Source organism: Bombina bombina, chromosome 5 (genome assembly GCF_027579735.1).
Source record: "Bombina bombina isolate aBomBom1 chromosome 5, aBomBom1.pri, whole genome shotgun sequence".
Lineage (NCBI taxonomy): Eukaryota > Metazoa > Chordata > Amphibia > Anura > Bombinatoridae > Bombina > Bombina bombina.
Genome location: NC_069503.1, coordinates 169,291,029 through 169,435,207, shown reverse-complemented (window position 1 = coordinate 169,435,207; position 144,179 = coordinate 169,291,029).

The window sequence follows — 144,179 nt, the reverse complement described above, 5'->3', positions numbered from 1 at the left end:
ATCCAAGCGGGCAGAAGTCTTCATCTAGACAGCATCTTCTATCTTCATCCATCCGGCGTGGAGCTGGTCCATCTTCAAGACATCCGGCACAGAGCATCCTCTTCTTACGGTCGCCGACATAAACTGAAGGTTCCCTTTAAGTGACGTCATCCAAGATGGCGTCCCATACATTCCTATTGGCTGAAAGATTTCTAACAGCTAATAGGAATTAAAGGGGAAAAAATCCTATTGGCTGTTGCAATCAGCCAATAGGATTAAGCTTTCATCCTATTGGCCGGATGTCTTGAAGATGGACCCGCTACGCGCTGGATGGATGAAGATAGAAGATGCCGTCTGGATGAAGACTTCTTTCGGCTTGGATGAGGACTTCACCGGATGGATGAGGATCAAAGAGGCCTCCTGGATGAAGACTTCTTGCCGCTTGGATGAGGATGGATGTTCGGACTTCGATAACTGTAAGTGGATTGTAGGGGGCAATATAAAAGAGCTAAATGACCTTTTAAGGGCAATGCCCATCCAAATGCCCTTTTAAGGGCAATGGTTAGCCTAGGTTTATTTAGATAGGTTTTTATTTGGGGGGGGGGGTTGGTTGGTTGGGTGGTGGGTTTTACTGTTGGGGGGTGTTTGTATTTTTTTTACAGGTAAAAGAGCTGATTTCTTTGGAGCAATGCCCCGCAAAAGGCAATTTAAGGGCCATTGGCAGTTTAGTGTAGGCTAGGGGTTTTTTTTTATTTTTGTGGGGGCTTTTTTATTTTGATAGGGCTAATTTGTAATTTAGAAAATTGTATTTTAATAATTTAATTTATTTTATTTTATTGTAATGTTAGTTTTTAGTGTAAAGCAGGTTAGGTTTTATTTTACAGGTAACTTTGTATTTATTTTAACTAGGTAGTTATTAAATAGTTAATAACTATTTACTAACTAACCTGTGAAATAAAAATGAAAGCTAAGCTAACTATTAGTAATATTGTAGCTAGCTTAGGTTTTATTTTACAGGTAAGTATGTATTTACAGGGAAAGCAGAATTATTAGGCAAGTTGTATTTTTGAGGATTAATTTTATTATAGAACAACAACCATGTTCTCAATGAACCCAAAAAACTCATTAATATCAAAGCTGAATAGTTTTGGAAGAAGTTTTTAGTTTGTTTTTAGTTATAGCTATTTTAGGGGGATATCTGTGTGTGCAGGTGACTATTACTGTGCATAATTATTAGGCAACTTAACAAAAAACAAATATATACCCATTTCAATTATTTATTTTTACTAGTGAAACCAATATAACATCTCAACATTCACAAATATACATTTCTGACATTCAAAAACAAAACAAAAACAAATCAGTGACCAATATAGCCACCTTTCTTTGCAAGGACACTCAAAAGCCTGCCATCCATGGATTCTGTCAGTGTTTTGATCTGTTCACCATCAACATTGCGTGCAGCAGCAACCACAGCCTCCCAGACACTGTTCAGAGAGGTGTACTGTTTTCCCTCCTTGTAAATCTCACATTTGATGATGGACCACAGATTCTCAATGGGGTTCAGATCAGGTGAACAAGGAGGCCATGTCATTAGATTTTCTTCTTTTATACCCTTTCTTGCCAGCCACGCTGTGGAGTACTTGGACGCGTGTGATGGAGCATTGTCCTGCATGAAAATCATGTTTTTCTTGAAGGATGCAGACTTCTTCCTGTACCACTGCTTGAAGAAGGTGTCTTCCAGAAACTGGCAGTAGGACTGGGAGTTGAGCTTGACTCCACCCTCAACCCGAAAAGGCCCCACAAGCTCATCTTTGATGATACCAGCCCAAACCAGTACTCCACCTCCACCTTGCTGGCGTCTGAGTCGGACTGGAGCTCTCTGCCCTTTACCAATCCAGCCACGGGCCCATCCATCTGGCCCATCAAGACTCACTCTCATTTCATCAGTCCATAAAACCTTAGAAAAATCAGTCTTGAGATATTTCTTGGCCCAGTCTTGACGTTTCAGCTTGTGTGTCTTGTTCAGTGGTGGTCGTCTTTCAGCCTTTCTTACCTTGGCCATGTCTCTGAGTATTGCACACCTTGTGCTTTTGGGCACTCCAGTGATGTTGCAGCTCTGAAATATGGCCAAACTGGTGGCAAGTGGCATCTTGGCAGCTGCACGCTTGACTTTTCTCAGTTCATGGGCAGTTATTTTGTGCCTTGGTTTTTCCACACGCTTCTTGCGACCCTGTTGACTATTTTGAATGAAACGCTTGATTGTTCGATGATCACGCTTCAGAAGCTTTGCAATTTTAAGAGTGCTCTATCCCTCTGCAAGATATCTCACTATTTTTGACTTTTCTGAGCCTGTCAAGTCCTTCTTTTGACCCATTTTGCCAAAGGAAAGGAAGTTGCCTAATAATTATGCACACCTGATATAGGGTGTTGATGTCATTAGACCACACCCCTTCTTATTACAGAGATGCACATCACCTAATATGCTTAATTGGTAGTAGGCTTTTGAGCCTATACAGCTTGGAGTAAGACAACATGCATAAAGAGGATGATGTGGTCAAAATACTAATTTGCCTAATAATTCTGCACACAGTGTAGTTTTAAATAGGAATTTTTTGTTAATAATTGTAGGTTTTATTTAGCTTTATTTTAATTATACTTTAGTTAGGTGGTGTTAGGGTTAGGGTTAGATTTAGGCTTAGGGTTACGTTAGGGTTGGGTTTAGGGGTCAATATATTTATGTAGAGCTAGTGATGTGGAAGGTCAGAGGTTTAGGGGTATATAATTTATTATAGTATATTTCGTTGTGGGGGGCTTGCGGTTTAGTGGTTAATAGGTTTAGTATAGCGGCGGTGTGGGTGGACGGCAGATTAGGGGTTAATAATCTTTAAATAGTTTTTGCGATGCGGGAGGGCAGCGGTTTAGGGGCTAATAGGTTTATTATAGTGGCAATGTCAGGGAGAGGCGGAATAGGGGTTAATATTTTTTATTTAGTGGCAGCGATGTCAGGAGCGGCAGATTAAGGGTTAATAAAAAAATTAGTGTTTGCAATGTGGGAGGGCCTCGGTTTAGGGGTTAATAGGAAGTTTAGTGTACTTTTTAACACTTTAGTTATGAGTTTTATGGTATAGCTTTGTAACGTAAAACAAATAACTACTGACTTTAGATGGCGATACGGATCTTGTGGTTATAGAGTGTACCGCTCACTTTTTGGCCTCCCAGGTACTACCGGCGCTATGGGAGCCCCATTGAAAAAGGACTTTTTAAAAAGTGTGGTACTGACGTTGCGTGATGGCCAAAAAGGTGTGCGGTACACCTATACCTACAAGACTTTTAATAGCGGCTTTATTGAAAAAGCAGCTTTATGAAGCATAATGCTGATTTTTCACTCATAACACCAAACTCGTAATCTAGCTGTTTATTTGTTATACAAAAAAATCTGATATATGATGTTTTCACATAAATTAATGTGTATTTGTATTTCTAGAAATCATGATATGCCTATTTCATTATTTTTTCTTTTTTTAAATGATTAGTAATGCTAGAATTTGTACATATATCTTTGCACATACTTGGGTATATACATGTGTGTGTGTGTGTGTGTGTGTTATGTTAGAAATCTTTTGCAAGCATATTTACATTTCCCTAAATTCCCTTTTTCTTCTAAACAATGTTGTCTTTCATATATTTATTTATACCACTATTATATAGTATAAATATATAATTATTCTGAGCAAGAATAATTGTGAAAATAGCATGTAATCAGGGTATCATATATATTTATTTGCAATCAATGTATATTTTAAAAGCTGGGACAGTTTTCTCTCTGCACCTGTGTAACCCTTATTGATTGCAGTCTAGTTTGAAACACCACCCCTACACATGTGTTAATAATGGGCTGGCATTTAAGATGACATTTCTTAATGAAAATGAAATTCAATAGAAGGAAGAAAAACCTTGAAAATAGCATGACAGTAAAGAGGTGATTTTAATTTCTGCTGTATCTGATTCATGACAGTTTAATGTTAGGTAGACTATCCCTTTGAGCTATCAGTTTAAGATTATATTGAATCAAACATAATTGGATTATTAAAATCATTGTCAGAAATATTGCACTGTGTGGCCTAATGTAATCATCAATGTTTATCTTAAATACTAATTTCCCATATACATACTTTCAAAGTATAATACACAATGTAACAAATGGCACTTACAAGTTCTGATGAGTAATCAATGACTCAAGTATAGAGCAATTTGATTAGTTAGTGATAGTAGAAAATGTATATTTCAATCAGATTGGCTGATTTAATTAATCACGTGATTATGCATTTACTAATATGAAGTTGTAGAAAACTTTACTAGTTTGTGGGTTGTTTAGGAGTTTGAGGATGCTTGTATTACATGCGTTAAAGGGACAGTCTAGGCCAAAACAAATTTTAATGATTCAGATAGAGCATGTAATTTTAAACAATTTTCCAATTTACTTTTATCACCAATTTTGCTTTGTTCTCTTTTGTATTCTTGGTTGAAAGCTTAACCTAGGAGGTTCATATGCTAATTTCTTAGACCTTGAAGGCCACCTCTTTTCAGAATGCATTTTAACAGTTTTTCACCACTAGAGGGTGTTAGTTCACGTATTTCATATAGATAACACTGTGCTCGTGCACGTGAAGTTATCTGGGAGCAGGCACTGATTGGCTAAACTGAAAGTCTGTCAAAAGAACTGAAACAAAGGGGCAGTTTGCAGAGGCTTAGATACAAGATAATCACAGAGGTTAAAAGTATATTAATATAAATGTGTTGGTTATGCAAAACTGGGGAATGGGTAATAAAGGGATTATCTATCTTTTAAAACAATAAAAATTCTGGTGTAGACTGTCCCTTTAAACATGGTGCAAATAGATTTATCCAAAAAAGGAATTTAGCTATATTATGTAATGTATTTATTTCATTTTTATCACTAGATCTATTAGTGCAACAAATTTGGAGCAATCATATTGGCTAACTTTGTAATGAGAGACAAAGATGTAACATAATCCAGTAGTAATGTATTTATTTAATTTTTATCCCTATATTTATTTATTTATTTATTTATTTATTAAATATTTTACCAGGAAGGATACATTGAGATTTCTCTAGTTTTCAAGTATGTCCTGGGTCCACAAAACATTGCATTGATACAGTAGGGTACAATAAAATACAAAAACAATAATAGTACCCAATATATGCAAAAATTTAACATAAAACAGGTAGGAAATATATAATCAACCATGACAGGTGCATTCTGTTTTGAGATATGTAGAGAGGGATCTCTTAAAGGATATTAGGCTTGGGGAAGGTTTGAAAGTGTGCGGGAGATCATTCCATAATTGTGGTGCTCTGTAGGAAAAGGAGGATTGAGCTGCTTTCTTTTTGTATTGAGGCAAGCTAAATAATGTGCTGGTATTGGATAGGAGGTTATAACACAATGCAGGAAAGATGGAGGGTGCGTCTGGATTCCAGCGACAGCCAGTTTAGTTCTTTTAGCATGTCACAATGGTGGGTCCTGTAGTTACATTGTAGCACAAAGTGGCAGAATGAGTGATACAATGTATTAAGTTTATTAAGGTGAGTTTGCAGTGCAGGTGCATATACTACATCCCGTAATCCATGATAGGCATCAGCATTTGCTGTACAATCTTTTCCTTTACTGTAGGGCTGAGACAAGATTTGCTTCTGTACAGGGCACCTAGTTTTGGATAAAGTTTAGATGCAAGTTTTTCTATGGGGAGGCCAAAAGATAGATTGGGGTCTAACAACATACCCAAGTACTTGAAAGAGTGGACTGCGGTCAGCATGCAAATGGATTTTGTTTTGATGTGTAGATGAGAATTTTGTAATTTGTGTAATTTAGGTCTCGTTCCAAAGATTATTGTGACAGTTTTGTCAGTGTTTAGGAAGAGTTTGGTTTTTGAAATCCACTTTTCTACCTCTGTGAACTGGTCTTGGAGCACTGCTTCAAGCTGCGACAGATTGGAATTGTTTGGGGAACACCACACGTGACTGGGAGAGGGAGGGAGTTGCTGTCAGAAATGGAGACATATTGTGATCGATCCGATACATATAATTGAAACCAGGTTAACCGACGATCAGCAATACCAGAGTTTTTTAGTTTGAGCAGTAGTATGTAGTGGTCTACTGTGTCAAAGGCCTTTGCAAAATCAAGCTCCAGTTAGGTCTCCTTGTTCTATGCCAGTTTGGATGTCATTGCAAACTTTTAGGAGGTCAGTTGTAGTGGAGTGATTCGGATGAAAACCTGATTGATCAGGGGTCAGATAGTTAGATTGTTGGTAATACTCACTTGTGTATGGACACATTTTTCTAAGATTTTTGACAATACTAGGAGCAATGATATAGGGCGATAGTTAGAAACCAAGGTTAACTCCCCACTTTCATGGATAGGCACTACTCTTGCAGTTTTCCAAAGTTTGGGTATGTATCCAGACACCAAAGATTTGTTAATTAGGGTTGTGACAGGTTTAGCAATTGCTGGCGCACTGAGCTTCAACAGCATTGCTGGGATTTGATGAGGTCCAGACTGGTTTTTCATTTTTAGATTATTAAGGTGTTTCTTAATGGCATTGATGGGTACAGGTCTAAAATTTAACTCCTTTATATTGGGTCTTTGCTGAGTTAGTGGGGCCTGATCCACATTTGTAGTTTCAGGATGCGTGTCATTTATCAGGGTGGTGGAGCATCCAACAAAATAACTATTAAAGGCATTTGCTACTTCTAAGGGGATTTGCAGGGTTTGGTTGTCCACATTGACAGTAGAGGGTTGGGAATGGATTGGGGGATTGTGTAAGTTATTTATGAGTTTCCAAAACTTTCTAGGGTTTGATATGTTATTGTTCAGATTTTCACAGAAATATTGGGCCTTGGCCAATTTTGTTTGCTTAGTGCATATATTTCACCATTGTCTATATACACAGTGATCGTATATAGAGTCAGTATGCTTGAATTTTGAACACAATGAATCCCGAAACTGGTACATTTGAATTAGGTCAGCTGTGATCCAATTTAAGTGTGCTCCTTTTACTCTCACCTTACGCAGCGGGGCATGTAAGTTCCAAACTTGTAGGAGTTCAGACTGAAAGAATTCAACTGCAGGTTTAATCTGTGCCAGTGGAGGTTCTTGATGTCATTTAGAAATGATTGAAGATATAATTTTTTGAAGGACCTGGTGATTGTAACCTTGGGAGAGGATTTAGTTGCTTTTATTTTGCGCACGCAGTACACTAAGCAGTGGTCACTAAAATTGTTAGGGAGAACACCTGCCTCCTGGATTCGGACGGGAGAAGTGGAGAGAATCCAGTTGAGCAGAGTGTGATTATGGCTTTTGATGTTTATGCGAGTTGGGGAGGAGATTAATTGCGTTAGCTGCAAAGATTTAAACAGCGAGCGTCAACTATTATTTTTTGGATTTAGCCAATCAATATTAAAATCTCCAAACAACAAAATTTCACTTTTTGGGTTTTAAACTATAGTTTCACTAAGGAGATGTGCTATGTCAGAAAAGGAATGCACAGGGGAGCTAGGTGTGTGGTAGATTCCTGCAACAATGATTGATTTACTGCACGGGATCTCAATTGTGCCAGAAAGGAAATCAAAGGTGACAGGAGAGCTAGATTTTTGTAAGGAGGTGTACTTTGTGGAATTGTCAACATAAATTACAATGCCGCCTCCTCTCTTTGCTCTATCATTTCTATGGCATGAATACCCATGTATTGCAATGGCAGAGTCAGGTTTTTTTGCAGTTAGCCATGATTCAGAGATCACAGCGATGTTGGGCTTGTATTGTAAACACCATGCTTGCAGTGCATCAATTTTTGGTATTAAGCTGTGGATATTACAGTGCACAAAGGAGAGGCCTTTTTTAGCTGGAAGGCTAGGAATGGAATTTGTTGGTGGACCAGGGTTAGACTCTACATCATTTGCAAGGGCAGGTAACATAAGGAATAGGAATTTAGAAATCATTTTTGTTTGCCGATATAGTGAATGTGATACTTTATAATTTTGTGAGGTGGGGGTAGTATCTACTAGTGCACCAAATTTGGAGCAATACTTTGCACCAAATTTGGAGAAATAATATTGTCCCTCCAATAATATTTGACTCCAAGCCTAGTAGTATTATCGAAAGGAGTTTCCGAGGTTAACAAGCAGCCTCCATGTATACGTACACTTTTTAGTCTACTTTCAAAACCCCCTGTACCAATGTTTACTTGAGTGCCACCATCAGTTCTACTACTGCCAGTTCCGCCATTCTCCCAATTTCCTTAGGTCAGAAGTCTCCACCTGCATTGATTCTCTCTTTTGCCACCATCATCTCCAGTTGTAGGGCAGTCAATATAGGACCAACAACCACTACCCATGTTGCCAGTTGCCACCTCCACTAGTAGTGTTTCATGAGCAAGACTTAGGAGTGTAGGCTCTAATTCATTTAGCACAAGTAGTCAGTGTGCGTCTTGTAACACAACTATTTTGTAAGAGAAGTTTATCACCCACTCTAAAATAAGGCAGCAATGCTGAATCAAGTACTTTAGAACTTATATAATGTTTGCTGAATAGGGCATGCTAAAAAGGCAGCTTGAATTTGTTTTTGCGTTACTGCAGCAAGAGTGCTTGTATGAAGTAAAACAACTTCTACATCAACCTCTAGTTGAACATCTAGTGATGGCAAAGGCAAAGATAGGTAATCAGCTGTCACATTTTCATTTCCTGGCCTGTACTCATATGTAAAAAAGAGTAGTCTAGCTGACTATCTAACAAAGCAATTTCCTGCTTGACCCAGTCCATTTGTAGTTTGTTAGTAAAGTTATTAATGTCCTATGATAAGTACTTCTTTGGGTCTCATCAGTGAGGTACATTCCGCTAAGCACATTATGCAAGGAGTCCACATCTGGTTTTGCCCATCACCCTTTCAACCATACTACTTTCACTCCACTTGTCACTTTCCTTGGAGGTGTATTTATGGAGGTCCACTTCAGTAAATCTGCTGTTTTCTGTTGACCCTGCCCTTTCATACACTATGATGGTCATCAGTCAATGTCAAATCCTTAGTGACCTGCTAGCTGCTGTGTTTAAGGGACTCTCTAGACACATATTAGTTCGCTTTCCTTGGAGGTGTATTTTTGATGTTTGTGTACTATAATGAGAGGTCTACTTCAGTTACTTTGCAACCACTTCAGTAACCCTGCTGCTGCTGCCTCTCCTACTCCTACCATACCTGCTCTGTGGTGGTTATCATCAGTTAATTAATTTACATTTGTAGAAAATTGCTGGCTGCTACTGCATTCGTCAATCTCAAATCCTTAGGGAACTGCTGGCCACTGTGTCCAAGGGACTCTAGGCACATCTTCGTCCTCCCTTGAAGGTATATTTATGAGGTTTATGTATTGTGATGCCTACTTATTCCAGTAATTCTGCAGCCTGCTGCCTCTTCTGCCCTTTCTGCTCTGTGGTGGTCATTATCAGTTAAAGTAAAAAACATTGTAGCATACTGTTGACATTGTTCCTAAGGGTCTCTAAGCATATATTTGACTTCCTCCATTAAAGGTTTTTTTTGGGGGGTTCGTTTACCAAAGGCCTACCTAGATCAGTAATTCTGCTGCCTGCTACTTCCTCTCCTGCCCTTCCTGCTCTGTGGGGATCATCATTAGTTAAAGTAAAAATTTGTAGCAAACTGTTGGCTGCTATGTCCAAGGATCTCTAAACATGTGTTTGTCCTGCTCCCTTGAAGGTGTAGTTTTGGGGTTTGTACACCAGAGGCCCACCTTTTTCAGTAACTCTGCTTCCTGCTGCTGGTGGTGGTCATCATTCGTTACTGCATAATCCTTAGGGAACTGCTAGCCGCTGTGTCCAAGAAACTCTAAACACGTTCTCCTCCCTTAGAGGTGTATTTTAGAGGTTTATGTACTCTAATCAGAGAGCTACTAGTTCAGCAACTCTGCAGCCTGCTGATGCCTTCTCTTCTGCTCATTCTCAGAATTGAGTCTCCAAGGATAGCTACAAATTTGTTATGGAGCATGTGTGTAAGAATGTGAGGGATTTGAAAAAGAATGAGAGAGTTGAAATAATAGAAAAGAGGAAGAGGGTTCCACCATAGCGCATAAATGTGGAGAACAATATGGAAACAAGAAGTTTTGATGGGTAAAAATAAAAAAGGCTCTATTTCTGTTTAAATGGAGTGATAGCAAAAATGCTATGGGGCCTATCTATCAAGCTCCGTACGGAGCTTGAGGGCCCGTGTTTCTGGCGAGTCTAAAGACCGCTGCTCCATAACCCTGTCTGCCTGCTCTGATGAGGTTGGACAGGAATCGGCACAATTCAACCCGATCGAGTATGATCGGGTTGATTGACACCCCCTGCTGGTGGCCGATTGGCCGAGAGTCTGCAGGGGGCGGCGTTTCACCAGCAGCTCTTGTGAGCTGCTGGTGCAATGCTGAATACGGAGAGCGTATTGCTCTCCACATTCAGCAATGTCTGTCGGACCTGATCCGCACTGTCGGATCAGGTCCGACAGACACTTCATAAATAGGCCTCCTTAAGTTCTCTGATATTTCCAGTAGTGAAGCGGATAAAGGGAAATTAAAAAAAAAAAATTCTTTCATGATTCAGTTAGAGCCTACATTTTTATACAACTTTCCAATTTACTTCTATTCAAATTTTCTTTTCTTTTTTTGGTATCCTTAGTCGTAGAAGCAACAACGCACTACTGGGAGCAGCAGAACACATTGAGTGAGCCAATAACATGACATATATACGTGCAGCCACCAATCAGCAGCTCCTGACCCTACCTAGGTATACTTTTAACAAAGGATACCAAAAGAACAAACAAAATAGATAATATAAGTAAAATGGAAAGTTATTTAAAATCACTTGCTCTATCTGAATCATGAAAGAAAACAATGTGGAGTTTATTATGTTCCTTTAAATTGTCTCTCATCAAAATTCTGACTAGCTTCCAAGTTCACACAGAATCAGTTAACATGCAGGATAATATGGTAGTAGACAGCAATTAAACCCAAATGAACTAATCTAAATCAAAATTTGTAAATATAATAAAAGCAAAATATTAAAATTAATAAACAAAAGGTACATTATTAACTTAAAGGCTGCCAAAACAAGGGCTTCATTTAAACCATTTGAAGACTGTGGACGAAGTCTCCAAATCCAATACATTTCTCTTTGTCTCAAATAGGGATATGAAACCCATTTTTTTCCATTTAGTTATATCTGATGTTGCATATTACAAGAGCAGCTTTGGAGCTCCCCGCGACGCCGGGCGGATGATGTGCACGACAAACCTTGTCCACCCGATAGTTGTTAAATGGATCCCTAAATCTGAGATATGACGCAAAGGGGAGAGACTTAAAGGGACATGAAACCCAAACATTTTCTTTCATGATTCAGACAGAGAATACATTTTTAAAAATGTTTCCAATTTAGTTCTATTATCAAATTTGCTTCATTCTAATGTTATTCTTTGTTGAGGAGAGTTCTAGATAAGTAGTGTGCACATGTTTGGAGCACTGCATAACAGGAAATAGTGCTGCCATCTAGTGCTCTGCTCTCATATAGTGATGCAGACACGTGCACACTCCTGAACCTACCATCCTGCTTTTCAACAAAGGATAAAAAAGGAACAAAGAACATTTTATAATAGAAGTACATTGGAAAGTTGTTTAAAATTGTATTTTATAATAAAAATAAAATTTGGATTTTTTGTCCCTTTAATTAAAGAAAGGGAGGTCTTAGTTGTTGGTATTTCTAGTAGGTGAAATTTACACTGCACAAAGAGGCTCCCAACCTTTCCTTCAACTACTTTTCATACTCTATTAAAGGCACATTAAACCCAAAATTTTTCTTTCATTATTCAGATAGAGAATACAATTTTAAACAAAATTCCAATTTATTTCTATTATCTAATTTTCTTCATTCTTTAGATATCCTTTGTTTAAGAAATAGCAATGCACATGGGTGAGCCAATCGCACGAGGCATTTATGTGCAGCCACCAATCAGCAGATTCTGAGCCTATCTACAAATTATATCAAGAGAATGAAGCAAATTAGATAATAGAAGTAAATTAGAAAGTTGTTTGAAATTACATGTTCTTTCTAAATCATGAAATACAAAAATTGGGTTTAATGTCCATTTAAGTGTTTGTAAGTGAAACTGGCAAACCCATGAATGCCCTGGCTGGGCCCTAGGACCTTCACAGATCACCTGATTCCATCCTCAGATATAGCAGACAGCCAGACCTCAATGGCTCCACTTCCTGCAACCAAGTCACATCCCCAGTCCATCCCTGGATCACCATGACTCTGCCCCCAGCCTCCCAGTAGTGATTTTTTATCAAGAAAATATTGTGGTATTGAGACATACAGGGCTGGCTCAATATATTGTGCTGCCTGGGTCCTAGAATGCAATAATGCCCCCCCCCCCAGTAGTAACATTACTGATAAGCATATCAACCTACTAGTCTGGCCGTTGACCTTACCAAGTCTGCCTCCTGGCATGCAACAAATGCTTATACACAATGTCCCACCTTGAATGTTGCCCCAGACCAGTTCTGAGTCTTTGTGCATGATGAGGTTATGCTGCTGGGAGCCTATGACTTCCCCCACAGAGACAGAGGAAAAGAGTGGTCTGCGTCTGACAGTGACTGAAGTGCTGCCCCTTGTCAAGTGCTGCTTGGGTCCTCTGGACCCACTTGGTCCCATGGTTGAGGCAGCCCTGGAGACATAATGAATGCTAGTGGGATCACTGTAGTGGAATTATGGAGATTGTGGCATCCTTGCTATCTTCCAGCAATTCCCTCTTTCCATGAAGTTGACCGGGGAAATGTGTCTGCTATCATCACTGCAAAGCCTGCAGCAATGATCAATGTAGCAGCATTTTTCTTTATTCGGTGGGAGGAGAGAACTATGGTTCCAATTTGAGACTGTTCCATAAAATGCAGGACAGTTGGAAATTAAAGGGACAGTCTAGTCAAAATGAAACTTTCATGATTCAGATAGGGCATGACATTTTAAACAACTTTCCAATTGACTTTTATCATAAAATCTGCTTTGTTCCCTTGGTGGTATTTTTAAAAATGTAAACCTAGGTAGGCTCAAACTGATTTCTAAACTGTTGAAAACCGCCTCTTAGCTCAGAGCATTTTGAAAGATTTTTACAGTTAGACAGTACTAGTTCATGTGTGTCATATAGATAACATTGTGTTCACTCTCGTGGAATTATTTAGGTGTCTGCCCTGATTAGCTAAACTGTATGTCTGTCAAAAGCACTGAGATAATTGGGCAGTCTGCAGAGGCTTAGATACAAGATAATCACAGAGGTAAAACAAATATTGATATAACTATGTTGGTTATGCAGAAATGGGGAATGGTTAATAAAGGGATTATCTATCTTTTTAAACAAAAAAAAATTCTGGTATAGACTGTCCCTTTAAGCCTTTTGCAAAATGTTTCCTGTTTTAAAGTAAGCAATGATGAGATAATTATATGTTTGGTCAGGTGATACATGTCATGTGCACAGGCCAAATTTTTGATACTTGAAAATAAATAAAATAGAGGTCTAGTTAGTTTCTAAAAATCACTTAGTGATCAAAATCCCATTATACAGAAATAAAGGTACTGCGTAAATTAATGCTTGACCTTCACAGTATATTTATTAAAAAAAAAATTATAATAAGTAAATTAAGTAATAAGAGTAATATAATCATAAAAATATAAATGTAATAGCTCAGATACACTGCATACAAATACAAATAGGAAAACAAAATTCCTCCAAGGGGTTAATCCTTCAAAAGTCCTCAAATAAGTTCCATTTGAAAAAGAGATTCTGTTTGGCCAGATATTTCATTCTGAATATTCGGCCCTCAAAAATGCTTCTAGTAAAAGTTATCACTGTTTTGGTGTTAGCAATTTTCTCTGCACGTGCACAAGAAGCATGCAAGATTACGAGTTTTGCGTTATGAGTGAAAAAGCAGCGTTATGGGTTATAACGCTGCTTTCTCTTGTTAAGTGTATCCAGTCCACGGATCATCCATTACTTGTGGGATATTCTCCTTCCCAACAGGAAGTTGCAAGAGGATCACCCACAGCAGAGCTGCTATATAGCTCCTCCCCTAACTGCCATACCCAGTCATTCTCTTGCAACTCTCAACAAAGATGGACATAGTAAGAGGAGAGTGGTGTATTATTAGTTAGTTTCTTAACTTCAATCAAAAGTTTGTTATTTTTAAATGGTACCGGAGTGTACTGTTTTATCAAAGGCAGCATTAGAAGAAGAATCTGCCTGTGATTTCTATGATCTTAGCAGAAGTAACTAAGATCCATTGCCGTTCTCACATATTCTGAGGAGTGAGGTAACTTCAGAGAGGGAATGGCGTGCAGGTCTTCCTGCAATAAGGTATGTGCAGTAAACATATTTCTAGGGATGGAACTTGCTAGAAAAATGCTGCTGATACCAGATTAATGTAAGTTAAGCCTAAATGCAGTGATTTAATAGCGACTGGTATCAGGCTTATTAACAGAGATACATACTCTTATAAAAGTGTAATATAAAACGTTTGCTGGCATGTTTAATCGTTTTTATATATGCTTTGGTGATAAAACTTATTGGGGCCTAGTTTTTTCCACATGGCTGGCTTTATTTTTGCTAGAAACAGTTTTCCTGAGGCTTTCCACTGTTATAGTATAAAAGTTACAGTTGGTGCAGTTAAAATTACAAACTGTGACATTCAGCTTCCCTCAGCAGTCCCCTGCATGCTATAGGACATCTCTGATGGGCTCAAAAGGCTTCAAAAGTAGGAGCTGTGGCAGTTGTTATGACTGGTTAAAAAACATATTTTTCGTTTTGTTAATCTGTTTTTTGTATTAAGGGGTTAATCATCCATTTGCAAGTGGGTGCAATGCTCTGCTAACTTGTTACATACACTGTAAAAACTTTGTTAGTGTAACTGCCTTTTTTCACTGTTATTTCAAATTTTGCCAAAATTTGTTTCTCTTAAAGGCACAGTAACGTTTTTTATATTGCTTGTTAACTTTGTTTAAAGTGTTTTCCAAGCTTGCTAGTCTCATTGCTAGTCTGTACAAACATGTCTGACACAGAGGAAACTACTTGTTCATTATGTTTAAAAGCCATTGTGGAGCCCCATAGGAGAATGTGTACTAAATGTATTGATTTCACCTTAAACAGTAAAGATCAGTCTTTTTCTATAAAAGAATTGCTACCAGAGGGGTCTGTCGAGGGGGAAGTTATGCCGACTAACTCTCCCCACGTGTCGGACCCTTCACCTCGGGGAGACCTGATTCAGAGATTTCTAATTTTAAATTTAAGCTTGAGAACCTCCGTGTGTTACTTGGGGAGGTATTAGCTGCTCTGAATGACTGTGACACATTTGTAGTGCCAGAGAAATTGTGTAGGCTGGATAAATACTATGCAGTGCCGGTGAGTACTGATGTTTTTCCAATACCTAAAAGGCTTACAGAAATTATTAGTAAGGAGTGGGATAGACCCGGTGTGCCCTTTTCCCCACCTCCTATATTTAGAAAAATGTTTCCAATAGATTCCACTACACGGGACTTATGGCAGACAGTCCCTAAGGTGGAGGGAGCAGTTTCTACTTTAGCAAAGCGTAACACTATCCCGGTTGAGGACAGTTGTGCTTTTTCAGATCCAATGGATAAAAAATTAGAGGGTTACCTTAAGAAAATGTTTATTCAACAAGGTTTTATTTTACAGCCCCTTGCATGCATTGCGCCTGTCACTGCTGCAGCGGCGTTCTGGTTTGAGGCCCTGGAAGAGGCCATCCATACAGCTCCATTGACTGAAATTATTTACAAGCTTAGAACACTTAAGCTAGCTAACTCATTTGTTTCTGATGCCATTGTTCATTTGACTAAACTAACGGCTAAGAATTCCGGATTCGCCATCCAGGCACGTAGGGCGCTATGGCTTAAATCCTGGTCAGCTGATGTGACTTCAAAGTCTAAATTACTTAACATTCCTTTCAAAGGGCAGACCTTATTCGGGCCTGGTTTGAAAGAAATTATTGCTGACATTACTGGAGGTAAGGGTCATACCCTTCCTCAGGACAGGGCCAAATCAAGGGCCAAACAGTCTAATTTTCGTGCCTTTCGAAATTTCAAGGCAGGTGCAGGATCAGCTCCCTCTACTTCAAAACAAGAGGGAACTTTTCCTCAATCTAAGCAGGCCTGGAAACCTACCCAGTCCTGGAACAAGGGCAAGCAGGCCAGAAAGCCTGCTGCTGCCTCCAAGACAGCATGAAGGAGCGGCCCCCTATCCGACAACGGATCTAGTAGGGGGCAGACTCTCTCTTTGCCCAGGCGTGGGCAAGAGATGTTCAGGATCCCTGGGCGTTGGAGATCATATCTCAGGGATATCTTCTGGACTTCAAAGCTTCTCCCCCACAAGGGAGATTTCACCTTTCAAGATTATCTGCAAACCAGATAAAGAAAGAGGCATTCCTAAGCTGCGTGCAAGACCTCCTTGTAATGGGAGTGATCCATCCAGTTCCGCGGACGGAACAAGGACAGGGGTTTTATTCAAATCTGTTTGTGGTTCCCAAAAAAGAGGGAACCTTCAGACCAATTTTGGATCTAAAGATCCTAAACAAATTCCTCAGAGTTCCATCATTCAAGATGGAAACTATTCAAACCATTTTACCCATGATCCAAGAGGGTCAGTACATGACCACAGTGGACTTAAAGGATGCCTACCTTCACATTCCGATCCACAAGAATCATCATCGGTTCCTGAGGTTTGCCTTTCTAGACAGGCATTACCAGTTTGTAGCTCTTCCATTCGGGTTGGCTACAGCCCCAAGAATTTTTACAAAGGTTCTGGGCTCACTTCTGGCGGTTCTAAGACCGCGAGGCATAGCGGTGGCTCCTTATCTAGACGACATGCTGATACAGGCATCAAGCTTTCAAATTGCCAAGTCTCATACAGAGATAGTTCTGGCATTTCTGAGGTCGCATGGGTGGAAAGTGAACGAAGAAAAGAGTTCTCTATCTCCTCTCACAAGGGTTTCCTTCCTAGGGACTCTGATAGATTCTATAGAAATTAAAATTTACCTGACGGAGTCCAGGTTATCAAAACTTCTAAATGCTTGCCGTGTTCTTCACTCCATTCCGCGCCCCACGGTGGCTCAGTGCATGGAAGTAATCGGCTTAATGGTAGTGGCGATGGACATAGTGCCATTTGCGCGCCTGCATCTCAGACCGCTGCAATTATGCATGCTCAGTCAGTGGAATGGGGATTACACAGATTTGTCCCCTCTACTAAATCTGGATCAGGAAAGCAGAGATTCTCTTCTCTGGTGGTTATCTCGGGTCCATCTGTCCAAAGGTATGACCTTTCGCAGGCCAGATTGGACCATTGTAACAACAGACGCCAGCCTTCTAGGTTGGGGTGCAGTCTGGAACTCCCTGAAGGCTCAGGGTTCATGGACTCAGGAGGAGAAACTCCTCCCAATAAATATTCTGGAGTTAAGAGCAATATTCAATGCTCTTCTAGCTTGGCCTCAGTTAGCAACACTGAGGTTCACCAGATTTCAGTCGGACAACATCACGACTGTGGCTTACATCATCCATCAAGGGGGGACCAGGAGTTCCCTAGCGATGTCAGAAGTCTCCAAGATAATTCGCTGGGCAGAGACTCACTCTTGCCACCTATCAGCGATCCATATCCCAGGGGTAGAGAACTGGGAGGCGGATTTTCTAAGTTGTCAGACTTTTCATCCGGGGGAGTGGGAACTCCATCCGGAGGTGTTTGCTCAATTGGTTCTCCGTTGGGGCAAACCAGAACTGGATCTCATGGCGTCTCGCCAGAACGCCAAGCTTCCTTGTTACGGATCCAGGTCCAGGGACCCAGAAGCGGCACTGATAGATGCTCTAGCAGCGCCTTGGTTCTTCAACCTGGCCTATGTGTTTCCACCGTTTCCTCTGCTCCCTCGTCTGATTGCCAAAATCAAACAGGAGAGACCATCGGTGATATTGATAGCGCCTGCGTGGCCACGCAGGACCTGGTATGCAGACCTAGTGGACATGTCATCCTTTCCACCATGGACTCTGCCTCTGAGACATCAATCATCCGAATCTACTTTCTCTGAGACTGACTGCATGGAGATTGAACGCTTGATCCTATCAAAGCGTGGCTTCTCCGAGTCAGTAATTGATACCTTAATACAGGCACGAAAGCCTGTCACCAGGAAAATTTACCACAAGATTTGGCGTAAATATCTTCATTGGTGTGAATCCAAGAATTACTCATGGAGTAGGGTTAGGATTCCTAGGATATTGTCCTTCCTCCAAGAGGGTTTGGACAAAGGAATATCAGCTAGTTCTTTAAAGGGACAAGCGTCTGGCAGAAGTTCCAGACGTTCAGGCATTTTGTCAGGCTTTAGTTAGAATTAAGCCTGTGTTTAAACCTGTTGCTCCCCCATGAAGCTTAAACTTGGTTCTTAAAGTTCTTCAAGGGGTTCCGTTTGAACCCCTTCATTCTATTGATATCAAACTTCTATCATGAAAAGTTCTTTTTCTGATGGCTATTTCCTCGGCTCGAAGAGTCTCGGAGTTATCTGCCTTACATTGTGATTCTCCTTATCTGATCTTTCATTCAGATAAAGTAGTTCTGCGTACAAAACCTGGGTTTTTACCTAAGGTGGTTTCTAACAAGAATATCAATCAAGAGATTGTTGTTCCATCATTATGCCCTAATCCTTCTTCAAAGAAGGAACGTCTTTTGCATAATCTAGACGTAGTCCTTGCATTGAAGTTTTACTTGCAGGCTACTAAAGATTTTCGCCAAACATCTCACCTGTTTGTTATTTACTCTGGACAGAGGAGAGGTCAAAAGGCCTTGGCAACCTCTCTTTCTTTTTGGCTTCGGAGTATAATCCGTTTAGCATATGAGACTGCTGGACAGCAGCCCCCTGAAAGAATTACAGCTCATTCTACTAGAGCTGTGGCTTCTACCTGGGCCTTTAAAAATGAGGCCTCTGTTGAACAGATTTGCAAGGCTGCGACTTGGTCTTCGCTTCATACCTTTTCAAAATTTTACAAATTTGATACTTTTGCTTCTTCGGAGGCTGTTTTTGGGAGAAAGGTTCTACAGGCAGTGGTTCCTTCCATTTAAGTTCCTGCCTTGTCCCTCCCATCATCCATGTACTTAAGCTTTGGTATTGGTATCCCACAAGTAATGGATGATCCGTGGACTGGATACACTTAACAAGAGAAAACATAATTTATGCTTACCTGATAAATTTATTTCTCTTGTAGTGTATCCAGTCCATGGCCCGCCCTGTCCTTTTAAGGCAGGTCTAAATTTTAATTAAACTTCAGTCACCACTGCACCCTATGGTTTCTCCTTTCTCGGCTTGTTTCGGTCGAATGACTGGATATGGCAGTTAGGGGAGGAGCTATATAGCAGCTCTGCTGTGGGTGATCCTCTTGCAACTTCCTGTTGGGAAGGAGAATATCCCACAAGTAATGGATGATCCGTGGACTGGATACACTACAAGAGAAATAAATTTATCAGGTAAGCATAAATTATGTTTTTTCACTACCGCTGCTATTACGAGTCTTGTCAAAAAAGCTGTACCGCACACTTTGTTGGCATTAACGCAAATTAACTTACGCAATTTGTGTAAAGTCTTTTTTCAATGGGACTTCCATAGCGCCAATATTACAAGCTTTTTCTGGGAGGCCAAAAAGTGAGCGGTACAGCCTATCCCGCAAGATTCGTAACGCAATCTAAAGTCAGTAGTTATGAGTTTTACGCTACAAAGCTGTAGCATAAAACTCAAAACTAAAGTGTTAAAAAGTTCACTAACACCCATAAACGACATATTAACCCCTAAACCGAGGCCCTCCCGCATCGCAAACACTAAAATAAAATTATTAACCCTAATCTGCCGCTCCCGACACCACTATAATAAACATATTAATCCCTAAGCCGCTGCACTCCCGCATCGCAAACACTAGTTAAATATTATTAACCCCTAATCTGCCGCCCCTAACATCGCTGCCACCTACCTACATTTATTAACCCCTAATCTGCCGCTCCAGACATCGCCGCCACTATAATAAACATATTAACCCCTAAACCTAACCCTAAATCTAACCTTAACACCCTCTAACTTTAATATAATTAAAATAAATCTAAATAAAACCTACTATTAATAACTAAATAATTCCTATTTAAAACTAAATACTTACCTGTAAAATAAACCCTAAGCTAGCTACATATAACTAATAGTTACATTGTAGCCAGCTTAGGTTTTATTTTTATTTCACAGGCAAGTTTGTATTTATTTTAACTAGGTAGAATAGTTAGTCAATAGTTATTAACTATTTACTATCTAGTTAAAATAAATACAAATTTACCTGTAAAATAAAACATAACCTGAGTTACCTTAAAACCTAACCTTACACTATCAATTACCTAAATTAAATACAATTACCTAAATTACAAAAACAAACAAACACTAAATTACACAAAATAAAAAAAGAAATGATCAGATATTTAAACTAATTACACCTAATCTAATAGCCCTATCAAAATAAAAAGCCCCCCCAAAATAAAAAAAAACCCAGCCTAAACTAAACTACCAATAGTCCTTAAAAGGGCCTTTTGCGGGGCATTGCCCCAAATAAATCAGCTCTTTTACCTGTAAAAAAAATACAAACAACCCCCCAACAGTAAAACCCACCACCCACACAACCAACCCCCCAAAAAAAATCCTAACTAAAAAAATCTAAGTTCCCCATTGCCCTGAAAAGGGCATTTGGATGGGCATTGCCCTTAAAAGGGCATTTAGCTCTTCTTCAAGTGCCCAAACTCTAACCTAAAAATAAAACCCACCCACCCAATAAACCGTTAAAAAAACCTAACACTAACCCCTGAAGACCCACTTACAGTTTTGAAAACCGGACATCCATCCTCAACGAAGCCGGGAGAAGTCTTCATCCAAGTGGCAAGAAGTCCTCAATGAAGCCGGGAGAAGTCTTCATCCAAGCCGGCAGAAGTGGTCCTCCAGACGGGCAGAAGTCTTCATCCAGACGGCATCTTCTATCTACATCCATCCATGATTGGAACAGCCAATAGAATGCAAGCTCAATCCTATTGGCTGATTGGATCTTGAATTCTATCAGCCAATCAGAATTCAAGGGACGCCATCTTGGATGACGTCACTTAAAGGAACCTTCATTCCAGAAGAGCCATCGTAAGAAGAGGATGCTCCGCGCTGGATGTCTTGAAGATGGACCCACTCCGCACCGGATGGATGAAGATAGAAGATGTGGTCTGGATGAAGACTTCTGCCCATCTGGAGGACCACTTCTGCCGGCTTGGATGAAGACTTCTGCCGGCTTCATTGAGGACTTCTTGCCACTTGGATGAAGACTTCTCCCGGCTTCGTTGAGGATGGATGTCCGGTTTTCAAAACTGTAAGTGGATCTTCAGGGGTTAGTGTTAGGTTTTTTTAAGGGTTTATTGGGTGAGTTTTATTTTTAGTTTAGGGTTTGGGCACTTGAAAAAGGGCAATGGGGAGCTTAGGTTTTTTTAGTTAGGATTTTATTTGGGGGGGTTGGTTGTGTGGGTGGTGGGTTTTACTGTTGGGGGTTGTTTGTATTTTTTTTTTACAGGTAAAAGAGCTGATAGGCCCTTTTAAGGGCTATTGGTAGTTTAATTTAGGCTAGGTTTTTTTTATTTGGGGGGGGGGCTTTTTTATTTTGATAGGGCTATTAGATTAGGTGTAATTAGTTTAAATATCTGATCATTTCTTTTTTTATTTTGTGTAATTTAGTTGGTTTTGTTTTTTTAATTTATGTAATTTTATTTAATAAATGTAATTTATTTATTTGTAGTGTAAGGTTAGGTGTTAGTGTAACTCAGGTTAGGCTTTATTTTACAGGTAAATTTGTATTTATTTTAGCTTGGTAGTTAGTAAATAGTTAATAACTATTTACTAACTAATCTACCTAGTTAAAATAAAAACAATCTTACCTGTAAAATAAAAATAAACCCTAAGCTAGCTACAATGTAACTATTAGTTATATTGTAGCTAGCTTAGGGTTTATTTTATAGGTAAGTATTTAGTTTTAAATAGGAATTATTTAGGTAATGATAGTAATTTTTATTTCGGTTTGTTTTAATTATATTTGTTAGGGGGTGTTAGGGTTAAACTTAGGTTTAGGGGTTAATACATTTAGTATAGTGGTGGCGACGTTGGGGGCGTCAGATTAAGGGTTAATAAATGTAGGTAGGTTGTGGCGATGTTAGGGGCGGCAGATTAGGGGTTAATAATATTTAACTAGATTTTGTGATGCTGGAGTGCTGCGGTTTAGGGGTTAATATGTTTATTATAGTGGCGACGATGTCCGGAGCGGCAGATTAGGGGTTAATAAATGTAGGTAGGTTGTGGCGATGTTAGGGGCGGCAGATTATGGGTTAATAATATTGAAATGGTGTTTGTGATGCGGGATTGCAGCAGTTTATGGGTTAATATGTTTATTATAGTGACCGTGATGTCCGCAGCGGCAGATTAGGGGTTAATAACATTATGTAGGTGTCGGCGATGTTGAGTGCGGCAGATTAGGGGTTAATAAGTGTAAGATTAGGGGTGTTTAGACTCGGGGTTCATGTTAGGGTGTTAGGTGTAAACATACATTTTCTTTCACCATAGGAATCAATGGGGCTGCGTTACGAAGCTTAACGCTGCTTTTTTTTGCAGGTGTATCCCCATTGAGGCCTATGGGGAAATCGTGCATGAGCACGTAAAACCAGCTCACCGCGGCTTTCAGCAGCGCTGGTATTGGAGTGCGGTATGGATCACAATTTTGCTTTACGCTTACTTCTTGCCTGTTAATGCCGGGTTTTTGTAAACCTGTAATACCAGCACTGCAGGGAAGGGAGCGGTGACAATAACGTGCAAGTTAGTACCGAGCAGCTCTTACCGCAAAACTCGTAATCTAGCCGATAGCTAGATATTCTTAGTGAAACAGCATTTTAAATAATGCAGCTGCTCATATCGCCAGTGGAGTGTGTATTATGTCAGCCATTAACAAACACCTAGATTACGAGTTTTATGTTACGGTTTTAACGCTGAAAAAATGGCTATTTCAGCTTAAAAACAATAACGCAGCGATTACGATTCTTGTTGGTATAGCAATACCACAAGCATTTTAGCCTGTAACGCAACGTCAATCCCGTTCTCAAAAAAATGACATTTTTGCGTGGGATTTCTATAGCCCCGGTATTACAGGTTGTGTGGTGAGGCTAAAATGCTTGCGTTTCAGCCTATACCGACAAGATCCGTTTCGCTATCAGAGACCAGTAGTTATGAGTTTTGCGCAACAAAACTGTTTCACAAAACTCACAACTAAAATTTTACAAAGTACACTTACACCCATAAACTACCTATTAACCCCTATTCCGCCACCCTCCTGCATCGAAAACACTACAGGTAGCCCTCAGTTTACGCTGGAGTTAGGTTCCAGAAGGAATGGTTGTAAATCCAAACCATTGTAAATTGAAACCCAGTTTAAAATGTAAGTCAATGGGAAGTGAGGGAGATAGGTTCCAGGCCCCTCTCAAAATTGTCATAAGTAACACCTAATACATTATTTTTAATGCTTTGAAATGAAGACTTTAAATGCTAAACAGCATTATAAACCTAATAAAATAATCCCACAACACAGAATATATAATTAATCTAAGTTAAATTAATAAAAACATTTGCTAAACTGCATTATAAGTGGGTAGATAGATTTTTATAGTTGGCGCAAGGGAAGGGTAATAATCCCACAACACAGAATATATAATTAAACTAAGTTAAATTAACAAAAACATTTGCTAAACTGCATTATAAGTGGGTAGATAGATTTTTATAGTTGGCGCAAGGGATTATTTTATTAGGTTTATAATGCTGTTTAGCATTTAAAGTCTTCATTTCAAAGCATTAAAAATAATGTATTAGGTGTTACTTATGACAATTTTGAGAGGGGCCTGGAACCTATCTCCCTCACTTCCCATTGACTTACATTTTAAACTGGGTTTCAATTTACAACGGTTTTGAAACTGGTAAGTTTCAGAGGGGTTTTCCTCAAATCCCCTAGAAGAGATCAATAGTAAGGAGTTAGGGTAGAAACACACCAGCGCCTCAATTGAGGCTTAAATCCCCAAAAATGGAGTTTATATAATTTCTTAAAATTTAGAAGTGATATAATTTCTTAAAATAGATATAATAAATTTTATAGAAAAATCTTTCTCTTTAAAATATTTTATTTACATATAATAAGTATTATCATAATCGCAGGACAGAATAAAATGACATATGATATGTTTTATCAAAATGCCCAAATCAAATAAAATAATGGTTGGCCAACCTTATGTGATACAATTTAATCCATATAAATATAGCAGGCTAGGTTTAAATACATAAGTAGCATATGAAGCATATAAAAGTCTCCCTGATTAATGTATTTATAGTACAACTAGAACGGTTTCCTTCTCAATATCGCAATGCGGTTTTAAGCACTCCGTGAGTGTATAACCTTAATGATTTTGTAAGCAAATAATGTGAGTATTTGTAGTGGTATTTACCCAACAGATACAAATAATGATAGGTCTTTCCTCGATCGTATAATTGCTCTTTATGTCTGTGGATATAATAAGCTGACAGTCTTGGAGCAAGTAATCTTGCAATTTCCAAAAAGAGGTACCTGGGTTTGGTAGACAAGTGCACTTGTTCCTAAGTTCCTTCGATAGGTAGAATAACCTGGTCCGTTGTTAGTTAGTGGTTCTCGCCGGTTATGGAGCCGTCAGTTGTTGTTCGGCGTTCTCCCGCTGTGTGAACAGAGACCGCGCCTTCTCCAGAAGGGGCTCTAATTGGTTCACTTCTTGGGGGTGTTGTCTCTCTCTCTGAGTTGACGGCTCTGCGGCAGTAATCCTGTGTCGGTCTGTGGGTCTCTGTATGGAGTAGTTAGCAACGCGTTTCCGCTGAACTTAATCAGCCTTTCTCAAGCTATCACTCCATGTTCTTACTGAGATTTATATATCCGGTTCATTGCTTCCATTGGATAATTCATATCGAGATTGATTTGATTGTTAAACTTATGTATAAACAGCATGAATAAAAATGAATAAAATATTTTGATATCTAATTGGGCATTTTGATCAATGAAACATTTAAACTAGGATCCTAATAAAAATATCTCTAGGTTTTACTTAAAGTCCGAGGATATGGATAAAAAATGTGAGCAAAAATGACTATGGACAAAACGAAATCTTTTTTAGTTTGCATATTTCAGTATTTTCAAAACTTCGATTTTCGCAAGGAGTAAGAATTTTGTATGTACATAAATCAAGTCTATAATTTTCTGTTTCATTTGTTAGTATAATGAAAATGATCCATTCGTTATTACTATTTAATAATTTAGTACTAAGCATTCTTTGGATTTTAGTTCTACCATAGATATATAATCATTTTAAATTCTTACATTTAGACATCGGATGGATGTGCAGATTTTTATTATTACAAAGGCTAGGGTTAGTACATATTATAAAATATTTATTTTCAATATTTATAACAAAAAATTAAGAATTTAAGAATTTAGAAAGCAGTTTAGACTAAAGTCTAAGTTTAGGCCTTTTGGTTTTAGTGTTTGGAGTTCGAAAATCCACTTCGCCTCTTTCTGTAGAAGTGTATTTGATAAGTTCCCACCTCTTTTTTTCTCATTTAGTTTAGTAATCGCTGTAAAGCTAAAGAATTTTAAGTTATTATTACAACACGTTCTAAAGTGTTTGGCTACCGGTAGATCTTTATTCCTCTCTTTTTCTGAATTTTCGATTGAGTTTAGATGTTCTCTTATTCTCTCTCTGACTGATCTTTCCGTCTCTCCTGTGTATTGTTTTCCACATTTGTTACACATTATTAAGTAAATGACATTAGTATCCACACATCTAATAGTTTCTTTAATTTTATATTCCATATTCGTATTAGTAGATCTAAAAGTTTTTGTTTTATTCGCATATTTACATGCCTTGCAAGTTATGCATGGGTAGAACCCGTGTAGTTTTTCTCCTAAAACTCCTCTAGTAATCATACAGTTGTTTTGTTTAAAAGTGGGTGCCAGTTTGCTTTTTAGATTATTTGTCTTTTTATATATAAACTTCGGGGCCTCTGGCAGTCTTTCCCCTAAATGGGGGTCTGATTTTAAGATCTTCCAATGTGATTTTATTATTTTTTCTAATATAACCCTGTCTTCACTATACTGTGTTATGAAAGGCAGGAAGATTTCTTCATTCGGTGCATTAGTTGTTATAGGTTTTTTGGGTCATGTTTGAGAAACTGTTCAATTGCATTAATTCCATCTTCATGTCTTATTGATGTATAAAGAGATTGTACATCACATGTCACTAAACTAAATTCATCTGACCAATTAGATATCAAAATATTTTATTCATTTTTATTCATGCTGTTTATACATAAGTTTAACAATCAAATCAATCTTGGTATGAATTATCCAATGGAAGCAATGAACCGGATATATAAATCTCAGTAAGAACATGGAGTGATAGCTTGAGAAAGGCTGATTAAGTTCAGCGGAAACGCATTGCTAACTACTCCATACAGAGACCCACAGACCGACACAGGATTACTGCCGCAGAGCCGTCAACTCAGAGAGAGAGACAACACCCCCAAGAAGTGAACCAATTAGAGCCCCTTCTGGAGAAGGCGCGGTCTCTGTTCACACAGCGGGAGAACGCCGAACAACAACTGACGGCTCCATAACCGGCGAGAACCACTAACTAACAACGGACCAGGTTATTCTACCTATCGAAGGAACTTAGGAACAAGTGCACTTGTCTACCAAACCCAGGTACCTCTTTTTGGAAATTGCAAGATTACTTGCTCCAAGACTGTCAGCTTATTATATCCACAGACATAAAGATCAATTATGCGCTCGAGGAAAGACCTATCATTATTTATATCTGTTGGGTAAATACCACTACAAATACTCACATTATTTGCTTACAAAATCATTAAGGTTATACACTCACGGAGTGCTTAAAACCGCATTGCGATATTGAGAAGGAAACCGTTCTAGTTGTACTATAAATACATTAATCAGGGAGACTTTTATATGCTTCATATGCTATTTATGTATTTAAACCTAGCCTGCTATATTTATATGGATTAAATTGTATCACATAAGGTTGGCCAACCATTATTTTATTTGATTTGGGCATTTTGATAAAACATATCATATGTCATTTTATTCTGTCCTGCGATTATGATAATACTTATTATATGTAAATAAAATATTTTAAAGAGAAAGATTTTTCTATAAATTTTATTATATCTATTTTAAGAAATTATATCACATCTAAATTTTAAGAAATTATATAAACTCCATTTTTGGGGATTTAAGCCTCAATTGAGGCGCTGGTGTGTTTCTACCCTAACTCCTTACTATTGATCTCTTCTAGGGGATTTGAGGAAAACCCCTCTGAAACTTACCAGTTTATACCCTTCCCTTGCGCCAACTATAAAAATCTATCTACCCACTTGTATTTTCTTTCCTCGGTTTATAGCTAGGCTGCAAAAATGGAGAGCTTGAATGTCAATTTAGAATCATTGTCTAATACAACTGACCACAGTCTTAATTGTAAAACTTAAAAAAAAAAACAGATAAAACTGATATATTCAAACTTAGATCATCCATATATGATAACATTCACAATATTTTTGATAAAGAAAAAAACAAAAACAGTTTACCACTTAATACTAATGATAAACAAAAAAATAAAAGAATATATGGATGAACTAGAGAAAAGATTAATTCTAGAAATCAGGTATAAAACTGAATGTATCTTTATTAATGAATATTTGAGAGCAAAAAGGGTCCCTCGTGGCTTAAGAATTAAAAAAGAATGCTCGTTTAATACTGATTCAAATGATTTTAAGAGAAAATGGAATGATATACTTGAAGAGGCTTCTGCTAAATTGATGTCATTAATTAAAGATTATAGGGAAGAACTCCTCCTGAAAATAGGTAATGAAATTAATGATCTTGAATCTAAACTTCTAGAATTCAAAGATTTAGATGAATATAAGAGGAGAGAAGAAACCCTAAAGAAATTAATGAAAGAAACAAAAGATAGCCTCATAACAATCAAACTCAACACATTTGATAGAGATAGAGAAGATTATGAGGATAACGAAAAAAATCCCAATAGTGAAGCTTATATAAGTCATAAATGGAGAAGGGAAAGAAAGACTAAACCCTCAGAAACTTATCAACAAATTCCACCAAAAGAAGGAAACTTGAACGCAAATAAACAGAATTCAGAGAAAGAAAGAACTAATAAACATGACCAAAGAGAATGGGGGTATGAGGAAGATAAAAGGGCTACACATAATTATAGCTATAATAACCGAGATACACAAGATTCCCACCTATCTTATTGGAGTGCACAAGATAAAACTAGAGAAAATAGATTTAATTTCCGTCCAGAATGGCAGAAGGAATCTTATAGAAGTAATTATTATAATAGAAGAAACTCTGATTACACAAGAAACTTTACCCAGTTTAACTCCCCTAGAAATAGACATTACCAACAAAACTATTACAAAAACAAAAACGACTATCAAAAATTAGATAACAACTCCTATAAAACAGGGAAACAAATGGAAGATGAAAGGGAGAAAAATGAGTGGAGAATACACACTTCAAATAGGTTTAGACCCCTAGAGAATGAACCTGAAAAGGATAAAACACATAATAGGGAGCAAGGCCAAGTAGAATATTCTGAACAACGTTTTTTAGGGGGGGGGGGGCAACAATACCACAGCAGTCGAAGAAAAAGAAACCTCTCAGAAGAAGAGGTAAACGAGGAAGAGGGACACAGGGAAAAATCAGAAGGAACAAACAGACATGTACAAAAAGTGAAAAGAATGAGATAACGCAAAATGGCATATTCAATTTAAGTAAATTAAAATTAGAAACCAAACATGTAGAAATACTGAATAAAGGGTTATCTTTCGCACCAACGAAAAAACGGAATAAATTTGAGTCATTCATAGATGCTAGCAAATTCATCCGTAATTTGACACTAAAAAAATATTTTCTAAAAACTCCATATGAAAGAAATCCAACACCACCAGATAATGATCCAGGTACTGTTAGTACTAGTGAATACATTCACTCTGGATTTAAAAGAAAATCGAATTTCTACCCAAAACAAGAAAAAGGTTCTTGCATAGAAGCTTTTGAGAAACTTGTATTAGACGATATAAGTAAAATTAAACAAGACAAAAAAATCAAACACAACATGTCTTTGAAACAAAAAACACTAATCAAAGAATTAAAATGAAATAAAGAGGTGGTGATAAAGCCAGCGGACAAGGGCGGGGGAATTGTTATTTTAGACAGAGAGATGTATAGAGATATGATAAATGATTTAATTAATGATGAGAACACCTATAAAAAATTGAGGTGTAACCCGACAGGAATATATAAGATGTTTCTTAAACACCATCTGGATAAGGCCCAAGAAATAGGTATCTTGAATAATAAAGAATACAACTTTTTACTCCCCCAATTCCCCAATATGCCAGTACTCTATGCCCTACCAAAAATCCATAAATCCATAACTAAACCACCTGGTCGACCTATTATAGCAGGGATAGATTCACTCACAGCTAACCTGTCAGCATATATCGATAAGTATCTGCAAAAATATGTTGTTATGCTAGAATCCTACCTCAGAGACTCAACAAGTCTTCTATTACTATTTGAAGACTTCGAATGGTCAGATGAATTTACTTTAGTGACATGTGATGTACAATCTCTTTATACATCAATAAGACATGAAGATGGAATTAATGCAATTGAATAGTTTCTCAAACATGACCCTCTAATTAAGAAAGAACAAAGAGAGTTCCTCCTTGACAGTATATGGTTTATTTTAACCCACAATTTCTTTTTATATGACGACCAATACTATGAACAGATTTGCGGCACAGCTATGGGCACTAAGTTTGCCCCTAGCTACGCAAATCTGTTCATGGGAAATTGGGAAACACAGTTCATAAACCAAAGCCCATACAGGAATAACATAATCATCTATAAGAGATTCATAGATGACCTGTTTTTTATATGGAAGGGGAGTACAGAAGACCTACAAGACTATCTTGAAAGTATGAATGTGAATAATCTCAAACTAAATTTTACAGCAGAAACTAGCAAAATAACAGTCCATTATCTAGATTTGGAGATTAATATAAAAAATAAGGTTCTAACAACAAAAATGTTTTTTAAAGAAGTAGATGCGAACAATTTCATCCACGAAACTAGTTGTCATCTCCAAAAATGGAAAGGGAATATCCCGAGGGGCCAATTCTTACATTTAAAAAGGAATTGTAAAGAAATACAAGATTTTGAAATCCAGTCTGAGATCCTAAATAATAAGTTCATAGATAGAGGCTACTCAGAAGAGAAAATAGAGATTGAAAGAATGAAAGTTAAAGAAACAGATAGAAAAGAGATATTACAATACAAACCCAAAAAACCTATAACAACTAATGCACCGAATGAAGAAATCTTCCTGCCTTTCATAACACAGTATAGTGAAGACAGGGTTATATTAGAAAAAATAATAAAATCACATTGGAAGATCTTAAAATCAGACCCCCATTTAGGGGAAAGACTGCCAGAGGCCCCAAAGTTTATATATAAAAAGACAAATAATCTAAAAAGCAAACTGGCACCCACTTTTAAACAAAACAACTGTATGATTACTAGAGGAGTTTTAGGAGAAAAACTACACGGGTTCTACCCATGCATAACTTGCAAGGCATGTAAATATGCGAATAAAACAAAAACTTTTAGATCTACTAATACGAATATGGAATATAAAATTAAAGAAACTATTAGATGTGTGGATACTAACGTCATTTACTTAATAATGTGTAACAAATGTGGAAAACAATACACAGGAGAGACGGAAAGATCAGTCAGAGAGAGAATAAGAGAACATCTAAACTCAATCGAAAATTCAGAAAAAGAGAGGAATAAAGATCTACCGGTAGCCAAACACTTTAGAACGTGTTGTAATAATAACTTAAAATTCTTTAGCTTTACAGCGATTACTAAACTAAATGAGAAAAAAAGAGGTGGGAACTTATCAAATACACTTCTACAGAAAGAGGCGAAGTGGATTTTCGAACTCCAAACACTAAAACCAAAAGGCCTAAACCTAGACTTTAGTCTAAACTGCTTTTCTAAATTCTTAAATTCTTAATTTTTTGTTATAAATATTGAAAATAAATATTTTATAATATGTACTAACCCTAGCCTTTGTAATAATAAAAATCTGCACATCCATCCGATGTCTAAATGTAAGAATTTAAAATGATTATATATCTATGGTAGAACTAAAATCCAAAGAATGCTTAGTACTAAATTATTAAATAGTAATAACGAATGGATCATTTTCATTATACTAACAAATGAAACAGAAAATTATAGACTTGATTTATGTACATACAAAATTCTTACTCCTTGCGAAAACCGAAGTTTTGAAAATACTGAAATATGCAAACTAAAAAAGATTTCGTTTTGTCCATAGTCATTTTTGCTCACATTTTTTTATCCATATCCTCGGACTTTAAGTAAAACCTAGAGATATTTTTATTAGGATCCTAGTTTAAATGTTTCATTGATCAAAATGCCCAATTAGATATCAAAATATTTTATTCATTTTTATTCATGCTGTTAATACATAAGTTTAACAATCAAATCAATCTCAATATGAATTATCCAATGGAAGCAATGAACCGGATATATAAATCTCAGTAAGAACATGGAGTGATAGCTTGAGAAAGGCTGATTAAGTTCAGCGGAAACGCGTTGCTAACTACTCCATACAGAGACCCACAGACCGACACAGGATTACTGCCGCAGAGCCGTCAACTCAGAGAGAGAGACAACACCCCCAAGAAGTGAACCAATTAGAGCCCCTTCTGGAGAAGGCGCGGTCTCTGTTCACACAGCGGGAGAACGCCGAACAACAACTGACGGCTCCATAACCGGCGAGAACCACTAACTAATAACGGACCAGGTTATTCTACCTATCGAAGGAACTTAGGAACAAGTGCACTTGTCTACCAAACCCAGGTACCTCTTTTTGGAAATTGCAAGACTGTCAGCTTATTATATCCACAGACATAAAGAGCAATTATACGCTCGAGGAAAGACCTATCATTATTTGTATCTGTTGGGTAAATACCACTACAAATACTCACATTATTTGCTTGCAAAATCATTAAGGTTATACACTCACGGAGTGCTTAAAACCGCATTGCGATATTGAGAAGGAAACCGTTCTAGTTGTACTATAAATACATTAATCAGGGAGACTTTTATATGCTTCATATGCTACTTATGTATTTAAACCTAGCCTGCTATATTTATATAGATTAAATTGTATCACATAAGGTTGGCCAACCATTATTTTATTTGATTTGGGCATTTTGATAAAACATATCATATGTCATTTTATTCTGTCCTGCGATTATGATAATACTTATTATATGTAAATAAAATATTTTAAAGAGAAAGATTTTTCTATAAATTTTATTATATCTATTTTAAGAAATTATATCACATCTAAATTTTAAGAAATTATATAAACTCCATTTTTGGGCATTTAAGCCTCAATTGAGGCGCTGGTGTGTTTCTACCCTAACTCCTTACTATTAAACTGCATTATAAACCTAATAAAATAATCACACAACACAGACTTCACTTGCATTTTTCTGCAAACAGTTCTTTCTATGAATTCCAATCTGGACTGATTTATAGACAGGAACATCTTGTTCCTTTGAAATCTGCTCGATAGCTCAGGTCTGGTTAAACTGATTAATTTCAGCTTGCTTGGCTTTGCTGCAACACAAGCGGACAGCTCCACCTACTGCCTATTTTAATAAATGCACTGCTTCTCAATGCTTTTCAATAGCAGTTACATGACTGGAAAAAAAGGTTGTTATTCTGAAACGGTGTAAATTGAACCGTTGTAAAACGAGGGCCACCTGTATTTAAAATTTATTAACCCCTAATCTGCCGCTCCCAACATCACCGTCACTAACAAAAGTTATTAACCCCTTTTCCGCCGCTCCCCGACATCACCACCACTATAATAAAGTTTTTAACTCCTATTCCCTTGCACCCCAACATCACCAACACTGTAATAAAGCTATTAACCCCTATTTTGCCGCTCCCCGACATCGCCGCCACTAAATAAAGTTATTAACCCCTAAACCTCTGGCCTCCCACATCACCGCCACTAAATAAACCTATTAATCCCTAAACAGCCAGACCTCCATATTGCAAAAAACTAAATTAAACTATTAACCCCTAAACCTAACAAACCCCTAACTTTAAATTAAAATTACAATATCCCTATCTTAAAATAAATAAAAACTTACCTGTGAAATTACAGTGAGTGTAAATTTTGATGATAAAGGGCTCCGGTTTTTAAAAATTCAATTAAAAACAGGGGCACTTTAATTCATCAAAAATTACATTTCACTCGTGTTGTGAAAATACTTACTTTTTATTCTTGACAGCAGCTCCAGCTTCCCCTTGTTGCCGCAAGCCTCTTCCTACTTCAGAAATGACGGATCGGTCATCCTCCAATCATGGCTTCCCCCCGGGGGAATCAGTGTCCAATTCAACGCCGTGATTGGAGGAAGCCAGATTCCTCATTTTAGACCCAGGAAGAGGCTTTGCGAAGGGCGGAGGAAGCGATGCAGTGGCTGTCAAGAGGTATTTTTAAAAACCGGGCACTTTATCATTAAAATTTACATTCACTTTAAAAAAAACTAAGTTTAAACTAACAATTAACCTTACATAACTATTATACTACAATTAAAATAACTACCAATTAAATAAACTATATTACACATTAAAAAAAATTAACACTACTAAAAAAATTTAAGTCTAAAATAAAAAAAATAAAAAAATACTAAGTTGCAAAAAATAACACTAAATTACGAAATATAACAAAATAAATTGCCCAAAATAAAAACAATTACACCTAATCTAATAGCCATATAAAAATAAAAAAGCCACCGCAAAATAAATAAAACCCTAGCCTACAATAAACTACCAATAGCCCTTAAAAGGGCCTTTTGTAGGGCATTGCCCTGAAGAAATCAGCTTTTACCTGTAAAAAAATACAACCAACCTACCACTCAACCAACCCCCCAAAATAAAAGCCTAACTCTAACAAAAACCTAATCTATCCATTGCCCTGAAAAGGGTATTTCTATGGGCATTGCCCTTAAAAGGGCATTCAGCTCTTTTACATTGACCTTAAAAGGGTATTCAGCACTTTTAAAAAAAAGCCCAAACCCTAATCTAAAAAACCCCACTAACCCCCGATGATCCACTTACAGTTTCCGGACATCCAGGCGGCTAGAAAACTTCATCCAGGCGGCGAGGTCTTCATTCATCCAGGTGGCATCTTCTATCTTCATCCCGGCGGCGTCTTCTATTTTCATACCGGTGGGTCCAACCTTGAAGACATCCAGCGCGGAGTGTCCTCTTCATACGGTCACCGTCGTACACTGAATCTTCAATGCAAGGGAGCCTTTTCAAAATGGCGTCCCTTGCATTTCTATTGGCTGATTTGATTTTTGAAATTCAAATCAGCCAATAGGATGAGAGCTACTGAAATTCTATTGGCTATTCAAATCAGCCAATAGAATTTCAGTAGTTCTTATCCTATTGGCTGATTTTAACAGCCAATAGGATTTCAGTAGCTCTCATCCTATTGGCTGATTTGAATTTCAAAAATCAAATCAGACAATAGGAATGCAAGGGACGCCATTTTGAAAAGGCTCCCTTGCATTGAAGATTCAGTGTACGGCGGTGACCGTATGAAGAGGACGCTCCGGGCTGGATGTCTTCAAGGATGGACCGGCTCCGCGCCGCCGGGATGAAGATAGAAGACGCTGCCGGGATGAAGATAGAAGATGGCGCCTGGATGAATATAGAACACACCACCTGGATGGATGAAGACCTCACCTCTTGGATGGAGACCTCGCCACCTGGATGTCCGGACTTCAGAAACTGTAAGTGGATCGTCTGGAGTTTGTGTTAGGTTTTTTTAACTTTTTTAGGGTGTTTTTTTTTTAGATTAGGGTTTGGGCTTTTTTAAAAGAGCTGAATGCCCTTTTAAGGGCAATGTAAAAGAGCTGAATGCCCTTTTAAGGGCAAAGCCCATACAAATGCCATTTTCAGGGCAATGGGTAGCTTAGGTTTTTGTTAGAGTTAGGTTTTTTTATTTTGGGGGGTTGGTTGGGTGGTGGGTTTTACTGTTGGGGGGGTCTTTGTATTTTTTTACAGGTAAAAGAGTTGATTTCTTTAGGGCCATTCCCTACAAAAGGCCCTTTTAAGGGCTATTGGTAGTTTATTGTAGGCTAGGGTTTTTTTTTATTTTTCTGGGGCTTTTTTATTTTTATATGGCTATTAGATTAGGTGTAATTGTTTTTATTTTGGGTAATTTCTTTTGTTATATTTAGTAATTTAGTGTTATTATTTTTTGCAATTTAGTATTTTTTTATTTTTTTTATTTTAGACTTAAATATTTTTAGTAGTGTTCATTTTTTTAATGTGTAATAAAGTTTATTTAATTGGTAGTTATTTTAATTGTAGTATAATAGTTATGTAAGGTTAATTGTTAGTTTAAACTTACGCCTAGATTTAGAGTTCTGCGTTAGCCATCAAAACCAGCTTTAGGGGGTCCTAACACTGGTTTTGGCCGCCCGCTGGTATTTAGAGTCAGTCAGGAAAGGGTCTAACGCTCATTTTCCAGCCGTGACTTTTCCATACCGCAGATCCCCTTACGTCAATTGCGTATCCTATCTTTTCAATGGGATCTTTCTAACGCCGGTATTTAGAGTCTTGGCTGAAGTGAGCATTAGAAATCTAACGACAAGACTCCAGCCACAGAAAAAAGCCAGGAGTTAAGAGCTTTCTGGGCTAACGCCGGTTCATAAAGCTCTTAACTACTTAACTACACTAACATCCATAAACTACCTATGTACCCCTAAACCAAGGCCCCCCCACATCGCCGCCACTCTATTAAATTTTTTTAACCCCTAATCTGCCGTCCGCACACCGCCGCAACCTAAATTATCCCTATGTACCCCTAATCTGCTGCCCCTAACATCGCTGATCCCTACATTATATTTATTAACCCCTAATCTGCCCCCCCCAACGTCGCCGCTACCTACCTACAAGTATTAACCCCTAATCTGCCGACCGGACCTCGCCGCTACTCTAATAAATGTATTAACCCCTAAAGCTAAGTCTAACCCTAACACCCCCCTAAGTTAAATATAATTTAAATCTAACTAAATAAAATAAATCTTATTAAATAAATTATTCCTATTTAAATCTAAATACTTACCTGTAAAATAAACCCTAATATAGCTACAATATAAGTAATAATTATATTGTAGCTATTTTAGGATTAATATTTATTTTACAGGCAACTTTGTATTTATTTTAACCAGGTACAATAGCTATTAAATAGTTAATAACTATTTAATAGTTACCTAGTTAAAATAATTACAAAATTACCTGTAAAATAAATCCTAACCTAAGTTACAATTAAACCTAACACTACACTATCAATAAATTAATTAAATAAACTATCTACAATTATCTACAATTAAATCAACTAAACTAAATTACAAAAAAAAAAAAACACTAAATTACAAAAAAAACCCCACTAAATTACAAAAAAAAAAAAAGATTACAAGAATTTTAAACTAATTACCCCTACTCTAAGCCCCCTAAAAAATAACAAAGCCCCCCAAAATAAAAAAATGCCCTACCCTATTCTAAAATAAAAATTTTACAGCTCTTTTGCCTTACCAGCCCTTCTGTTCCGATCAGCCAATAGAATGCGAGCTCAATCTGATTGGCTGATTGGATCAGCCAATCTGATTGAACTTGAATCTGATTGGCTGATTCAATCAGCCAATCAAATTTTTCTTGTAATCTTTTTTTATTTTTTGTAATTTAGTGTTTGTTTTTTTTGTAATTTAGTTTAGTTGATTTAATTGTAGATAATTGTAGATAGTTTATTTAATTAATTTATTGATAGTGTAGTGTTAGGTTTAATTGCAACTTAGGTTAGGATTTTTTTTACATGTAATTTTGTACTTATTTTAACTAGGTAACTATTAAATAGTTATTAACTATTTAATAGCTATTGTACCTGGTTAAAATAAATACAAAGTTGCTTGTAAAATAAATATTAATCCTAAAATAGCTACAATATAATTATTATTTATATTGTAGCTATATTAGGGTTTATTTTACAGGTAAGTATTTAGCTTTAAATAGGATTAATTTATTTAATAAGAATTATTTTATTTCGTTAGAATAAAATTATATTTAATTTAGGGGGGTGTTAGTGTTAGGGTTAGACTTAGCTTTAGGGGTTAATACATTTATTAGAGTAGCGGCGAGGTCCGGTCGGCAGATTAGGGGTTAATACTTGAAGTTAGGTGTCGGCGATGTTAGGGAGGGCAGATTAGGGGTTAATACTATTTATTATAGGGTTTTTGAGGCGGTAGTGAGGCGGATTAGGGGTTAATACATTTATTATAGTAGCGGTGAGGTCCAATCGGCAGATTATGGATTAATAATTGTAGGTAGGTAGCGGCGACGTGGGGGGGGGGGCAGATTACGGGTTAATAAATATAATGTAGGGGTCGGGGCAGTAGATTAGGGGTACATAGGGATAATGTAGGTTGTGGCGGTGTGCGGTCAGCAGATTAGGGGTTAAAAAAAATTAATAGAGTGGCGGCAATGTGGGGGGGCCTCAGTTTAGGGGTACATAGGTAGTTTATGGGTGTTAGTGTACTTTAGAGCACAGTAGTTAAGAGCTTTATGAACCGGCGTTAGCCCAGAAAGCTCTTAACTCCTGGCTTTTTTCTGCTGCTGCTGGAGTCTTGTCGTTAGATTTCTAACGCTCACTTCAGCCAAGACTCTAAATACCGGCGTTAGAAAGATCCCATTGAAAAGATAGGATACGCAAATGGCGTAGGGGGATCTGCGGTATGGAAAAGTTGCGGCGAAAATTAGTCATTACCAAATGATACCAAGTACCTTAGGCTCTGTGAGCATATGCTGTGTTTAAAATGCTGGTGCATGGTGCATACTTAAATACACTCTTAAATCAGCTATAACTTTCATTCAAAATATTTTTGATAATACATTTATACAGAAATGCTTCAATTCAAAACTGAAATGTATCCATGTGGATTCCAATTTTGACTGGAATGTCCCTTTAACTGTAGGAACAGACAAATGCATACTGATGGGAGTGGGGACATTCCGGCCAAAGTGCATGTTAGCTTTCTTTTGGAAGCATTCATGTAATACACTTGTAGTAAAAATGTTTGAATTAAAATGTATCACTGGCAGCTTTTAGTGATCACAGGACATATATACATATGCCACGTGCACCTTCTCTGAGCAAAAACTGTTCCAGGCTGTGAATACAAGGAGCATAAGAGCAAATGTTCTGTATGTCTCAGCCACAAACAAAAAAAGCATTTTTGCTATTCATGTTTATTGGAAAAATATTCATAATTAATACTGAGAAGTACTGATGCAGCTTTACAATTTTTATTAGAATGTTCCAATAATGCTTCATCAAATGCATTTGAACATACTGGTGTTACATACAAATCAATTTTATTATAATGCAAAATCATTTTGTTAATGTCCTTAAATGACATAAAGTTTGAGAGTTCACTATCCTTATAAGTGTTGGTCATAGACGTTCATTTGGGGTGAGTTAGAAATGTCCTTTAAGGAGCTGAAAGGGAAAATTACATTCTGCTTCTGCTCTGGCAGACTTGTCTGTCCTCGTACATCATATCATCAGTGATTCAAGACAGATTATAGCAGTATTCCCAGGATACAATTATTATCCAATGATGCATAGACACTAGCAAGGAGCGCTATTTTTGTACACACAGGTAACAAACACAGTCTTCAGTTTCAATGACCCCATGTGACATTATACGTGTATGAAGGCAAGTATACAGCTGCTGAGGGGAGATTTTACAAACACCAAGCTCACAGTGTGACATCCAATCATGTGCTGTCTCTTGAGAGATTTATGTAACAGGTGTCTCTAAGAAAATATTAATTCCATGACTACCAGAGAGGGTGGTATAGCAGTGCATTGGAGCATTGTTTGGCAGCTAAAGGGTTAAGAGAAGCTATTTGCTTTCCATTAAACAGACTGTAAACCTCTTCTAATTACAAGAATATAGAATAACATATCTGCCAAGTCTTAACGTTTTTAAAACAAATTAACATCCTTTTCACTGCAATTAGTTTTCAATAGCCAAGCTCCACCCACTATTTGCTATTATAAACAAGAAAACCCTTAAAGGGACACTAAACCCAATTTTTTTCTTTCATGATTCAGTTAGAGATTGTAATTTTAAACAACATTCAAATTTACTTCTTTTTAGATATCCTTTGTTGAAGAAATAGCAATGCTTAGGGGTGAGCCAATCACACGGAGCATCTATGTGGACCCACCAATCAGCAGCTACTGAGCCTATCTAGATATGCTTTTCAGCAAATAATATCAAGAGAATTAAACAAATGAGATAATATAAGTAAATTAGAAAGTTGTTTAAATTGCATGCTCTTTCTAAATCATGAAAGAAAAAAATTTGGGTTTCATGTCCCTTTAACAACCAGCAACCTACATCACAGTTATTAAGGGGTTATTTAACACCTTTAAATAAACATTCTAATGACAAATGATATGATCTAATCTAATTTGCATTACTGATTTTTTATATCATTAAGGTTGATCGCAATCTTGCGTTTGTGTTCAGCAGATAACAACTTCTGAAATTTGGATGGTGTTGTCTGTGTGTTTTTTTAGTGCTCACAATCCAAAAATGCTTCTGCTGTTTATACCCCTGGGGGTCGATCCGATAAAAATCGTCGCCCGCAAAAGTCGGCGATGCCAATATTTGCGCGGGTTTGGTATCCTATATACGGCGTAACCTAGAAGTTACGCGCGTATATTTCTGCCGTCGCCCATAGTTTTTTGGGCCATAGGCAGGTATACCAAACCCGCGCAGTTTGGTATCCAATATACAGCGTAAGGACTTACGTGGTGAAAATGGAGAAATCTTACTCCATTTTCACCTCGCCACAAAAAGCAGCCACAAGAAGCCTTACGCTGACTATTGGAGCCCCGTAACTCCCTAAACTGGCTGCCAATCAGATTAAGCTCGCGTTCTATTGGCTGTTCCGATCAACCAATAAAATGCGAGCTCAATCTGATTGGCTGAGTGGTTCAGCCAATCGCATTGAACTTGAATCTGATTGGCTGATTCAATCAGCAAATCAGATTTTTCTACCTTAATTCCGATTGGCTGATAGAATCCTAGCAGCCAATCGGAATTCGACGGACGCCATCTTGGATGAAGTCATTTAAAGGTACCTCATTCGTCGTTCAGTTGTCGGCCAGGATGGATGCTCCGCGTCGGTGGAGAGAAGATTCAAGATGCCGCTTGATGGAAGATGCTGCCCGATGGAAGAAGACTTTGCTGCCGCTTGGATAAAAACATCGCCGGGATGAAGATTTCTTTTTTGCCGCTTGGATAGACATCGCCCGGATCGGATGAGGAGTTCTGCCCGGCGTGGTGAAGATAAGGTAGGGAGATCTTCAGGGGGGTAGTGTTAGGTTTATTTAAGGGGGGTTTGGGTTAGATTAGGGGTATGTGGGTGGTGGATTGTAATGTTGGGGGGTGGTATTGTGTTTTTTTTAAGGCAAAAGAGCAGTTTTCTTTGGGGCATGCCCCCACAAAAGGCCCTTTTAAGGGCTGGTAAGGTAAAAGAGCTTTGAACTTTTTTTAATTTAGAATAGGGTAGGGAATTTTTTTTATTTTGGGGGGCTTTATTATTTTATTAGGGGGCTTAGAATAGGTGTAATTAGCTTAAAAATCTTGTAATCTTTTTTTTTTTTTTTGTAATTTAGTGTTTATTTTTTTTTGTAATTTAGTTTATTTAATTGTATTTTTACATTGATATTTGTAGTTTATTTAATTTATTGATAGTGTAGGTGTATTTGTAACTTAGGTTAGGATTTATTTTACAGGTTATTGGGTAATTATTTTAACTAGGTAGCTATTAAATAGTTCATAACTATTTAATAGCTGTTATACCTAGTTAAAATAATTAACAATTTACCTGTAAAATAAATATAAACCCTAACATAGCTACAATGTAATTATTAATTATATTGTAGCTATCTTAGGGTTTATTTTATAGGTAAGTATTTAGATTTAAATAGGAATATTTTAATTAATAATATTAATATTAGATTTATTTTAATAAGAGTTTAGTTAGGGATGTTAGAGTTAGATAGGGTTATTATACTTTATATATATATAATATAATAACGATATTAACTATATTAACCCTAATATAATTAGGGTTAATATAGTTAATATATATAATATAATAACTATATTAACTATATTAACCCTAATATAATTAGGGTTAATATAGTTAATATAGCTGGCGGCGGTGTAGGGGGATTAGATTAGGGGTTAATACATTTATTATAGGTGGCCGCAGTGTAGGGGGATGTAGATTGTAGGCAAAAGAGCAGTTTACTTTGTGACAAAGCCCCGCCAAAAGCCCTTTTAAGGGCTGGCAAAAGAGCTGAATTCTTTGGGGCATGCCCCGCAAAAAGCCCTTTTAAGGGCTGGCAAAAGAGCTGTTACTTTGGGGCAATGCCACGCAAAAAGCCCTTTTCAGGGCTATTTGTAGGGTTAGACTTAGGTTTAGTGGTAGGGATAGTTTAGTATTTTAGGGGTTAAATAATTTAATATAGATGGCGGCGGGGTAGGGGGATTAGATTAGGGGTTAATAATTTTAAAATAGATAGCGGCGGGGTAGGGGCTCACTTTAGGGGGTAGGTAAGGTAGATGGCGGCGGTGTTAGGGGCTCACTTTAGGGGGTTATAGATTTAATATAGCTGGCGGCGGTTTAGGGGTTAATAACTTTATTAGGTAGCGGCGGTTTAGGGGTTAATACATATTTTATTGTTAGGATAGTGAGGGGGGATAGCGGATAGAGGGTTAGACGTGTCGGGCTATGTTAGGGAGGCGTGTTAGACAGTGCGGGTGATTTAGACTTTAGTCAGGTTTTGTAGGCGCCGGCAGTTTCTAACATGGCGCAAGTCACTGGCGACGCCAGAAATTTGTACTTGCGCAGATTTCTGGACATTGCTGGTTTATCTGACTTACGGCACATTAGTATCTGTCGGCGCCGTATATGGGATAGCTCGAGTTGCGAGCTGAAACTGCGGGCGACGCGGGTTCCCTCGCTTGTGCCGCAAACTACGATCTATATCGGATCGCGCCCCTGAAGCTCAGAATCATTACCTCACAAAGACAACCCAAAATCGTTCTCTGCATTGTTACTCTCCTGATTTCCTTATCCAAAAATCTAATGACAATCAAAAAGGTGATTTCTGTGATTTAGGGATTATATCACAGGTTGAAGGTTCTGTATGTTCACTGATCGCTTTTATGTGTGTAATTAATCTGTTGTGCTCCAAAACCATAGAAAAATATGTGTATGTCTTTTTAAGGGATTTGAACAGGGGCATTATGGGTACTGTGCAAAAACTAATGTTTAGTTTGAAAACTATTTTTGGGTAATAAGTGCTTTCTGGGGTGTATCAAATCCTTTTAGCTCTGGAATTCATAAGTGAAAAATTACCCCATAAATGTGTTGTGTCAAGAATTTAGATTGTGAACAGGAAATGAGGTCTGTCATATGTTGTGTATAAGGGCCATTTTCACAGAATTGATAATGTAAAAAGTGCAGCCAATATACAATGAAAATGGCTGATTGTGCCAAATGATAGATAAAAGGGACAGAAAGGTCAAAATTGAAATAGAAGCATTTTGCAATATACTCCCATTAGCAAACATCTCCTAGTAAAAGTTATTACCGTTTTTCAGTGGCATATGCACATATGCTGTGAGGGCTCATGCACCAGTATTCAAACACATCACCTTATTAGGGAGTCAGTAGGGACTTGTATAACACAAATTAGGGAGTCAGTAGTGGCTTGTATAACACAAATTAGGGAGTCAGTAGTGGCTTGTATAACACAAATTACGAGTGGTATGCTATTTTGCTCTCCTATTCGCGCTTTAACTCCGCTTATAACTACTCGAGTTGGGCTTCGCTTGTATTATGAATTGAAAGTAAAAAATTAGTGTGCAAGCGAAAACCCGTCACAAGCAAAAAGTTGAACTTCGAATACCGTGACCACGCAACATGAATTATGAATAGTTCACATTTTAAAGTTCTTCACATAGAAAAATATGTTCTATTTATTCCTAAATAAATATTTATTTATATATCTGATGATTTTTTGATAAAATATATATCTAGAAAATACAGAAATATTTATATATAGGAAAAATTTAAAAATACTTAGAACATATTCCCCTATGTGAAGAACACTGGAATGTGAAATATTTACAGTAAATACAGAGTTAAACACTTTATTAAAAAGGAATATTGCATAAATATGACTTTTCATGTTTTCAGTTACTTGACTGTAAAGGGCGCCAATGCACTTTTATTTATGTGTGTGTGTATTTATGTGTATATACACTGTATGTCTGTAAATAAATTAATACACATATAAATACATACAGTACATACATCTGTATGCACTTATAAACAAATATATAATGTATGTATGTATATATTTAGACATGTGTATTTATGTATTCATATCTTTGAGCACATTTTTTGCAATTTTTTCAGAGTGTTATGAGTGTAACTGTACTGTTAAATGTATTTTCTATCCGCTAGAGTTCTGCGTTAGCTGTCAAAACCAGCGTTAGGGGCTCCTAACGCTGGTTTTGGCCGCCCGCTGGTATTTAGAGTCAGTCAGGAAAGGGTCTAACGCTCACTTTCCAGCCGCGACTTTTCCATACCGCAGATCCCCTTACGTCAATTGCGTATCCTATCTTTTCAATGGGATCTTTCTAACGCTGGTATTTAGAGTCTTGGCTGAAGTTAGCGTTAGAAATCTAACGACAAGACTCCAGCCGCAGCAAAAAAACAGGAGTTAAGAGCTTTCTGGGCTAACGCCGGTTCATAAAGCTCCTAACTACTGTGCTCTAAAGTACACTAACACCCATAAACTACCTATGTACCCCTAAACCGAGGCCCCCCACATCGCCGCCACTCTATTAACATTTTTTAACCCCTAATCTGCCGACCGCACACCGCCGCAACCTACGTTATCCCTATGTACCCCTAATCTGCTGCCCCTAACATCGCCGACCCCTGTATTATATTTATTAACCCCTAATCTGCCCCCCAATGTTACCGCCCGCTGATATTTGGAGTCAGTCAGGAAAGGGTCTAACGCTCACTTTGCAGCCGCAACTTTTCCATACCGCAGATCCCCCTATGCCATTTGCGTATCCTATCTTTTCAATGGGATCTTTCTAACGCCGGTATTTAGAGTCTTGGCTGAAGTGAGCGTTAGAAATCTAACGACAAAACTCCAGCCGCAGAAAAAAGTCAGTAGTTTAGAGCTTTTTGGGCTAACGCCGGTTTATAAAGCTCTTAACTACTGTGCTCTAAAGTACACTAACACCCATAAACTACCTATGTTTTAACCCCTAATCTGCCGCTCCGTACACCGCCTCCAGCTACGTTATCCCTATGTACCCCTAATCTGCTGCCCCTAACATCGCCGACCCCTATATTATATTTAGTAACTCCTAATCTGCCGCCCTCGCTATCGCTGACACCTGCATATTTTTTTTAACCCCTAATCTGCCGCTCCGTACACCGCCGCAACCTACATTATACCTATGTACCCCTAATCTGCTGCCCCTAACACCGCCGACCCCTATATTATATTTATTAACCCCTAATCTGCCGCCCCCAACGTCACCTCCACCTACCTACAATAATTAACCCCTAATCTGCCGACCGGACCTCACCGCTACTATAATAAAGTTATTAACCCCTAATCCGCCTCACTCCCGCCTCAATAACCCTATAATAATAGTATTAACCCCTAATCTGCCCTCCCTAACACCGCTGACACCTAACTTCAAGTATTAACCCCTAATCTGCCGACCGGACCTCACAGCTACTCTATTAAATTTATTAACCCCTAAAGCTAAGTCTAACCCTAACACTAACACCCCCCCTAAATTAAATATAATTTTTATCTAACAAAATAAATTAACTCTTAATAAATAAATTAATCCTAATTAAAGCTAAATACTTACCTGTAAAATAAACCCTAATATAGCTACAATATAAATTATAATTATATTATAGCTATTTTAGGATTAATATTTTTTTTACAGGCAACTTTGTATTTATTTTAACCAGGTACAATAGCTATTAAATAGTTAATAACTATTTAATAGCTACCTAGTTAAAATAATTACAAAATTACCTGTAAAATAAATCCTAACCTAAGTTACAATTAAACCTAACACTACACTATCAATAAATTTGTTTTTTTTTACAGGCAAAAAAGCTGAATTCTTTGGGGCATGCCCCGCAAAAGGCCCTTTTAAGGGCTGGTAAGGTAAAAGAGCTTTTCTATTTGTATTTTAGAATAGGGTAGGGCATTTTTTTATTTTGGGGGGGCTTTGTTATTTTATTAGGGGGCTTAGAGTAGGTGTAATTAGCTTAAAATTGTTGTAATCTTTTTCTAATGTTTGTAAATTATTTTTTAATTTTTTGTAACTTAGTTCTTTTTTTATTTTTTGTACTTTAGTTAGTTTATTTAATTGTATTTATTTGTAGGTATTTTATGTCATTAATTTATTGATAGTGTAGTGTTAGGTTTAATTGTAGATAATTGTAGGTATTTTATTTCATTAATTTATTGATAGTGTAGTGTTTAATTGTAACTTAGGTTAGGATTTATTTTACAGGTAATTTTGTAATTATTTTAACTAGGTAGCTATTAAATAGTTATGAACTATTTAATAGCTATTGTACCTGGTTAAAATAAATACAAAGTTGCCTGTAAAATAAATATTAATCCTAAAATAGCTACAATATAATTATTATTTATATTGCAGCTATATTAGGGTTTATTTTACAGGTAAGTATTTAGCTTTAATTAGGATTAATTTATTTAATAAGAGTTAATTTATTTTGTTAGATAAAAATTATATGTAACTTAGGGGGGTGTTAGTGTTAGGGTTAGACTTAGCTTTAGGGGTTAATAAATTTAATAGAGTAGCGATGAGGTCCGGTCGGCAGATTAGGGGTTAATACTTGAAGTTAGGTGTCAGCGATGTTAGGGAGGGCAGATTAGGGGTTAATACTATTTATTATAGGGTTAGTGAGGCGGATTAGGGGTTAATAACTTTATTATAGTAGCGGTGAGGTCCGGTCGGCAGATTAGGGGTTAATAAGTGTAGGTAGGTGGTGGCGACGTTGGGGGCGGCAGATTAGGGGTTAATAAATATAATATAGGGGTCGGCGGTGTTAGGGGCAGCAGATTAGGGGTACATAGGGATAATGTAGGTTGCGGAGGTGTACGGAGTGGCAGATTAGGGGTTAATAATAATATGTAGGGGTCAGCGATAGCGGGGGCGGCAGATTAGGGGTTAATAAGTGTAAGATTAGTGGTGTTTAGACTCAGGGTACATGTTAGAGTGTTAGGTGCAGAATTAGGAAGTGTTTCCCCATAGGAAACAATGGGGCTGCGTTAGGAGCTGAACGCTGCTTTTTTGCAGGTGTCTTTTTTCAGCTCAAACGGCCCCATTGTTTCCTATGGGGGAATTATTGTGCACGAGCACGTTTTTTTAAGATGGCCGCGTCCGTAAGCACCGCTGGTATTGAGAGTTGCAGTGGCGGTAAATTATGCTCTACGCTCCCTTTTTGGAGCCTAACGCAGCCCTTCTGTGAACTTTAAATACCAGCGGTATTTAAAAGGTGCGGGATAAAAAAAGCACGCATAGCTAACGCACCCCTTTGGCCGCAGAACTCCAAATCTAGCGGTATGTGTTTTATGCAACTTTTTTGTCTCGCGTAACAGTTAACCAGAGCTCTGAAGCCACGCTAACCCATTGTGCATTAAATTTGATTGCGCTCAAGCAAACGTGTTTACTTTAAACTTGTAATATGGGTGCTATTTCTGTTACAAGTAAAGAGCCGAGAAATACCCCAACAGTTAGCACGCCATTTGTAATCTAGCCCTAAGTCTTCACAGACACCACTGCCAGTTCTCTGAGTTTGAATACTGGTGCTCGGGCCCTCACATATGTGCATATGCCACTACAGTAGTACAATTTACCAGAAGCATTTTTGCTAAAGGAAGTATATTGCAAAAATGCTTCTATTTAAAATGGAAATGCACCAAATCACATATCAATTTTGACCTTTCTATCCCTTTAATAAATGATACATATGTGAGTGTTTCAGTCATCCATGACTGACAAAGTATTAATAAATTTGCTATTTTTCCAAACCAACTGCCTTTACATTTTAGTGTTTTAGGAATTTTTAGTAAATAGAAGAGGACAGAAGCGCCACATGTCCCAATATTGTTGGAAACAATTTTTGAGATATAAAGTGTGATGGTTGCACTCACATGAGATAAGACACCCCTAGTGTTGTAGATGGAACACAGGGTCAAAGGCAGCCACCCAGAAGACTGACCTCCGGTGGATGTGTGGTGGTCTGTAGAGGACAATACAAAGCACAAGAGGGTGCCTATATGGCCTAGTATTGCTGATACAAATGAATAGTGAAATATATGAAATGCACTCACTTTTGGTGGAGCACATCCCTTGGTGCTACAAAGGCAAGCTGGGATCAATATAGACTTAATCACCGGCAATTCAGGCACTCTCAATAGTCCAATAGTAGATTGGAGGCGTATATGATGGATGGCAAGCAGGCAGCAAGTGGTAAGTGATAAAACTTACTTTATTTAAAATGTTAAAATAGTTAGCAACGCGTTTCTCAGCAAACCAGTGGCTGTTTCATCAGGCTTAGTAAAGATAATATCAGGATTTTTTTTAGGAATTTTAACATAGTGCTGCTGGCACTGCCCATTTACTTACCATCTGGCTGCCAGAGAGGTCTGAACTGCACCTGGCAGCCAATGAGTTAAATATTGTGAGCCTGGATAATATTTTCCCCTGAGTACATTTCACAAGTGATACAATTTTCTTGAATCTAGTTTCATATGAACTTTGTTGACAGTTCTAATTTTAAATCATTTTGCATACACTCTAGAAACACAGGAAACATTATGTTCAAATTGCTGCATAGCAACATTTCACAACTGTGCCATCTGTAATGACTGAAAATATTAAAACATGTTTACCCAGTTTCAATTATGTAACGCAATACTATAATGGCTCTCAAACGTACCTTAAGACAGTATAAATGAGTTTATTTCTGTCTGTTTGATAGGTCATAACACTGGAAGGATGGTAGATTTAACAATAATTGGTGCTGATGACAAAACATTTGTGAATGGTTGATATATACAAAATGCTGTCTAAATACTAATTAAATTGAGTTAAATCAAAACGGTTCTACTTTGTTCTGAAGTCAAAGTGATTTTAAACTAAAGCCAACATTACTCCACTTCAAAAATAGTATTTGGTTCGGGCAGAAACTGACACCTAATTGAAGTTTGGTAGTGGGGGGGATAATGGGATTTATACATCCTGATATTATTTAATGGGGAGATTTTACCCAGGACTGGATTTGACTTTGGACAAAGTAGACAGCTGCCTATAGATACCTACACTAATAGGGGCACCTGTTTGGTTGCCTAAGTATTGAAACATTGAAATTATAATGTCCAGCTCAGGAACCACAGAGCACTGCTGGTTTCAAGCAAGTCACACATTCCTGGCAATTACCAATAGTGTTCAGCTCTGGAGCGGCATGCAGGGCTTTATCTATATGTTTAACCCTTTTATGGAGTTCCATATATATATAAGGGAATGATTTGTTACTTCACTAATACATGTTTGGCACTGGTAAATATAAGTGCTCCTTCTAGTTTTGACTTTGTGCCCCCTCAATAAATGGTTTCTGGAGACTCCTCCGCTAGTGAATGTGTAATGTACAATACCAAATGCATTTGCATGCGTATTAAAGTTAAATGTAAAATGTTAGTGCTCGAGCAGAAAACTCAGGCGCTCTAACATCAGCAGGTTGATAGCGTGGCCACACTAAATCAGTTTTCCCATATACTTCTATGGGGGGCACTATAAAAGCCTTTTCTGAGTTCCCCTTGCATGCTATCCTGAAGGTCTGCTAGGCTGCTCTAAAGCCAATGGTGCATTGAGAGATATTTATATATACGTTTAACCAGTTAATGACCGGCAAAAATTTTTAATAGCGCTATTTTAGCAAGACTGCAGGAGGGAGGGTCTAATAGCACTATTACAGGCAGACAATCCCTTAATGACCTGTGACGTCTTGGTCGTTAAGGGGTTAAATAAATATTTATAGCTATATATCTACATGAATATATATATTTTTATATTTATGTATCTATCTATCTATCTATCTATCTATCTATCTATCTATCTATCTATCATCTATCTATCATCTATCTATCTATCTATCTATCTATCTATCTATCTATATATATATATATAGTACAGATGAAGTTTGCACTCTGGATTTTCAAAAAGGTGCTTAATTTAGCAAAATATTTGACGTTTCGGGGATCAATCACCTCTTCATCAGACCGGTTTGATCCCCGAAATGTCACATATTTTGCTAAATAAAGCACCTTTTTGAAAATCCAGAGAGTGCAAGCTTCATCTGTACTGTATTAATTTGTGCCTGCACCCTGGTAGATGCTTTTTAAGTGAGAGTTCTCTTTCCTTACTCTAATATATATATATATATATATATATATATATATATATATATATATATATATATATATATATATATATATACTACTCGTTTCTCTAAAGGTATAAGGCAGGGGGCATTTAAAAGAAATTACAGATAAATCCATTCACAAGAAGGCACTCACTGCGTTTATTGTTAATAAACTGTCATTATTCTGGACCATTGTTATTTGACTTTAATACTTTATTTTAATATGTTTTACATATGTTTTGTTAAACTTTTTATACTGATGCTTTGCTAATAATAAAGTGAACATTATATAAACTTCATAGCTGTCTGGGCTAATTTTATTCTATGTTTTTATAATATCAAATTATTATTAGAATTTGAATTATTATTATTATTATTAGCACTATCCCAGTAAACATTTTATTTAGAAAACAAATCATAACATTTAGTAGTATTTGTGCCTGCAAAGAAAATTCTTTTCCTTTTTTAATTTTTTATATTTTAAATTTCTTCCTATTTTTTTGTTTTCAGCCTTCTGTTTAAATTGTTTTTGAAAGCGAAAATACCAAACCACTGATACGACAATTTATTTAGTTTTTCGTGCGCCTGCTGAGTGTGTTACAGTTTTGTTGCTCTCTGTCTTGCTGATAAGTCTCATATGTGTGCCGGTGACCACCTCTTGTCAGCTGTTAGATAGTAATTTTTCTATCATTAGATTAATCTTTCCTTATGCAGAAACATTTAGCTGCTGCTGCTCCAGGGCACTTTGTCTATTTCCAGATTATAAAGAAGTACAAATGAGTTGTGTCTGTGCCTTATTTTTATTAATTTATTTTTTAAACGTAATTCAGCTGTTGCCAGAAATATAAAAAAGAAAAATATATTTTCATAGTGTGTACTACAATGGTTTGTGCTGTGAAACCAATAGAATAAAAGTCAGTTGAAAAAAGGGGCAGTAAACCAAGCGATAATGGGTACACTTCTAGCTCTCTTCCAGAAGTCCCCTAGTGGACTTGGTGAAAAACAGAAAAATGGATGGGGGAGAGAGCGCCAACCAAAGAAGGCTGAGGTGGATGTAATAAAAAGCTGAAATTTATTAATAATATCAGTCTGAAATTAATCACAATCTAACATATATTAAAAACTTCAAGGATCCATGATGCAAATAAAAACATAGAAAAATATACAGTAAAATGTGATACAATATAGTGATCGCAATAAGGTAGTTACAAGATAAAACAATCCATAACAATGCACAGATTTATAACAAATGTATGCTGACACACAGTGTATAAAGTGCTTTCAAGGATGATCCTCACTGTCTAAATAAAGGAGGACTAGTAGTGTTACAGGTGATAAAGAGTCTCTCCTGGTGTTGTTGAATCCGTGTGTGAAAGTGACAAATCCAAGTGTTTGATTAAGTGTAAAAATGTAAAAATAAAAAATGTGGAAATAAAAATATATACAAAATTCCAAAAAGAAAGTTCCAAAAAGATAAAAAAAAATGGTGATATGTGAAAAGTTTGTGAAGTGGTTTAAAAAGTAAAAGATGAAGCTAAAAAGAGGTACAAAATATCCGAAAAAATAATGTGGAAAAAAATATGACAATGTAAAAGTTTATATTAATCCCTAATTATTTGGAGAGTATCCCAATAAAAAATATAGGATTTTGTGCTTTGGGAGGAAATGGAGCTGAACTTCTGGTATATCCTAATGATAAAAATACAAAAGTATCTTCTTGAAACCTGTAAAAAAAATAAAATGCAATTGTGCAATAAAGTTTAAAACACCTTGTTATGGAATTAGAAATAGGCTTACCAGTGGTATGTCAACGCGTTTCGGCCACTCAAAGGCCTTTCTCAAGACTAGTTTTTTTTTTTTTATAAATCTCAAACGTTTAACTATAATTTTCTATATAACTTACTTAGCATTATCGCTCTTTGCTCCTCCCCCAGCATTACTTCCTGATCTGTTCATGATCAGACGTAGAGAGCGGTACCACCCGCTCTCTACGTCATTATATAGGCATCTTGGGCTTCACCGTTAGCTTTGCGCATGTTATGTGATTATCAGTATGCGATTTAAGATGTAGCGCATGCGCGTACCTAACAAGGGAGTGTTTGGGTATTTCACACAGTCGCCAGCTGGCCGGGATTTTGATTGAAGAAAAAAAAGTGACTTTGAAAATCAATGGTGCGACTGTACGGGCGGAGGAGCGGAGGTAAAAATTCACAATATAAACATTAAATATTTCCCAATAATTACAGATTTTGGCAGTTTCATGAATGAAGTCCATTTATTTTTTTATTTGCTATCAGATCGAATGTTTCAGGTTATCATAGTTTACCATCACTTTAAGATCTCAAAAATATTGAGAGCTGAAGAAGATATGCTGGCATTATACAAAATAGCTCACAACCAAATAGTCTCTCAAATATTCAAAAACAATCCCAAAATGGGAGATCAAACACAATATACTCTCTTCCACTTAATCCTCATTTTTTTAAGAATCTTGTGATGCCCACAGTGCCTAAAGCACCCAAACTCTTTGCTTAAATACCAACTTAAAGGGACACTCAAGTCAAAATTAAACTTTCATTATTCAGATAGAGCACACAATCTTAAACAGCTTTCCAATTCACTTCCGTTATCTAAATGTGCACAGTCTTTTTATTTGCACACTTTCTAAGGCACCAACATCTACTGAGCATGTGCAAAAATTTCAGAGTATACGAATATGCATTATGTTATTGGCAGATGGCTGTCACATGATGTAGTGGGAGTGAAGCTAAAACTAACTTTAAAATTTGCATTGTCATTTTATTATGCATTTTTTGGTTATGCTATTTTTAATGGTTCTTGAAACCAGGGGTCAGCAGCCTTGGACTCCCAGATGTTTTGGAACTACATTTCCCATGATGCTCAGACAGGCTAAAGAGTGTTTCAGCATCATGGGAAATGTAGTTTCAAAACATCAGGGGCCCAAGGTTGCAAACAACTGCTTTAAATGGGCAGTCTAGTCCAAAATAAACTTTCATGATTCAAACAGGGCATGTCATTTTAAACAACTTTCCAATGTACTTTTAGCACCAATTTTGCTTTGTTCTCTTTTGTATTCTTAGTTGAAAGCTAAACCTAGGAGGTTCATATGCTAATTTCTTAGACCTTAAAGGCCGCCTCTTGTTTGAATGCATTTTGACAGTTTTTCACCACTAGAGGGTGTTAGTTCATGTGTGTCATATAGATAACATTGTGCTCATGCACGTGGAGTTAACTAGAAGTCAGCACTAATTTGCTAAACTGCAAGTCTGTCAAAAGAACTTAAATAAGGGTGCAGTTTGCAGAGGCTTAGATACAAGTTAATATCAGAGATAAAGAGTGTATTAATATAACTGTGTTGGTTATGCAAAACTGGGGAATTGGTAATAAAGGGATTATCTATCTTTTAAAACAATAAAAATTCTCTTGTAGACTGTCCGTTTAAAGACCCCTCCACTGGACTACCAAAAACACACCCCTTGTCTGCACAGGCCCTACCCCTTTCCTGGGTTTCTTTTTACAATGTTGGTAAGTATGGAATAATAAACCATATCTGCAAGTTTCATATCTACTGAACTATTTTCATACTGTTACAGAAAATGTTAGCAGAATTTATAATAATATAGGCAATGATTCACTGCTACACTGACATATTTCACCTTGGGAGCATTATCAACTGCAAAAAAAAAACAGAAGTAAAAAGATAAAATATTAAATGAAATATCTGTGTACTTATATTTTGCTCAAAGTTTGCTTTATCTCCATTGAAAGTTTTTCAGCAAGTTTAAATTTAGTAAACAGCTTTATTAAGGCTATATTACGAATGGAGCCCAAATTATATATGTATACATATGTATTTATGTGTTTATATGTGTATAAATGTCTGTAAATACATGATATATACAGATATAAATACATAAATACATATCACACATATAAACACACACACACATATATATACATATTTAGACATGTGTAGGTATGTATCTCTATGTTAAAGCTCTTTGTATGCCTTTTTTTTAACCTGAGACCTCATATCTTTGAGCCCTTATAACTTTTTAATGCAATATATTTTTAATATATTTTTAGACAGTGTTTTTATGACTGTAACTGTACCGTACAATGTATTTTTGATGTGTTTTGAGCAACTTTTTAGTCGAGCGTAACAGTTAACCAGAGCTCTAATAAATTCAATTTTACTTTCAACTCGTAATACACATGCTACTTCCAATGCGTGCAAAGAGTCGAACATATTCCTAAGCGCTTGCGTGTAAAAATAAGCACGCCACTCATAATCCAGCCTGATGAACAGGGAATAATAGAAAAACACAGGAGTATAGCGCTAATAGCTAAAAGAGAACAAGGCCACTCTAAAACAGTCACCCCAGGACTGTCACGAAGAAAACAAAATTAGGAGAAAAAGAGAGGGCGCTAAGAGCTAAGTTCTCACCACACTTGGTCAAATAACAGGAGATACAAATAAAATTGAAATGAATACCTTTACTCACATTAAAATACAATTACAACATTACACATTAAATAAAATAGAAGGGACGTCTCCCTTTAAAAATTGGATTACCACCTTAAAAAAATATATAAAAATATATAAAAATATGGAAAAAAATATATTTTTAGTTAAAATGTTTGAGCTTTGTAAAAAGATGCAGTAAGATTGTTACAATGTTAATATAGTTCTGCAGTGAGATCTTCACAGTCTTTGTAACAAAGTTTCTTGTGTTGACTGATCGAAAAAAATGTTACAGTTCAGCAAAAAATGTCAGCGTGGAGTTAATATAGTAGGATTTTTCATAAAAGTTAAGCGATCATGTTGAACACCTTATTCAGGTTATACTCACACTCTTCCAAATGATTGTAATAGCGGCTTGATAGCTTACACTTTTGGAGATTATCAAAAGTAAACAATATCTCCAAAGTGTTAGTAACTTTTCTTACTTTCTTGAGTCGGCTGAACCAGGTCAGCGTGATTGGAAACTGCTTTCTTTGCTCCAAAATTCCTAAGCTTGAATCGGCTGAACCCGGTCAGCGTGATTGGAGACAGCTTGTTTTTTCAAACCTCTATATGTCAGATATTGCAGGATTTCCAAGGGGATAATGAAAGTCCACAGACCCGCACTTAGCGTGAATCACGCGCGGGTTACAGAGTTAAACTAGGTACCTAGATTTAAAGATAGAGTAAAGTCTTTTGTTGGGAACAACACAAGTAAGTCTACGCGTTTCACCCGATAGGGCTTTTTCAAGATCATTATCCCCTTGGAAATCCTGCAATATCTGACATATAGAGGTTTGAAAAAACAAGCTGTCTCCAATCACGCTGACCGGGTTCAGCCGATTCAAGCTTAGGAATTTTGGAGCAAAGAAAGCAGTTTCCAATCACGCTGACCTGGTTCAGCCGACTCAAGAAAGTAAGAAAAGTTACTAACACTTTGGAGATATTGTTTACTTTTGATAATCTCCAAAAGTGTAAGCTATCAAGCCGCTATTACAATCATTTGGAAGAGTGTGAGTATAACCTGAATAAGGTGTTCAACATGATCGCTTAACTTTTATGAAAAATCCTACTATATTAACTCCACGCTGACATTTTTTGCTGAACTGTAACATTTTTTTCGATCAGTCAACACAAGAAACTTTGTTACAAAGACTGTGAAGATCTCACTGCAGAACTATATTAACATTGTAACAATCTTACTGCATCTTTTTACAAAGCTCAAACATTTTAACTAAAAATATATTTTTTTCCATATTTTTATATATTTTTATATATTTTTTAAGGTGGTAATCCAATTTTTAAAGGGAGACGTCCCTTCTATTTTATTTAATGTGTAATGTTGTAATTGTATTTTAATGTGAGTAAAGGTATTCATTTCAATTTTTTTTATTTGTATCTCCTGTTATTTGACCAAGTGTGGTGAGAACTTAGCTCTTAGCGCCCTCTCTTTTTCTCCTAATTTTGAACAGGGAATAATGGTGGCTGGCTGTGTCCCATTAAGGACATTAAATATCATGCTGCCTTATTCTCCTCCTTAACCCCAGGGCTAGGTTGACCAGACATCAAGTTTTTAATGAGATTGTGATGTTTTTTCATACACTGTCCTCGTGTCCCCATACATTTTTGAAGGGACGTCAAAACGCACTCACAGAGCGGCTTGTGTACTACGGTGAAGTCAGCCAGCCCTGATGTGTATGTGTGCGCTCTGGCTTCAGCTCCAGCTGGCAGGCTGATTGTCGCTTTCCCTCAGCTGCAAAGATCGCAGTAAAAACCCAGATGGGGTGTGCAGATCCCGCATCAGTGTCCTGTGTAGAGTCTGAGAGGATGGTGCAATATTGTGCCTTACATTAATATGGGACTATTATCACTGCTGCATTATAGAGTAATGGGAAGTGAGTTTGGTTTAAATATACATACACAATAGTATGTTATACTGCATTAAATATTTAGGATACCCCCATACATATGCTGAGGGATAATTATTGTAGGTCAAACACAAGCAGTAAAGCTTCCGTGGGGTTAAACATCTCACATCCACTTAAAGTAATGTAGTGTCCCATGCCACTTACCTTGCAGGTTGGTTGCCCACAATCATTTTGCACCAAAGGCGTTATTCTTTTATTTTTTAGATATATAATATGCAATTAGGTTATCAATGTTTGAAAGTAACAATCAAAACATAAATGAAATAAAAGATAAAACAAATGTGCACCTCTCCCCTTCCTATTTGCATGTATGGTAGAGGCATTTGCAACTTCTATTAGAAATAAAACCGCAATAGAGGGGATTACTATCAGGAATACTATCCATGAAACCCTCCTTTATGCAGATGACATCCTAATTTTTACCTCTAACCCATCAGTCTCTATTCCAATTCTTATGTTAGAATTGGATAAATTTAAAGGGGTATCTAATTTCTTAGTCAATGACTGCAAATCGGAGATGTTAATACTTAACATCAATACAGAACAAAAACAGAAAATTAAATAGACTTGCGCCTTTCGGATTCAAGAAAAATCACTAAAATATGTAGGGATACACCTCAATCCCTCCTTAACAGATATATTTCAGGCAAATTATATACCTCTCCAAAAAAATACCTGTCATCATGGAGATCTAAAAAAACTTCTTGGCTGGGCAGGATAACTATATTCAAAATGAATACTTTACCTAGAATTTTATATATATTACAGGCACTGCCAATTTCTCTGCCGCCCACTTTTCTTGTTAACCTACAAAAACGTATTCATGAGTTTATTTGGAATCGTAATCCAGCACGAATAAATTTCCTTTACCAATGTCAATCATATATCACAAAACATCCTGAAAAACTAAACCTACTCAGACCATTAACAAACTTTGAAAAGTTATGCTTGTCAAAGTCCCCTATACGGAGATTAATGTCCCTAATATATAAAATGCTACAACAGGGACTTCCTGGACAATGTGCTTATTACATAGATAGATGGAAAAATTAAAGGGACATTCCAGTCAACATTTAAATGCACATAGATGAATTACATCTTTGAATAGAAACATATTTGCAATATACACGTATTGGCAAAATGCTTCTAGTAAAAGTTACCACTGTTTTAGTGTTAACGTTTTTCTCTGCATGTGCATGTGAAGCATATCTAGATATTGTCACTGCACCCACATTTCAAATAATGTAGCTGCTCAGATCATCACTGGGGCTTGTTTAATGTCAGCAATTAACAAATTGAGTCATTACCAGATGGTACAAGCACTTTTGGCTCTCTGAGCAAGTGCTGTGTTTAAAATGCTGGTGCACGGTGCATACTTAAATACACCTTTGAAACCGCTATAGCTTTTATTAGAAGCATTTTTGCTAATGCATGTATATTACAAAAATGCTTCTGTTCAATACTGAAATGCACCCATATGGTTTTCAATTATATCCTTTAACTTGATATCCCTTTAACACAAAACAATTTAAACCACATCTTCTCCAACATATCTAAAGTGTCGATCTCTATTAAATATATTGAGTTAAACATAAAAAATTTGCATAGATGGTACCTGACACCTTGTAGAATACAAAACCTTTATAAGACTAGCAGTGACAGATGTTGGTAATGCAAGATAGAAAGGGGTAATATGTCTCATGTCTGGTGGGTTTGCCCGCAAATCAAGTTGTTCTGGTCTTTGATGGCAGAAGAAAAACATCAAAACTCATAGATGTTATACTTCCTGCAGATCCCTTAATATGGATATTTAATAAGGTTCCTATAAAACTCCCTAGTTTGTCCTTATGGCCAGCAACAGTGCAAAATATCTTATTGCCTATAATTGGAAAAATACAATAATTCCCACAATTGTACAGTGGAGACAGCAATTTTATCACACTATCGGCTAGATTTAGAGTTCGGCGGTAGCCGTGAAAACCAGCGTTAGAGGCTCCTAACGCTGGTTTTAGGCTACCGCAGGTATTTGGAGTCACTCAAAATAGGGTCTAACGCTCACTTTTCAGCCGCGACTTTTCCATACCGCAGATCCCCTTACGTCAATTGCGTATCCTATCTTTTCAATGGGATCTTTCTAACGCTGGTATTTAGAGTCGTTTCTGAAGTGAGCGTTAGAGCTCTAACGACAAAACTCCAGCCGCCGGAAAATAGCAGGAGTTAAGAGCTTTCTGGGCTAACGCCGGTTCATAAAGCTCTTAACTACTGTACCCTAAAGTACACTAACACCCATAAACTACCTATGTACCCCTAAACCGAGGTCCCCCCACATCGCCGCCACTCAATTACATTTTTTTAAGCCCTAATCTGCCGACCGCCACCTACGTTATACTTATGTACCCCTAATCTGCTGCCCCTAACACCGCCGACCCATATATTATATTTATTAAACCCTAACCTGCCCCCCACAATGTCGCCGCCAGCTACTTACAATAATTAACCCCTAATCTGCCGACCGCAAAGCGCCGCCACCTATGTTATCCTTATGTACCCTAATCTGCTGCCCCTAACACCGCCGACCCCTATATTATATTTATTAACCCCTAATCTGCCCCCCTCAACGTCGCCGACACCTGCCTACACTTATTAACCCCTAATCTGCCGAGCGGACCTGAGCGCTACTATAATAAAGTAATTAACCCCTAATCCGCCTCACTAACCCTATCATAAATAGTATTAACCCCTAAACTGCCCTCCCTAACATCGCCGACACCTAACTTCAATTATTAACCCCTAATCTGATGACCGGAGCTCACCGCTATTCTAATAAATGTATTAACCCCTAAAGCTAAGTCTAACCCTAACACTAACACCCCCCTAAGTTAAATATAATTTTAATCTAACGAAATAAATTAACTCTTATTAAATAAATTATTCCTATTTAAAGCTAAATACTTACCTGTAAAATAAATCCTAATATAGCTACAATATAAATTATAATTATATTATAGCTATTTTAGGATTAATATTTATTTTACAGGTAACTTTGTATTTATTTTAACCAGGTACAATAGCTATTAAATAGTTAAGAACTATTTAATAGTTACCTAGTTAAAATAATAACAAATTTACCTGTAAAATAAATCCTAACCTAAGTTATAATTAAACCTAACACTACCCTATCAATAAATTAATTAAATAAAATACCTACAATTATCTACAATTAACCTAACACTACACTATCAATAAATAAATTAAATACAAATGCTACAAATAACTACAATTACATAAACTAACTAAAGTACAAAAAATAAAAAAGAACTAAGTTACAAAAAATAAAAAAATATTTACAAACATAAGAAAAATATTACAACAATTTTAAACTAATTACACCTACTCTAAGCCCCCTAATAAAATAACAAAGACCCCCAAAATAAAAAAATGCCCTACCCTATTCTAAATTAATTGAGTTAAAAGCTCTTTTACCTTACCAGCCCTGAACAGGGCCCTTTGCGGGGCATGCCCCAAGAAAATCAGCTCTTTTGCCTGTAAAAAAAAACATACAATACCCCCCCCAACATTACAACCCACCACCCACATACCCCTAATCTAACCCAAACCCCCCTTAAATAAACCTAACACTAAGCCCCTGAAGATCTTCCTACCTTGTCTTCACCATCCAGGTATCACCGATCCGTCCTGGCATCCGGTGCTGAAGAGGTCCAGAAGAGGCTCCAAAGTCTTCCTCCTATCCGGCAAGAAGAGGACATCCGGACCGGCAAACATCTTCTCCAAGCGGCATCTTCGATCTTCTTCCATCCGGTGCGGAGCGGGTCCATCTTGAAGCAGCCGACGCGGATCCATCCTCTTCTTCCGGCGTCTCCCGACGAATGACGGTTCCTTTAAATGACGTCATCCAAGATGGCGTCCCTCGAATTCCGATTGGCTGATAGGATTCTATCAGCCAATCGGAATTAAGGTAGGAATATTCTGATTGGCTGATGGAATCAGCCAATCAGAATCAAGTTCAATCCTATTGGCTGATCCAATCAGCCAATCAGATTGAGCTCGCATTCTATTGGCTGTTCCGATCAGCCAATAGAATGCGAGCTCAATCTGATTGGCTGATTGGATCAGCCAATCGGATTGAACTTGATTCTGATTGGCTGATTCCATCAGCCAATCAGAATATTCCTACCTTAATTCCGATTGGCTGATAGAATCCTATCAGCCAATCGGAATTCGAGGGACGCCATCTTGGATGACGTCATTTAAAGGAACAGTCATTCGTCGTTCAGTCGTCGGCCAGGATGGATGTTCCGCGGTGGAGGTCTTCAGGATGCTGCCGCTTCGCTCCGGATGGATGCCGCTTGGATGAAGACTTCAATCGGATGGAAGAACTCTTCTGCCCCGCTTGGATGAAGACTTCAGCTGGATCATGGACCTCTTCAGCCCCCCGCTTGGGCTTGGATCAGGAGGAGCTCTTCTGGACCGATCGGTGAACCTGGTATGGTGAAGACAAGGTAGGAAGATCTTCAGGGGCTTAGTGTTAGGTTTATTTAAGGGGGGTTTGGGTTAAAAGAGCTTTTAAATGTATTAATTTAGAATAGGGTAGGGCATTTTTTTATTTTGGGGGTCTTTGTTATTTTATTAAGGGGCTTAGAGTAGGTGTAATTAGTTTAAAATTGTTGTAATATTTTTCTTATGTTTGTAAATATTTTTTTATTTTTTGTAACTTAGTTCTTTTTTATTTTTTGTACTTTAGGTAGTTTATGTAATTGTATTTATTTGTAGAAATTGTATTTAATTAATGTATTGATAGTGTAGTGTTAGGTTTTATTGTAGGTAATTGTAGGTATTTTATTTAATTAATTTATTGATAGGGTAGTGTTAGGTTTAATTATAACTTAGGTTAGGACTTATTTTACAGGTAATTTTGTTATTATTTTAACTAGGTAACTATTAAATAGTTCTTAACTATTTAATAGCTATTGTACCTGGTTAAAATAATTACCAAGTTGCAAGTAAAATAAATATTAATCCTAAAATAGCTACAATGTAATTATAATTTTATATTGTAGTTATATTAGGATTTTTTTTTACAGGTAAGTATTTAGCTTTAAATAGGAATAAGTTATTTAATAAGAGTTAATTTATTTCGTTAGATTTAAATTATATTTAAGTTAGGGGGGTGTTAGTGTTAGGGTTAGACTTAGCTTTAGGGGTTAATACATTTATTAGAATAGCGGTGAGCTCCGGTCGTCAGATTAGGGGTTAATAATTGAAGTTAGGTGTCGGCGATGTTAGGGAGGGCAGATTAGGGGTTAATACTATTTATGATAGGGTTAGTGAGGCGGATTAGGGGTTAATAACTTTATTATAGTAGCGCTCAGGTCCGCTCGGCAGATTAGGGGTTATTAAGTGTAGGCAGGTGTCGGCGACGTTGTGGGGGGCAGATTAGGGGTTAATAAATATAATATAGGGGTCGGCGGTGTTAGGGGCAGCAGATTAGGGGTACATAGGGATAATGTAGGTTGCGGCGGTTTACGGAGCGGCAGATTAGGGGTTAATAATATAATGCAGGGGTCAGCGATAGCGGGGGCGGCAGATTAGGGGTTAATAAGTGTAAGGTTAGGGGTGTTTAGACTCGGGGTACATGTTAGAGTGTTAGGTGCAGACGTAGGAAGTGTTTCCCCATAGGAAACAATGGGGCTGCGTTAGGAGCTGAACGCTGCTTTTTGCAGGTGTTTTTTTTCAGCTCAAACAGCCCCATTGTTTCCTATGGGAGAATCGTGCACGAGCACGTTTTTGAGGCTGGCCGCGTCCGTAAGCAACTCTGGTATCGAGAGTTGCATTTGCGGTAAAAATGCTCTACGCTCCTTTTTTGGAGCCTAACGCAGCATTTTATTGAACTCTCGATACCAGAGTTAATTTTATGGTGCGGCCAGAAAAAAGCCCGCGGAGCGTTAACAGCCCTTCTACCGCCAAACTCCAAATCTAGGCCTATTAACTTAGAAGAATATGGGTTCCTCAGAGCACGGAAACTCCCCACATATGTTATGATAAAGATTTATGGGATAAATATATACTAGCAACTTATAATAGTCATAACAGACTAGGTATCGAAGGGTAATGAGGGGCTCTGAGAACATAGAGATATTTAACAAAACATTATGAGATACTGTGATAAATGAGATATACTATAATGTAAACACTTCTAGGACATACAATTTGTGATTTATTTGGCATATGTGTACCGCTCCAGAATATTCTTGTACCTCTGGTTTTTCATTTTATTTTATGGGGGGGGGGGGTTGCATTCAATGCATTGTCCAATGATGCTTTTCTTGTTTATTTTCTTTTGTTTATGTTTTTCTTATGTTCTCAATAATTACATTCATTGTTATGGCAGATGTAACACAATTGTGATCCGCAGATATAATGAAGTGCTTTGTACATTTTATTTTGTCATCTGAATAAAGCTGATTAAAAAAAAAAAAAAAAAAAGATAAGCATAAGAACAGCTTTAGCATCAATGTACATAACAAGTCAAATAACATTTCACAAAACATCTCACAATGGGAAATGTAATACATGCTGGTATAGGTTGGTTGTGATTACTTTAATATAAGAGGGAGGTTTTGACCCTGATGATAAATGTGTTCAGTAAGGTGGAGAAATGATCCTATCTTATTTTAGGTTCTGAATAGACCTTATTGCTGTTCAAAGGGATTATTCTTGTATGAAATTCAAATCGAAATGCTGTCGTCAATGGGTTAAAGCTGCAGGTGGAGTTATATACAACACTGCAGCAACCAAAATGTTAAACTTCTACCAATATTCCAATGCAGCAGCAGTCAAGGAGTTAACAGTGTAGGGCACTTACTGCAGTTATGGGTTTGAACCAGTAGTGTGTGTACTGTACACAGCTGACTGCTAAATATTCTGCCTGCTTGATAAAGTTCAGACAGATCCAGCCCTGCATATGTTAGGAGCATATCTCCATATCTAGTTTTGCATCTGACAGTCCCCATAAGGATCTCTTCCCAGAGAGAACTCTTCATGTGGGGAATTTTTTAGAGTCTTCTATAATGATTTATATACAGGGAAGGTTTTTTATACAACGTATAAAGTGTGGAAATTTCCACTTGCCCAGGACCAATTAAAATACATCACATGAGTAATACTAATTGCACTAATAATGTTGTTTTCCTCTTACTTAAAGGAATACTTTCTGTTATTATTTTTAAGCTAAACAACAAACATATTAAAGTTAATAAACATTAATTAAAACCTACTGTATATTTTCTCCAAAACAAAGTTTCATAACGTTCTAAAAGTTATATCTTTTATTCGCCGATGATGTCACGTTATCCTGCCCACTATTTTCAGCACTGAGTGTTCAAAATACTTAAACCAATAACTTTGTGTTTAAAGCGCCATTTTGAAACCTAGGTATTGTAAACGGATTGGTACAGAGCAAAGGATACCCACGGAGTGGGTTTGGAAAACAATTAAATTTGCAGACAAGATTTCTGATATATGGTAGAGATATGTTAATGAAATGCTATTGATAAAAAGCGTATTTGGGGTAGTTAGTTAGTAACAGGCATAGAAAATATTTACTTACAGTGGCCCTTTAAAAGGCAGATAAAAGTGCAAACAGCTGCAATGTGTTAAATCATTGTGTTATTACACTGCTGCTTGTATATACAGTAACTGTGTTTAACCCCTGCAAAGAAGTTAAACACAAAGATATGTAGGAGCTAACTGAACACATGATGAGCCAATGACAAGAGAAAAATGTGTGTAGCCACCAATCGTCTGTCAGCTCCCAGTAGCACATTGCTCCTCCTGAGCATACTTAGGTAAGCTTTTTAACAAGGATACCAATATAACAAAGTACATTTGACAACAGAATTAATTGAAAAGTAATATACAATATGTTCTATTTGAACCATGAAGGTTTCATTTTGACTTTCATGTCAGTTTAATTAAGCTGTAGTCATTCATTCTTTCTTTTGCATGTGTTGCATGTTGTGCATTAAAGGGACAGTCTGCTCCAAACCTTTTATTGTTATATAGATAATCCCTTAACTACCTCAGTTTTGCATAACTAACACTGTTATAATAATATACTTTTTACCTCTGTGATTAACTTGTAGCTAAGCCTCTGCAGACTGTCTCCCTTATCTCAAGGCTATTTACAGACTTGCATTTTAGCCAAATAGTGCTGGGTCCTGCACAACTCCACAGGAGTGCGCACAATGTGCGTTAACTTCAATTGCGCTCAAGTGATCACTTTAACTTTCAACTTGTAATATGAGTGAAAAACAAGATGCAAGCAAACAGCCACCATAAATCCCTTTTGGCTTGCATGAAACAGTTAGCGCCCATAATATTTATTTGCTAAACCCTGTTAAGCATAAAAACATTTCATGTTTTCCTGTTCATATTAACGTAGCTTCATGGAATGCAAATGTAAGTTTGGAGATTTATAGGCTACCCACAGGATGGTGAAATGCCAGCTATGCAAAAAATATAGAGCTGCCCTTATAACTTGTATATTTAACTATTAAGGTTCTTTGTGGTTTAAAAATGATAATATCACAACTTTTTACATTGTAGTGTTTTTTGTCTAAATCCTTTTCCACTCTTCACACACATCACCAAACACTAGGCGCTAGTGACAAATTTAATCTATTTTCTGATTGGTTGTGCATCCGGTGACCTCTTACAGCTGATAGCTGGCATCCACCAGCCCTTAAACGAGCATTGCCTAAATCACAGATGAAAAGTGTAATTAGAAATAATTCCACAAATACCCTGAAAGAACAACAGATGGAAGACATGAATAATAAATTCAGAGCCAGGGGTTATCAGGAAAAAATCTTAAAGGGACACTGAACCCAATTTTTTTCTTTCGTGATACAGATAGAGCATGACATTTTAAGCAACTTTCTAATTTACTCCTATTATCAAATTGTCTTCATTCTCTTGGTATCTTTATTTGAAATGCAAGAATTTAAGTTTAGATGCCGGCCCATTTTTGGTGAACAACCTGGGTTGTTCTTGCTGATTGGTGGATAAATTCATCCACCAATAAAAAAGTGCTCTCCAGAGTTCTGAACTAATAAAAATGCTTAGATGCCTTCTTTTTCAAATAAATATACCAAGATAACTAATAAAAATTGATAATAGGAGTAAATTAGAAAGTTGCTTAATATTGCATGCTCTATCTGAATCACAAAATAAAAATTGGGTTCAGTGTCCCTTTAAAGACCACCAAGAGGGAATTACAGGATATGTCACAAGAAGAAGAATTGACCAAGAATATGCTTCAAGCACAGGATGAGAAAAAAACTTACGTTAAATGGGAATTATCTGGAATACTAAATAAGAACTGGGAAACAGTGACAAGTGATAAAGCTCTAGCATTGGAAAATTATGCTGCACCTAAAATTGGCTACAAAAGAGGGAAATCACTATGAGATTTACTAATAAGACCTGACTTTAAACCTAGCTATAACCCAGTAACATGGATGGGTAAGCCAAAATTAGTATGCTACAGATGCAGTGGTTGCACTACCTGCAATTGCCTAACCCAAGGTCAATATTTGACGCATCCATGGAAAAACAAAAGATTCAATATTAGGCTTCGGATGACCTTCACTACGAAGTTCATTGTATATATGCTCTATTGTAGTTGTGGCAGATATTACGTAGGTAAGACCAGCGATGACTTGAGAACATGTATGGCAAATCACTGCTCGGCTATTAGGGCTGCACTAGAATCAGGACAGGCTGACCAACCTGTATCTAAACACATTTTTTTTACAGCAAAACATTCTGTGTCTGAACTTAAATATATTATAATTGACCATGTCCCTCCCGTATCTAGGGGTGGCGCTAGAGCAAGGCTGTTATTGCAAAAAGAAACCAGGTGGATATACACACTACAGACTCTTATACCAAGGGGACTAAATACTAATATGGATTTACAATGCTTCTTATGAAGATGATAATTACATATAATAGAAAATGTTGACTTTATGTTAGTTTGAGTCAGATAGTCTATTTTAGCCCTAAGCAGGAGAGAAGGCTCTAACAGCATCTAGCATCTTGGTAGTAATGTCAGGATAACGATAGTTTAATGTAATAGAATTGCAACTAGATTATTAAGTATATGATTGGATAGCTTCATGTCAGATGAGACATGGGCATGAATGTAATCTAGTCCTATATTGAGCAATTTCACTGAATATAGGCCATTGAAATGTTATACACCTTATATTTCAAATATATGAGGTTTTACTTTACATTTATATTTTCTATATATAGGGCACATATTATATCCCATTCATTCTGATATGCTTCAGTATATGGAAATAAACTACACACAGCACATTCTTTTAGAAAATAAATAAATCAAGTAAAAACATAAGCAAAACTCAATGGACATCAACATTTTTCATATAATCTCTCTTTTACTCACCTAAATTCCATACACAATATAAAAAAATCTTTTAATTTTGGAAGGGACCTTGACGTGGGGTTTTGGAAGGGACCTTGACGTGGTACCTGGGCTTGTCCCATTTGGCCAGATGCGGTAACTAACCCTTCCATTTTTGCTTTTAATCTTAGCTGAGAGCTTGTAAGTGAGTGCTGGGATTTCTCTGTGTGGTGTATTAATTTGTTTTGTAATTTTCCCTATGCGCCTTGCACCCAGACCTGTCTGGTGTTAACTGCCTGTGACTCTGGGGACAGCACAGCTTCCTGTGAGTGCCATTGAGCACCGAGGGATGAGCATGTTGCACAGTCAAGGAATGTGTACCCAGTCCAGTCTGAGAGTGCAGTCCCCTTTCATGTTTTGTATATGTCTAGGGTGATTACATAAGCCTGTGCACCCTTCACTTGTTCCCAGTTTGTTTGATTGAGAGCTTGCATTGTTTGGCTGGTTTAGGGACCCAGGTTTTGGAAGGGACCTTGACGTGGAACCTGGGCTTGTCACATTTGGCCAGATTCGGTAACTAACCCTTTCATTTTTGCTTTTAAACTTAGCTAAGAGCTTGTAAGTGAGTGCTGGACTTTCTCTATGTGTTGTATATCTATCTATCTATCTATCTATCTATCTATCTATCTATCTATCTATATATATATATATATATATTTTTTTTTTTATATATATATATATATATATATATGAGCATCAAAAATGGTGAAGCACTCCAGAAATCCTTTTCCATAGGACTATCAGCGTCCGTGATGCCCAGGGTGCACAACAACAAAGCGTAATATAGCATCAAGTAGAGAGAAGGCACTCACTGGGTCTTTTGTTTGACAACAAGGGTAACCCTGAAATGTTACACATATTAAAAGTTTTTGATAAAAGACCCAGTGAGTGCCTTCTCTCTACTTGATGCGCTGCTTCCCTAACATCTACGCCACCTCTATTGTGGCAAAATTCAATCTCCTCGGTCGAGTCCGACCGAGGAAATTGACAGCTCCTGCCTGCGCGTGATTGGCTGTGCGCGGGCAGGGGGGGGGGATTGCACGCGAGCGCAAAATTGCCCTCGTGTGCAATGTTAATTACCTGCTGGTAATTTCGCCCTGCCACAGGCGAGCTGAGGCATACAGGGGCGCGTATATGCGCCCCTGTACGCCTCAGCGTTGATAAATCTAGCCCTTAATAGGCATAAAAAGGAATGCTCTTAATAGCACATAGAAAAAATAATTATAATTAAAACTTAGCTTTTAATAAGTTCACAAAGTAAGTAAAAGACAGCAGCAGATTAATAGGGAGTATTGTGCTGGTTTGCCGAAAAAAAAACCACATCTCTGTTATGGTAACTTAGTATTAAATAGGCTGTTGCAGAGTTCCTGCGATTGTCTAGGGGGGGATTTTGTTGTGGGAGGTAGTAGTGCTTCAGTAGTAAGTTAAATGTTTAGAGGCAGCTAAAATAAGATAATGTATTAATATAGACCCCTAAATTGGGGTAGTACTAGCAACATTAGTCTACAATCAACAGTTTCCAGAGCCCTCCCATCCTTCCCACCATTTTTTTAAAAGTTAAACAAAACAGAGAGCTGCAGAATCTGTTGGCGCTGTACAAATATCTGATAATAATAAAAATAATAATAATAACTACGGAAAGTTCTGTAATTGTCTTCAAAATAACCGAAATGTCAATCCCTCACCAGCCGTTTTCTCTTCATCTATCCTTCATAGAACTCACCTAGTTAATGGTCATCAGTGGGGATCCTACTGATAGTGATATTTGTAGTGTGTGCACTTTATAAGCGCATTAGTGAATGTATAAAGAAAACTTCCGCTGATGAGGAAAATCCCGTAGAGAGTGTCAAAAGGTACAAAAAAGTAAATGGTGAAAGAAAAGGATAAGTAAAGATCCTTAAGAAAAAGAGAAAGGAGGAAGCTGTATCAGAGACGGACCCAGAAAAGACGACAGGGTCTGAAGAAAGTGGATAAAGCTGTGCAGAAGGTGGAGAAAGTAGATAAAGCTGTACAGACAGAAGATAAAGAGGACTGAGAGATTCAGAGGAAAGGACAAGATGGTGGAAAGGCCTCACTTTTCTCTGGGATTCAGATAACAGATAGTGTTATAAATAAATTAAAAGTGATACGTTTAGATATAATGTTGTCTAATGTAATTAATAATTCCAATAATAATAGTTACTAATTAAAAAAAAATGTTGCCAGCTATTTGTCTAAGGGCCTAATTTTCTAATATTTGCTAGATGTTATGTGAAAAAAAAAATCTAATTGGGCTGTCCCTTTGGGCCTAAAGTTCAAAATTACACTGGACTAGGAGTGAAAAACACTTGCAGGGGATGGCCTAAGGGAATTTAAAAAAACGGGCTGTACTTGTGAGTTGTCAGATGTTTCCCATAGAAAAAATGTTTTTTATTTACGTGAAGCGCTGAACTTTGCCTAAAACAAGCCTTTCTCTGTAAACTATCTCCTTCCTAGATAGTTTAAATGTTACAAACTTACAATTGAGATTTGAGAAGGCACTTACAGGATTTAGGTTAAATTGATTAGTGCAATAATACGGAGGTTAAAAAATTAATTTTATAAATTGCAATATCTATTTAAGGTCACACAGTGATACAAATTGTTAAACAATTTTAAGCTATATAAATTACAATATATACTTGAGGTTACACAATACTTCAACAATTAATAGATAAATTTATTTGAGTTAAAAAAGGTTATTTTGATACATAAAAAATCTATAGAATTCATCAACAACACAAAATATAAAAAAATCACAAAACATATATACATCAACATAAAATATGAGGATACAAATCCATTGAGAAAAAAAGTGGCTCTAGAATTCACCCTGGTAGGACAAAACTAAAATGAATGGTCTGTTTGCAAACTTTCGGCTAGATTATGAATTTTGCGGTAAAAGCAGCTCGGTACTAACTTGCAAGTTATTTCCACTGTTCACCTCCCTATAGCGCTGCTATTACAGGTTTTCATAAACCCGGCGTTAGCAGGCAATATGTGAGAGTTGAGCAAAATTGAGCTCCATACCGCACTAAAATACCAGTGCTGCTTTGAGCTGGTTTTACGTGCTCGTGCACGATTTCCCCATAGACATCAATGGGGAGAGACGGCTAAAAAAAGCCTAACAACTGCAATAAAGGAGCGTAAAGCTCCGTAACGCAGCCCCATTGATTCCTATGGGGAAAGAAAAGTTGTGTTTAAACCTAACACCCTAACATAAACCCGAGTCTAAACACGCTGAGGACTTCTGCCACTTTGTTGAGGATGGATGTCCGGTCTTCAAAAACTGTAAGTGGATCTTCGGGGGTTAGTGTTAGGGTTTTTAAAGGGTTTATTGGGTGGGTTTTATTTTTAGCTTAGGGTTTGCGCTGAAATAGAGCTAAATGCCCTTTTAAGGGCAATGCCCATCCAAATGCCCTTTTCAGGGCAATGGGGAGCTTAGGTTTTTTAGATTTTTATTTGGATGGTTGGTTGTGTGGGTGGTAGGTTTTACTGTTGGGGGATTGTTTGTATTTTTTTTAACAGGTAAAGAGCTGATTTCTTTGGGGCAATGCCCCGCAAAAGGCCCTTTTAAGGGCTATTGCCAGTTTAGTTTAGGCTAGTGGGGTTTTTTTATTTTGGGGGGACTTTTTAATTTTGATAGGGCTATTAGATTAGGTGTAATTAGTTTAAATATTTGATCATTTCTTTTTATTTTGTGTAATTTAGTGTTTTTTTTTTATTTAGCTAATTTAATTAAATTGTATTTAATTAATGTAATTTATTTAATTGTAGTGTAATGTTAGGTGTTAGTGTAAGACAGGTGAACTAAGAATAAAACCTAAGATAGCTACAATGTAACTATTAGTTATATTGTAGCTATCTTAGGGTTTATTTTATAGGTAAGTATTTAGTTTTAAATAGGAATTATTTAGTTAATGATAGTAATTTTTATTTAGATTTATTTTAATTATATTAAAGTTAGGGGTGTTAGGGTTAGACTTAGGGTTAGGTTTAGGGGTTAATAACTTTAGTATAGTGGTGGCGATGTTAGGGACAGCAGATTATGGTTAATAACAATAATGTAGGTTGCAGCGATGTTAGGGACAGCAGAGTAGGAGTTAATAATATTTAACTAGTGTTTACGATGCGGGAGTGCGGCGGTTTAAGGGTTAATATGTTTATTATAGTGGCGGCGATGTCCGGAGCGGCAGATTAGGGGTTAATAATTTTATTTTAGTGTTTGCGATGCGAGAGGGCCACAGTTTAGGGGTTATTAGGTAGTTTATGGGTGTTAGTGTACTTTTTAGCACTTTAGTTATGAGTTTTATGTTACGGCTTTGTAACATAAAAGCCATAACTACTTACTTTCAGTTTACGGTATGGATCTTGACGGTATAGGCTGTACTGCTCACTTTTTGGCAGGACAGGCAAACTCGTAATACCAGCGCTGTGGAAGTCCCATTGAAAAAGGACTTTTTGAAAGCTGGGGTAATTACGTTGCTTTACGGCCAAAAAAGTGTGCGGTGCAGATATACCTGCAAGACTCGTAATACCAGCGGTAGTGAAAAAGAGCCATAACGCTGCTTTTTTCACTCATACCGCAAAACTCATAATCTAACCGTTTGCCTTTCTTATACTTATTCAATTCTTTTTTAGGTATGAATCGCTGGGGCTGAATATCCTAGGTTTACTTCTTATGATCACTGATGTTTGCCACTAAGGAAGTTTCCCGTGGGTGTGCTTCTTAAAGTCACTGTTATTTACTGATGTGTATTTATATTTAAATATCAGATATTTTAAGTGTGAGCCCTCTTCATTTATCCCTTCTACTTGTGTATAAACTTGTGGTCTCACCTCTTGTTCCGATGTAGTTGCTGGCTTCAGGATTACCCCTTGAGGTGTTCTTACCTCTCACTCATTACAGCGGGTTTCTAATTCTCATTCGCTCCTCTGGTCGGTTAGTGTGATGTCACTCACTGCCGACATCTGCTTGTAATACTTGCGCAAGTACTGTCTTTATCCGATATCTCCAACCTTTTACCAGCTTCTTCGGATTCGGTCTGTTTTCACTCTGCACTTAAATACATAGTACGAGAGAGCCTAGACCTTCCTTCTTTTTCTGCTTTGCTGTATATAGGAATTACGGATTCTGATTGGTTCTTCTCCCTGTTACATTTTTTTCACAATGCTTAATGGGATACAGCATCTTATTCACAGACGCCTAGATTTAGAGTTCTGCGTTAGCCGTCCAAACCAAAGTTAAGGGGTCCTAACGCTGGTTTTGGCCGCCCGCTGGTATTTAGAGTCTTGTAGGTAGGGTCTAACGCTCATTTTCCAGCAAAAACTTTTCCATACCGCAGATCCCCTTACGTCAATTGCGTATCCTATCTATTCAATGGGATCTTTCTAACGCTAGTATTTAGAGTCTTGGCTGAAGTGAGCGTTAGAACTCTAAAGACAAAACTCCAGCCGCAGAAAAAAGTCAGGAGTTAAGAGCTTTATGGGCTAACACCAGTTCATAAAGCTCTTAACTACTGTACTCTAAAGTACACTAACACCCATAAACTACCTGTGTACCCCTTAACCGAGGTCCCCCCACATTGCCGCCACTCTAATAATTTTTTTTAACCCCTAATCTGCCGACCGCACACCGCCGCAACCTACATTATCCCTATGTAACCCTAATCTGCTGCCCCTAACATCGCCGACCCCTATATTATATTTATTACCCCCTAATCTGCCCCCAATGTCGCCGCTACCTACCTACACTTATTAACCCCTAATCTGCCGACCGGACCTCGCCGCCACTATAATAAATGTATTAACCCCTAAACCGCCTCACTCCCGCCTTGCAAACCCTATAATAAATAGTATTAAACCCTAATCTGCCCTCCCTAACATCGCCGACACCAAACTTCAAGTATTAACCCCTAATCTGCCGACCGGACCTCGCCGCTACTATAATAAATGTATTAACCCCTAAAACTAAGTCTAACCCTAACACTAACACCCCCCTAAGTTAAATATAATTTTTATCTAACAAAATAAATTAACTCTTATTAAATAAATTAATCCTATTTAAAGCTAAATACTTACCTGTAAAATAAACCCTAATATAGCTACAATATAAAGAATAATTATATTGTAGCTATTTTAGGATTTATATTTATTTTACAGGAAACTTTGTATTTATTTTAACCAGGTACAATAGCTATTAAATAGTTAAGAACTATTTAATAGCTACCTAGTTAAAATAATTACAAAATGACCTGTAAAATAAATCCTAACCTAAGTTACAATTAAACCAAACACTACACTATCAATAAATTAATTAACTAAACTATCTACAATTATCTACAATTAAATAAACTAAACTAAATTACAAAAAATAAAAAAAATTACAATATTTTTAAACTAATTACACCTACTCTAAGCCCCCTAAAAAAATAACAAAGCCCCCCAAAATAAAAAAATGCCCTACCCTATTCTAAAATAAAAAGTTAACAGCTCTTTTACCTTACCAGCCCTTAAAAGGGCATGCCCCAAAGAAAACAGCTCTTTTGCATTTAAATAAACATACAATACCCCCCAACATTACAACCCACCACCCACATACCCCTAATCTAACCCACCCAAACCCCCCTTAAAAAACCTAACACTAAGCCCCTGAAGATCTCGCTAACTTATCTTCACCACGCCGGGTATCACCGATCCGTCCAGAAGAGGGTCCGAAGTCTTCATCCTATCCGGCAAGAAGAGGTCCAGAAGAGGGTCCAAAGTCTTCATCGTATCCGGCAAGAAGAGGACATCAGGACCGGTAGACATCTTCATCCAGGCGGCATCTTCTATCTTCTTCCATCCGGCGCGGAGCAGGACCATCTTGAAGCAGCCGACACGGATCCATCCTCTTCTTCCGGCGACTCCCGACGAATGAAGGTTCCTTTAAGTGACGTCATCCAAGATCCTACCTTAATTCCGATTGGCTGATAGAATCCTATCAGCCAATCGGAATTCGAGGGACGCCATTTTGGATGACATCACTTAAAGGAACCATCATTCATCGGGAGTCGCCGGAAGAAGAGGATGGATCCGCGTTGGCTGCTTCAAGATGGTACCGCTCCGCGCCGGATGAAAGAAGATAGAAGATGCCGCCTGGATGAAGATGTCTACTGGTCCGGATGTCCTCTTCTTGCCGGATTGGATGAAGACTTCAAACCCTCTTCTGGACAGATCGGTGATACCCGGCGTGGTGAAGATAAGGTAGGAAGATCTTCAAGTGCTTAGTGTTAGGTTTTTTAAGGGGGGTTTGGGTGGGTTAGATTAGGGGTATGTGGGTGGTGGGTTGTAATGTTGGGGGGTATTGTATGTTTTTTTTAAAATGCAAAAGAGCTGTTTTCTTTGGGGCATGCCCCGCAAAAGGCCCTTTTAAGGACTGGTAAGGTAAAAGAGCTGTTAACTTTTTATTTTAGAATAGGGTAGGGTATTTCTTTATTTTGGGGGGCTTTGTTATTTTTTTAGAGGGCTTAGAGTAGGTGTAATTAGTTTAAAATTATCGTAATCTTTTTTTATTTTTTGTAATTTAGTGTAGTTGATTTAATTGTAGATAATTGTAGGTAGTTTATTTAATTAATTTATTGATAGTGTAGTGTTAGATTTAATTGTAACTTAGGTTAGGATTTATTTTACAGGTAATTTTGTAATTATTTGAACTAGGTAGCTATTAAATAGTTATTAACTATTTAATAGCTATTGTACCTGGTTAAAATAAATACAAAGTTGCCTGTAAAATAAATATAAATCCTAAAATAGCTACAATATAATTATTCGTTATATTGTAGCTATATTAGGGTTTATTTTACAGGTAAGTATTTAGCTTTAAATAGGATTAATTTATTTAATAAGATCTAATTTATTTCGTTAGATAAAAATGATATTTAATTTAGGGGGGTGTTGGTGTTAGGGTTAGGGTTAGACTTAGCTTTAGGGGTTAATACTTGAAGTTAGGTGTCAGCGATGTTAGGGAGGGCAGATTAGGGGTTAATAAAATTTATTATAGGGTTTTTGAGGCTGGAGTGAGGCGGTTTAGGGGTTAATACATTTATTATAGTGTTAGGGGCAGCAGATTAGGGGTACATAGCTATAATGTAGGTTGTGGCGGTGTACGGAGCGGCTGATTAGGGGTTAATAATAATATGCAGGGGTCAGCGATAGCGGGGGCGGCAGATTAGGGGTTAATAAGTGTAAGGTTAGGGGTGTTTAGACTCGGGGTTCATGTTAGGGTGTTAGGTGCAGACTTAGGAAGTGTTTCCCCATAGAAAACAATGGGGCTGCGTTAGGAGCTGAACGCTGCTTTTTTGCAGGTGTTAGGTTTTTTTCCAGCTCAAAGTGCCCCATTGTTTCCTATGGGGGAATCATGCACGAGCATGTTTTTGAAGCTGGCTGCGTCCGTAAGCACCGCTGGTATTGAGAGTTGAAGTGGCGGTAAATATGCCTGTACGCTCCCTTTTTGGAGCCTAACGCAGCCCTTCAGAGAACTCTCAATACCAGCGTTGTTTAAAAGGTGCGGGGGAAAAAAAACACGCGTAGCTAATGCACCCCTTCTAACGCAAAGCTCTAAATCTAGGTGAGAGTCCTTCCATATTCCGTGAAATTTATTTCGGGATGCACACCTTAGCCTATTTTACCTATTTATTTATTTGTTCGTTTGAGTCTATTTGAACAATTTCTTGCCACTTTAATTTATTTCTGCTTCAAGTCAATTTACCATAATTTCCTGCTACTAAAATTCATAATTCAGGAGGGGGCAAAGTTTCCCAAACCTCAAAATGCCTATAAATACACCTCCCACCACACTTATACCTTAGTTTAACGTATAGCCAAGTAGTGAGGTATAAAAATGAGTAAAAAAGCATCCAACAACAGGAACTGGAAAAATAATGTGCTTTATACAAAAAAATCATAACTACAAAAAATAGGGCGGGTCTCATGGACTCTTGCCACTATAAAAGAAATTAATTTATCAGGTAAGTTCTTACATAAATTATGTTTTCTTTCATGTAAGTGGCAAGAGTCCATGAGCTAGTGACGTATAGGATATAATACCCAAGATGTGGAAATCCACAGAGTCACCAGAGAGGGAGGGATACAATAAAAACAGCTATTTCCGCTGAAAAATTAAATCCAAATAATTATTGTTTTCTTAAAAAATTTATTAAAACTCAAATCTAAGGCAAAAGAATCAAACTGATACAGCTGTCTCAAAAACCTTTCTACCAAAGACTGCTTCTGAAGATGCAAATACATCAAAATGGTAAAATTTAGTAAATGTATGCAAAGAAGACCAAGTTGCTGCTTTGCAAATCTGATCAACTGAAGCTTTATTCTTGAAAGTCCAAGAAGTGGCAACTGATCTAGTAGAATGAGCTGTAATTCTCTGAGGCGGAGACTGCCCCGCCTCCAAATAAGCTTTGTGAATTAAAAGTTTCAACCAAGATGCCAAGGAAATGGCAGAGGCTTTCTAGAGAAAATAACAAATAGACTAGAAGTCTTTCTGAAATCCTTAGTAGTCTCAACATAGTATTTTTAAAGCTTTTACCACATTCAAAGAATGTAGAGATCTCTCAAGAGAATTCTTAGGATTAGTACACAAGGAAGGAACAACAATTTCGCTACTAATGTTAGAATTCACAACTTTAGGCAAAAATGTAATCGACGTCTGTAAAACAGCTTTATCTTGATGGAAAATCAGATAAGGAGACTCACAAGAGAGAGCCGACAACTCATAAACTCTTCTAGCAGAAGAGATAGCCAAAAGAAATAGCACTTTCCAAGAAAGTAGTTTAATGTCCAAAGAATGCTTAGGCTCAAAAGGAGGAGCCTGCAAAATTCTTAAAACTAAATTAAGACTTCAAGGAGGAGAAATTGACTTAATAACAGGTTTGATAGGAACCAAAGCCTGAACAAAACAGTGAATGTCAGGAAGTTTAGCAATATTTCTATGAAATAAGACAGAAAGAGCAGAAATTTGTCCCTTCAAAGTATTTGCAGACAAACCCTTATCCAAACCATCCTGAAGAAACTGTAAAATACTAGGAATTCTAAAAGAATGGCAAGAAAAATTATGAGAGGAGCACCATGAAATATAGGTTTTCCAAACCTGATAATAAATCTTCCTCGAAACAGACTTACGAGCCTTTAACATAGTGTTAATCACTGTGTCAGAGAAACCTTTATGACTAAGAACTAAGCATTCAATTTCCATACCTTCAAATTTAGAGATTTGAGATCCTGATGGAAAAACGGCCCTTGAGAAAGAAGGTCTGGACTTAAAGGAAGTGGCCAATTTTGGCAACTGGACATCCGGACAAGATCTGCATACCAAAACCTGTGAGGCTATGCTGGTGCTATCAGACACACATGAGATTGTTCCATTATGATATTGGAGATCACCCTTGGAAGAAGAACTAGAGGCGGAAAAATGTAAGCAGGTTGGTAAAACCAAGGAACTGCTAAAGCATCCACCATCTCCGCCTGAGGATCCTTGGACCTGGAAAGGTATCTGGGAAGTTTCTTGTTCAAACGGGAGGCTATCAGATCTATTTCTGGAAGACCCCACATCTGCTCAATCTGATGAAACACATCTGGATGGAGAGACCACTCCCCCGGATGCAAAGTCTGATGATTGAGATAATCCGCTTACCAATTGTCTACACCTGGAATAAGAATTGCAGAAACAGTTAAACTCCACCCAAGAAAGTATCTGAGTATCATTGCTAAAGAGCTGCGAGTCCCTCTCTGATGATTGACATGTGCCACTGTTGTGATATTGTCTGTCTGAAAATGAATGAAAAGTTCCCTTTTTAATAGAGGCTAAGTCTGAAGAGCACGAAAATAGTATGCAGTTCTAAAATATTGATTGCCACCTCGCCTCTTGAGGTTTCCAAACCCCTTGTGCTGTCAGAGATCCCCAGGCAGCTCCCCAACCTGTGAGACTGCATCCGTTGAGATCACAGTCCAGGAAGGACGAACAAAAGAGGCCCGTTCGAACAATACAGTGATGGTCCAACCACCAAGACAGAGATAGTTAAATGTTGGGATTTAAGTATATCAATTGTGATATCTGAGTATAACCCCTGCACGATTGATTCAGCATGCAAAGCTGCAAAGGTCTCATATGAAAACGAGTAAAGGGGATCGCGTCTGATGCTGCAGTCATAAGACCTAAAACTTCCATGCACATAGTCACTAAAGGGAATGATCAAGACTGAAGGTTTAGACAAGCTAAAACCAATTTCATTTGCCTCTTGTCTGTTAAAGACAGAGCCATGGACGCTGAATCCATCTGGAAACCTAAAAAGGTGACCCTTGTTTGAGGAATCAAGAAAATCTTTTGTAAATTGATCCTCCAACCATGTCTTTGAAGAAACCACACTAGTTGTTTCGTGTGAGATTCTGCTAAATGAAAAGACTGAGCCAGTACCAAGATATCGTCCAAATAAGGAAACACGCAATACTCTGCTCTCTGATTACAGATAAAAGGTCACTGAGAACCTTCAAAAAGATTCTTGGAACTGTCGCTAGGCCAAATGGAAGAGCGACAAATTGGTAATGCTTGTCTAGAAAAGAGAATCTCAGAAACCAATAGTGGTCTGTATGAATTGGAATATGAAGATAAGTATCCTGTAAGTCTATTGTGGACATAAAATGCCCTTGCTGAACAAAAGGCAGAATAGTCCTTATAGTCACCATCTTGAAAGTTTGGACTCTTACAAAACGATTTAAAAACTTCATATCCAGAACTGGTCTGAAATAATTCTCTTTCTTTGGGTGAATAAATAGATTTGAATAGAACCCCAAACCCCGTTCTTGGAGAGGAACTGGTACAATCACCCCTGAAAACTCTATATTTGAAACACATTTCAGAAAAGCCTGAGCCTTCACAGGATTTATTGGAACATGAGAAAGAAATAATCTTCCCACGGGAGGTCTTATTCTGAAACCTATTCAATACCCTTGAGACACAATATTCTGAATACACTGATTCTGAACATAACCTGTCCAAATGTCCTGAAATAATTCAATTTCCCCCCTACCAGCTGAACTGGATTGAGGGCTGTACCTTCATGCAGTCTTGGGGGCTGGATTTGTTTTTTTATAAGGCTTGGTCTTATTCCAATTTGAAGATATTCTCCTATTGGAACCAGAGGCCTTAGGGGATGGAGTGTTTTTTTTGTTCTTTATTCTGATGAAAGGAACGAAAACGATTAGGTGCCTTAAATTTTTTAGACTTTTTATCTTGGAGTAGAAAAACTCCCTTCTCACCAGTGATAGTGGAAAAAATAGAATCCAATTGAGAACCAAATAAATTCTTACATTGGAAAGATAGAGATAGTAATCTAGATTTAGACACCATGTCAGCATTCCAAGATTTAAGCCATAATGCTCTTCTAGATAAAATAGCTAAAGACATAGATTATTATTATTATTATTATTATTATTATTATCATTTATTTGTATAGCGCCGCCAAATTCCGTAGCGCTGGGTACAATGTTAGGGGTATACAATGACAAAGATTTGTGATACAATACAAAACATAACAAGACTAAACAAATCTAGCACAGGAGGAAGAGGGCCCTGCTCCGGAGAGCTCATAGTCTATAGGTTTAGGGTGCAGAGACATAAGGTTGGGGTAGCTTGTTACATCGGTTGTATTTGCAGCAGTGAGTCAGGCAGTTCATGTACATGTATTAGCTTGGTTCAGATGCGGGATGGAGGAGAGATGGTAAGCCTCTCTGAATAGGTGGGTTTTCAAGGATCTTCTGAAGCTATACAAGGTTGGAGACAGTCTGATGGAGCGGGGTAGAGAGTTCCAGAGGACAGGAGCAGCATGTGCGAAATCTTGGAGGCGGGAGTGGGATGTAGAGATAACAGGAGTGTAGAGATGTAGGTCAGAGGTTGATCGAAGAGGATGGGATGGGGAGTATTTCACGATGAGAGAGGAAATATAGTTGGGAGTTAGACTGTTGAGTGCTTTGTAGGTTAGGGCTAATACTTTAAATTGTATTCTGGAGTGCATGGGGAGCCAGTGTAGAGACTGGCAGAGCGGAGCAGCTGATGTAGGTCGTCGACTTAGGTGGATGAGTCTAGCAGAAGCATTCATAATAGATTGGAAGGAGGAGAGGCGGTGTTTTGGAAGGCCATTTAAGAGTAGATTGCAATAATCAATGCGTGACAGGATGAGGGAATGAATAAGTATTTTTGTAGTATTTTGAGTAAGGAAGGGATGAATTCTGGAAATGTTGCGTAGGTGTGAACAGCAGGATTTGGTAAGCGTTTGTATATGTGGGTTGAATGTGAGTTCTGAGTCTAGTGTGACCCCAAGGCAGCGGACCTGGGGTGAGGAGTTGAGAATAGAGTCTCCAACCATCAGAGAAATGTCAGGTGTCGGATGTCTCGAAGAGGGGGGAATAAGAAGAAGCTCAGTTTTGGACAGATTGAGTTGGAGGTAGTGTGAAGACATCCAAGAGAAAATTGCAGAGAGGCAGTCAGAAATCTGGTTGAGTAAAGAGGGAGAGATATCAGGAGAGGAAATATAGATTTGGGTATCATCAGCATATAGGTGGTACTGGAATCCAAAGGAGGCTATAAGTTTTCCAAGGCAGGATGTATAAAGAGAGAAAAGCAAGGGACCCAAGACAGAGCCTTGCGGTACTCCAACTGAGAGAGGCATAGGATCACAAGATATGTTGTTAAAGGAAACTGAAAACGAGCGGTTTGAAAGATATGATGCAAACCAGGAGAGGGCTGTGTCTCGGATGCCAAATGAATGTACTATTTTTAGGAGGAGAGGATGGTCAACTGTGTCAAAAGCTGCGGACAGGTCAAGAAGAATTAGTAATGAGTAATGGCCTTTTGCTGATAACAGGTCATTTGTTACTTTAGCAAGAGCAGTTTCTGTTGAGTGTTTAGGGCGGAAACCAGATTGTAGTGGATCAAGTAAGGAGTTAGTTGTGAAAAAGTTGAGTTAGCCGATTATAGACTAGTCGTTCCAATAATTTTGAAGCAAAGGGAAGTAAGGAGACCGGTCGATAGTTAGAAGGCGTGGAGGGGTCAAGCGAGGGCTTTTTTAGGATTGGTATGATTCACGCATGCTTGAATGTGTCAGGAAATGTGCCAGCAGTGAGGGATTGGTTAAAGAGATGAGTTAGGGTAGGGGTTAGTGAAGCAGAGAGAGGGGGAATAAGTCATGAAGGAATAGGGTCAAGTAGGCAGGTTGTGAGATGAGCCGAGGATAGGAGTGCAGAGACTTCTTCCTCTGTTACAGGAGGGAAATAGCATAGATTTTTGTTAATAGAAGGGGTGGGTAGGATCGCTGGGTTTGCGGGGTGCAAGGTGCAGATCTCTTTTCTAATGGTGTCAATTTTATTTTTGAAGTGATCAGCAATAATTTGAGCAGTGAGGTTGGTAGTGGGCGGGGTGCAGGCGGACATAGAAGGGAGTTAAAGGTTGGAACAGTTTTCTGGGGTTGGATGCGTGAGATGACACGAGGGAGGAGAAATAGACTTGTTTTGCCAGGCTGAGCGCAGAGTTGATTTAACATTGATCTTAATAATGTCAAATATAGCATCACAAATGAAATGATTAGCATGTTGAAGCAGAAGAACAATGCTAGACAAATGAGAATCTTCTACCTGAGGAGCTAAACTGTCCAACCAAAAAGTTGAAGCAGCAGCCACATCACCCATAGAAATTGCAGGTCTAAGAATATAAACATAATGTAAATAAGCTTTTCTGAGATAAGATTCAATCTTCCTGTCTAAAGGATCCTTAAAAGAAGTACTATCGTCCATAGGGATAGTAGTACATTTGGCAAGAGTGAAAATAGCCCCATCAACGTTAGGGACTTTTCCCCAAAACTCTAAATTAGCCACAGGTAAAGGATACGACTTCTTAAACCTAAAAGAAGGATTAAAAGAAGATCCAGGCTTAGACCATTCCTTAGTAATCATATCAGAAACAGCATATGGAATAGGAAAAACCTCTGGAGCAACCTTTGGAGGTTTAAAAAACAGAATTTAAACGTCTACTGGCTTTGTTATCAAGAGGACTAGACTCTTCAATACCCAAAGTAACCAACACTTCCTTAAACAAAGAACGAATATAATCAATCTTAAACAGATGGGAAGATTTTTCAATTTCAGAGTCTGATTCAGGATCCTCTGAACCAGAAAGATTCTCATCAACAGAGGATACTTCAGTATGTTGTCGGTCAATACAAATTTCATCAGAATTATGAGGTTTTAAAAGACCTTTAATATTTATTTGAAGGAGGAATAGCAGACATAGCCCTTTTTCTATAGCTGCAGCAATATAATTCTTTACATCTGCAGGAATATCAGGTACATTAGATGTAATTGTACTAATAGAAATATTATCAGCATTCAACAGCTTGTCATGACAAATGCCACATAATTGAGCTAAAGAAATAACATCAGCTAATTTACACACTTAGCTTTGATAGAACTGTGTTCAGGCTGCAGCATCAGAAGCAGGATCAGACTAAGACATCTTGCAAAATGTAAAAAGAAAAAAAACAACCTTTAAACAAAATATCCAATTTCCTCGTATAGCAGTTTCAGGAATGGGAAAAAATGCTTATGCTAAAGTAAGATGCAGGAAAATAAGCATCATAGCTCTTAAAAATATAAAGAGAACCAGAAGCATTAAAGGAAGAAGAGTTATTTACAAAAAAAATTTGGCGCCAAGTATGACGCGTGACGCAAAAGGAAGTGAAATTTTTTGCCGCCAAAGCTAACACCAGGAAATGACGCAACTCGTGTCATAACAAGCGCAATTTCACGCCAAGAGAACTATCGGCAACAAAAACACAGGAAATGACGAGACTTGCATCACTTGCATTTTTGCGTCAAGAATGAAGCCATAAAAAACGGCATTTTGCGTCCTCGCGAGCCTAGTTTGCCCGCAAAATTTTTTTGGAAAACAAAGTCAAATTGAAAAAGCTGGAACCCCAGGTAAGAAAAAATTTAAATAATCTTCCCAAACATAATTTCCATACTGAAACTGATAGTCTGCAAAAAAAGGGAAGTATACATAGACCTGACTCCTGGCAGATATAAGCAAACACATATATTTAAAACTTTACAATATAATATAAAGCACAAAACATAGCTGAGAGTGTCTTAAAAAATTATACATACTTAACAGAAGACACCCATCCACATATAGCAGACCGCCAAACCAGTACTGAAAAATATCAGCAGAGGTAATGTTATAAGAGTATAATGTCGATCTGAAAAGGGAAGCAGGGGATGAATCCCTGCGACCGATTACAGAGAGCCTTTGAATAGATTTCCCATGGGTGAAACCATAAAATTAACAGGCAATACTCCCTTCACATCCCTCTGACAAACACTGTACTCTGAGAGGAATTGGGCTTCAGAATGCTTAGAAGTGCCTATCATAGAAGAAATCAAGCACAACTCGCTTCACCACCTCCATAGGAGGCAAGGTTTGTAAAACTAAGGTATGAGTGTGGTGGGAGGTGTATTTATAGGCATTTTGAGGTTTGGCAAACTTTGCCCCCTCCTGGTAGGAATGTATATCTCATAGGTCACTAGCTCATGGACTCTTGCCACTTACATGAAAGAAATTAGCGATAGTTACATTGGAACACTGATATCTGTCAGGAATCCCTGAATAACCCTTCACATGTATATATTTTTTTTTAGTAGACAACCCAAAGTATTGATCTAGGCCCATTTTGGTATATTTCATGCCACCATTTCACTGCCAAATGCGATCAAATAAAATAAATTGTTCACTTTTTAATTTTTTTTTTCACAAACTTTAGGTTTCTTACTGAAATTATTTACAAACAGCTTTTGCTATTAAGCCACAAATGGTTGTAAATACTTCTCTGGGATCCCCTTTGTTCAGAAATATATGGCTTTGGTGTTGCTTTTTGGTAAATAGAAGGCCGCTAAATGCTGCTGCGAACCCCACGTGTAATATATCCAGCAGCGAAGGGGTTAATTAGGGAGCATGTAGGATTAATTTTAGCTTTAGTGTAGTGTAGTAGACAACCCCAAGTTTTGATCTAGGCCCATTTTGGTATATTTCATGCCACCATTTCAAAGCCAAAATGCGATCAAATAATTTTTTTCTTCACTTTTTCACAAACTTTAGGTTTCACACTGAAATTATTTACAAACAGCTTGTGCAATTATGGCACAAATGGTTGTAAATGCTTCTCTGGGATCCCCTTTGTTCAGAAATAGCAGACATATATGGCTTTGGCATTGTTTTTTGGTAATTAAAAGGCCGCTAAATGCCGCTGCGCACCACACTTGTTTTATGGCCAGCAGTGAAGGGGTTAATTAGGTAGCTTGTATGGAGCTTTTAGGGTTAATTTTAGCTTTAGACTAGAGATCAGCCTCCCACCTGACACATCCCACCCCCTGATCCCTCCCAAACAGCTCTCTTCTCTCCCCCACCCCACAATTGTCCCCACCATCTTAAGTACTGGCAGAAAGTCTGCCAGTACTACAATAAAAGGCTTTTTTTTTATTTTTATTTTTTTTAATATCTATTCAGCTGTGATGGACCCCCCCTTAGCCCCCAACCTCCCTGATCCCCCCAAACAGCTCTCTAACCCTCCCCCCTTACCTATTTGCCACCATCTTGGGTACTGGCGGCTGTCTGCCACTACCCAGTTTGCCCCCCCAAAAAATTTTTTTATTTTTTTTATAAAATATAAATGTATCTGTAGTGTAGCTGCCCCCCCTCAATACCCCTCCCAGATCCTTTGATCTTTATCCCCCCTCCCTCCTTCCCATTCAGGTAGATTGGTGGTAGTAGTTTCTGTGAGCGCCCCCACAGGCCCCCCACGTGCTCTCGGCACCCAGTGTGTACATTGCACATACAGGAATCGGATGTCGGGTATGGGTCGCCTACCCGCCTCCCTGCTAAGGCTCCCAACCAACGATCGGCACCGTCCATCCCGGTGCAGAGAGGGCAACAGAGTGGCTCTCTCTGCATCGGATGCTTAAACAAGGGCATTGCAGGATGCTTCAATATCGAGGCATAACTGCAATACCCTGAAAGCTGCTGGAAGCGATCGCAATCGCTTCTAGCGCTCAGTGTGACCAAGGACGTACCAGGTATGTCCATTGTCACTAACTGACAGTTTTTGCAGGACGTAACTGGTATGTCCTTGGTCGTTAAGGGGTTAAAAAGCTTAAAAAAACTTTTATTAAACCCTAAATACAAAAATTTATATTTTAATTCTAAAACTACCAGAATGGTATATAAGGCCTCATAGAAAACTTCATATTCAGTTATCTATAAATACTATCAGCTTAAAGACTTCTCACACTAGGAATGGGGCAAGCTCCATTTCCGAGTTCAGCCCATTTGGGAATAATGTGTTAAAATTATAAATAAACCAGACTCCTTTTTAAGGAGTTTATTCTGAAAATTGCCTCCTCTCCAGTCATGTGAGCTACAAATTAGTGAGCTACAAATTCCAGAATGCTATATATCTCCCAGAATACTGTGCTTCTTCCTCTAAAAGGGAGCTACTTTCAGGGGAATTAAAAGGGGGAAAAAACAGATATTGAATTATCCCTGTTGCCAGATAGAGTTCCAGACACTAGACTCCTGAGCCTGCCTCAGTATAGATACCAAGAGAAAGAATTAAAGTTAACAATAAAAGTAAATCAGATTAAAAAAAATGTACAGTCTGGTATCATAAAGGTGTACTTTTTACATATCTATTTAAATAAAAAAATATCTTACACCTAATAGACCAGCTATTGTTTTGCTAATGTGTTTCTATCCTTTATGAACATTTTCTGCTCCTGTGTTATCATAGCTGACTTTTACATCATTCAGCAAGCACATTGTACCATAAATATATCACATGAATTAATATACACTGTGCAAATTACCATGTAATGTTCTAAGGTTATGTAACTAATTATCTAGCTATTATTTATAGAAACCTTTTAAAACTATTCAGAGATTTTGTATCTGTGTGGATGTACCATGAGACTGAGTAACCAACTGCCTATGGGAGAAGTAAATTTAGGATGATAACTACTGGACCTATCAGCTTTGTTTTCAATCAAATACAGTTAGAAGTATGTAACTGTAACAACTTGGTTTACCTGTTTTATTTGCCAAGATATTATGGATTTATTAAATATGGCAAACAATGGAGAGTGCTACTAAAAGTATAACAAACAAAAGCAAAAATTATATTTTATATGAAATAAAAAAATGATTATGATGAACTAATAAAATAGCAGCCGTTATAAAAAATGGAGTAACCAGAAAATAAAAAAAATAAAAAACAGCGCTATAGAAAAAGTCACATATACTGTATATTGGTTTAAAAATGATTTATTTCCATTTAGAGATGACTAACAGTCAATAAGAAAATTTCTATGTAGGACACAGGGAAAAATACATGTGCCTATCTAAATACATGTTTCATAGACACGCCACTCGTATCTGATCGGGATGATTGCTGCCCGCCACCTCAGAAGTAGCGGAGGAGTTAAGGAGCGCTGACACTACTGGGGTAGATTGCAGCATCCACTGCTTGATAAATCTACCCCTCAGTGCAATTATTCAGGTTTCAAAAACTTTTAAATGAAAAAGTGAATTTAAAGGGACATTCTGCTGCAAAAAATGACATGCAGAATTGACATGCTAAAATCTAAAATTATTAACAATATATTTGTGCACACTGTAAATAAAATTAAATGTGAATGATCTCTCCAAGAACACTAAGGGGTAAATGTATTAAGATGCAAATGGCTCACTCATTTGAGCTTGCAGTCACAATTTGTGAAGCAGAAGTCTTAAAGTACCACTAAACAGAATGCATAATCAAAACATGCATAATAAAAAGACAATGCAAAAGCACTTAGTTTGAATTTTAAATGAGTAGTAGATTTTTATGTGACAAATTTTAAAGTTAGTTAAATTTTCCTTCCCACTGCATCAAGTGACAGCCATAAGCCAATCACAAAATGCATATACGTATATTCTATGAATTCTTGAACATGCTCAGTAGTAGCTTTTGCTGCAGAAAGTGTGCATATAAATGATTGTGTACATTTAGATAATAGAAGTAAAAAAAAGTTGTTACAAAATTGTTTGCTCTATCTGAGTCATGAAGGTTTAATTTTGACTTTAGTGTTCCTTTAAGAACCCTGCTTGCGAACCTCTGGTGGATTAAAATGCCCTAAAGCTCTTTTGCTGCCCCCCAAAAAAAAGCTTACCACTAAACCCCAAAGATGGTATTAACCAACCTTGAATATGGCTCCTAAATGATCGCCAACTGTGGTGCTTCTCTTCTATCCTGGCGGCGTTGATCTTCTATCTTCATCCAGGGGGCGGTGGTCTTCTATCTTCACCCATCTTAAGCCTATTTACAGTATCTGCAAGTTTTAGTCTCCTCCTGTTTTACTTATCTAGTTAGCATCTGATAATAAAGCTCTTGACCCCTACATGCATCACCTTCCTTTGCAAACCGCTACATAACTTGGAGAATGTTGCTGGCCCTTCCCACCTACCTAGAGCAGACAGAGCTCCTATTAGCCGGCATTTAGCAAGAGTTTCACGGTTTGGAAGCTTTGCTCAGTTTCCTGAGGATACTGCATGCATCTGATGCAGGAGGGTATTTTGCAGCATTGCTGTGTTTTATAAGGGTTTACCTTTTGTTTGTGAGCCCCACGTCTTCTCCACCTCTATTTCAATCATTGCACCTAGATCACCTGTCACCATTACCTATTCATGCAGTTGGGAGCCACAGATCAGAAAAAGGTGTCACTGTTTGTTTCTTTTTTATTGTTCTTGTTGTTGCTTGTCCATTCCTTAGCTCAGTATTTATGTTTCTGATTTTCTGCATGTGTGTAAGTTTGCAGGTCAGGTATAGTACCCTGTTAATGGGCAATAAACCAAAAACAGCTAGTGCTAGACTGCAAGTGCAGCACAAAAATATTAGCACTATTGCGCGTTAACATTGCTCAAACACAGTTACTAGCACTTCTATAGTTGTGCTCAAGCCCAAAGTTATTTTTGTAACTGTTAAAAAAATGTCTTGTGCACGCTAAAATCTGCATGTTAATAGCACAGGTGTGATTAATCCCTTACTTACATAAAAGACTTCCATGGGGTCTCCTAGTAAAAGTGATTTGGGATATTGCCCCAGAGCTTAGCGATGGTTTGAACCTGCAAGCAGTGGAGTTCTTCATGTAGTTCTATGCTATACTTTTGAGGTAAGGATTTACTTCACTCCTTAAAAAGTACTACATTTTACAGGGGTATTCTGGATTGAGCTCAAGAACAACACTTAAAGGGACACTCAATCAAAATTAAACTTTCATTATTCAGATAGGGCATGCAATTTTAAACAACTTTCTAATTTACTTCCATTAACAAAATGTGCACAGTCTTTTTATATTTAAACTTTTTGAGTCACCAGCACCTACTGAGCATGTGCAAGAATAAGTGTGTATGCATTTGTGAATGGCTGATTGCTGGCACATAGTATGTGTATGCATTTGTTATTGGCTGATGGCTGTCACATGGTACAGGGGGAGTGGAAAAAGACATAACTTTTCAAATTGTCAGAAAAAAAATCTACTACTCATTTGAAGTTCAGACTAACTGCTATTGCATTGTCTTGTTATCTTGTATTTGTTGATTATGCAAATCTACAGTGTTGACTGGTCCTTTAAAGGGACAGTCTACATCTGTGACACACTTTTTTTCAAAACGTGTCTCCCCACGCAATCCTCCTGCACTATGTCACATTCAGAGGTGCATATAAGAATAAAAAAATGTTTTCCTTTTATGTGTTGCGTCTCTCTTCTTAAAATGGCCCCCAAAATCCTCCCCTACATTGTGTTGGATTTCTGTACTTTCAAATGTACTGTGTAGCCAGCGACTCACAAATAATCATTGATACTAGTGCACAGAGTTTTGTGTATGCACATTTCATCACTTTAAACCTGTAATCCAGGAACATTTGTGCAGCATTCAATGTCTACCGCCGGAGGAATAGATAGTGGACACAGAGGCAGTGTATACACTGGTAAGTAATAAGAGCTTCTAAAGAGATGATTTTATTGGTTGGCTAAGATTGAGAATATGTTAAATTACTATGATACAAATGATAATGTTCCCAATCTTTATAATGCATTTACTCAGCAAGATTGAATTAAATTGTATTAGTGTTGTGTACACAGTGGCGACTCTAGGAACAATATATAGGGGGGCACATAAGATACCACAGTCAAACTGAGGGGGGGCACACTAATCATTTTCACCACTAAATCATACCACTGAAAATAAACTAAATAAATATATATAAATAAGATTCCAAAATACCAGAGTAATGCGGTATGCAATGATACCTTTTTATTCTACTAACCTAATACTTAAAAGACAAGCTGTCGAGAGTCTTCCTTTATTCTTCAGGTATTGCTTCAGACCCGAGAAAGAGAGGAAAACACGCAAAAGCTTTTCTTCATAGTTTAAATCAATTTCAGCAAACACCAGGGCTCTGTAATTATTACCTATGTTAAATATGTCACTAATGATGACCAATGAAAAGACCCTAAGGGGCATATCTATCAAGCTCCGTATGAAGCTTGAAGCCCCGTGTTTCTGGCCTTCAAACTCGGCCAAAATACAAGTTATGGAGCAGCGGTCTGAGGAGGCGGACAGACATCGCCGCAATTCAACCCGATCGAATATGATCGGGTGGATTGACACCCCCCTGCTAGCGGCCGATTGGCCACTAATCTGCAGGGGGCGGCGTTGCACCAGCAGTTCAAAAGAGCTGCTGGTGCAATGCTGAATGCGGAGAACCTATTGCTCTCCGCATTCAGCGAGGTTTGTCGGACATGATCTGCAATGTATATTTATGACAGGCCTTTCATAAATAGGCCCTTAAGTGTTTGTTGGTATGTGTGTGTAACTATCTAATACTCCATGTACCAATTTTACGCTAAGCTTCCTATACCACAATTAACCCTAAAAGCACTGGCCCTGCCTTGTACCAGGAACCATGGTTCTACATGCAACAGCTTGCTATACTAGAATCCCCATCTAATGGTGTGTGTATATATATATTTACATGCCTATATATAAACACATAAAGTGGAGCCCCTTTAATCAAAGATTAGTTTTTTTTCCTAGACAGAATGTTGTGTTTTGCAAATATTCAACATTTTTTAAATAAATAAATAATGTGTCCGTCATTGAATATTTTAAAGTAAGTACCAAAACATTTGTACATCGCTAACTTTACATTGTTGAGTTAAAAAGAAGTGCATATCATTTTCTATAAGCAACAAGCATGACATGTGATGAAGCAAGAGACTTAAATACTTATTTATCCCGGTGACATTTTTTCAGATGTAAATGTGTAGATGTGTAGATATGTAAATTCACAGATACATTCATGCATAGCATAGGCTACCAGAACTGCAGTATTGACTTCAAAGGTGCTGTGCAACACATTCAGAGTGTGAAGGCAAAGTGCATAAAGCTGCCAGCGCACAGAAGAAGAAAGCTGTATTAGTAAATATGAGATGAGAACATAGTAAATAAAGAGCTCGGAAAAGTTACATCCAGACTAAGTAATCTCAGCAACCCTACAGAAACTCCTTCAGAGCCAACTCCCTAAATAAATGGACCCCTGCATAGCACCCTACAATGCTAAATGATAAATAATGCCCATGCCCAAAATTCTAGGATCTCCATCATCTCCTGCTTCTGCTACTTGATTAACACCACCATGTATGAGAAATGGTCCTCAGTCTTACCCCAAAATCAGCTTTTCTAATCTCTTCGTCACATCATGGACTGATCTTTCTGTACCAGGGTGCCTGCTTATTTCCCCGGGCTTCTGCACACAGCACCTGCTGGCTGGCTCCTCCCTCTTCCTCTCCATAGTCTCCGGTCATGTTCCTTGTGCTGTGGGAAGGAACGTGACCGCTAAAGATGGTCTGGAGGAGGACAAGGAGGAGCACACAAATAGCGCCAGCCCAGCATACATGCCATGATTCAATTGCATTGGAGTGCCGCCCGTGGTGCTGCGTGCATGGAGACTGAGAGCCGGCACGATGAGGCATATGTTGTGGTGGTGTGTGGGTTGGTTCAACTTCCAACTTCAAATTACAATTGAACACGGGGGTCTCAGGTCTAGGAGTCGCACTGCTGCTGCGCAATTACCCTCAGCCTCAGCCATTCACCTGTCACTCAAAAATAAAAACAGTTAAAAACAGTCACCGTCCGGCCCAGAGTAAAAAAGCTACAATTAAAAAAATACTCACACTCCTCCTCCAGCATTATGCAAGTGCCAGCCGGGGCTGGCAGGGGGGAAGGCGGGAGGTGAATCAAAATTTAGGGGGGCCAAATGCCCCCTTTGCACCCCTGTAGCGACGCCACAGTGTACATTGTGTAGCCATGGGTTAAATACAGGTCTGTATGAGATCAGCATTTATTTTTTCACTTCAATCCCTATCATACTAGAAGTGACCAGTTAGGGTTATTGCAGCAAAAGCAGCATGCAGTTTGGTTTAGCATGCTGTAGATAGGTCAAGTAGGAAAACCATGATTTACAAAGGCACATATGCTCCATATAAAATAAAAATTAGGAGAGACTCTGTATTACAAATAAACTTATGCAGAGGAGCCATGTTCAGAGGAGAAAGTTGAAACCTTCAGCTATGGTCCAATACTGAAGTCTTTCCCTGCTCTATCGCTATTGAAGGCCACAAGGTAAAAATACTGTCCAGACGTAGTGACATCTAAAGCAATAACGTATTGCATAAATATGATTTTTCATGTTTTCATCTTGACTGCAAAGGAATACACTTATATATATTTCTATATATGTATACAAGTGTATATATTGGTAAATACATTTATACACATATAAATACATATGTACACACATATATAGATACATATATATATATATATATATATATATATATATATATATATATATATATATATATATATATATATATATATACATATTTAGACATGTATATTTATGTATCTCTGTGCTTAAGCCCTTGGCATTCATTTTCTCTAACTCTTGATACCTCTTATCCTTGAGCCCTTATAACTTTTTAATGTAATATTTAGTTTTAATAATTTTTTTATTAGATAGTGTTATTATAAGTGTAACAGTACTTTTACATGTTTTTTTATGTGTTTTGTGCAACTTTTTTGTTGAGCGTAACAATTAACCAGAGCTCTGAGATTGCGGTAATTATTCTACCATAAATTAAGATTGTGCTCACACGTTCACATTTACTTTAAACTTGTAATAAGAATGGAATTTAACTTGTGCACAAATGACCGTGAAAACCCAATATTGTTTGCGCGTAAATAAAAGCGCCCCACTCGTAATCTAGCCCTATATAAATAATCAATCAAATTACCATTAAATACAGTAAAATTGAAGAGTCAACAAATGCGTAGTAAAAAGAAATAATTTGAAATGAGCACTGCAGAAGATTTTCTTTTGATACATTTGAAATTTCTGCCTTTTGCCGGTGTTCTGTCGAAAATAACTACCTTGCCGAGATTTGATACCTTGACATGCTCACAAGTACGTAATTGCCTCACCCCCCTTGAACTCCCAGGCAGAGGCAAAAAATATAGTGGACAAGGGGGGAATTACAGTGTAGCTGATTAACTGCAACTACACAGGGCTTAGTGTGACTTAGTAACATACGGCTAGATTTAGAGTTTGGCGGTAGCCGTCAAAACCAGCGTTAGAGGCTCCTAACGCTGGTTTTGGGCTACCGCTGGTATTTAGAGTCAGTCAGGAAAGGGTCTAACGCTCACTTTGCAGCCGTGACTTTTCCATACCGCAGATCCCCCTACGCCATTTGCGTATCCTATCTTTTCAATGGGATCTTTCTAACGCTGGTATTTAGATTCATGGCTGAAGTGAGCGTTAGAAATCTAACGACAAAACTCCAGCCGCAGAAAAAAGTCAGTAGTTAAGAGCTTTCTGGGCTAACGCCGGTTTATAAAGCTCTTAACTACTGTGCTCTAAAGTACACTAACACCCATAAACTACCTATGTACCCCTAAACCGAGGTCCCCCCACATCGCCGCCACTCTTTTAAAAAAAATGTAACCCCTAATCTGCCGCTCTGTACACCGCCACCACCTACGTTATCCCTATGTACCCCTAATCTGCTGCCCCTAATACCGCCGACACCTACATAATATTTATTAACCCCTAATCTGCCACCCCCGCTATCGCTGACACCTGCATATTTTTGTAACCCCTATTCTGCCGCTCCGTACACCGCCGCAACCTACATTATACCTATGTACCCCTAATCTGCTACCCCGAACACAGCCGACCCCTATATTATATTTATTAACCCCTAATCTGCCGCCCCCAACGTCGCCTCCACCTACCTACAATAATTAACCCCTAACGAAATAAATTAACTCTTATTAAATAAATTATTCCTATTTAAAGCTAAATACTTACCTGTAAAATAAACCCTAATATAGCTACAATATAAATTATAATTATATTGTAGCTATTTTAGGATTAATATTTATTTTACAGGCAATTTTGTATTTATTTTAACCAGGTACAATAGCTATTAAATAGTTATTTACTATTTTATAGCTACCTAGTTAAAATAATTACAAAATTACCTGTAAAATAAATCCTAACCTAAGTTACAATTAAACCTAACACTACACTATCAATAAATTAATTAAATACAATACCTACAATTATCTACAATTAAACCTAACACTACACTATCAATAAATTAATTAAATACAATACCTACAAATAAATACAATTAAATAAACTAACTAAAGTACAAAAAATAAAAAATAACTAAGTTACAAAAAATAAAAAAATATTTACAAACATTAGAAAAATATTACAACAATTTTAAACTAATTACACCTACTCTAAGCCCCCTAATAAAATAACAAAGCCCCCAAAATAAAAAAATGCCCTACCCTATTCTAAATTAAAAAAGTTCAATGCTCTTTTACCTTACCAGCCCTGAAAAGGGCCATTTGCGAGGCATGCCCCAAAGAATTCTGCTCTTTTGCCTGTAAAAAAAACACATACAATACCCCCCCCCAACATTACAACCCACCACCCACATACCCCTAATCTAACCCAAACCCCCCTTAAATAAACCTAACACTAAGCCCCTGAAGATCTCCCTACCTTGTATTCACCACACCGGGTTCACTGATCGGTCCAGAAGAGCCTCCGATGTCTTCATCCAAGCCCAAGCGCGGGCTAAAGAGTGATGTCCATCCTCCGGCTGAAGTCTTGATCCAAGCAGCAAATGAAGAAGTCCATCTTCGGGAAGAAATCTTCATCCTATCCGGGCAGAAGAGGACATCCGGACCGGCAAACATCTTCATCCAAGCCGCATCTTCTATGTTGTTCCATCCGATGACGACCGGCTCCATCTTGAAGACCTCCACCGCGGATCCATCCTCTTCTTCCGACGACGAATGAAGGTTCCTTTAAGGGACGTCATCCAAGATGGCGTCCCTCGAATTCCGATTGGCTGATAGGATTCTATTAGCCAATCGGAATTAAGGTAGGAAAATTCTGATTGGCTGATGGAATCAGCCAATCAGATTCAAGTTCAATCCGATTGGCTGATCCAATCAGCCAATCAGATTGAGCTCGCATTCTATTGGCTGTTCCGATCAGCCAATAGAATGCAAGCTCAATCTGATTGGCTGATCGGATCAGCCAATCGGATTGAACTTGGGGGTTGATCCGATAAAAATCGTCGCCCGCAAGAGTTGGCGACGACAATATGTGCGCGGGTTTGGTATCCTATATACGGCGTAACCTAGAAGTTACGCGCGTATATTTCTGCCGTCGCCCGTAGTTTTTTGGGCCATAGGCAGGCATACCAAACCCAAGTTTGGTATCCAATATACAGCGTAAGGACTTACGTGGCGAAAATGGAGAAATCTTACTCCATTTTCACCTCGCCACAAAAAGCAGCCGTAAGAAGCCTTACGCTGACTATTGGAGCCCCGTAACTCCCTAAACTGGCTGCTAAAATAAACCTAACTCCTAACGCATGCGCAATGTCTATCTCCCTGTCAACCGCGATCTGCTAAAATAAAAATAACACCTAACACATGCGCAATGTCTATCTCCCTGTCAACAGCGATCCCCCGCCGCAATCCATAATAAAGTATTTAACCCCTAAACCGTCGCCATCTACATAAACTAACCCCCTACTGTGAGCCCCTAAAACCGCCACCATCTAACTGATCTATCCTCTAATGTGAACCCCTTACACCGCCGCCATCTATATTAAAATTATTAACCCCTAATTTAATCTACCTACCCCGCCGCCAGCTATATTATCTATATTAACCCTAAGTATATTATAGTTAAAATAGTTATTACATTATATATATTAACTATATTAACCCTAATTATATTAGGGTTCATATAGTTAATATCGTTACTATAGTATTTATATAAACTATATTAACTCTATCTAACCCTAACACCCCTAACTAAATTCTTATTAAATAAATCTAATTCATATTATAAACTAAAATATTCCTATTTTAATCTAACTACTTACCTATAAAATAAACCCTAAGATAGCTACAATGTAATTAATAATTACATTATAGCTATGTTAGGGTTTATATTTATTTTACAGGCAAATTGTTAATTATTTTAACTAGGTATAATAGCTATTAAATAGTTATTACCTATTTAATAGCTACCTTGTTAAAATAATTACCCAATTACCTGTAAAATAAATCCTAACCTAAGTTACAAATATCTATCTAAAAATACAATTAAATAAACTAAACTAAATTACAAAAAAAACAAACACTAAATTACAAAAAATAAAGAAAAGATTAAATAATAAAATAATAAACCCCCAAAATAAAAAAAATTCCCTACCCTATTCTAAATTAAAAAAAAGTTCAAAGCTCTTTTACCTTACCAGCCCTTAAAAGGGCCTTTTGTGGGGGCATGCCGCAAAGAAAACTGCTCTTTTGCCTGCAAAAAAAACCACAATACCACCCCCCAACATTACAACCCACCACCGACATACCCCTAATCTAACCCAAACCCCCCTTAAATAAACCTAACACTACCCCCCCTGAAGATCTTCCTACCTTGTATTCACCCCGCCGGGCAGAACTCCACATCCGATCTGGGCGATGTCTTCCAGCAAGCGGCAGTGAAGTCTTCTTCCATCCGGGCGATGTCTTGAAGCAAGCGGCAGAGAGTCTTCTTCCATCGGCGATGTCTTCAAGCAAATCGGCATCTTCAATCTTCTTTGTTCGCTCCTCCGCCGCGGAGCATCCATCCGGCACGACGACTTCCCGACGAATGAGGTTCCTTTAAATGACGTCATCCAAGATGGCGTCCGCCGAATTCCGATTGGCTGATAGGATTCTATCAGCCAATCGGAATTAAGGTAGAAAAATCTGATTGGCTGATTGAATCAGCCAATTAGATTCAAGTTCAATCCGATTGGCTGAGCCAATCAGATTTTTCTACCTTAATTCCGATTGGCTGATAGAATCCTATCAGCCAATCGGAATTCGGCGGACGCCATCTTGGATGACGTCATTTAAAGGAACCTCATTCGTCTGGAAGTCGTCGTGCCGGATGGATGCTCCGCGGCGGAGGAGCGAACAAAGAAGATTGAAGATGCCGATTCGCTTGAAGACATCGCCGAGCATCCATAGGGGTATGTGGGTGGTGGGTTGTAATGTTGGGGGGTGGTATTGTGGGGTTTTTTTGCAGGCAAAAGAGCAGTTTTCTTTGGGGCATGCCCCCACAAAAGGCCCTTTTAAGGGCTGGGAAGGTAAAAGAGCTTTGAACTTTTTTTTCATTTAGAATAGGGTAGGGATTTTTTTTTATTTTGGGGGTTTATTATTTTATTAGGGGGCTTAGAATAGGTGTAATTAGCTTAAAAATCTTTTTTTTATTTTTTGTAATTTAGTGTTTGTTTTTTTTGTAATTTAGTTTAGTTTATTTAATTGTATTTTTAGATAGATATTTGTAGTTTCTTTAATTTATTGATAGTGTAGGTGTATTTGTAACTTAGATTAGGATTTATTTTACAGGTAATTGGGTAATTATTTTAACTAGGTAGCTATTAAATAGTCAATAACTATTTAATAGCTATTATACCTAGTTAAAATAATTAACAATTTACCTGTAAAATAAATATAAACCCTAACATAGCTATAATGTAATTATTAATTATATTATAGCTATCTTAGGGTTTATTTTATAGGTAAGTATTTAGATTTAAATAGGAATATTTTAATTAATGATATTAATATTAGATTTATTTTAATAAGAGTTTAGTTAGGATGTTAGAGTTAGATAGGGTTATTATACTTAATATATATATAATATAATAACGATATTAACTATATGAACCCTAATATAATTAGGGTTAATATAGTTAATATATGTAATATAATAACTATATTAACTATATTAACCCTAATATAATTAGGGTTAATATAGTTAATATAGCTGGCGGCGGTGTAGGGGGATTAGATTAGGGGTTAATACATTTATTATAGGTGGCCGCGGTGTAGGGGGATGTAGATTGTAAGCAAAAGAGCAGTTTACTTTGTGACAAAGCCCCGCCAAAAGCCCTTTTAAGGGCTGGCAAAAGAGCTGTTACTTTGGGGCATGCCCCGCAAAAAAGCCCTTTTAAGGGCTGGCAAAAGAGCTGTTACTTTGGGGCAATGCCACGCAAAAAGCCCTTTTCAGGGCTATTTGTAGGGTTAGACTTAGGTTTAGTGGTAGGGATAGTTTAGTATTTTAGGGGTTAAATAATTTAATATAGATGGTGGCGGGGTAGGGGGATTAGATTAGGGGTTAATAATTTTAAAATAGATAGCGGCGGGGTAGGGGCTCACTTTAGGGGGTAGGTATGGTAGATGGGGGCGGTGTTAGGGGCTCACTTTAGGGGGTTATAGATTTAATATAGCTGGCAGCGGTTTAGGGGTTAATAACTTTATTAGGTAGCGGCGGGCTCCGGGAGCGGCGGTTTAGGGGTTAATACATATTTTATTGTTAGGCTAGTGAGGGGGGATAGAGGGTTAGACGTGTCGGGCTATGTTATGGAGGCGTGTTAGTCGTGTCGGGCTATGTTAGGGAGGCGTGTTAGACAGTGCGGGTGATTTAGACTTTAGTCAGGTTTTGTAGGCGCCGGCAGTTTCTAACGTGCCGCAAGTCACTGGCGACGCCAGAAATTTGTACTTGCGCAGATTTCTGGACATCGCTGGTTTATCTGACTTACGGCACGTTAGCATCTGACGGCGCAGTATATGGGATAGCTCGAGTTGCAAGCTGAAACTGGGGGCGACGCGGGTTCCCTCGCTTGCACCGCAAACTACGATCTATATCGGATCGCGCCCCTGATTTGTTATTTTATTAGGGGGCTTAGAGTAGGTGTAATTAGTTTAAAATTTTTGTAATATTTTTCTAATGTTTGTAAATATTTTTTTATTTTTTGTAACTTAGTTAGTTTATTCCATTGTATTTATTTGTAGGTATTGTATTTAATTAATTTATTGATAGTGTAGTGTTAGGTTCAATTGTAGATAATTGTAGGTATTGTATTTAATTAATTTATTGATAGTGTAGTGTTAGGTTTAATTGTAACTTAGGTTAGGATTTATTTTACAGGTCATTTTGTAATTATTTTAACTAGGTAGCTATTAAATAGTTATTAACTATTTAATAGCTATTGTACCTGGTTAAAATAATTACAAAGTTGCCTGTAAAATAAATATTAATTCTAAAATAGCTACAATATAATTATAATTTATATTGTAGCTATATTAGGATTTATTTTACAGGTAAGTATTTAGCTTTAAATAGGAATAATTTATTTAATAAGAGTTAATTTATTTCGTTAGATTTAAATTATATTTAACTTAGGGGGGTGTTAGTGTTAGGGTTAGACTTAGCTTTAGGGGTTAATACATTTATTAGAGTAGCGGTGCAGTCCGGTCGGCAGATTAGGGGTTAATTATTATAGGTAGGTGGAGGCGACGTTGGGGGCGGCAGATTAGGGGTTAATAAATATAATATAGGGGTCGGCGGTGTTAGGGGCAGCAGATTAGGGGTACATAGGTATAATGTAGGTTGCGGCGGTGTACGGAGCGGCAGCTTAGGGGTTAATAATAATATGCATGGGTCAGCGATAGCGGGGGCGGCAGATTAGGGGTTAATAAATATAACATAGGGGACGGCAGTGTTAGGGGCAGCAGATTAGGGGTACATAGGGATAACATAGGTTGCGGCGGTGTACGGAGCGGCAGATTAGGAAAGAGAAAAAATAATTGAGAAGAACTGGCATCTATTACAGAATGACAATACTATAGGAGAGACTCTGGTGAAGAAACCCAAGTTTATCTATAGGAGATCAGATAATCTAAAGAGCATACTTTCCCCCAGCATTCCACGCCCACAGACTACAAATGTTAAAGATGTCTTTGGAAGAAAAGTTAGAGGTTTCTTTCCTTGCATTAGATGTAAAGCATGTAAGAGAGGTTTAAAGACCAAAACCTTTCATTCACATAATTCGAGGACGGAACATCAAATCAAAGACTTGATAAGATGCAAGTAAGTAAAAGGGTTGTCTACATAGTCCAATGTAGTTCTGGACTACAATATGTAGGACAAACCACTAGGTATTTACGAGATAGAATTCGTGAACACATCCTACAGATAGAACATGGCAACACAGAAACATCCATGTATAGACACTTCACCTTACACCATAAAAGTAACCTGAAGGATTTAAGTTACTATGGGATACAGCTAGTGAAGCAAAATTGGAGGGGTGGAGACTATGACAAGAAACTATCAATATCTGAATCCAAATGGATCTTCGAATTAGATTGCCTTCACCCTAAGGGTCTCAACAATAAAGAAGATTTGTCACACCTGCTCAATATCAAATAGAAATATTGACCCAGACCCTAGAAAGTCCCTAATGGAAACATAGAAACACTGTATTAGAACAACCCCTATCCACTAACTTATCCAACAATGAATACCAAATTTTTTACATATAGGTCATATTAACCACAGTTTAGAGAGTCAACCCAGATAGAACCTTAATCTGATTCAGTATAGGGGACCACTCCCACTTTGGTGGAATGTTGAGTACTAACAGTTTTTATATATCACACTTATCCTCTATCTAGTTTGGGTAGACATTACAGTTTTAATAGTTTTTATCCATAACATATACCTTTTTATCTAAATTTGGGCAGAATTTGAAATAACACCAACCCCAAATTAGTCTACCTCTGTCTAAATAATCTGGAAATTATCTATCTACGTACCCATGGGTCCTATACCCACATTTTAGACTGCCACATAATAGACCATCTTTTGGTGAATAATCTCTCTAGTGACAATATATACAAATATATATCAGTCTGAAATTTCTGTATATATATGGGTCTTACATTTACAATTTTAAATGCCACTTAAAAAACTGTATTTTAGGAAAATAAATGAATATGGTATTTTTAAATATGAATATGGTATTTTTATTCATTTAACATTCGATTATCTTTTTCTTTTTTTTATTATGCCCCCCATTATTAAAATGTTTAGTAAATTTCCCCTTTTTTAACTTTATCACATTGGTACTATAATCCTTTATTATAGCATTTACAAGTTTGATCTTTTATTATAAAAATTAGTATTACCCAACATGTTTGTTTTACCCATGAATATATTTCCTATCTAATCCAAGTTAAGGCTTCTTAGATATTTGAGATGGATATATCAGTTATCCAAAATAACACATAGTTATTTTTCCCACTATATTAATGGGAAATACGCCAAACCGGAAGTTAACAACTTCCGGTCTCGCGGTCTGATTGGACTTCCGGTTTCCGACGAGAACCAGAAGTAAACAAAGCCTCGATCCGGTTGGTAACAGATCACAGATATGCACACTCCCATCAAATGGCGGCTATAGCAAATAGGAAGGTCAATAGGATTAAGTCAGGGCCCAATCCTGACCATCATATAAGATGGTAAACACGCCAAAACCGGAGGTAGTTATCGCAAGCGACTTCCGGTTTTGCGGTTAAAAAGGACTTCCGGTTTCAGGTAAAAACCGAAACTAAATGAAGCCCCATATACGGATGTAAGTTAGACACCACCACTAACTATAGTGATCACACGAAATGTTAGTTCACATAAAGGGGCAAATAATGAATAGCATTTGTGTCAAAAATATTTGACATAGATGGATTGCAAAATTGAAGCAGTACATCTGGTTTCTAAACAAATCAGGGTGAAAGGTTAAATTCTGGCGCAATTTTCGGCCGTTTTTGGCGTCAATAGCCCATTTATAAAGAGACAACAAATATCACCATATTCAGTCTTGAGAAAGGCCCCACAAGTGGGCCGAAACGCGTTGGCTTATATGGTGAGATACTTTTCATTATTTTAAATTTATCATATGCAATACTGCTCTATGTTGTATATTTTTTCTTTCACAGGTTTTTAGGATATTATCATTATCTTCTACTTTTTATCGATTCCTTTCAAGGATTGTTTGATCACCCACAAGGTTTTGCCCTACTTTTAAAGTTTGGAAGCACTACACCACAATAGTGGATTTTGTGACTATTTACTTTTTGATTTTTTAATTAACTTTTTGATTTTTCATCTTTTGGATTTTTTGATTTTTGATTTTTCACATTTATATATTTTTCTTCTTTTTAATTTTTTCACAATTTGAACTGGGATTTGCTTCACGTCTCACTGGATATTCACACTGCTTTATCAATTTACTGTTGACATTATCTATATCCACGGAAATTGACATTATCTATATCCACACAAACATCTGATCTTAAACCTATTTTTATATTATTGCATTTGTATTTTTATTGTATCTACTGTTGTATTTATTGTATTTTTGGTGAATACCCCAATGATGAACAAATTATTGTAAATCAGTCCTTGGAGTGTTCCCACTTAGCACTTCTGACACACTTTACAACCTTGTACTTACTGTAGCATCTAAGAGTCCAACCACTCTTAGTTTATTACCAAGACAATTGATGTAGTTTATAGACGATACACCTCCAGATTGCTTTTAACATGGATCCATGTCTTATGTATTATTAATATTTTATCTATCATGTTTAATGTTGAATTTTTAATTCCTTATGTGATTTAAATGTAATAAATTTATATAGACACACTCCTCAGGTAATCCATCCTATTATTAGGTTCCCAATCCACATATTATATACGACTTTGGAATATCCATTATTGGACCCTAGTGACATTTGAGTCCAACTCAAACCTTGACCTAGCCTCCCTTTGGCGCTCCTAGCAAACCACTTTATTTAGTCGGCAGTGTTAGGGGCAGCAGATTAGGGGTACATAGGGATAACATAGGTTGCGGCGGTGTACGGAGCGGCAGATTAGGGGTTAATAATAATATGCAGGGGTCAGCGATAGCAGGAGCGGCAGATTAGGGGTTAATAAGTGTAAGGTTAGGGGTGTTTAGACTTGGGGTACATGTTAGGGTGTTAGGTGCAAACTTAGGTAGTGTTTCCCCATAGGAAACAATGGGGCTGCGTTAGGAGCTGAACGCTGATTTTTTGCAGGTGTTAGGTTTTTTTTCAGCTCAAACAGCCCCATTGTTTCCTATGGGGGAATCGTGCACGAGCACATTTTTGAAGCTGGCCGCGTCTGTAAGCACCGCTGGTATTTAGAGTTGCAGTGGCGTTAAATATGCTCTACACTCCCTTTTTTGGAGCCTAACGCAGCCCTTCTGTGATCTCTAAATACCAGCGGTATTTAAAAGGTACGGGGAAAAAAAAGCATGCGTAGCTAAAGCACCCGTTTGGCCGCAGAACTCTAAATCTAGCCGATAGTAACTCCCCCACCAGCAGTTACACACAATCAGCACTCATCAAGATTTGCAATGTAATCTGCGCAGCTGTGCTTTCTGGTGATTACATAATCACATTCCACACATTCCTTTCAAACAAATGTGGAGTGTGATTAAGTGAACATGCGCAGGTCGAGGTAGAAAATCTCGACAAGGTAGCTATTTTAGATAGGACACCGGCCCCCTTTATCATGTGAGAGCCATCAGCAAATCACAGACTCAGATACAATGTGATCTCTTGCACATGCTCAGAAGGAGCTGGTATCTCAGAAAGTGTGTATATAAAAAGACTGTGCATGATTTGATAATATAAGAGAACTGGATTTTTTTTAAGTTGAGTGCTCTGTCTGAATAATGAAAAGAAACATTCTGACTTGTGTTCCTTTAAGGCAAACCATAACCTACCTATGGTAAAGTAACCTTCACATTTATTTAGGTTCTTTCTTCTTTTTCAGGTTGTTATTATGTTTACTCCCAATCCCATATTAAACTTTACGAGGTATAAGTGAGAGTGATGGAGACTCTTTGGCTGCCAAGCGGAACTGACAGTGTTACAAGCAAATGGAAATTCATTGCTTTGCAAAACAACCAGCTCTTTGTCAGTTTCTTGGTGTATCATCAAAAATAGAATTTATTACTAAACAAGTGAAGCTTTTTGTCTCATGAGAAAATATGGGCATATGACCATGCTAAATTGTTCCTCAAGAAACACTTTTAAGTGTGTAGCAGTCATTTGCTTTATCATGCATTATATCACTTTCTGCTAAATTAATCTTAAACTTTTAATAAATGTAGACTTTCAAGTGTTTCCAAGTGCTTTTCATTAGCTTATTTTCAAGTGATTTATTTATATCCTTTCAGCATTGAAGCTTTGTAAAACACAACAGTAATGACATACCCTCCAACAGTCCTAGATCTTGCTGGGCTGTTATGGGAGGAAAGGTTTGCTTACTGTTTTCAGGAACTGTCTTTGCTCCGCCCATGCAGGGCCAGCTCTATAATGGGTCCTGGTGGAATCAAGGGACCCAGGCAACACTTTAACAGGGGCAGCACATGGGGAGCATAAGGTTGCCAAGTCACTTTATTTGTCTATTTGTCACTTTTGCCTTTAAGATGTAATGCAATGGTTTGGCTTAAATTTTAGTGGAAAGAGAGTTGGAGGGGCGTCATTTTATTCTCGGACCCAGGCAGCACATTATCAGTGCAATTTCTTGAAATGGCCTGTGCCCAAGGCACAAACAACTCCACCCACCTTTAATCAACACCCCACCTATTTCACACCCACAACTATTTCACACCCACAACATTCCATTATAGTTTCGAACATCAAACACCAGTTGGCCAATGCTCACAAGTCTCCCTCACCTCCCTGTCCTGCAAATGTTGGGATGATATTGTTGATGATAATGTTGGGTTTATATATCACATTAATAGTAAACTAGGACATATTTTCTGAACAGTATGAACATTTTAAACAGATATGTTAGTGTAATAATAAAAGACTCTAATTCATTAGAGCATTTTATTTTTACATTTTTACACTTTAATTGTGTTTTAAGTTCTTTTTAGGGGTTAAACACAAATGTATATGTAAGCAACAGTGCAAAACTACAATGTTCTAACCAGGTCTCCTCTTAGGCAGGAAGAGCAGGTTGCCAGCCCTGGGTCCTGCTGGCCCCCGTGCTATTATGTTAATGTTGGCAAATAAGGGAATGGAGCTGGAGTCCAACAAATGTGTATTGCCAAGGTCTTCAAAAATGCTAAGGCTGGCCCTGCTATTGTATGATCTGGTCTAAATAATGTTGATAATGTTGTGTATCTGCTTGTTACATTTTGGAACATTTGAGGAAGGTAAAATACCCTACGATTCAAAAGAGGTATATTTAATATTAGACATTACTAGTTGCAACTGCAACTGTTTAATACACTCAGTCACCAGGATTAACAATTGCAGACATGTGGTTATCTTGCTTTCCACGGATTGCACAAGTAAGTATTTAGAATTGTATTAATTCTACCACAATCATGACACACGCACAGTTCTTCACTCTGAATAAGTAGCACAATTCTGCTTCTAGATACTTTATAATTTATAAAACTATCATATTTGATCAGGTGATTTTTAAACGCATGTAGACTGTTTTGATGCCAGTGTCATACGTGTTCATAATACACCACTGTTAAAATATGCTTTAAGTATTATTTTAATGCGTTATGAGCCTCTACTCAAATAAATGCACTTCAGGTTATCATTATTTCTACAGTAATCCCCTGGCTATAAAAACCTGTATAGGGACTTTATTTTAAAGAGGGGCTTCTGGGTGTTAAAACAAGGGTCATGGGCCAAGAGACACCCAGTCTGCAATCAGTGTGGGTAAGTGTAGGGACGTTTTATTTTATTTGTTACATATTAGCAGACAAGACATCTAAGCCACTCAGGTAGCTCACCTCCCGACCAGTTGCAGTAGATACCCTCGGTATGTAGGAGCTTCAATGCTGTAGTTTTTCTGCGGCTCCTGTCTGCTACAAGCTCTAAGATCTTGACAAAATATGCATTGTCATGTGTTTAAAGTATTGTACATATATTAAATGGGATTTAATAGTTGCTTGCTATTATTTGAAATATAAATATATATTTTAAAATATATGTTTATGTTTCAAATAATAGCAAGAAACCATTAAATCCCTTTTAAGATATGTACAATACTTTAAACAATATGCATTGTACATAACTATGCATATCATTTAAACATTGACTCCTAATCTGCCATAACCTAAAACTAACTGTAGAAGCTAAGGCCCTACACATAAATATTCAATATTTAAAATGATGCAATAAAGTGATGGCAAATCTAAGCGTATAACAAACGTTAGGATTTTCCATCACTAAAAATAAAGTGGACTTTAAGTGATGAAACAAGTTAAAAAGCGTGCTAAACTCACCCTTTCTGTGACGTTCCACAGCGCTAAACTCAGCGGCTCCGGCCACCCACGGCACATCGATCTCCTTCAATACGGTGACATTTGCACCTCTGAATCAATAGCCATGCGGCTCAACTGACAGGTTTTTGTATGCATGCACGGCCATTGGTTTAGAGGTGCAAGCAGCACCTCATTGGTAGAAGATCGATATGCCTTGGGCAGCTAGAGCCGCTGAGTTTGGCGCTGTGCAACAGCACAGAAAGGGTGAGTCTAGCACCCTTTTTTACCTGTTTGATCACTTAGAGTACACTTCACACTACCATCACTTTAATATGTAAATATTTGTGAATAAATGAAAATGTAATTAATGTTGCTTGTTGTGTTTATTATTTTAATAAAATACAGTATAATTAATATTATAGTTATACATAACTGCATGCCCTTTTATGTAAAAATATAATTTTATGCTACTGACTCCAATAACAAATATATATTCACATATATATCTATTTTATCACTAATAAAAACAAGAAGCTAACATAAATACATTTTAATCTATATGCAATACTTAAACAAACCATTATGCAATATACATGCACAAGTTTAAATATTGAATATCAATGCAAGGCCTGACTACATTATATCTACAATCTTTAAAAAAAAAACCATGTTCATGTATAATGCATTTTAGTTTAAGTATTTGATATATAAATTAAAATGTAGACATTCTTGCTTGATGCATTTATGATTGTAAATATAAATATATTTTTAAAATAGATATTTATGTTTTAAAAGAGAGTTTTATTATAATTATAGTATTAGATAACTGCATGCCTGTTATGTAATAAAACAAATGTAAAAATAAAAACATATTCATTTATATACAATATTTAAAAGAATATGCATCATACATAAGAATGCATAATATTTTAAAAATTGTAGATAAATGCACTATTAACCCCTAAGCTGCCCTTACCTAACCAGCTAATCAACCCCCATACAGGTATAAGAGTGGTTAGGAGATTAAGGCCTAATAAATGGTATCCATCAATAATCACCTAATTAACCCCCATACAGGTATAGGGGTTGATTAGGAGATTAAGGCCAACTAAATATTAACTAACAATGATCACCTAACCAACCCCCATACAGGTATGGTGGTTGGTTAGGTAATAAAGGGCTAAAAAAACACCTCCCACAGCAAACTTGAAGTACACTAACACCTAACTTTCCCTCTAAACTAAGCTCCCTCTAAACTAACCCCCCTCTAAACTAACCCCACTAATTTACAAAAAATAAATAATCTAAGTTACAATAAAAGCTAACTCACAAGGCAGAGTTCGGCAGCTTCTTTGCCGTCACTGCTCCACAATCTTCTTCCATGCCGAGGCCCTCTTCTAAAAGGCTCCAGACGCCTTGGGGCCCATCTTTGCAGCGGTGGAGATGGACTTTGCCGGCTTCTTCTGCCGCCTCCACTCTGCAATCTTCTGTTCTTCAGCTCTCTTCTCTGAGCTCTCCTGTTCATGCAGTCGCCACACACTGAAATACCAATTTAAAAAATCTAATCATCCAATAGAACAGGATATTTAGAATTCAAATTTAAAAACGTTCTTGTAATTGGCTGATTCAAGTCCGCCAATAGGAATTATGTGGTACCCCTATATAATGGGGTTCTGTGTTTCCAGGATTTTCAGTGTGTGGCAGTGACCGCATGAATACCAGAGCCTCTGAGAAGAGAGCTGAAGAATAAAATATTGCGGAGCGGAGGTGGCTGAAGAGTCCTCCAAAATGAAGAGGGCCCCGACTTTGAAAAAGATTGCGGAGCTGAGGTGGCAGAACTCTGGTGGTTAAGTTTAATTTTTTTTAATTTTACTGAGATTTTTATTGTAATTCAGGTGGTTTAGTTAGAGGGGGTTAGTTCTCTATAAGGATTATTGGTCATTACTGGTTATCGGTAAGATTAAGCTCAATAAATTTGGTTTAAGAAAGCATAAGAATGTTTTACTTAGAGTGATTGTTTTTAGCCACTATTACATTCAGCTTAGGATGGGACATATATTTCAAAGATTTTACTAACTGATTGAAAGGGAAGCTTAGAAAAAGCAAGTCACTAATTATCCATTAGTGGAAGTATAGATAAAGAGGAAGGTGCATTGGGGTGACTCATGTTTGTTTTACTTAGCTTTTGTATTTATCTCTGTTTTCGCTCTTCATATAGTTGGCCACCGAAGACTTGTTGCCAAGCAACATACTGACTCAGAATTTGTGTGCTCAGCAACCAGTAGTTTGATGGATAGACAGCTGATAATGCCCAGGAGCTAGCAATAAGATTCATTAGTTATTGTATAATGCAGGTAAAAAAATTCAGAAAAGAAAGAATTGCCAGAGTTTACAACAGAAATATGATAATATTTTGGACAGATCAAATTTAGGAGAAAACAAAATATGTGACTTTGATTTGAGAGAGAATTAATTTGATATGCCATATGTGAGCAGGTAACAGTGTCTTTCATACAATGAGGTAGTACCTGTAATGTCTCAGAGAAAGTAAACCAATTTGCTTAAAAAGTGAAACTTTGCTGAGGAGAGTGAGCTGGGGCGCATTTTAAAAATGAAATACTGCAACCAATGCAAAGCAGATCACCTTGTTTTCAGCGGATATGATCTTGCAAACATCTTTTTGTATGCATGTGTTTTTCTGTTAGGGTAATAAGTGTATTGCATACTTTGACACAGTTTCAGTTTGTGAGATAAAACAGCAAGATCTGCAGAGGACTTTTAGCTAAACCCATGAAACATCTCTGTACAGCCCACTAGACCAGGCAGGGGAACACATTTAAATGTCACATTATAAGTATGAACTTTTTTAGTGTAGTTTTATTACAATTTATATTGTATTTCATCATTTCAATACAATTTTTCCATAATATAAGATTTTTGCAGATGAAGGGGCCTAGTTATCAAGCCGTCAACCTCAAATACGCTGGAATTCCGCAGCGTATTTGTGGCGAGACTGATTCGCCTTAGTTATCAAAGGCTAGAGACCGGCAAAAGTAGAATTTTGTGACGTAAACTTCAATCCGCCGGACTCAGTCCGACACAGATCAATTCTTACGTCACTCCAGATGTTCCGCACACAAGTGCGGCACAATCTGACTACTTTTGCTAGTTATCAAAAAACTAGCAGGTACGCTCGGCACTTTTACGGCCCAGCGTACCTGGTTTTCAAACCGCCACCCTGGAGGCGGCGGATCCCATAGGAATCAATGGGAGTCTGACCATAGCGAAAGTACAAGTTCGCTGCTGCCTGACATCCCATTGATTCCTATGGGAGCTGTCTACACCTAACACCCTAGCATGTACCCCGAGTCTAAACACCACTAATCTGTCCCCCCTACGCCGCCGCAACTAAATAAAGTTATTACACCCTAAACTGCCATTCCCGGAGCCCACCACAAGCTACTCTATACATATTAACCCCTAAACCGCCGCTCCCGGAGCCCACCGCAAGCTACTCTATACATATTAACCCCTAAACCGCCGCTCCCTGAGCCCACCGCAAGCTACTCTATACATATTAACCCCTAAACCGCCGCTCCCTGACCCTGCTGCAACCTATATTAAATTTATTAACCCCTAATCTGCCCCCCCTACACCGTTGCCACCTATAATAAATTTATTAACCCCTATCCTGCCCCCCACTACACCGCCGCCACTGTAATAAATGTATTAACCCCTAAACCTAAGTCGAACACTAACCCTAACACCCCCCTAACTTAAATATTAATTAAATAAATCTAAATAATATTTCTATTATGAACTAAATTAATCCTATTTAAAACTAAATACTTACCTGTAAAATAAACCCTAATATAGCTACCATATAAATAATAATTATATTGTAGCTATCTTAGGATTTATTTTTATTTTACAGGCATCTTTCAATTTATTTTAACTAGGTACAATAGCTATTAAATAGTTATTAACTATTTAATAGCTTACCTAGCTAAAATAAAGAGAAATTTACCTGTAAAATAAAAACTAACCTAAGTTACAATTACACCTAACACTACACTATACTTTAATAAATTATTCCTATTTAAAACTAAATACTTACCTGTAAAATAAACCCTAAGATAGCTACAATGTAATTAATAATTACATTGTAGCTATTTTAGGAATTATATTTATTTTACAGGTAACTTTGTATTTATTTTAGCTAGTTAGAATAGCTATTAAATAGTTATTAACTATTTAATAACTACCTAGCTAAAAGAAATACAAAATTACCTGTAAAATAAATCCTAACCTAAGTTACAATAAAACCTATCACTACACTATCATTAAATAAATTAAATAAATTAACTACAAATAACTACAATTAAATACAATTACATAAACTAACTAAAGTACAAAAAAAAAAAGCTAAGTTACAAAAAATAAAAAAAAATAGGTTACAAACATTTTAAAAAAATTACACCAATTTTAAGCTACTTACACCTAATCTAAGCCCCCTAATAAAATAACAAACCCCCCAAAATAAAAAAAATGCCCTACCCTATTCTAAATTAAAAAAGTTCAAAGCTCTTTTACCTTACCAGCCCTTAAAAGGGCCTTTTGTGGGGGCATGCCCCAAAGAATTCAGCTCTTTTGCCTGTAAAAGAAAAATACAACCCCCCCCAACATTAAAACCCACCACCCACATACCCCTAATCTAACCCAAACCCCCCTTAAAATAACCTAACACTAATTCCCTGAAGATCATCCTACCTTGAGTCGTCTTCACTCAGCCGAGCAGCGATGGAACCAAAGAGGAGACCGGGAGCGGTAGAACTTATCCTCCAAGCGGCGCTGAAGAAATCTTCCATCCGATGAAGTGATCCTCCAAGCGGCGCTGAAGAATTCTTCCATCCGGGCGATGTCATCTTCCAAGCGGCGCTGAAGAAGCCTTCTATCCGGGCGATGTCATCTTCCAAGCGGGGTCTTCAATCTTTAATCTTCATCCCGCCGACGCGGAACATCCTTCTTTACCGACGGACTACCGATGAATGCAGGCTCCTTTAAGGGACGTCATCCAAGATGGCGTCCCTTCAATTCCGATTGGCTGATAGGATTCTATCAGCCAATCGGAATTAAGGTAGGAAAATTCTGATTGGCTGATGGAATCAGCCAATCAGATTCAAGTTCAATCCGATTGGCTGATCCGATCAGCCAATCAGATTGAGCTTGCATTCTATTGGCTGATCGGAACAGCCAATAGAATGCGAGCTCAATCTGATTGGCTGATCGGATCAGCCAAACGGATTGAACTTGATTCTGATTGGCTGATTGGAGGATCACTTCATCGGATGGAAGATTTCTTCAGCGCCGCTTGGAGGATAAGTTCTGCCGCTCCGGGTCTCCTCTTCGGTTCCATCGCTGCTCGGCTGAGTGAAGATGACTAAAGGTAGGATGATCTTCAGGGGATTAGTGTTAGGTTATTTTAAGGGGGGTTTGGGTTAGATTAGGGGTATGTGGGTGGTGGGTTTTAATGTTGGTGGGGGTTGTATTTTTCTTTTACAGGCAAAAGAGCTGAATTCTTTGGGGCATGCCCCCACAAAAGGCCCTTTTAAGGGCTGGTAAGGTAAAAGAGCTTTGAACTTTTTTAATTTAGAATAGGGTAGGGCATTTTTTATTTTGGGGGGTTTGTTATTTTATTAGGGGCCCAGATTAGGTGTAAGTAGCTTAAAATAGGTGTAATATTTTTAAAATGTTTGTAATCTATTTTTTTTATTTTTTGTAACTTAGCTTTTTTTTCGTACTTTAGTTAGTTCATGTAATTGTATTTAATTGTAGTTATTTGTAGTTAATTTATTTAATTTATTTAATGATAGTGTAGTGTTAGGTTTAATTGTAACTTAGGTTAGGATTTATTTTACAGGTAATTTTGTATTTCTTTTAGCTAGGTAGTTATTAAATAGTTAATAACTATTTAACCCCTTAATGACCGAGGACGTGCAGGGTACGTCCTCTAAAAAAAGGCAGTTAACGCCTGAGGACGTACCCTGCATGTCCTCAGTCTGGAAAGCAGCTGGAAGCGATCCTGCTCGCTTCCAGCTGCTTTCCGGTTATTGCAGTGATGCCTCGACATCGAGGCATCCTGCAATAACACTTTCTGGCCATCCGATGCAGAGAGAGCCACTCTGTGGCCCTCTCTGCACCGGACATCGATGGCCGGTATCGTTGGTGGGTGGAAGCCGACTTGGGAGGCGGGTGGGCGGCCATCGGTGTGATCTGGAAGGTGGAGGGGGGCGGGATCGGGGGCGGAGCCTTCGGGGGCGCGCACGGGCGCGCGCGCGTGCACGGTGGGTGGCGGGCGGGCGCGTGCACGGGGCGGGAGCGGGTGGGAACCGCTACACTACAGAAAAAAAGTAAAGAGTAAAGGGTATTAAAAAATTAAATAAACATTTTAAAAAAAAGCATTTAAGCGATCTGGAAGGGGTGGGGGGTTGGTATTGGGGGGGGTTGGTATTGGGGGGGGGGAAGCTACACTACAGAAAAAGGAATTTTTTTTAATAAAAACACATATTTTCACTAAAATGGGTACTGGCAGACAGCTGCCAGTACCCAAGATGGCGCACATTAAGTCAGAGGGGGAGGGTTAGAGAGCTGTTGGGTGGGGGATCAGTGAGGTTGGGGGCTAAGGGGGATCCTACACAGAAGCATATGTAAATATGCTAAAACAAAATGCACAAAAATGCACAAATTTTCCTTTTATTTTAGTACTGGCAGAGTTTCTGCCAGTACTTAAGATGGCGGGGACATTTGTGGGGTAGGGGAGGGAAGAGAGATGTTTGGGAGGGATCAGGGGGTCTGATGTTTCAGGTGGGAGGCTGATCTCTACACTAAAGCTAAAATTAACCCTGCAAGCTCCCTACAAGCTACCTAATTAACCCCTTCACTGCTAGCCATAATACACGTGTGATGCGCAGCGCCATTTAGCAGCATTCTAATTACCAAAAAGCAACGCCAAAGTCATATATGTCTGCTATTTCTGAACAAAGGGGATCCCAGAGAAGCATTTACAACCATTTGTGCCATAATTGCACAAGCTGTTTGTAAATGATTTCAGTGACAAACCTAAAATTGTGAAAAATGTAATGTTTTTTTTAATTTGATCGCATTTGGCGGTGAAATGGTGGCATGAAATATACCAAAATGGGCCTAGATCAATACTTGGGGTTGTCTACTACACTACACTAAAGCTAAACATACCCCAAAAAGCTCCTTACATGCTCCCTAATTAACCCCTTCACTGCTGGGCATAATACACGTGTGGTGCGCAGTGGCATTTAGCGGCCTTCTAATTACCAAAAAGCAATGCCAAAGCCATATATGTCTGCTATTTCTGAACAAAGGGGATCCCAGAGAAGAATTTACAACCATTTATGCCATAATTGCACAAGCAGTTTGTAAATAATTTCAGTGAGAAACTGAAAGTTTGTGAAAAAATTTGTGAAAAAGTGAACAATTTTTTGTATTTGATCGCATTTGGCGGTGAAATGGTGGCATGAAATATACCAAAATGGGCCTAGATCAATACTTTGGGATGTCTTCTAAAAAAAATATATATATATGTCAATGGATATTCAGGGATTCCTGAAAGATATCAGTGTCCCAATGTAACTAGCGCTAATTTTGAAAAAAATATGTTTTGAAAATAGCAAAGTGCTACTTGTATTTATGGCCCTATAAGTTACAAAAAAAGCAAAGAAGATGTAAACATTGGGTATTTCTAAACTCAGGACAAAATTTAGAAACTATTTAGCATGGGTGTTTTTTGGTGGTTGTAGATATGTAACAGATTTTGGGGTTCAAAGTTAGAAAAAGTGTGTTTTTTTCCATTTTTCCTCATATTTTATCATTTTTTTTATAGTAAATGATAAGATATGATGAAAATAATAGTATTTTTAGAAAGTCCATTTAATGGCGAGAAAAACGGTATATAATATGTGTGGGTACAGTAAATGAGTAAGAGGAAAATTTCAGCTAAACACAAACACTGCAGAAATGTAAAAATAGCCTTGGTCCCAAACGGACAGAAAATGGAAAAGTGCTCTGGTCACTAAGGGGTTAATAACTATTCTAACTAGCTAAAATAAATACAAAGTTACCTGTAAAATAAATATAAATCCTAAAATAGCTACAATGTAATTATTAATTATATTGTAGCTATCTTAGGGTTTATTTTACAGGTAAGTATTTAGTTTTAAATAGGAAAAATTTATTTAAGTATAGTGTAGTGTTAGTTTTTATTTTACAGGTAAATTTCTCTTTATTTTAGCTAGGTAAGCTATTAAATAGTTAATAACTATTTAATAGCTATTGTACCTAGTTAAAATAAATTGAAAGTTACCTGTAAAATAAATATAAATCCTAAGATAGCTACAATATAATTATTATTTATATTGTAGCTATATTAGGGTTTATTTTAAAAGTAAGTATCTAGTTTTAAATAGGATTAATTTAGTTCATAATAGAAATATTATTTAGATTTATTTAATTAATATTTAAGTTAGGGGGGTGTTAGGGTTAGTGTTAGACTTAGGTTTAGGGGTTAATACATTTATTACAGTGGCGGCGGTGTAGTGGAGGGCAGGATAGGGGTTAATAAATTTATTATAGGTGGCGACGGTGTAGGGGGGGCAGGATAGGGGTTAATAAATTTCTCTGAAGAAGCGCATGAGACATGCGCGAAACATGTTAGCTAGTTCAAGTTACCCTTGTTAACATCACCTAACAGAAGAATAAACCGATTGCACTGGCTATTTGTCTGGACTTCCTCCTTTTTTTCCCTTTTCCTCCAGTTAATAAATTTAATATAGGTTGCGGAGGGGTCAGAGAGCGGCGGTTTAGGGGTTAAACTATTTATTTAGTTGCGGCGAGGTGCGGGATCAGCAGGATAGAGTTAATAACTTTATTATAGAGGGCGACGGTATAGGGGGGGCAGGATAGGGGTTACTAGGTATAATGTAGGTGGCGGTGGGCTCCGGGAGCGGCGGTTTAGAGGTTAATACATTTATAAGAGTTGCGGTGGGCTCTGGGAGCGGCGGTTTAGGGGTTAATACATTTATAAGAGTTGCAGCAGGGTCTAGGAGCGGCGATTTAGGGGTTAGTAACTTTATTTAGTTGCGGGGGGCTCCGGGGGCGCCGGTATAGGGGGTAGAACAGTATAGTTTAGTGTGGGTGCTTAGTGACAGGCTAGCAATAAAGCTGGGAAAAAGCCGAAGAGCAGCGAGATTGGATGAGTGATAACTATCACAGTCCTCTGCTCATCGCCCCGTACTTGGTGCGCAGCTTTTTGACAGCTTTTTTGATAACTTAGGCAAATTTTTGCAGGTCCGCGGCGGTGATGTGAGGCGAGCTTAGGCGGGCGTATTGGGCCGGCGAAGGCAGGAAAAGTAGACACGTTGATAACTAGACCCGTATGCGCTATTCTGAGCGTGTTTGGACAATATTGACAGCACACCCTGTGCTATTAATAGTGCTCTGCTTGTAATCTGGGTCTTTATTGGATAGAACCACCACTAGAAATGCACTCATAGGGAGGACACATTCTAGAAACTGTTACCTGATATTCTGATCACGATTTTTATTTTACTTTCTAACCCTAAATAAACCACACCAGCAAGCTATGTATTATTAAGTCTATTTTAAATCATAGGGTTAAAAGAGTTCAGCTTCATTCAGCTTGTTGTGATGGGCAAACATGTTATGGGGATAAAGTTCTGCACGATGTTGCTAAAAAATAAAAAGCTGAAATTGAAAGGAGAGAATAAACTAAAACAACATTTTTAAAGACCTTTGAAAAAAATATATATATTTAGTCTGATAAGCTGAAAGGTAATAGTTTATTTTGTTGTTTATTTGGCATTTTCAGTAAGGCTAATATTACATGAGAAATTTTGTGTGAATTCTTCCGGTAAAGAAGTGTACAACACTGTGCTGTGGTTATATAAGACTTATTTTTAAGAATGTCCCACTGGTAACACAGTTGACAAAATATCGTAACTATGAGGCAAGAGAGAACAGCAATGTATCATTCTTTAACTAAATACGACAGCGCAAACTCACAGTCTGTCCTTTTAATTAAATCAATTGATGGCTCAAATCTAGTGTTCACAAACGTATTTGCCTTAAGCAATATTCATCCAGTTTTACTCCAGATGATCCTTGTTTCAAGTCTTTCTGATGCGGTGCAACTGCTTTCTCCTCCTGATGACCTGAAGTTTTTTACTTAACACATTGGGGACGATTTATCATGCTGTAGCGATCATGTCCGCCAGACATCGATAAATGCTGACAGCATACGCTGTCGGCATATGTCATTGCACAAGAAGTTCTGGTGAACTGCTTGTGCAATGTCGCCCCCTGCAGATTAGGGGCCGCTAGCAGGGGTTGTCAATCAACCCGATCGTATGAGATCAGGCAGATTGCTGTCTCCTGCCTCAGAGGCGGCGGACGAGTTAAGGAGCAGCGATCTTAGGACCGCTGCTTCTTAACTCCTGTTAAGATAAATCGGTCCCAAAGTATAAAACAAAAACATCACAATCGTGATTCAAAGGCAAGAATCAAACTAAAAATGCTGCATACAGTGGGGCAAAAAAGTATTTAGTCAGCCACCAATTGTGCAAGTTCTCCCACTTAAGAAGATGAGAGAGCCCTGTAATTTTCATCATAGGTATACCTCAACTATGAGAGACAAAATGTGGAAACAAATTCAGACAATCACATTGTCTGATTTGGAAAGAATTTATTTGCATATTATGGTGGAAAATAAGTATTTGGTCACCTACAAACAAGCAAGATTTCTGGCTCTCACATAACTGTACCTTCTTCTTTAAGAGGCTCCTCTGTCCTCCACTCATTACCTGTATTAATGGCACCTGTTTGAACTTGTTATCAGTATAAAAGACACCTGTCCACAACCTCAAACAGTCACACTCCAAACTCCACTATGGTGAAGACCAAAGAGCTGTCGAAGGACACCAGAAACCAAATTGTAGACCTGCACCAGCCTGGGAAGACTGAATCTGCAATAGGCAAGCAGCTTGGTGTGAAGAAATCAACTGTGGGGGCAATAATTAGGAAATGGAAGACATACAAGACAACTGATAATCTCCCTCGACCTGGAGCTCCACGCAAGATCTCACCCCGTGGGGTCAAAATGATCACAAGAACGGTGAGCAAACATCCCAGAACCACACGGGGGGACCTTGTGAATGACCTGCAGAGAGCTGGGACCAACGTAACAAAGGCTACCATCAGTAACACACTACGCCGCTAGGGACTCAGATCCTGCAGTGCCAGACGTGTCCCCCTGCTTAAGCCAGTACATGTCCGGGCCCGTCTGAAGTATGCTAGAGAGCATTTGGATGATCCAGAAGCGGATTGGGAGAATGTCATATGGTCAGATGAAACCAAAGTAGAACTGTTTGGTAGAAACACAACTCGTCGTGTTTGGAGGAGAGAGAATGCTGAGTTGCAACCAAAGAACACCATACCTACTGTGAAGCATGGGGGGTGGCAACATCATGCTTTGGGGCTGTTTCTCTGCAAAGGGAACAGGACGACTGATCCATGTACATGAAAGAATGAATAGGGCCATGTATTGTGAGATTTTGAGTGCAAACCTCCTTCCATCAGCAAGGGCATTGAAGATGAAACGTGGCTGGGTCTTTCAGCATGACAATGATCCCAAACACACTGCCCGGGCAACAAAGGAGTGGCTTTGTAAGAAGCATTTCAAGGTCCTGGAGTGGCCTAGCCAGTCTCCAGATCTCAACCCTGTAGAAAACATTTGGAGGGAGTTGAAAGTCTGTGTTGCCCAGTGACAGCCCCAAAACATCACTTCTCTAGAGGAAATCTGCATGCAGGAATGGGCCAACATACCAGCAAAAGTGTGTGACAACCTTGTGAAGACTTACAGAAAATGTTTGACCTCTGTCATTGCCAACACAGGATATATAACAAAGTATTGAGATGAACTTAAGATATTGACCAAATACTAATTTTCCACCATAATTTGCCAATAAATTCTTTCCAAATCAGACAATGTGATTGTCTGGATTTGTTTCCACATGTTGTCTCTCATAGTTGAGGTATACCTATGATGAAAATTACAGGCCTCTCTCATCTTCTCAAGTGGGAGGACTTGCACAATTGGTGGCTGACTAAATACTTTTTTGCCCCACTGTATCACTATAGCAAACCTAAGAGTTCCCGTATACCAAGTGATACTTCTCAGTCTAACTTTTATACACCAATGGTATCCTTCAAAGCATCTTACCGAATAACTTAAGGACCAAAATGGCACTCTTCTTAAGCATAGGTCACCATGTTACTTCTTGTTCCTGCAAAAGCATCTATCATTATTATTATTTTCTGGTTTCCAAGTGATTAATACTAGACTTACACCAAACTTCTAACCCACCATAACACCAATTTCTAACCTTACCTATAGTGCTTATTCTGATTTCATTCCTTAGCCCTAACCATTGTCCCCAAACCTACCTCTAAAACTATCCATAACCCTAGCTATAGTATTTAACCCCACCTTAGAGCTAACCCTAAAACTAACCATACTTAAATCATAGCCCTAACCATAGTCATCATAATTTATTGTCAGGTATTTGTAGAGCACCAACAGATTCTGCAGTGCTATAACATAAGTAAAATATGCAAAGGTAGCATTTATAAGAGCAAGTGAATGGAGGGTCCTGCCAAGAGTTGCACTGTTGTAAATCAACTTAAATGAAGATGATCTACACAACAGCTGAGTTTGTAGGCTTACATGCTAAGAGGGTTTGAAGGGGTGACAAAAGAGTGGAGTAATTGAAGTATAAAAAAATGTTAGTGTACATTGTATGTATCCCTGAACAGTATAATCTTTTAGTGCAAGGCAGATCTGATTTCTAACTTTAACCATAGCCCTAACCCTACCTTAGGAACCAGCAGTTCTAACCTCTTTATATTCAAAGACTACTCGTACCTGTTACTTTGCCTTGGGTAGAAGTAGCCTTGAATTTGACTAAGGTTAACAAATGCTGCCACTTAAATGAACATAAAACAAGTTGGGATAGAGACAAAATATAATAATATGTACTTCAATTACTTTACCTGCAAAATTATACTGCAATGCATCACCATTAACCCTTTCTTTTACGTTTCAGAATTGTAAAGCTCTAACTCCCCCCACACATTTTCTTCTATGGCTGTATCTAAATCTATTGTTGCTTTAGTAGAATGCAAAAGTGCACAGTGATTATCTGCTGGAGCATGCCTAGAAGCTGTGAACTCAGTTGAAATGCAATGCCTGTGTCTAAACACTAATGGGGGGGGGGTGGATCAGACTGCTCCAGACAGCATGGCTATTTAAGTATTTTTGAAAGCTATTTTAAAATACTTGCCAGCAATTTTTAAATATTTATTTTATGCAAACAATTTTTACTTAATTAGCCCCTTTTAGGAAATGCACAGATCTCAACATGTTTTATAGCACTTTAAAGACTCTTCTAAGCAATGGTATTTTCCAGAAGCAAATTTATTAGGCATTCAGCACTTTCCTCAAATGGAATTAGGTAACAAGATGTCATACAATGGGGCCTATCTATCAATCTCCGCTGCTCCATAACCTGTCCACCTGCTCTGAGCAAGCGGACAGACATCTCCGGAAATCAACCCAATCGAGTATGATCGGGTTGATTGACACCCCCTGCTGGTGGCCGATTGGCCGCGAGTCTGCAGGGGGCGGCGTTGCACCAGCAGCTCTTGTGAGCTGCTGGTGCAATGCTGAATACGGAGAGCGTATTGGATCAGGTCCACCAGACTTTGATAAATAGGGGCCATAGTAATAACCACAGAAACAAAACTAAATCAAAGCTGGGTAATATTTAGGAAGAAACTGTTGCAGTTCTCTAAAAGCACAGTGCAATAAGCAAGCTGGGTGACACGTAAGAATTTATAGTGCAAGAGGTAAATCTGTAATTACCAGTGAGCACCTGTAATAGTCTTGATAGATTTTCCAAACTGTGGAAGAAAAATAGGGTGTAAAATCTAATGGAGTGTGACAGACAACAACTCTGCAGTATAGTCAGACAATGACAATGTATAGTGTATGTAGCTATAAGTTAGAAGCTGCTTATACATTACTTGATGTAAGCAGTTGTTAATGGCAGCGTTCCTTTCCCATGAGAATATATTTTCCCTGACCGGTTAATGCCTAGGGAAGTAGTAAGTATCGTATGGAGATTACAGCACTGTAGTTAATTTAGGAGTAAGGCAGAAACAAGATACAAGTTGTATATGCCAAAAGGATAAAAGAAGCAAGCTTAAGGAGGTTATCGTGGTATTAGTAATTACTATACAGTTGGACTGAGATCCAGAGAAACAGAAACTATATTAGAGGTGGTGCAGATGAAAATAAGTACAAGACAATAGTATGCATATTAGTATATTGAGTATACGTTTAGGGTTTAAGTCCCATACCCGGGTAAGTCATTGTACTAAGAATAAATGTGGAATCCGGAGTCTGTATCTTGGGAGAAAGGTTGTATGAAGCAGGAGCTGTGAGGACAGCGTGTATCGCTGCCGTGTTTGCCCGTGAGGTCCTGAGGAGGAATCCCCTTAGGGTTGGTGATGTCGGAATAACGGAGAGAGTCCGGAGAACAGGTTTCCACAGCAGGCTTGAAAGTTGTATAACGAACTTCAGGTAAGTTAGAAGAATTACCTCACAACAAAAACTTGAAGCCAGGCTTAAGAGTATGCAAATTACCAAGCATTAAGCTTGATGCAGGATAGAGGTTAAATAGGATGAAGAAAAAATAGGCCAGCCCATAATTAAATAAACAGGACATAAATATACGATGAGGTGATAAACGTTACATGACCCCCCTCCAAAAGGAACCACACAGGGGTTCAAGGACGAGGCCGATCAGGATTGCGGTGATGAAAAAGAAAAACAAGACGAGAAGCAGAGAGATTTGTAGAAGGTTCCCAGGAATCCTCTTCAGGGGGTAACCCTTCCAACGGACAAGATATTGCAAAGCACCACAATGAAACCTGGAATCAATGATGCATCTCACCTCAAATTCCTCCTGAGAGTCCAGAGGGGAAACAGCAAGAGAAGGTTGTAGAAAGGGAGTCCTGTGAGAAAGATAGGGTTTGAGTAGGGACACATGAAATGTGGGATGAATTTTAAAAGTGGAGGGGAGTACCAAAATAACAGCATTAGGATTGATGACTCGGGAAATGATATATGGACCAATGAAAAGAGGACTGAGCTTTTTGCAAGGTGTGTTAAGCCTAAGGTTGTTTGGTAGACAACCAGACTTTATCACCTGGGACATATTCGGGAGGAACCCTACGTTTCTTATTGTAGTATAATTTTTTAATAAGCTTGTGCATTCCGTATGTTATGTTGCAACAATTTGAATGTCTGAGTGATTCTTAGTGTCGTTGATAATTGGGCAGGAGCTCTGAGCATGAGGAAAGAACTGAGAGGTAGGATGGTAACCATACATGGCATAACAAGGAGACATTCTAGTAGTGGAACTGGTTGAGTTGTTGTATGCAAATTCAGGAAACGGGAGTAGATTAGACCAGTTCTCCTGCTGTTGGGAACAATGACATCTAAGGTATTGCTCAAGCCACTGGTTTACCCTTTCAGTCTGGCCGTTATTCTGGGGATGATATGCAGTACTGTAAGAATAAGTAATTTTTAAAACAGTACAGAGATCTTTCCAAAATTTAGAAGTAAACTGTGTATCACGATCTGAAGTACAACTAGTAGGGGTACCATGGTATTTCACAACATAATCCAAAAATAGCTGTGCAGTTTGTGAATCTGAAGGAAGACAATGAAATGATATAAAATGTGCCATTTTCATAAATCTATCTACCACGACAAATATAGTGTTATGATTAGAAGAGGGTGTTAGTTGTACTATGAAGTCCATACTGATATGTTCCCAAGGTCTGTCAGGAACAGGGAGAGACATCAGCAACCTGTAAGGTTTATCCTTTTGGGGCTTGCATTGTTGGCAGATGTAACAAGAATTAACAAAGTTAGTAACTGAAGTAATCATATCAGGACACCAATATAATCTTTTAATCAGGTCTAGGGTCCCCTGTATTCCAGGGTGACCTGATAAAGAGGAAGTATATATGTCCTGAAGGATAATGTTCTGAAGAGGTTTAGGAATGTATAGGCAGTTCCTGTGATAGTAAAGATTGTCAGAACAATAGGTCAAAGGTAGTTGATTAAGGAGTTTATCATTAGTTTGAACCTTTTTGAGATCTTGATGGAAACTGCTTGTAAAACCTAGAATTTGTTCAGGATGTATGACAGATTTTACTGTGTCAGTATAATCGGGTTTAGGATCTTTCCTTGAAAGAGCGTCTGCCTTGCCATTTTTATTACCTGGTCTGTAAGTAATAAGAAAATTGAATCTGGCAAAATAAAGATTCCATCTTACCTGTCATGATGAAAGAGTTCTGTTGGTTTTTAGGTATTGTAAATTTCTATTGACAGAATAAAATAAGTATAGGTAGGGAAGTACCTTCTAAGAGGTGTCTCCAGTTTTCTAAAGAACATTTAATAGCAAGTAATTCTTTCTCACCAACTGGATAATTGAACCTGATTGAGAAAACCTGAGTAAAAGGCAACAGGATGAAGATAGTTTTTTGGTGATGAGGATCTTTGTGAAAGTATTGCACCAACAGCATAATCAGAGGCGTCAACCTCTAGGATGTACTGTAATTCAGGATTGGGGAATTGTAGAATGGGTGCTGAAGTGAATTTGGACTTGAGTATATTAAATGCTTGCTGAGCCTTGTTATTCCAAAGGAAGGTTTTATTATTTTGTGTAAGTGCAGTAAGAAGTTTAGTTATTTGTGCAAAACCTTGAATAAACCTGGGATAGAAGTTGGCAAAACTTAAGAATTTTTGTATTTCCTTAGGAGAGGTGGAGATAGGCCAGGATGTAAGAGCTTTAACCTTATTATTTTCCATTTGGATACTATTAGGAGAAATATGGTATCCTAGAAAAGAAATGTTATCTGAATGGAAAAGACATTTTTCAGCTTTGGCAAAAAGTTTATGGGTTCTTAAATGAGAAAGTACCCATCTAACGTGTTTTACATGATCGGTAGGATTTCATGAATAAATGAGTATGTCATCTAAATATATCACCATGCAGATATCTAACAAGTCCCTGAAAATATCATTTATGACATATTGGAAGATGGCAGGAGCATTGCAGAGACCAAATAGCAAAACAGTATATTCTAAAAGTCCATATCTGGTGTGGAAGGCAGTAAGCCACTCATCTCCCTCTCTCAGATGGATCAATTTATAAGCACCACGTAGGTCTAATTTGGTGAAAATCTTAGCTCCCTGCAACCTTTAAATTAACTCAGGTATAAATGGTAAAGGATACCTATTCTTTTGGGTACATTTGTTCAATTCACGATAGTCTACAATAAGCCTCAAACTAGCATCCTTGTTACAGATAAAGAACATACCGGAAGCTACTGAGGTGGAAGGTCTAATAAAACCCTTTTTAAGGTTATCCTCAATGTAAAGTTTTAAGTGTTGGAGTTCTGACTGAGACAGAGGATATATGTGACTGAAAGGGACCATGGACTGAGGAATTAGGTCAATAGGACAATCATAAATTCTATGTGGTGGCAAGGTCTCAGCCTCTTTTTTATTGAATACATCAGCAAGTTCTGAATAACAAGGGGGAATTGTTAGATCATTTGTTTTATCAGAGTCAGTGAATTGTAACAAGCATTGAGTGTTATAACAAGTGTTGGTACAGTATTGAGAATTTAGATAAAGTGATAAATCATTCCAATTTACAGTAGGTTGGTGTAACCTTAACCATTGTAAACCTAGAACTATAGGAAATAATGGAGACTGGATTACGAGAATGGGAATAGTATGGTGTGTAATAGGCCCTGATGAAACAAATGAACCATCAATAACTCTAATAGGTATAGGTATAGGTTTCTTTATCAAGGGAATTTTATTTTGGGCAACAATATGTTTCTCAATGAATATACCAGAAGCCCCGAATCAACTATTGCATCAAGGTTGGTTCGAATACGATCCCACTGTAAGGAAAGGGAAAGAGTACAATAAGATGTGGTTGAAATGTTGTTAGGTATAAAATGTAGCTGTGTATGGAAATTACTTTTGTTGTGATGAGCGAGTAGTGGGCAGGTTTTAACATCATGTTCTTTGGCCACACAATACATATATAGGTTATAGGCCCTGCGTCTCAGTGTTTTTTCTGGTTTTAATGGGCCTTTCATAAAAGATATCTCCATGGGTTCAATTTGTGAATATTTAGTGGTATGGGGAGCAGGAAACTGGAGGTATTTCTTAGGGGTGGTGTCAGAGGAACCCTTTTCTTGACGTCTTTCTCTCAAACGTTGGTCTATGTTTATTGTAAGGGACATGAGACTGTCTAAGGTAGAAGGAAGTTGTACTCAAGCTAATTCATATTTTAGGGATTCTGAGAGACCTAGTCTAAATTGGTTAATTAGGAAAATGTCGTTCCACAAACTATCGTTTGCCCAGATTTTAAAATCAGCAATGTAGTCTTCTATGGGTCGTTTAGTTTGTTTAAGAGCTCTCAGGGCATTTTCACCAGTGAGTTGTGTACTAGGGTCTTCATAAAGGGCTGCCATTGCCTGGAAAAAGGAATCCAAGGAATCCAGAATTAGGTCATTGGTTTCAAAAAAGGAGGTAGCAAACATAAGGTTACAAGAATTGCGGAACTCACGAAAATGAGTCTGGTCATCAGAGAATTTGTCTGGAGGGCATACTTGGGGTTCAGGGGAAGATTCTATTGAACTGAGTTTAGGGAGAATTTTCTCTTTAATATATATGTGCAGGTTATGATTATTAGTCTGCAGATTAATTACTGCTTTATTTAGGGTCTCCAGTCGTTGGTGTATATTTAATAAACGGTTAGGTAGGTCAGTAGATGTATCCATAATGGGACAGGGAACACTTTCCTTGTATATAGGGCTTGGTAATATGTAATAGTCTCAGCAGATTTTCCAAACTGTGGAAGAAAAATAGGGTGTAAAATCTAATGGAGTGTGACAAACAACAACTCTGCAGTATAGTCAGACAATGACAATGTATAGTGTATGTAGCTATAAGTTAGCAGCTGTTTATACATTACTTGATGTAAGCAGTTGTTAATGGCAGCGTTCCGTTCCCATGAGAATATATTTTCCCTGACCGGTTAATGCCTAGGGAAGTAGTAAGTATCGTATGGAAATTACAGCATTGTAGTTAATTTAGGAGTAAGGCAGAAACAAGATACAAGTTGTATATGCCAAAAGGATGAAAGATGCAAGCTTAAGGAGGTTATCATGGTATTAGTAATTACTATACAGTTGGACTGAGATCCAGAGAAATGGAAACTATATTAGAGGTGGTGCAGACGAAAATAAGTACAAGACAATAGTATGCATATAATTATATTGATTATACGTTTAGGTTTTAAGTCCCATACCCGGGTAAGTCGTTGTACTGAGAATAAATGTGGAATCCGGAGTCTGTATCTTGGGAGAAAGGTTGTATGAAGCAGGAGCTGTGAGGACAGCGTGTATCTTTGCCGTGTTTGCCCGTGAGGTCCTGAGGAGGAATCCCATTAGGGTTGGTGACATCGGAATCACGGAGAGAGTCCGGAGAACAGGTTTCCACAGCAGGCTTGAAAGTTGTATAACGAACTTCAGGTAAGTTAGAAGAATGAGCTCACAACAAGAGCTGGAAGCCAGGCATAAGAGTAAGCAAACAAATTACCAAGCAATGAGCTTGAAGCAGGATATAGGTTATATAGGTTGAGGATAAAATAGGCCAGCCCATAATTAAAGAAACAGGACAGAAATATACAATGAGGTGATAAACGTTACAGTACCATGCAGTAAATAGGCAGAATCATACACAGTTATCAAACAGCAAAAGGTGAAAGCATTTACAAAAAGACAGACCAGAACATAGGGTCCTACATGGAAGTCATCAGAATGGAATGTTACATCCAGGGTACATACTAACTTATTCAATACATGGTCACACACCAGTGAGAGCATCTTTTAAAAATGACATTAGGAAACACCTATGTGGTCTTGGTGAAAATTCTAACAACTTCAAACATGCAAATACAGAGAAAGGATAAGTATTCTGTAAAGCACTTTGTAACAGCATCAGATTACATTGATAGGGGCCGATTTATCAAAGCTTGAACTGATAATGTGCTGGAAGTCTGCATCAAATTTGACGCAAATTTGATCCGCCGTAGTTAACAAATTGTCAAGATCGTCAAATATACGCTCCCGCAAAATCAATCTGATGCAGATCAATGCTTGTGTTATTCCACCATCACATTCAACTCCATTTGTCCCTCTTGCCAATTTATCAAATATTCAACAGGTACGCTCGTGTCAATTCCGAGGCAGCGTACCTATCGTTCACACCAGCACCCCTGAGGCCGCAAATGCCATAGAAATCAATGGGAGTCTGAAAACACCGAAAGGTTATGTTCGATGCTGCAAGACAAAGAAACATATTAGATAATAAAAGTAAATTAGAAACCTTATTAAAATTGTATACTCTTTCTAAATAAATCAATATTATTGCACCACATTTGGTGCAAAGTATTGCTCCGAATTTGGTGCACTAGTAGATATAGAGATAAAAATGAAATAAATACATAACATAATATAGCTAACTTTTTTTTTTTTGGATAAATCTATTTGCACCATGTTTAAGGCATGTAATACAAGTCTCACTCTCCACTTTGCACCAAATTTGACGCAACACTTTTCGCATTAAATATGACGCAATACTAAAAAACAACCCACAAACTAGTGAAATTTTCCACTACTTTTGATTGGGAAATGCATAATCACATGATTTATGACATCAGCCAATCTGATTTAAATATACATTTACTACTATCACTAATGAATCAAATTGCTCGATACTTGTGTCATTAATTACTCATCAGAACTTCTAAGTGCCATTTGTTACATTTTATGTATATGTGAAATTAGTATTAAAGATAAACATTGATGATGACATTAGGCCACACAGTGTAATATTTTAGACAATGATTTTAAAATTTGAATGATGTTTGATTCAATATAATCTTAAGCTGATAGCTCAAAGGGATAGTCTACCTAACATTAAACTGTCATGAATCAGATACAGCAAAAATTAAAATACCTCTTTACTGTCATGCTATTTTCATTGTTTTTCTTCCTTCTCTTGAATTTAATTTTCATTAAGAAATGTCATCTTATATGCCAGCCCATTTTTTTACACCTGTGTATGGGCGGTGTTTAAAACTAGACTGCAATCAGGAGGGGTTACACAGGTGCAGAGAGAAAACTGTCCCAGCTCTTAAAATATCCATTGATTGCAAATAAATACATACAATACACTGATTATATGTTATATTCACAATTATTCCTGCTCACAATAATAATACATTTACACTATATACATATAGTGGTATAAATAAACACAAAGACAACATTGTTTAGAAGAGAAAAAAGAATTTAGGGACATGTAAATATGTTTGCAGAATATTTCTGACATAACATAAAGGGACAAAACTACAGGGGGTGCAGAGGTCTCAACTGCGACTGGGCCCCTGAGGGTGGGGGCCCAGCTTAAATTTTTTTTTTTAAATAAAAAATGTTGACCTGCCACTGCTTGCATTGATATCATGTGAGTGTGACATGATGCTTTACTAGCGTCTCTGACTGCAGGGGTTAGTGTTTCTGTTTTACCCATTGGTGTTTATGTGTGTGTGTATGTGTGTATGTATGTATGTGACTTTGTGTGTATTTATGCATGTATGTGTGTGTGTGTGTGTGTGTGTATGTTGTGGAACTAGCAAATTACAGACCTTGTTACTACAGCATGGGGGGCAGGGAGTAAACACTGTCACTATACAGTACCACTATATACAGTTAGGGTTGCCACCTCAGCCTTGTCTTCCTGGACACTTATGAGTTACACACGCTGCAGGGTGTGCAGGGACGAACATGTATTGTGTTTCTGGACAGCACTATTAATATTCCTCCCTGCACACCCTGCAGCATGTGTAACTTATAAGTGTTCTGTATTTTAAGGGATGAGTGGCAACCCTAATATATACGGGGGGCTGGACCATGTCACTGACTACTGTGGTCACTTTAAAAAGTACTGGAGCGGGTAGGGTCAGGCCAGCCATCTCACAGGCAGATTATAGACTGTGTCACAAACTCATTTTATACAGTACTGGTGGGTTAACACAGGGTACCTGTGGTAGAATTCTATCAGCCAATTGGAATTGAAGGGACGCCATCTTGGATGACGTCATTTAAAGGAACCTTCAGTTGGATGAGAGGATGCTCCGCATCGGATGTCTTGAAGATGGACCCGCTCCACGCCGGATGGATGAAGATAGAAGATGCCGTCTGGATGAAGACTTCTGCCCGTCTGGAGGACCACTTCGTCCGGCTTGGATGAAGACTTCTCCCAGCTTCATTGAGGACTTCGGCCCGGTTGGATGAAGACTTTTCCCGGTAAGATGATCTTCAAGGGGTTAGTGTTAGTTTTTTTTAAGGGGGTATTGGGTGGGTTTTAGAGTAGGGTTGGTTGTGTGGGTGGTGGGTTTTAATGTTGGGGGGATTTGTAATTTTTTTTACAGGTAAAAGAGTTGATTACTTTGGGGCAATGCCCCGCAAAAGGCCCTTTTAAGGGCTATTTGTAATTTAGTGTAGGGTAGGGCTTTTTTTTTATTTTGGGGGGCTTTTTTATTTTGTTAGGGGGATTAGATTAGGTGTAATTAGTTTAAAAATCTTGTAATTTGTTTATTATTTTCTGTAATTTAGTGTTTGGTTTTTTGATGTACTTTAGATAATTTTATTTAATTGTATTTAATTGTATTTAATGTAGAGAAATAATTTAATTATAGTGTAGTGTTAGGTGTAATTGTAACTTAGGATAGTTTTTATTTTACAGGTAACTTTGTATTTATTTTAGCTAGGTAGTTTTTAAATAGTTAATAACTATTTAGTAACCATTCTACCTAGTTAAAATAAATACAAACTTGCCTGTAAAATAAAAATAAATCCTAAGCTAGCTACAATTTAACTATTAGTTATATTGTAGCTAGCTTAGGGTTTATTTTCTAGGTAAGTATTTAGTTTTAAATAGGAATTATTTAGTTAATTATAGGAATTTTTATTTAGATTTCTTTTAATTATATTTAAGTTAGGGGGTGTTAGGGTTAGGGTTAGACTTAGGTTTAGGGGTTAATACATTTAGTATAGTGGTGGCGACATTGGGGGCGGCAGATTAAGGGTTAATAAATGTAGGTAGGTGTTGGTGATGTTAGGGTCAGCAGATTAGGGGTTAATGATATTTAACTAATGTTTGCGAGGCCGGAGTGTGGCGGTTTAGGGGTTAATATGTTTATTATAGTGGCGGCGACTTTGGGGGTGGCAGATTAGGGTTTAATAAGTGTACGTAGGGGGGCGGCGACATTGGGGGTGGCAGAGTAGGGGTTAATAAATATAATGTAGGGTTCAGCGATGTTGGGGGCAGCAGATAAGGGGTTCATAAGTATAATGTAGGTGGCGGTGGTGTCCGGAGCTGCAGATTAGGGGTTAATAATTATAATGTAGGTGTCGGCGATGTCGGGGGCGGCAGATTAGGGGTTAATAAGTGTAAGATTAGGGGTGTTTAGACTCGGGGTTTATGTTAGGGTGTTAGGTGTAGACATAAAATGTATTTCCCCATAGGAATCAATGGGGCTGCATTAAGAAGTTTTACGCTGCTTTTTTGCAGGTGTTAGACTTTTTTTCAGCCGGCTCTCTTCGTTGATTCCTATGGGGAAATCATGCACGAGCACGTTACACCAGCTCACCACTAACGTAAGCAGCTCTGGTATTGGAGTGCAGTAATGAGCAAAATTTTGCTCAACGCTCACTTATTGTCTGGTTTGTAAAAACTCGTAATACCAGCACTGTCTGTAAGTGAGCGGTGAGCATAAACTGCTTGCTAGCACCGCACAGTCTCTAACGCAAAACTTGTAATCTAGGTGTATATAAACTAAATTACACATTTAAAAAACCTAACACTACTAAAAAAATTAATTCTAAAATTACAAAAAAATAAAAAACACTAAATTACAAAAAAATAACAAACACTAAATTACGAAAAATAACAAACGAAATTATCCAAAATAAAATCAATTACACCTAATCTAATAGCCCTATAAAAATAAAAAAGCCCCCCAAAATAAAAAAAAAACTCTAGCCTACATTGCCCTAAATAAATCAGCTCTATTCCCTGTAAAAAAAAAATACAAAGACCCCCCAACTGTAAAACCCACCACCCAACCAACCCCCTAAAATAAAAAACCTAACTTTAACAAAAACCTAAGCTACCCATTGCCCTGAAAAGGGCATTTGTATGGGCATTGCCCTTAAAAGGGCATTTAGCTCTTTTGCATTGTCCTGAAAAGGGCATTTAGCTCTTTTAAGAAAGCCCAAACCCTAATTTAAAAAAAAAAACCTATCCAAAAATTAAAAAAAAAAACTTAACACTAGCCCCCGACGATACACTTACAATTTTTTAAGTCAGGACATCCAGGCGGAAAAAAGTCTTCATCCAGGTGGCGAGGTCTTCATCCATCCAGGCGGCATCTTCTATCTTGATCCAGGCGGCATATTCTTTTTTGTAATTTAGTGTTCGTTATTTTTTTGTAATTTAGTGTTCATTATTTTTTGCAATTTTGTATTTTTTGTAATTTAAAAATTTTTTTTTTTAGTATTGTTAGTTTTTTTTAATGTGTAATTTAGTTTATATAATTGATAGTTATTTTAATTTTAGTATAATAGTTGTTAGGTTAATTTAAAGTTTAAACTTAGTTTTTTTTTTATTTCACAGGTAAGTTTTTATTTATTTTAGGATAGGGATATTGTAATTTTAATTTAAAGTTAGGGGGTTGTTAGGTTTAGGGGTTAGTTTAATTTATGTTTTTTTGCGATGTGGGGGGCTGGTGGTTTAGGGGTAAATAGGTTTATTTAGTGGCGGTGATGTGGGAGGCCACTGGCCAGAGGTTTAGTGGCGGCGATGTTGGGGTGTAGGGGAATAGGGGTTAATAACTTTATTATAGCGTGGGCGATGTCAGGGACTTTATTATAGCGTGGGCGATGTCAGGGAGCTGCGGAATAGGGGTTAATAAATGTTATTAGTGGCGGCAATGTCGGGAGTGGCAGATTAGGGGTTAATAAGTTTAATATAGTGTTTGCAGTGCGGGAGGGCGGCGAAATAGTGGTTAATAGGTAGTTTATGGCTGTTAGTGTACTTTGTAACATTTTAGTCATGAGTTTTGTGCAACATTTTTGTTGCGCAAAACTCATTACTACTGCTTTCAGATAGCGGAACGGATCGTGTCGGTATAGGCTGGAACGCAAGCATTTTAGCCTCATCACACAGCCTGTAATACCGGCGCTATGGAAATCCCATGCAACTGACGTTGCGTTACAGGTTAAAATGCTTGCGGTATAGCTATATAAAACCGAAGCGCAAAACTCGTAATCTAGGTGATAGAAAATAACTTTCTATGAGATATTATTGTTTGTTCAGTTATAAATCTAGCTATTTCTTGGATATTAACAGATCAAAAATAAAAGGTTAGCTTTAGAGAAATGTGCTTGTTCATGGATAGTAATAAAATGGTAAACAGAATACCCACAACATCGATGACTCATATTTATCAACAGTCCGATGCTCATTGCTCCGTACTTGATGCGCATGTTTTTGACAGACTTTTTAATAAATAAGGCCATTGTATGTAGATTCACGGCAGCGATGTCTGGCGAGCGTATTGACTCCAGTGAATGCGTTGAGATTGACGCAATGATAAATAGGCCCCATAGACATCACCATCAATAATATGGAAATAAAAGTTGTTCCTGTGTATCTTAATATAAAACCATGTTAAAGAATAGACATAAATCATCTTTTCCAAGAACCTTGGCTGATATAATGAGATTTGCCCTTCAGGCTGTAGGTTGAGTGCCCCTCCTTGATGGAATATAGGGACAGTTTCTATTAAATAAAGAACATTGATAAACGCATGAACAGACAAACACAAGTGAATAAAGTATATTATTATATACTTTATTATAAAGTATTAAGCATATATTTGACAGCAGGTCAGTTCATTCTGTCACTACAAATAAGTATCTATCAATCAACACAACCCTGATGAGTGACAGCTGTCTCCTGTATTTAATCACACATTCCTCTTAATTTTCACATTACATATTCACTCCTATCAATTATTTTCATTGTGCTGATTTTAGATTTATGCGTATATGACCTTCAATCTTCTGGTTCTCATTGTCCTTCTTATTCTCTACATACGCTTTAAAGGGATATTCAAATAAAAAAAATGATTTCCCTATAAAAGAGTTTAAGGACCAGTAATAACAGTAGATTTGCATAATAAACAAATGCATGATAACAAGACAATGCAATAGCACTTAGTCTGAACTTCAAATGAGTAGTAGATTTTTTTCTGACAAAGTTATGTCTATTTCCACTCCTCTTGTATCATGTGACAGCCATCAGCCAATCACAAATGCATATATTCTGTGAATTCTTGCACATGCTCAGTAGGAGCTGGTGACTCAAAAATGTAAATAGAAAATACCGTGCACATTTTGTTAGTGGAAGTAAATTGGAAAGTTGAATAAAATTGCATGTTCTTTCTGAATCATGAAAGTTTAATTTTGACTTGAGTGTCCCTTTAAGTATGCACAGTGAATAAACATTGCAGATCACTTTTATTATTTATTTTCTTTGCTTTTCTGTAATTTAAAGCTAAAACCTGTAGTTTTGTCCCCAGGAAACTGGGATACACTCAGTGGAATTTACTACTCTGACTGACCCTGCTACATGCTACATGAAGGCTTGAAAATATGTACAGGAACTCCTTTATATCTGTCCCTAATTGGTTACAGCAAATTAGAGAAACAAAATTCAAGAAGGTGCTCAAGTTGTCAAGTGTGTTAACAGAAAAGCTCTTAAAGTATTTGTGATCTAGCCATGTGTTTTGAGTGTGTCTAGAAAGCCTTTGAGATAAAATGATAGCAAGAGTCTGGGATTAAAATAGTCTATTGTTATGTTTGCTACAGATTTACAAGTAAGTCACAAAAAATGATCAGTCTTGCAAATCAGGATAGGGCATATTTTTAGCTATTTGTTAAGAAAACTCATCCACTACCATGAACTGAACACAAATACGGTGATCGTCAGGCTCCTGACCCTGAGTAATAGGGTTCCATTGTTGTCTCTATGAGTTGTGAAAAGGAACTGCAGCTGCATGAGATGTTGTACAGATCGTCTTATTTCGTTGTAACCTAGTTTCCAGCGGATGCTCTCTTGACTCAGCCGGGAAATGTCCTAGTTTTGCGCTATCATTATATATATCATTATATACTGTCTGGTCTGTTCCAGTGACCTGCTGCTCAGCTGTCTTTAACGTCAGTCAAAGATATATTTTTCAGAACAGAAAAAAAAGCTTAACAGCTTTTGGCACTCAGCTGTCTCCTGTGTTGTATTCTCCAGCTAAACTGTAAACTGCAGGGCTAAAATAAATATAATCTATGCTAATTTATATTACATGTGTTCAGATTAGAAGAACAAAAAACAATATAAACTGCAACATCAGTATAAGGCATTTACATTGTTATAAGTATAAACATTTTGGGCCAGATTATGAGTGGAGCACTATTTAGCGCTTTCACTTGAGCGCTAAATGCGCTAGAAGTAACATTTTTGCACATGTCAAAAAGCCAAATTTAGAATATCGAGCCCGCAATAACCTAATCCCCCATAGAAGTCAATGGAGCAAAAAAATTGGTAAAAAAAAACACCCAACTTGCACACAAACCTGATTGCATGTTCTCATGTGTGCTAACCCGACATGAAAATATGAATATTTCACATTCCAATGTTCTGCACATAGAATATGATCTATTTATTTTTAAATACATATTTCTATATATATCTGATAATATTTTGGTATAATGTATATTTATGCCGGGGTTAGGTTCCAGAAGGAATGGTTGTAAATCGAAACCGTTGTAAATTGAAACCCAGTTTATAATGTAAGTCAATGGGAAGTGAGGGAGAGAGGTTCCAGGCCCCTCTCAAAATTGTCAAAAGTAACATCTAATACATTATTTTTAAAGCTTAGAAATGAAGACTTTAAATGCTAAACAGCATTATAAACCTACTAAAATAATCACACAACACATAATATATAATTAAACTAAGTTAAATGAACAAAAACATTTGCTAAACAGCATTATAAACCTAATAAAATAATCACACAACACAGACTTCACTTGCATTTTTCTGCAAACAGTTCTTTCTATGCATTCCAATCTGGACTGATTTATAGACAGGAAGATCTTGTTCCTTTGAAATCTGCTTGATAGCTCAGGTCTGGTTAAACTGATTAATTTCAGCTTGCTTGGCTTTGCTGCAACACTAGCGGACAGCTCCACCTACTGGCTATTTTAATAAATGCACTGCTTCTCAATGCTTTTCAATAGTAGAAAGCAAAGAATTGCCCAAGCACCAAGGGTGTAACAAAACTTGTTTGCAGGTGTGCCAACTATTGGACCTGCACCAAGGTCCCAAAGAAGTCAGTCCAAAGATAATGATATAGCTGCACCACCAACTGTATTAAAACATCATGATTTTATTGTGCCACTTAAAACAGACAACGTTTCGGACCCATGTCCTTATTCATGTCTGACATGAATAAGGACATGGGTCCGAAACGTTGTCTGTTTTAAGTGGCACAATAAAATCATGATGTTTTAATACAGTTGGTGGTGCAGATATATCATTATCTTTGGAATGCTTTTCAATAGCAGTCACATGACTGGAAAAAAAGGTTGTTATTCTGAAACGGTGTAAATTGAACCGTTGTAAAACGAGGGCCACCTGTATGTATATATATATATATATATATATATATATATATATATATATATATATATATATATATATATATATATATATATATATATATATATATATATATATATATACATACATACAGTGGATATAAAAAGTTTACACACCCCTGTTAAAATGTCAGGTTTCTGTGATGTAAAAAAATGAGACAAAGATAAATCATTTCAGAACTTTTTCCACCTTTAATGTGACCTATAAACTGTACAACTCAATTGAAAAACAAACTGAAATCTTTTAGGTAAAGGTAAATAAAAATAAAAAACTAAAATAATATGGTTGCATAAGTGTGAACACCCTTTTATAACTGGGGCTGTAGCTGTCTTCAGAATTAAGCAATCACATTCAAAATCATGTTAAATAGGAGTCAGTACACACCTGTCATTTAAAGTGCCTCTGATTAACCCCAAATAAAGTTCAGCTGTTCTAATAGGTCTTTCCTGACATTTTGTTAGTCGCATCCTACAGCAAAAGCCATGGTCCGCAGAGAGCTTCTAAAGCATCAGAGGGATCTCATTGTTAAAAGGTATCAGTCAGGAGAAGGGTACAAAAGAATTTCCAAGGCATTAGATATACCATGGAACACAGTGAAGACAGTCATCATCAAGTGGAGAAAATATGGCACAACAGTGACATTACCAAGAACTGGACGTCCCTCCAAAATTGATGAAAAGACGAGAAGAAAACTGGTCTGGGAGGCTACCAAGAGGCCTACAGAAACATTAAAGGAGCTGCAGGAATATCTGACAAGTACTGGCTGTGTGGTACATGTGACAACAATCGCCTGTATTCTTCATATGTCTGGGCTATGGGGTAGAGTGGCAAGACGGAAGCCTTTTCTTACAAAAAAAACCATCCAAGCCCAGCTAAATTTTGCAAAAACACATGCTTCCCAAAAGCATGTTGCAAAAGGTGTTCTGGTCTGATGAAAAAGTTGAACTTTTTGGCAATAATTCCAAAATATATGTTTGGCGCAAAAACAACACTGCATATCACCAAAAGAACACCATACCCACAGTGAAGCATGGTAGTGTCAGCATCATGCTTTGGGGCTGCTTTTCTTCAGCTGGAACTGGGGCCTTAGTTAAGCTATAGGGAATAATGAACAGTTCCAAATACCAGACAATATTGGCACAAAACCTTTAGGCTTCTGCTAGAAAGCTGAACATGAAGAGGAACTTCATCTTTCAGCATGACAACGACCCAAAGCATACATCCAAATCAACAAAGGAATGGCTTCACCAGAAGAAGATTAAAGTTTTGGGATGGCCGAGCCAGAGCCCAGACCTGAATCCAATTCAAAATCAGTGGGGTGATCTGAAGAGGGCTGTGCACAGGAGATGCCCTTGCATTCTGACAGATTTAGAGTGTTTTTGCAAAGAAGAGTGGGCAAATCTTGTCAAGTCAAGATGTGCCATGCTGAAAAACTCATACCTAAAAAGACTGAGTGCTGTAATAAAATCAAAAGGTGCTTCAATAAAGTATTAGTTTAAGGGTGTTCACACTTATGCAACCATATTATTTTATTTTTTTATTTTTATTTCCCTTTACCTAAAAGATTTCAGTTTGTTTTTCAATTGAGTTGTACAGTTTATAGGTCACTTTAAAGGTGGAAAAAGTTCTGAAATGATTTATCTTTGGCTCATTTTTTTACATTACAGAAACCTGACGTTTTAACAGGGGTGTGTAGACTTTTTAATTCAACTGTATATATATATAGTATATATATATATATATATATATATATATATATATATATATATATATATATATATATATATATATATATATATATATATATATATATATATATATATATATATATGCACATGATTACATACATGTATAGATCAATACAGATATATATAGGAATATCTATTTAGAAATACTTAAAACATATTCTGCTTTGTGCACAACTTTGGAATGTGAAATATTTACAGTAAATACACAGTATAGCATTTTATTAAAAATGAGTATTGCATAAATATGATTTTACATATTTTCATCTACTTAACTCCAAAGGGCTCCAAAATATGTACTTATTTGTTTATATGTGTATATGTCTGTAAATACATATATACATATATAAATACATAATTACATCTCTACACATATATAGACATTTATATATACATCCATATACATCTTTAGACATATATATGATTGTATTTTAATGTTAAAGCCCTTTGCTGCCTTTTTTTTTTCTAACACCTGCAAACTCATATCTTTGAGCCCTTATAACTTTTTTGTGCAACATGTTTTTGTAATAATTTTTAATAGATGGTGTTATTTTTAGTGTAACTGTACTTTGTAATGCATTTTGGTTGTGTTTTGTGACACTTTTTTGTTTCACGAAACAGTTAATCACAGATCTGAGGAAGTGCTAACCCAATTGTGCTCAACCGATCGCGTTTACTTTCAACTTGTAATACCAGCACAATCCAACCTGCGCACAAACAAAAAACCGATATCACTCATGCGCAAACGTGCGCTCCACTTTTAATCTAGCTCTTTATATATTAACTGATGACTTTACATATGTTCAAAAAAATATCATCAGTAACATATGAAATCACCAAAACATTGCCGCACTATGCTAAAAGGTACCTGAATAATCCCCTAAAACAGAGATAATAAAATTGCCTCCCCTTTTATCTTTGGACTATAACTTTATTGCATAATGCCTGCCCACTGCTATGGGTGCATTACGCATACTTTCTTTTAATGAAACGTTCCTGCTTTCAATGATGTTGGTAGTATCCATGCTAGGGCATGACCCTTCTACTGGTCAAATTTCTTGGTAAGTCTAAGAATAGTAAAAAAAAGAGAGGGTTAATTCAGAGATTCTACACTCAGACTCCCTGCTAATCCCAAAAAGGTGATACAACTTCAAAAGTATGACCTCGATTGACAATAGAAAACGGGGAGGGTGGGATAGCGCTAGACAAAGCCCAGAGTCATAATAATTCAAAAATATATGGAAATATATATTATAAAAGTAATATCTATATATTTGTGATATTATCCCTGATTATGTGGTTCTCACAACGGATTTGGATTAGACCTATATTGTATCCCTTGAATATTCTTTAGAATTATATATCTGCGAGTTAAGAAATGATGTAGGTAATAGTATCTGTATTTACTATGTGTTCTGTTATAAATGAACTCTCTTAAAGCGATTGACAAGTGATAAAATATATTTATTCCTATACATCAAAACTAACAATAATCTGTTTGACAATTTAAAATACTAAAAATCTATAGTATCGATGCCGGCATCTGAATATAACACTTAAAATTGGCGCAAATTAAAACATCACCAAGTGTCTATATAGCTTACTCTGTACACACTGTGGTTAATCTACTTATAGTAACAGGTTAATAACAAGTTGCTACAAAGATAGCGGAAATGTAACACTCCCGCAATTACAATTGGCACTGATAACAAAATTATCGTGATCTATATAGCTTACTCTGACCACACTCTGGTTAATCAACTTATAGTAACAGGTTAATAACAAGTTTCTACACAAAAAACGGAAATGTAACAGTCCTGTAATACCAGTTGATACTGGTCACAGAATTAACGTGATCCCTTATAGATGTGGAAGTGAGCAGCGTCACAATGTCTATTACTTTAAAAGTAACCTTATTTGAATGTCTGCATCCAGAGATCCTTAATCCGGTTGGCAGACCGGCTGGTCCGTGTTGTTGCCAAACTGGGCTTTCCCTCTGACCGTGTTCTCTAGTTTGAGTTCCGGGTCAAAGTGTCAAATGTACATCAGTAACCCTGTTGAGTAACGGATTAGTGTGTTTGTCCACTTTCTTTATGTCACCCTTAGCTAGTGTTATAAGATGAATTTAGTACTGGGTCCTGGGGCAGGGATTACACATATAGAGTCTTTTCCTGCTATAGGATACAGCTCAATGTACCTGCCCTAACCAGTATAGCAAATAAATCTCACCAGCTAGGGTAGTGTTCAACAGATACAGGTTCAGAGTTAGCAGTCTCTACGCGTTTCAGCCGCCAGGGGCCTTTATCAAGTAAATCTGGCCACAGCATGTTCAAATGTTATAAATACCATACAACTTTACAATAAGACATAAAATAGGAAAACTTTTAACAACCCTGCAGTTTTTGTCTGACTGAATGTACCCAGAACATTACTCTCTGAAGATAGCAATAACTTTCCATCTCTGTCGTTACTGATGTCTAATACTACTCCAAGGAACCCCCCACCAAGGAGCTACTCAAAAACTACTTTCCTACTCAAATGGTACTACAAACTGGTTATGGAAAAAAATAAAGTGCATTAAAGGGATACAGAACCCAATTTTTTCCTTTCATGATTCAGATAGAGCATGCAATTTTAGGCAATTTTCTAATTTACTCCTATTATCAATTTTTCTTGTTCTCTTGCTATCTTTATTTGAAAAAGCAGGAATGTATGCTTAAGAGCCGGCCCATATTTGGGTTCAATATCCCTTTAATACTGGTCCTGCTGGTTATGGATGCATTAGAAACACTGAACTTTGGGGACTTGTGAGCACTGATAAGCACAACTAATTTACTTTGGTTATTACTCGCCATACTCTTGTTCCTGCAACTCTCTTTAAAGCTGTTCTCTTATTCTAATCCTTTACAAGTGCTTGTTAGTGAAGTTCTGCATCTTCACAGTGGACGCCACCATCTTGAAGTATTCATGTACACTGTGACAGAAGCAGTGAGCACTCACAGATCTGTGATATTGTTTTCTTCTTACTTTACACTTCCCTTTAGCATGCACAATACAGAACAGAAGCTGTACATTTTTGCAGTGGCTGTATTCCTCTAAATTATTTCTGCTGACTTTTTTTTATACTTGTGATGTCATTTGTAAAGAGTGGTAACAAATGGAAATATGTAAAGCTTCTGCTTTCTATTGTGCAAGTTAATTCAAAGTGCAAAGTATAGCTGTGAAAAGCCAGTAATATCACTGATCTGAGAAAGCTCACTGCTTCCATCACAGGATGCAACAAAGCACGTGCTACAAGATGGCGGCACCCAGTATAAACTACAAAGCTTTGCCGACTGGCTTCTGTAATGGGTTACAATTGAAAGGCCATAAAGAGAGCTGCAGGTACAGCAGGAAAACACTAGCATGGTGAGACGTTAAGTTTAATGTCCCTTTAAAGGGAAATGAAACCCAAATTATTTATTTTATGATTTAGATAGGGCATGCAATTTTAAACAGCTGTCCAATGTACTTCTATTATCTATTTTGCTTCATTATCTTGGTGTCCTTTGTTGAAAAGCCTATCTAAATAGGCTAAGTAGCTGCTCATTGGTGGCTGCACATAGATGCCTCGTGTGATTGGCTCACCCATGTGCATTGCTATTTCTTCAACAAAGGATATCTAAAGAATGAAGCAAACTAGATAATAGAAGTAAATTGGAATGTTGTTTAAAATTTTATTCTCTGGGGCCGATTCATCAAGCTCCGAATAGAGCTTTATGCAGCTGTTTCTGCTCGAGCCTTCAGGCTCGCCGGAAACAGGAGTTAAGACCGCTGCTCCTTAACTCATACGCCACCTCTGAGGCGGCGTAAAGCAATCAGCCCGATCACATACGTTCGGGTTGATTGACACCTCCTGATAGCGGTTGATTGGCCGCAAATCTGTAGGGGGCAGCATTGCACAAGCAGTTCACCAGAACTGCTTGTGCAATGATAAATGCAGACAGCATATGCTGTCGGCATTTATTGATATGCGGCGGACATTATCACAAAAGCAGATCATGTCTGTCCGCACAATGGTAAATCTACCCCTCTATCTGAATCATGAAAGAAATATTTTGGTTTTTATGTCCCTTTAACTTTGCAAGTATAAAATGTTTTTGTTTTTTATTACTGTCTTCTATACACACCATAACTGTAATGAATTTGTTACTGTGGGTTAGATTACGAGTGGATTGCTATTTATTGCTCACGCTCATGCTTTAACTTAGCTAGAAGTAAGATTTTTGTGTGCGTCAGGTAGCGTGCGTATTACAAGTTAAAAGTAAAACGTTTTCACACAAGAACATGAGGCGCGCAAAAAGGGCAACTTGGAGTATCACAACCACATTAACGTATTCCCCTATAGACTTTAATGGAGCGCGAAAAGTGGAAAAAAAAAACTAACACCCTACTAGCGCGCAAACCCAATCGCGTTTGACCAAAGTGCACTAACCTGACATGAAATATTAATAAATCACATTACAATGTTCTTCACATAGCAGAATATGTTCTATTTATTTATATAAGCACATATATAATTATTATTATTATAGAAAAAGAAAAGAAATAAGGAAGAAGTACTCTCCTCATAACTGCTGTTTCTGGCGAGTCTGAAGACTCGCCAGAAACACGGGCCCACAATCTCCATACAGAGCTTGATAAATGGGCCCTTAGATGCATGCATCATATAAAAGACTATATAGCCATAATAATACATAATGTTGATAAAGTAAAAGGGTATAACAGAATATATAAATAGCAACACCCAGCCGGCAGTGAACCCCAAAGGAAACTAATGTTCACACGGGGGGAAAAACGGGATCTATGCTATTATAATGAGTGATACCTCTCCAAGCTAGCAATAAAGAGGAAAAAATACAAGGTTAGCAGGCCGTAGTAGAACAGCACAGAACGAGGTACAGCAATATAAATCTCCAGCATTAGCAAACATGCAATACAGTTTTGGCAGCCCAGCAAGATGGTTAATCTCACAAATTTTAGTGCTGTTATCAGGAAGCAATATTAGAGGCAGCACGGTAATAGGAAAGAATGAGCCAATAATGAGTAGTCGATCCAATGCACATCATCACATCACACGATATGCTTTGTCTCATACAGAGATGCAGATGTCTCTAAACACATCTTTACGTGTAGTTAGTCAGAAGACCAAAATCACACAGCCTTGGGTTAAGCCATTCGTGCTCCACACCAGCCGAGTTATAGCAGACGCAGCTCCTGCAGCTTAGACATATTACAACCGAACAGGTGTAGAGTTCACATAACTCGCTAAAGGCTGTCAGATTGAAGGCCAGATTATGAGTGGAGCACTATTTAGCACTTTCCCTCGTGCGGTAAACTTTTTGAGTGCACCCATAGTACAAATTGAAAGTAAAAAGTTATTGTTTGTTCACTAACCTGATGCACGCAAAAAGCCAAAGTTAAAATATCGTGTGCATGTTAACATACTCCCCTATAGAAGACAATGGAGCAAAAAAGTAGAAAAAAAACACAACACCCTACTCGCACGCTAACCCGATTGCATATTCTCAGATGCGCTGACCCAACATAAAAATATGAATATTTCACATTCCAGTGTTCTTCACATAGAATAATATGGTCTATTTATTCATAAATACATATTTCTACATATAGCTAATGCTAATTTGGTACAATATATGTCTATACCTATATATGGATGATTATATATAGGTATAGATATATACAGATATATATATAGGAATATCTATCTAGAAATACTAGAAATATATTCCGCAATGTGCAGAACATTGGAATGTGAGATATTTACTGTAAATACATAGTTAAAACCTTTATTAAATATAAATATAGCATAAATATGTGTTTACATATTTTCATCTGCCTAACTGCAAAGGGCTCCAATGCACTTAGATATATATTAAAATGTATTTTTGATGTGTTTTGTGACACTTTTTTGTCTCACGTAATAGTAAACCAGAGCTCTGAGCGTTAAATTCAATTGCGCTCAAGGGAACGCGTTTACTTTCAGCTTGTAATATGCGCGCTACTTCCGATGCCTGTAAAGAGCTCCTTATTTCTATCGCGCAACTGTTAGCTCGCCACTTGTATCTAGTCGTGTATGTCTGTCTACCTCTCTCTTTGCCTGTTTTACAAAATGTTAGAAACGAGCTAGTAAAATATATTTAAAAAATCTGTGTTCACCCAAAATACACAAAATGTTAGTATCAACAAATAAACGTGTACAAATAATACTCCCTTAAAGGGACATTAAACTCAAAATGTTTCTTTCGTGATTCAGATAAAGCATGCAATTTTAAGCAACTTTCTAATTTACTCCTATTATCAATTTTTCTTTGTTCTCTTGCTATCTTTATTTGATAAAGAAGGCATCTAAGCTTTTTTTGGTTCAGACCTCTGGACAGCGCTTTTTTATTGGTGGATGAATTTATCCACCAATCAGCAAGAACAACCCAGGTTGTTCACAAAAAATGGGCCGGCATCTAAAATTACATTCTTGCATTTCAAATAAAGATACCAAGAAAATGAAGAAAAAATAATAATAGGAGTAAATTAGAAAGTTGTTTAAAATTGCATGCTCTATCTAAATCATGAACGAAAAAATTTGGGTTCAGTGTCCCTTTAATGAACAGTGTCCAAATAAACGATCAGTGAAATCCTACTCTGTATTCCAATGCATTTTATTCCAATAGATCCAGGACAATCTTCAAAGAAAAAGAACAGCAATATGTTGTATACAGGTTTAACAGAGTAAATAGCTTTGATGGGCCATAGATGTACTCACACAACAGAAAGTCTCACATAGTTCAAGAAATAGCAAATTTAAATTAAAATCTTCACTCAAGCTGCTAACCTTGTATTTATTCCCCTTTAGATTATTGTTAGCTTGGAGAGGTATCACTTATTATAATAGCATAGATCCCATTTTTTTCCAGCTAAGAATTAATCTCATTATCTTATTTTGCAAGGACGAAGGTCTAAAGCCCTATACTAAAATGGAAATTTAATTTAGTTTATCTAAAAACTTGTTGGTTTTAACACACACACACACACACACGTATATATATATATATTATAACATATAATTTAAAACAGATAGGGCTAGGTTACAAATTGTACTCTAAATGTATCACTAGCGCAATGTAGCAATATCGCTACCATGTTAATTTGCACGTGTATTACAAGTTAAAAGTAAACGAGTTCGCTCAACCGCAATTGCACGACTAAAGACCTCGCATAAAGGGTTAGAGTTAAAATAAAAGTTGCACCAAACGCAACATAAATACATTTAAATAATCTGTTA